At 38.5% G+C, this 144179-nt stretch overlaps 8 protein-coding genes across 11 annotated transcripts in view; 3 read left to right on the top strand and 5 right to left on the bottom strand.

Moving 5' to 3' along the window:
* The window catches only part of LOC145772653 (tRNA-splicing ligase complex subunit RTRAF-like), a 9883-nt gene extending 198 nt beyond the window's left edge, over positions 1–9685 (top strand). Inside the window, exons 2-7 of the mRNA XM_082584523.1 lie at positions 6271–6365; positions 6779–6908; positions 7208–7291; positions 7699–7859; positions 8275–8320; positions 8659–9685. Of these exons, the coding sequence (XP_082440649.1) occupies positions 6271–6365; positions 6779–6908; positions 7208–7291; positions 7699–7859; positions 8275–8320; positions 8659–8816 (674 nt within the window). The 3' untranslated portion in view covers positions 8817–9685. The remainder of the gene's footprint in view (positions 1–6270; positions 6366–6778; positions 6909–7207; positions 7292–7698; positions 7860–8274; positions 8321–8658) is intronic.
* A 1339-nt stretch (positions 9686–11024) lies between these two features.
* On the top strand, positions 11025–19970 carry LOC145767135 (uncharacterized). The gene is made up of 5 exons (XM_082578900.1): positions 11025–11454; positions 11706–11791; positions 12803–12939; positions 18827–18992; positions 19596–19970. The coding sequence occupies exons 1-5, from the start codon at positions 11025–11027 to the stop codon at positions 19968–19970; spliced, it is 1194 nt and encodes a 397-aa protein (XP_082435026.1).
* Positions 19971–24907: 4937 nt separating this feature from the next.
* Positions 24908–32705, bottom strand: LOC145776658 (uncharacterized). 3 transcript variants are annotated; one of them, XM_082587892.1, is made up of 9 exons: positions 32659–32705; positions 32104–32196; positions 31554–31620; positions 31195–31264; positions 29997–30141; positions 29215–29291; positions 28292–28485; positions 26352–26369; positions 24908–25537 (listed from the first exon to the last, which is right to left on the bottom strand). In XM_082587892.1, exons 2-9 carry the CDS (start codon positions 32178–32180, stop codon positions 25487–25489), a joined length of 699 nt encoding a protein of 232 aa, XP_082444018.1. In that variant the 5' UTR covers positions 32181–32196; positions 32659–32705; the 3' UTR covers positions 24908–25486. The 3 variants fall into 3 exon arrangements, with proteins under 3 accessions (XP_082444018.1, XP_082444033.1, XP_082444025.1); XM_082587907.1 differs by having other exon boundaries at positions 29997–30105; XM_082587899.1 differs by lacking the exon at positions 26352–26369.
* An 820-nt stretch (positions 32706–33525) lies between these two features.
* On the bottom strand, positions 33526–58048 carry LOC145782937 (uncharacterized). The gene is made up of 23 exons (XM_082594700.1): positions 57823–58048; positions 51967–52076; positions 50813–50981; positions 50490–50593; positions 50228–50360; positions 48698–48851; positions 47780–47955; positions 47435–47527; positions 46941–47094; positions 46310–46598; positions 45501–45663; positions 45112–45204; positions 44605–44731; positions 44019–44150; positions 40749–43385; positions 40377–40541; positions 39635–39826; positions 39083–39279; positions 38663–38835; positions 38171–38313; positions 37527–37648; positions 36969–37073; positions 33526–36818 (listed from the first exon to the last, which is right to left on the bottom strand). The coding sequence occupies exons 1-23, from the start codon at positions 57925–57927 to the stop codon at positions 36741–36743; spliced, it is 5814 nt and encodes a 1937-aa protein (XP_082450826.1). The 5' UTR covers positions 57928–58048; the 3' UTR covers positions 33526–36740.
* Positions 58049–69930: 11882 nt separating this feature from the next.
* On the bottom strand, positions 69931–78513 carry LOC145772098 (CXXC-type zinc finger protein 1-like). The gene is made up of 11 exons (XM_082583935.1): positions 78336–78513; positions 76833–77029; positions 74999–75202; positions 74531–74699; positions 73521–73719; positions 73188–73351; positions 72724–72899; positions 72188–72359; positions 71606–71732; positions 71265–71416; positions 69931–70395 (listed from the first exon to the last, which is right to left on the bottom strand). Exons 1-11 carry the CDS (start codon positions 78422–78424, stop codon positions 70170–70172), a joined length of 1875 nt encoding a protein of 624 aa, XP_082440061.1. The 5' UTR covers positions 78425–78513; the 3' UTR covers positions 69931–70169.
* An 18358-nt stretch (positions 78514–96871) lies between these two features.
* Positions 96872–119813, bottom strand: LOC145782926 (exportin-1-like). 2 transcript variants are annotated; one of them, XM_082594689.1, is made up of 25 exons: positions 119593–119813; positions 118310–118449; positions 116429–116530; positions 109764–109836; positions 109340–109562; positions 108209–108323; positions 107804–107978; positions 107623–107699; positions 106841–106996; positions 104888–105079; positions 104498–104636; positions 104080–104144; positions 103571–103688; positions 102816–102971; positions 102235–102398; positions 102031–102132; positions 101659–101796; positions 100839–101024; positions 100309–100431; positions 99900–100022; positions 99439–99556; positions 98905–99039; positions 98267–98423; positions 97726–97822; positions 96872–97361 (listed from the first exon to the last, which is right to left on the bottom strand). In XM_082594689.1, exons 2-25 carry the CDS (start codon positions 118439–118441, stop codon positions 97215–97217), a joined length of 3213 nt encoding a protein of 1070 aa, XP_082450815.1. In that variant the 5' UTR covers positions 118442–118449; positions 119593–119813; the 3' UTR covers positions 96872–97214. The 2 variants fall into 2 exon arrangements, with proteins under 2 accessions (XP_082450815.1, XP_082450820.1); XM_082594694.1 differs by having other exon boundaries at positions 119620–119813.
* Positions 119814–129379: 9566 nt separating this feature from the next.
* LOC145782917 (ubiquitin thioesterase otulin-like) lies at positions 129380–136178 on the top strand. Its single transcript, XM_082594681.1, has 2 exons — positions 129380–130801; positions 133287–136178. Exons 1-2 carry the CDS (start codon positions 129419–129421, stop codon positions 133461–133463), a joined length of 1560 nt encoding a protein of 519 aa, XP_082450807.1. The 5' UTR covers positions 129380–129418; the 3' UTR covers positions 133464–136178.
* On the bottom strand, positions 136080–143119 carry LOC145767124 (uncharacterized). Its single transcript, XM_082578889.1, has 4 exons — positions 141561–143119; positions 140715–140796; positions 138628–138785; positions 136080–136386 (listed from the first exon to the last, which is right to left on the bottom strand). The coding sequence occupies exons 1-4, from the start codon at positions 143117–143119 to the stop codon at positions 136080–136082; spliced, it is 2106 nt and encodes a 701-aa protein (XP_082435015.1).
* Positions 143120–144179: the final 1060 nt, after the last annotated feature.

The following is a 144179-nucleotide window of genomic DNA, read 5'->3' as shown; positions in this document are numbered from 1 at the left end:
ATGATTTTGATTTGTAAACAATGATTTATGATCTTGTATGCTGGAATAATCTGAGTCATGTCCTTTTTTTCATGCCATATCATTCTAGAAAGCGGTGTTTTCTCAAAAGAAAATATCAAAATTACTGAAAATGTGTCAGTTGGCAGCATATAAGGTTTATTTATATAGTTCATGGGTTTTGCAATGTAAAAATTAGAGATGTACTGATACCAATATTTTGGCCGATACCGATCTCGACACCGATATCACTTTTTTAGGCCGATACCGATACTGATACCGATATTTTGGCTGATACTTTGGTGTTACAAAAAGAAGCAATTTTGGTATTTGCAAGGAATTATATCAAATGCTAAGTTTTACCTTATTTGCATAAAACTATTAAAAAAAGCTTTCAATTGGCATAATTTGTTAAAGATTCAAGAATCCAATCTCAACCGCATTGTTGTGTCATAATAGTAGGTTTTAGTAATGAAAGGCCACCGTAATTGAGGACTGGGGTATAAGAGAAGAAACGTTACATCATAATTGGGATTTCTGAAAAATTAATAAAGTGTTTAAGCAAACTCTTCAAATAGGCCATCATAATTGATATTAAGATGTAAAATGTAAACCAAGTGATTTGTGTCGTCGTAGAAAAACTATTCGACTAAGTAATGTGCAACCTAAGGGCGCTTGTCGTTTGGTTGAAAAGCTTTTGCCAGGCCAAGACTACCCAGGTAGTAAGAATATATAATTTTGCATCATTTTTACGTTGCTAAACGTTTAAAAAACCTGTGTAACTTGGTTGTTTTTAGTAAGCTGGTTCTATCAGTTTGTGATTTAATTTCCACTTTTTGTTGTAATAAATTCACCAAGCTTAAACAATGTCATGGCAGAATAAGTAGGTTCAAAATGAAAGCAATGGGACTACGAAACCTCATTAAACTAATCAAAATGGTCTTGTTGCGCCTAAGATGACAACTTCATTGTGAAGAAAGGAGCGTTCTTCCCGGCTATCAGCACAAAACTGAGCACTCACTAATACAGCGAGCAGTTACGATTCGCAAACCACAACGGTGTAGCTTCCACACTAGCCATTTCAATTCTTGTCGATGTCAATTCTTGCTACAAAACGGCTGCCAAGAAACATATAGTTGGTTGGATGGTCTAAATAGCTAGCGTGGAAGCTACACCGTTATGGTTAGCAAATCGCAACTGCTCGCTGTACTGGGTCTGCTACTATTCGGTGAGAGCCTTTTCGATGAGAGCCTTTTTCGGTGAGAGCCCTATTCGGTGATTTTTTTGAAATTTTTTTTGAAAATTATCGGGTACCGTAGCCTAATTATCATTGCCGCATTTACATCGTTTTGACGTCGCTAAACGTTGAAATAAGACCGTAACCCCTACCCTTAACCCCTAACCTCTAACCCCTACCCTTAACCCCTAACACTTAACCCCTAACCTTAACCCCTAACCCTATAACGGCAATGATAATTAGGCTACGGTACCCAATAATTTAAAAAAAAAAAATCACCGAATAGGGCTCTCACCGAAAAAGGCTCTTACCAAATAGGGAACTCACCGAATCGGACTCACCAAAACGGGCCATTCCGCGCTGTACTAGTGCGTGCTCAGTCTTGTGCTGATAGCCGGGAAGAACGCTCCTTCACAATGAGGTAGTCATTTTGGGCCGGAATGGCCCGATTCGGTGAGTCCGATTCGGTGAGTCCGATCCCTTAACGGGGGATTTTTTCAATTTTTTTTTTTAATTATCGGGTACCGTGGCCTAATTATCATTGCCGTTTTAGGGTTAGGGGTTAGGAGTTAGGGTTAGAGGTTAGGAACTCACCGAATCAGACTCACCGAATCGGACTCACCGAATCGGATTCACCGAATAGTAGCAGACCCATATTAGGCGCACCAAGACCATTCATTGATTAGTTTAGTGAGGATTCATAGTCTCATTGCTTTCATTTTGAGCCTACATACTCTGCCATGACATTGTTTAAGCTTGGTGAGTTTATTACAACGACAGGTGGAAATTAAATCACAAACTGATAGAACTAGCTTACTAAAAACAACCAAGTTACATGGGTATTTCAAACGTTTAGCAGCGTAAAAACGATGCAAAATTATACATTTTTACTCTCTGGGTAGTCTTGGCCTGGTTTTATCCTCTGCTGAGAGTGAAAATGAAACACAAATGATTAATATTGGAGAAATTGAGTCTCCTTCACAACTTAAGAATAGAATCAACGCAAAACTGCTGAAACAAAACGTTTTGTTTGAGTGAAAAAATCACTGTAAGCAAAGAATGCCAAAAGGTGCGCATGAAGTCATGGGGGTGTGAGGTATCAAAAATTTGAACAGGTTGTTATTTTTCTACATCAATGTGACGTTAGTTACTACTTTAAAAAATCTATATCTTTACTTCTGCAATCCGCAACAAACGCCTTTTTTTACATGCTTAGTATCCGCCACAGTATTGGCCAAATTTTGCCGATACCGATGTCGATACCGATACTAAAAAAATGGCCGATATCACCGATACCAATATATCGGTACATCTCTACTAAAAATCAATTTTGACATTTTTGCAAGCTTTAATGTATGGGCCAGTGGGCCACTATATTCAAAGATTTGATAGAACTAGACCAATTGACCATAGACCAACTGGCAAGGGCAAATGGAGTAAGATGGTATGGACATGTGATAAGGAGGGAGGAAGGAAGTTTTCTTAGAAAGGCACTAGATCTAAAGGTGGATGGGAAGAGGAAACGCGGTCGTCCAAGAAGAACGTGGAAACAACAAGTGAAGGATGAGTTTAAAAAAGTCGGACTGAAGGAGGAAGATGCACGGGACAGGGTGAAATGGAGAAAAGGGATTAAGACAATTGCTGCGCGGAAACAATCGGCCACCCCCACTAGTGGGGAACAAACCGACGATGGATTATGATGATGATGATGCAGTGGCAAAAGCAAGACAATACTATATAATTGGGAAGATGAAGACAGCCTCTACAGTCTACGTGGCCTTCCCTACAAGTAACTTCGACCAGAGCTAACAAGCACTAGAAGTGAAACCAATGTCTTCACCACGTCACACGACAACCATGCCTACTCTAACGCCTAGCCAGCCCTTTTTAGGGCTTGCTCTAACGGTGATCTCGGCCAATATCGAAGGGTTTTCTTCAGCAAAATCAGCCATCCTTGCTGAACTCTGCAAGCAACATCAATGCAATGTCCTCTGCCTACAGGAAACCCACCGAAGTGCTACACACCACAGGCCAAGAATACCCGGAATGGACCTCATCAACGAAATCCCTCATGGGAAACATGGCAGTGCTATGTACGTAAGATTTGGATCATGCATTAACTCAATTTCGTCCGATGATAGCAATAACACCGAATGCCTGACTCTCCACTTCGATGGAATAGACGTAACATCTGTCTATAAGCCTCCAAATGAACCCTTCATACCAAACGATCTGATGGTGCAAAATGGCAGTACGCCTGGCTTGTTTATTGGTGATTTCAACAGCCACAGCTCGAGCTGGGGCTATAGAAACACCACTAAGGATGAAGAAGTTGTTGAAAAATGGGCTGACAATAATAACTTGCAGCTCATACATGACCCCAAGTTGCCCCCTTCCTTTAACAGCGGAAGATGGAAACGAGGCTCAAACCTGGACCTCATCTTTGCAAGTGACTCCATCACTATGGGCTGTGTGAAGCACATATTGGATCCAATCCCACATACTCAACATCGCCCAATCCGCCTCCGAATCAAGGCAGTTGTTACTCCGAAGGATGTCCCATATCAATGACGATACAACTTTTGAAAAGCTAACTGGAAGGGATTTACTTCAGATCTGGACTTCCACATCGCCAATTTACACACGTCATCAGATAAATACCCTGACTTCATAGAAGCTGTACGAAGAGCGTCAAGAAAAAACATTCCTAGAGGCTGTAGGACACGTTACATCCCTGGTCTGAATTCAGACTCAGCAGACCTCTATGAAGACTATAAAGAAAAGTTCCAATCAGATCCTTTCTCTCACTCTACAGTTGAAGCAGGAGAAAACGTGATGGCAGCTATCGCCAGCGAAAAGAGAAGAATGTGGCAAGATATGATCGAATCCACAGATCTGTCTCATAGCAGTCGGAAAGCCTGGAAAACAATTAAATTGCTGTCGGCCGACTACACTAAACCAGACCACCACTACACTGTATCTGCCAATCAAATTGCTCATCAACTCCTTCTAAATCTTTTAAATCTTTAAATGGCAAAAGCAAAAATAACATGAAAAAGCAGTCTAAACCCCGGCTAATAAGACCTCAAAACGAACGCAACCCTCGTCTAACATCTCCTTTCTCAATTGAAGAACTGAAGAAGGGCATTGAATTTCTGAAACAAGGTAAATCTGTTGGATTAGATGGAATTCGGACTGAACAAATTAAACACTTCGGTTCAATCACTCTCGGATGGCTGCTAAAGTTTTACAACAACTGCCTCAGCTCTTACCAAATTCCTAAGCTATGGAGAAAAGCCAAAATCTATTGCATTGTTGAAACCAGGAAAAGACCCAACTGACCCTAAAAGCTTTCGTCCTATATCTTTGCTGTGTCATTTGTTCAAGTTGTTTGAAAGGCTGATATTAAATCGATTGCAACCTCTCATAGAAGACCAACTCATTAATGAACAAGCAGGTTTCCGACCTGGTAAATCCTGCACAGGACAACTCTTGAATCTAACACAGCACATAGAGAATGGGTTTGAAGAGGGTTCCGTCACTGGAGCTGTCTTTGTAGATCTATCTGCAGCGTATGACACTGTCAACCATCGTCTCCTTATATCAAAGATCCTCAATATCACCGAGAACTTTCGATTCACTAAGCTGATACAATCATTGCTTAGCAATCGCCGATTCTATGTTTATTTTTGTGGCAAAAATAGCAGATGGAGACAGCAGAAAAATGGTCTACCACAAGGGAGTGTTTTAGCCCCCATCTTGTACAACATCTATACAAACGACCAACCAATCCATCCTGGTACAAGAAGCTTCATATACGCTAACGATTTGTGTATAACAACACAAACACTTCACTTCCGCGGAGAGAGTACTCAGCGATGCTCTGGATGGGCTGACAACATACTACACGGACAACCACATGCGTGCCAACCCCAATAAAACCCAAGTCTGCGCATTCCACCTTAGATCCCGGGATGCATCACGCCAACTAAACATTTCCTGGAATGGAACCAAACTGGCACACTGTATCAATCCCACATACCTCGGTTTCAAATTAGATAGGTTCCTCACATACAAATCCCATATCGAAAAAGTAAGAGCTAAGGTGGCTTCTAGAAATAATATTTTGCAGAAACTCGGAAACTCTGATTGGGGTGCCCTCCCTGACACAATACGGTCAACTGCTTTAGCCTTATGCTATTCGGTTGCAGAATATGCTTGCCCAGTGTGGGAACGCTCAGCACATGCCAAGAAAATTGACCCCATATTGAACCAAAGCTGCCGTCTGATTACAGGTTGTCTCAAACCAACCAACATCACGTCGCTGCACATTCTGTCTGGAATTGCTCCCCCCAACATCAGAAGAAGCGTGACCAGCAGAAAGGAAAGATCTTGTCAGGACATAGATTTGAGACACCCACTGTATGGCCAAACTCCAGCACACAGGCGTCTGAAGTCAAGAAAAAGTTTCCTTGCTTCAGTTGTCCCATTAGGTCAACAATGTGCGGGTTCAACTATGGCAGGAGGGACTGGCAGCCGGACCGACATTGGCCAATATGGAGCTCACACCCATGGAGAGCCTTCCTCCCGGAAAACGTGAACCGTGGAAGTATTGGCGATGCCTCAACCGCTTAAGAACTGGTATTGGCAGGTGTAAATCCTTGATGAGACACTGGGGGTATTCCATGGGGAGCACAAGTTGCAAATGCGGACAGGAGCAAACGATGCAACATCTACTCGAATGCCCTGACCTAAAAGCAAGGTGCTCTGCACAGGATTTGGCCGAGTTCAACGATAGAGCAAGAGCCTGCGTGATGCTCTGGGCTACGGTCGTGTGACACACGATGAAGAAGAAGATTATGTTTCTATAATAAATCTTATGTCTGAAAGCAAAAATGTGATTTCTTTTGATATGCATATTTTCAAAAGTATTGTTTGATACATTGTAGGGCAATGTAGACTAATTAACAAGTTTAAATGAGCAACTGCACCATTAATGATATTTTGCATGTCATTAAAAGAGCAATTTTATCTAGATGATGTCCAGTTCAAGAAATTAGTCGTCTGGCTGGAGGATCAAAAAATTCGTCATTATGCCATTGAAAACCGAACTTTGCTGAAAGACATACAAGTTAGTTGTTTTTGTTTTTTTATAATTTAAGCAAACTTGTTTCAAGCAGACCTTGCTATAGGCTATAATGTTATTTATCATGAATGCCAACGAATTATACATTTGGTTAGTTTGTTCTCTTGAGAAAATAGAAGGGTTCTTTTAAAAATTTGTGTTTGATGTTAAATAAATATAGAAGTGTCAACTTGCCAGGCTAACATCTGTGGAAAAGTGATATGAACTCAATTACCAACTAAAATCTAAAAATGTCAGTGCTTTGATAATGATAAAAAGTGTTAAAAAGGTAACACATTGGTCAGTTATTTATGTAGCTATCAAAGTTGGATTGCTTATGAAGTTGACAATAGACATGTCTAAGCTGTGTATTTTTGTATTCCGTTTTCTTATCAGTGGTTGAAAATTTATATTTTTAGGCAGCATCATGGCAGAAGGCATGTGATCAATATCTCAACGATCTGTGTTATCCTTTCTCAAGCAAAGATCGGAATTCTGTTACTGATTGGTTGCTAGGTCTCGCTGTACGACTTGACTATGGTGACAATGGTAGGCTAATATGTATCTTGAGATTTTCATTTACTTAATTCTGTTTATGCTAAAGTAGCTGAATTATTATAAAATGAAAGTATCAGTATTTTGCAAATGCTGTTTTCACTCTTCCATGCGTTATTAGAATATAAATTAGTATCATTGAAAGTGGTTAAGTTGAAGACTCAAGAAATATGGAAATTTTTTTTTGAAGAAAACTAGTTTTGTTTACTGCGTGCAAGCCGTGCAATTGATTGCAGAGGCATTGCTCAAGTTGAATTATAATACTTGTGACAGTACTTTTGCTGTTATTTCAGTTGAAGAATATCAAAGTGTAACAGGAAAAAAGAAAAGCTTTACAAACGAGCAAGTCAAAAGCAACCCTATTTATAACATTAAAGGTAAATATGGCAGCAATTTGCGGCATGTTTGTAAAATTAAATACTTTCTTTAAGACACTGTCTTTTCTACAACGTGGTGCCAACTGTGAAAAGACAGTGACAATGAAGAAACTTCTTCAAGCAGTTAAAGGAAAATGCATTAATTTTATTGTCTTTTTAAAGACGTAACCACGCCGGGATGCTTGGAGGAGCAATCGCCCCCAAAAAATTAACTTGCCCCCTATAAAATTGGTTTCAATGCTTTTACGACGTTTTAATGACATTTCATAAACGTTTGACTGCCTTCAGTATTTTAATTTTTTAAACAAACTTTTTCTGTCAAATAGCAAAATATTTTCTCCCCAACATTTGCTTTTGCCCCCTAAAATTTTCTTTCTAGCTGCGTCACTGGTTTTTTTACATTATAGACACAGATGCCGATTTCAAGAAAGGTGTAAGAAATCTTGCAAAGGTTCTTGAAATCCCTCTGCATGAAGATGACAAAGTAACGTTGCAAGCCGTCGTTTTGCTCGTCGAAGAAAGGCTTTCAGAGAAAGGCATAGCGAATTCCAAATCCACTACAAAGAAGGTATGTCCTGTCAATACAATGAGAAGGTTGTAGTCCAAGTTTCACAAAAGTTAGTTACTGTGGTTGAAATATGGTGTACTGCTGTAGTTGGAGTTTACGGTAGATGTAAAGCAAAAATTATCGACAAAATGATCAATTATTAGCAAAAGTAAGTAAACGATTGCATGGGAATGGATGCTGAACGGATCCATATATGAAGGGGACGAAGCAATGAAAGAAATGAATGATAAAGATAACAGAGAACGAGATCTCTGAATTTTCTGTGTATTTTAATTTTCTGTTAACTATTTTATTCGAAAATCCTTACGGTGCTTTGTGAAGTTAAATTAACGAGAAGAGTGTTTTGAAATTATTTATATACATGATGAACAGAAGGAAAAGTCATTTTATTGCAATGTTAATTTTGTGCTTTCAGAATATCGTTCCGTTGCAACAGCAAGAACTGGGATTTGACACCGGAGGTGAGATTTTTTTACTTACAAATTGTTAAATGATTAAGACGAAATCTTTCGAGCTATGAATCTATTGTGTTAATTTGTGTTGTGCTGCTTAATAATTCAATTCTTGTGTGTCGCTTATTTTTTGCTTGGAGTTGCAATTCCTTAAAGTAACAGAAAATATAAAATAAGTTAGTCTTACGATACATTGTTAAAAAAACAGACCAGTCTCCTGTTGTAATTGAAACCTTATGACAACCAATTTAAAAGGTCAATATTTCACGCCTACAGAGCTAGTCTGGAAAATTACTTCATTAAATGCTTGTTCACTGTTCAGTTTTGCGTTTGGTTTGTGTTTGCAGACGAAACATTAAACAATGCCGCTCGTGCTCTTCGTCTTCTGCACATCAACGAACTGCGGCAGCTGCAGACCGACATCAACAACGCGGTTGTGTCTGTGCAATCCTTGACCGCTAATCCGAAGACCGATCAGCGTTTGGGAAAAGTTGGCCGGCATTAAATTAAGCTTTTTCCATTCACTGGTTCATGACGTAATGGGGAAGAACTGGCTTTAAGCCGTGGTGATGGAATCGAAAGATGTCACTTGGACTGTTTTAATTAGTTACGCTAATTATGTTTAGCCTGGAAAGTTTTGTCTGTGTACTGAATTTGGCGAGCCGTTGTCCTGTAGCCTATTCCTCAGTGAAATCTCTTGTATTGGTGCCATTTTATGAAGACGGTTTATTATGATACACCTCCATAAAATTGAACGATTCTCTGCGAACCGATTTGATGCTGCTTTGCTATACTACTGAGTGCAGCAGTTACGTTTATGCCACCAACTATTATGCTGAAAAAGCATTTGTTACTTTTTTTATCACAACAATAGAGTATCCTCTGGTTACTTTCACCTTCCGGTTTCACGTAGCACGCGTAGTTGTTACTTCCGGTGCGCGAAAGTTTACCAACATTAAGTTCTAGATTTATGTAGTAGATATATTTTAGTGGTGAATTTCGTTGAGTCTTTGAATCTTTTAAAGAGCCGAAAAAGGAACTCAGTCGTATTGTAAATTTGAAATAGCCTATCACCAGCCTGAAAGACCCTCATTCTAGAAAGCTCTACAGCTGTGAAGTTACCTGATTCGTTTTCTAATTTTTTTTTGTGACATTTTGTTTCTGGCCAAACAACATCGATATCGGACATGTGTGGTTCTGTTCACTTTGGTTGTTGGAGACGAATTCTCCTAAACTTTTCCATGCTTTGATTAATTGCTTCCTAAGTGCATGTTCAATTATGTTTGGTTTCGTCGATACGTTTGTCACTAAACTGTGTTTCCAGCGGAAAGAAAAATATCTTAAATTTTGTATGAATAAACTCGAGCAGAAAAACGAGTAGTTGTGTTAAGTGAGAATGCAATTGATTGAGTTTCGCTTTTAGCAGCATGATCGTTGCTTGCTTCACAATGTAGATTTTAACGACCTGGTTTAGCCTGATGCTGCGAGTTCGCTGTGGTAATGGCGGATTGTGTTGTTGATTCGACATACCTTGTGTTGATTCGTCATAGCACATGACTAGGGAACTGTGTTCCAAAAGCTAGTGCAATTCGCCATTACCACGGCGAACTCACAGCATCAGACTAAAACAGGTCGTTAAAATCTACATTGTGATTAAGTGAGAATGTTTGAAGTGTCTTTCGCGAGGACACCCCCTTTTACGACGACAAGTATAGCCCTCAAACCCCCTACTACCCTGACTTAACTTCTGGATCTCAAATTATTTTACTTCGTAGAAACTTTGAAGTCCCTCTCCGATTTTTTTTCTAGATCCGCTACTGCTTACCATGTGTTAAAGCCAAGTTCTAATGTCACAAAACTGCAACAACCACATCCCAACGAAGTATTGTAAAAATTGAATGAAAAGGCTAAACAGTTTATTCCATAACAAATTAACAATGAATAGTATGGCTAGTATGATGTTACGTGCGATTTCCTGTCACTATTCTAGTGATTTTTCTCATGGCAACCACGTACAAAATCGCATTGTATTTCAGAAAGTAGCCTATATTGTTTTTTTTTTCTTTTATATCGTGGCTGTTGACTTTGTCGATTGCTACTGTACTACACGTTGGTAAAATAAAACTAAATTGTAAAAGGCTTAGTATAACAAGGTGGCTTAATAAAGTTTCAGTAGCATGGCTTTTCAGTTTCTTGATGTAATTGCAAAAGCGGTAGTAGGCTATTTTAAGTTTTTCGACAGGTATCAGCTTGCTGCAGCTCTAACCAAGTAACCCACTGCGTTAAAAAGATTGATGTAGCACGTCATGCATGTGAGGCGAAGAAAGAAATGACGTCATGTGATTTTTTGAACTTTGGAAGCAAATAGGCGAGGTAGGAAAGCACAAAAACGGTGGATTAACAGAAAAACGCACAATAAAAAATATGGATAATTAGGCCACCAACTGTACTTTTATTAGGTAATTTTCTAGTTGAAACAACTCTTCCACCAGAACAGTATGGAGCAGCTCACAAAATGCGTAGAGTAAGCTGAATATTGGACTGTTTGCCAAATGGTTACAGGTTATGTTACCTAGGTCGCAACCAAACTTCATCAATTTTGAACTAATGTTGTTTTCAGTGAAAATTTAGTCCACAGAAGTTTGTCTACAGTAGTCTACTTGCACTATTTTTCGTGATGGTTTTTGCTTCATTGTGTTGGGAGAAATGCATAATGGTTTTGCTTATTGGATACGTTATTTGTTCTGGCATATTCCTCTTCAGAAAAGGAAACAAGCACATGAATGTGAAAACAAATAGAGAAAACGACCCATTGTCACATTTCAAAGATAACTTTAAAAAGAGTCATGCCAAAGCTTCTTCGAACAAAACAAGGCACCACCAGAATTGTTACAAATTGGATGAAAAGCAAAGCTACAAAGTCTGTAAAACTTTACCTTATTCTGAAATTAAATGTGGTTCGGAAGTGAAAAAGAACAAAACCTACAATGGGAAACCATTTGTCGTGCCAGATGTTGTATTTTTTATTTGGTTTGGGGACAATTTAACTTTCAATTTTTACACCTATCTTGCTCTTCGTTCAGCGGCTGCTGTTCATCAACCAAAAAGAATCGATTTTTATTACAGTTTCTCTCTTCCAGTGGGTGAGTGTATACTGTAGAAAGGTGACATGTTTGTCCGCTAGCTGCGTTGTAGAAGTCCTAGAGTTCCACCAGTCGAGTAGTTATCGATGTTGCCAAATGCTTTTTTTACAAAAGGCCTAATAAACTCGGTAAAAAAAAAACAACCGATTTTTAGGGATGCTTTAAGTTTAATGCAATATTGGCAATTAGCCTACATTTGTTTTACTTTATAATGTAAAACTGCAGCCTACTATAATAACAACTTTCTTCAGGAGAGCATTGGGAGAGACTAGTAAAGGAGGTTCCATGTCTTAATCTTCTTAGAATATTGGAGCCTCAATCAATCGCTGGACATAAGGTAGGGCGATATCATTTTGTTGTTGATGCGAGTATTTTCACAAAATAAAACGCCTAAAATTAACATGCATAGGCCTAGATCTATGATGAAAATACCCTGGTCTACAGCCCCTAAAAAAGAATAAAGCATTGTTGGATAATTTTTGTTAGTTTGTATTTAGGCTACCACTTCACTTATCAAATGAAGTAGGCCTAATCAGATTGATTGCTTGACTCTTTATCCTCGGACTGGGAAAGCTTCTTGCAGATTTCAATCGTGGCAGTTTCACATAGCCTATACTTGTGGACTGTGGAGGCTTTGAACCACTGACCAGGCCCGGTCACTGACATTGAAAGAGAGAAGTTTCCGATTGTTGAATTCTTGTTGCCGGAGAATTATTCCATCCATTAGGTGCCGCTGAATGAAGAGCAATCCTTAACGTGCGTTGCTCAAGCGCACACCCCGAGAGTCGAACCAGCGCCGCGTGATGTTGAGCCCGGCGCGTAACCACTGAGCTATCGGGGCGGTCTAAAGCTAGATATCGAGAAACCACCAGAATATTTTGTGATTTTATTTCTCAAATAGGCTACAATGCTCGCCAATAGCCATATCCAACGTGTAAGCTTTAGGCGCCTGTAGGCTATCTACGTAGCCTACAGGGCCGTTGAGAAAATATTTTTGGCCCGGCACCAGTAAGATTCTCCAACTCCAAATTAAAAAACTTTCAAGAAAAACGCATTATTTACACCTCAAGAATAAGCGATAGTTTCTTAAATTTCCGGTCTCCTTGGAAATATCCCGGGCCCCTGAAATCATTCCGGGTCCAAAAATACCCCTGGACCCCCTTGTCAACGCTACTGGACCTACTAAACCAACAAGCAGACTAGTTGGTCACGATGGGTCAAGCGTTTCAATCCCTTCATTGACGCGCTGGTGGGCTATACGCTGTATCGCCAAAGGTAAGCATACTTTTCCTTTCTGACAAAATGAAACGAAAACAAGATGCAATTTTTATTTTGTCTTCTTTCACAGATCTTGCATCCAATACAACGAACTGATATTGCTCGGTTGAGAATACTGTTAAAATTTGGAGGAATGTATGTTGATGGAGACGCTATTACTCTGAAAAGTTTGGATCCATTGCGAATTTATCCAGCTACTGTAGGAAGGTAGGTACCAGAACATCTCCGTTTGTTTTTAAACGAGTTGCACTTTGGCTTAACTTATCTACTTTTCCATCAAATGTCTGCAGATAGGCTATAGCTTACTTCTGTTTGTACCTCCATTCACCAGAACTTCGTTACAGATATGGCTGAAAAGTAACCTTGGATTTCAGCATATAGATCTACATTTTCAGATAGATCAATCATGGAAAGTATAAAGTACTTTTTGTTAGATTTTCTCTAATAGTTAAACAAATTTCTCTTCAAAATATATCTTAAATCCTACAGCTTTCATAAAGGTGTGATCAGGGTCGTTGAGAGCAGTAGCGGCGCCACGGGGTGAACTGGGGTGGACATGTCCACCCCACTCCTATTTAGGGTCAATTTTGTAATTTGTCGAGATCCGATGAGAAAACTTGGGGGTGTATGCAGGGGGTTAGGGAGGCCTAGTGACTGTGTGATAAATTAATTTCAACTTCTTACGTATGAATTACTTTTGCAGCATTGACATAAGAAGAAATGAAGAATCTTCATTGTTATCGGTCTGTTGTATTGATTGATTGTAGTCTAATTTTACCGTTTTGAGGTGATGGCTTTTATCACAGCTGAGACACAAGCTTTGTAAGACCTAATAGGCAAAGGTTTTGATGGGGGCCACCAACATGTCAGGCAAGGATTGAAGGCGCACAGCAACACCTAGTTGCAGCGGGTGCCAAACTGTCGGTATATTTTCATTGTTTTGCACACCGATTAAATTTTGTGCTTGAGCACAGTGTTGAAAACGTAGCGACAGTCAAAACAATTGGTAACATCTACCACTTTATGGACTGTTCTCCCAAGAGACATTTTTGTATAAAGAGCATTTGAAAAAGGAGGGAATCATGTCTGGAAAATTGCATTGCACTCGTTATCTGATAGGCTACTAGATGGCCTGCATGTTTAGATGACTTGGATGCTGTTATTAATGTAGCCTATATCCAGCACTGCTGTCAATGTTCCAACAAATGTCAAACGAAGGTAATGGTGTAGCTACTGGTTTGTTGTTCCGCATCAAGCAAACTGAATTTGTTACTGCTAGTCTTATTCCTCATAAATGCTTTTCGTCAAATAAACAGGCTTCAGATTATTTAAAAAGTGAAGAAATGGATCTCACCACTTGGGTTGCTGCTATCAACGACTTGACAAGAGCATTTGACTTAGTGCGTTCAGAGGAAGATTTTAACAAACTGGTTTTCAACTCATCGCTGTTTGCGGATCGAAATAAAATTACCAGTGAAATCACCACGCCGGCTAAGCGATGCCGCTACCCACCAAACCATTTCCGAGATGGTCAGATATTACTGATAGGTTACAACAGTCTTCCGTGGAGTGAATCTGAATCCATTACAGAAAAGTTAAGAAGAGATTTTTCTTTATCCTTTGACAGAATGCTAAATGAACTTAAAAAGCGTTACTCGGATCAAGCATGTGAATTAATGTCAAATGCAGCTGCATTTTATTTCACGCACATGTCTCCATCAAATTTGCCTAAAGTTGAATATTTAGTCAAATTCTATAATTTCGATGAAAATCAGGTTGGGCAGCAATAGGATCTTTTTTTTTTTTGAGGTCAGCTAAGTTACAATTGTCACAAGTGGAAACTAGAATTTAAAAAGCACCAAAGTGGATTGACCAAGACCGCGCGGTTGTGTTTGTCTTCACTTTTGAAATTGTGTGGACAAAACGATCTTAAATCATTTATACAGCGATTTGTTTCAAATTATTGCTACTTTGCCCATGACTGTGGCGTCTTGTGAACGTATCCACAGCAAAGTTAAGACAATAAACAATTATCTGCGACCTGCCATGTCATCACAAAGACTTGAACATCTGGTGCAGATCAGCAGTGAGCGAGACATTGCCGATAACACTGATCTTCCAAAATTGGTGGAATCTTTTAAACTGACCTGGGAGCGCAAAATAAAACTTTAGTGCAGTGATTCTTAACCTATGGCTATGGGTAGGTATTAGGTAATAGCTAAGTTTTTTTAATTCTGTTTAAGGGGCCACCCAATAAATTTTTATGAGGCCGCCTATCATTGCAGCAGCTCCATGACATAAAATAACGACAAGCTTGCTAACATCAAGATCGTAGTCGGCAATTCCATGGACCGCATAAGAAATGTATAGTAGCGTTTGGCCCCATTCTATTCTTTTGTTCATAATTTAGAGTGCGCTCAATGGAAGACAAGCTTAATTTTACCCCCTTTTAATTACCTTTGTTTATTTTTCAATAAATTTCACAACCGAGCTGCAGTGAATCACTTCGCAATCGGTAATCTAAGTGACCATATTTTACGGTAGCATTTTACCTCGAAATATTTTTGTCCACCCCACTCATTTTTGGCTGGCGCCGCCCCTGGTTGAGAGAACCTTTTGGGGCCCGTGCCAATAAGATTTTCTGGTCTCAAATCAAGATACCTCTAAGAAAAATACATGACATCCACAGAAATGCGGCGGTTTTTTCAAGTTTCGGGCCTCTTGGAAAGCTAACGGGCTACTAAAATCACTCCTGACCGGGATATAAAAAAAATGCATTTCCCATCATTGGAGAGTTGATTTATTTTTTCTTGTAGCCTATTTGCTTGTGCATAAATTAGCCTACTGTAAGCTTTTTTTGCGTTTGGGCAAGAGGTAAAACATAATTGATAAGAGACTGGGCTACCATTCTAGTATCAACAGTGGCTTAGCAGCCACCTGGCGGTTCTGGCTCTGCGCCAGGGGCGGCATGCTGCAAGGGGGCCGCAAAATGAGGCTGCACAGTGCACACAGCACGAGGAATGAAGTAATGCAAAAATAAATAAAAAGTAGAACAAGAAAATGATTTACAAAGAGACAGCTAGCACACCTTAAAAAATTTAAGGATAAAACAACAGCTAAAAAGCTCGAGTTGCTTCTTGCGTGATGTTGGATAGCTGTAGCCTGTACTCCGTCTTTATAATACAATTTTGGTAAAGAGGTCACTTTCTTCAACCACAGACATATACAACCAAGCAACCACACGGCATTTAACATAATTCGTTAAAATTGAACATAAACTATAAGCCACAAACGTTTTCGGCCATACACACGTTAGTCCTTATCAAGTAACAAAAAAATAACTGCTTATCATATCTACAATGAAAATGAATAACTGATCTAAACACTGAATTGAAAAACGAAATGCATAAAATGAAACGGCAGAGCAAAGGAGAAAGGCACATCACATGGCGTTTAAATTACGCGAGGCAAAGACTACGCATCATATGGCGCATCAAAAAAAGACGTTGAGTAAATAAGAAGCGCCTGAGGCAAACAACTGTATAGGCTATTGAGGCGTTATTTTGATAATTTTAATAATGAAGTCAATCGTTTACGGTCTTATTTTATTGCGAACAACTACCCCACATGGTTTTTCAATAAGGTGCTGAGAGGGTCTTTGGATTCGCGTTCTACGCACTCTCAAGCGGACGAACGTGAATGGAAAAACTTTCTTACAGCTCCCTTTGTGGGTTAAGCATATCGAGACGCTTTGTTAGTAATATGTCAAGTTTTATCAAAATGAAGTTCAACGTGGATATTTTTCCTGTGTATAAAACGTTCAAAGTTGGCTATTATTTTCAGCTTAAATCTAGGACTCCCTCCTACTTGTGTTCAAATGTCGTGTACAAGTTCACTTGTTCGCATGACGCGAATTGTACATACATCAGTATGTCTACGCGGCATTTGGCCACGAGAGTGAGGGAGCACTTAGATTTAACTAATTTGAACAAACAAAGTGCCATTAAAGATCACATATTCGATTGCCAAACATGTTCAAATAACAAACCATCCTTGGAGTCGTTTAGAATTATGCTTAAATGTTCCACCGAATTCGACACTAAAATCCACGAGACTTTGCCAATAAAATCATACAATCCTCGCCTCAATAGCCTATACAGTTGTTTGCCTCAGGTGCTTCTTATTTACTCAACGTCTTTTCTTGATGCGCCATATGATGCGTAGTCTTTGCCTCGCGTAATTTAAACGCCATGTGATGTGCCTTTCTCCTTTGCTCTGCCGTTTCATTTTATGCATTTTGTTTTTCAATTCAGTGTTTAGATCAGTTATTCATTTTTATTGTAGATATGATAAGCAGTTATTTTTTTTTTACTTGATAAGGGCTAACGTGTGTATGGCCGAAAACGTTTGTGGCTTATAGTTTATGTTCAATTTTAATAGATCATGTTAAATGCCGTGTGGTTGCTTGGTTGTATATGTCTGTACTCCGTCTGTTGTTCAATTTCTAGAAGCGATTCAGAATTTTTCTTTCTTTTCTTTCTTACGTTTTTGGAAAGTAATCCTGCGAGAATCTCTTGATACTCAAACTTACTTGCAGCAAAAAGGACTGCTGTTAGCGCAATGCTCTAACGAGATGAAAGCGTTTGTCAACTTTTTAGTGGAAGAACAAGATAATCTGGTTAAAGGCTCAGTGGATGCAGCGATCAAAAAATGCACAGAGCTAGAGATTCCAGTTGAAGATCGGAGAGTTTGCAGAAAAAAGATAATGTCTGGCGAACACGCAGAAGATGCTGGCCTTAGTGTTGTTGGAGAAGTAAGACGATGCATGTTTCAAGCTTTGGACAGATTTAAACTTGAAGCTGAAACTAGGTTTACCGGCATACACCACTTGAATGATATGTTTGGATTTTTGAATCCTCACGCGCGGCTGCAAAGCGAAAGTCACAATGGATTCACCAACGCTTTTAAAAGCACTTATGACGACGAGGTGGACTTTTTGGAGTTAGCTGTGGAATTGACCGATTTAAGAGGCTGGTGCGAAGCAGTGAAACCACGTTTGATCGTAATGCAACAGCGTTTGATGTTTTAAAGTGGTTAGCTAAATCACACCTACTTGATTCGACACCATATTTATGCTTGTGTTTGAAACTTTATCTTACCATTGGTGTTTCAACTGCGAGCGGTGAGAGGAGTTTCTCAAAGGTCAAAATGATAAAGTCGTATTTACGTTCTACCATGAATGATAATCGGCTATCAGCTCTATCGATTCTTTCTATAGAAAGAGACTACGTTCAAAAACTTGATTTTGAAGATATTATCGCTGATTTTGCTTCGGTGAAAGCTCGAAAAGTTCAATTTTGAGGTGGCTATTGATCTTTTATTTGCCTAATACATTTGTTGTCCATTTTTTGTCTTTTATTTTTGGCCTTAACGCTGAGACAGTGAGGCTTCTTTCTCAAGCAATATAGAACTTCTAAGACGCGGCACATTATTTGTAATTATTTTTATTGAAAAGATTGCTTGAACATGAAACTACTGTATTTCAAAATTTGCTGCAGTCTACTTAGGGCGGCATTTTCAACGAAAGCCAGGGGCGGCAGCATATGCTCCTACGCCACTGTTACCAATGCTTTTTATTATATCGGTACGGTATAAGAAATGAAAAAAACTATACATCTTATGAACAGGCCCGGGTTTAGGGGGGGCAGAGGGTGCAAGTGCCCCGGGCCCCCGACATTTGAAGGGCCCCCAACGTGGAAAAAATGTGATTTTGTGCTCTTTTTTTTCTTTCAGCCTTCGAAGTTTCTGCAAAATGCTGTGCAGTACTGGATTAATGCTACTGTAGACGCACAGGTAGGTTTTTGGCGCCTGTGGCGCGAAAAATTTTTTTGCACGGGGTCCCCCCGATCTAAAAGTGCCTTGGGGCGCCCATCGGCTAAATCCGGCCCTGCCTATGAATAGACTTTCAGTTTCTCAAGGAGCAATTTTTCGCTATGTCAGCAGGTCTATTAGGCTAACCCATAAATCATAATGTAGTTTGGATTAACACAGGCTATTAGGCCATGCTATTCTGTAAATTTCTTTTTTTCTTCAGGGCGACTCGTACGAATGTATGTATTTGTATTGCAATGTCAAGAAAAAATTCCTTGTTTATGAAAGAATATTACAAGCACATCACATTAAATCTACCGTTAGACAATACTCGGCCACTGACCAGCTTGTTTACGAGATTTCTTGGAGAGTATGTTCAGGATTCTTTGGTATGACGAAAAGCTTTATTGATGGGTTAGCTGGCCGAAATGCAATAATTCTAGATTGTATGCTTCACAAACCTGCATCTTTATTTATTTTTATTGATATATTCTTCAAAAGTTCCAACACGTTTCCTTTTAAGCATGTAGGCTAGTCAACTGATCTGTATTTTACGATCAAGTAGGCTACTGTAAGTTCAGCATAATTGGTTACTTGGTTAGGTTTGGCCTAAAGCTACCCTATTAAGCTTATAGGCATAGCTTACTTAATCCTGCATAACTTTCGGAGATATATACTGTAGAATGCATAACTTTCGGAGATACTGTATATAGAAAGATTTGCCCTGGCGAATGAGATGTCTGTAACATCACGTTCTACTGAATGTAATCCTCACCAACTGCTCCTTCCTGTCATGGCAACAACTTACGAAACAGTACCAACTACCAACAATGAATGCTGAAACCGAATGCTCTCGTCTGACTACGACACTGGCGAGACAAGTTATGAATGAATTTGCTGCAATAATTGCATGCAGGATTTTGTTATCTAACCATGGTTTGAAATTTATCTAACCTAATAATCTGATGTGATATTAATTCTATTTTCTCAAGGTCAGTGTTCACATAGAAGAATTTTCCATCAATCGACCAAACCCTCATGTGGATGAAGATGGGAGGTTTGGAACTATTTTTCGTAGAATGGACATCTCGGAGAATTATTTTTTACATCTTCATACTCAAAATATCATCCGTAACGTCGATATTGACCCCAGTTGGATAACTTGGGATGACGACATCCTAAGACAATTGGACACGGTATACGGAGAAGCTGCTCGGATCGCCCTTTTTGGTTCTTCGGATCTTATCTTTTATCCTAATGAGAAACCAGAAGAAATGAAACCAAAAATAAAAATTGTTGCATTTCCACCAATAGTACAGCGAAATGCCATTATTGATGATGTTGCAAGCGACCCAGATATGAAATGAAGCATTTTCTAACTTATTCAGCAATTTTTCATGGCATTACGTAACATGTTGGCCAAATTATCAGTTAAGTATCGGTTGTGCTGATGGTGGTGGCATAATGTTGTTCTTAAAGTGTTAGAAATTATCCCTCGTAACCTATGTTTTCATTTTTAACTTTATGAAATGCTTTTAAGAAAAATGCTCCCAAAAAAGTCTTAAAATTGCTTGGCAATCTAACATCATAGGCCTACATCAGGCTATTGTTGCAATTTAACAGTAAGCAAATGAAGAATGCGGCCTTGCGGTAAATAGGCTAGCCTATAGCTAAATTGTTGATTGAGCAAAAGCAAATCAATAGTAAGTAACCAGGTTTGCCAGATAATAATTTTCCGCGCTTCCACCTCAGGTTATTAAATAACATTGACTTCTATTTTTCAAAAACAGAATGAAGAGTGTGAAAAGAGACAAACAAACACTGACAGTGGTATACTGACAGTCTATGATATGAACAATGTAACCATTGTTCATATCATAGACTGCTTCTCTATTAAGAACTAGGGCCATCAATTAAACTTGAAAACACCGTGTTTAACCGCTTCTACTTGAAGTGTTCAATTTTCTTTACTTGTTTGATAAATATAATTAACGTAAATCAAAGAAAGTCCAGTCGTTTAAGTAAATCCAGTTTCGATCTGGTTTATGGAAATAACCCTCGAAGACCCCCTCAAGAAGTGTTGGCTCGACAGCATCGGGGAAGATCTGCGATTGGAAGAGGTAGCCTACCTTGTTTCAATCAACCCTCAGGGCCGGGTGGCATGGAGAAATGCCATCAGACAGAGTAGACATTCGTTGGTATCCAATTCTCCCTATAAGGGAAACAATAATATAATCAAGCAATAAAGAGTTGCCCAAGATATTTTGTTTTGGAAGAGAAGAATATCTAGGCTACTGTACTTTGTGTAGGCTATTATCCGGAAAGCTGCAGCCACCGTTTGGTCTTGTTTTAATTTTAAATTTCTAAAGTTAAACCTCAATTCAACCCGAGGCTTTCTTACTCTCAAGTGGTCAAAACTCCTCCAACTCTTACGCCATGTCTAAATAGGCTACTGCGCGTCCTCGACTGAATATCAGACACGTAGGCCTACCACTGTTATCACTTCCAATGCTTTTGTTTGTTTGTTTTTCAAATCTTTATCCTGCATTGCGGGAAAGCGGACTTGAGCGCAATGCATCGGTGTACCCACGCTGCAGCCGACGGCAATGTCTGTTTCCGGTTGTCTACTCTACTTGTGACTTAAATTTGGTACTACCCATTACTCGAAATAGATCACTGGGTAGAGGCAATTATCGTAGTTTCTTGCCCAGTGAAACAACAGCAAGTGCGGGTGGCTGGAGTCGAACATGCAGGCTCTCGACTGCGAGCCCAACGCGCTAACCACTCGGACAGTGCTGCCTTGAATGATCAAGGCATCGTGCAGACTTCATTGTTTTCTTTTGTTTTTATTCCGAACTTTAACCTATGCGTCCACGCGAGCTTTTCTCGAATTGCAAGTTGTACAATCAAAACGTTTTTCAAACGTTTATTTTAGATTTCATTCAGGCTTGAAAAACTTTGAAAAGCCTTGTTTAGTCTGCTCTTCAGGACGTTTTTCAACAGTTTTTGTAACGTTGGATTGGTTTCAGAAATGTCTGAAAACCGATTCTGCAATTGGTTTAAAGCGTAGGCTACGGTTTAAAGACATTTGTTTCAGAAGTTAACTTTTCATTTTTTTTTCAAACTTAGTTTGTGGTTTCATTGGTAGCCTCCAAAAATATGTTTGCAAATCGTTTAAAAACCGATATTTTATTCATTTTCAAGCTTAAAAGTTAAAATAACGTTTTCAACATACGTTTAAACTTCAACAAAACTCTTTAAAAAGCCTCAAAACTCAAAATAAATGAGTAAAATCATGTAAGCCCATCAAATTTTTAAATACTTGAGTGAAGCTCATAGTTAGGTATAACGATTAGTCGTTTAGGGCTATATCTTAATTTCACCGAAGAACGGGAGACGTAATTCCATTTCCAATTTCATGTGAAATACTGTAAGTTATAAAACGTGGGCTTGATTATTGTAAAACAAATCAAATGATTTAAGATGTTCTACTGGTGCAAATTATGCTAAACTATCACAAAATGTATACAGTGACAAATTGTCACTGCATACATCTTGTGATAGTTTAGCTTAATTTGCACCAGTAGAACATCTCATATCATTTAATTTAATGCCTGGTGAACAGCCTCATTCAATTTCACTGGTCAACAAAAAAAAATTTTTTTCTTTTTGCAAGAGAATTTTTGATCGATTCTGAATGAGTTTTAGCCACTGATTCCAAATCTGCAATCAGACTTTTTCTGCAAGCTCTAGTTTTTATGCAATACACCTGTGGATATTTTGAGGCTTGTAGCATTTGGTCTGAAATTTAAAACTAAATTCCAACTATTTAGTTCTAGTTACCACGGCAGTTAACCTCGATTTACAGCGATACAATGAGACTAGATGAGAATGCTTAGAGACTGGACAAAGAAAAAACGTAACGGACTTCCTTTTTGTGTCCCTATGGTGTGGCGTGAACCGAAGGACCACTGCACTGATTGTTACTTTTGATTGATTAACACCAAGGGCATTGGCAGGAAAAACAGACAAAATATTTCTTATCCAAATATTCCTTCCGCTATTCGACCTGTCCTTCACTCTGAAACATCTCCACCTCCAACGTGCAGTATTTAATGGTTTTGCATCCTCCGATGATGAAGAAACAGACTTTGAGATTTACCACGGTAGTATGGAATGCGAGTATACTAAGGAAGCAGATGCAGACTCAGAAGGCTCTAATTCTGAAACCATTCAGAAATTTAACCAGTAAACTAAATAACTTGGCACGAGACTTGGACTTATCCAAGCAAGCTGCTGAGTGCTGAGCTTTTAGCATCAAGGCTTAGTGAAAAACACATATTGGACCGTTCCACAAAGGTTTCTTTTTTCAGGAAACGAGATGAAATGTTTATGTCTTTTTTTTTTCAGAGGAGAAGCAGTTAATTTACTGCAATGATATTCCAGGCCTTCTCATCCAACTAGGAGTTTCTTCATATGATTCAAGTAAATGCCGCTTATTTATAGACAGTTTCAGGCGAAGCCTGAAGTGTGTTCTTTTGCACAATGGTAATGCATATGGAGGAGTTCCAGTCGGTCATTCAACTGTCTTAAAAGAATCATATGATGATAATAAGCTAGACTTGCTGAAATATCATCAGCACAATTGGATATTATGTGTGGACCTGAAAATGGTTGGTTTCTTACTTGGTCAGCAAAAAGGACACAAAGTTTCCATGTTATCTTTGCATGTGGGACAGCAGAGCTAATGACAAGCATTGGACCCAAAAGGATTGGCCCATACGTGAAAAACTTGAAGCCGGCATGCCAAACATGTTAAACGATCCGATTGTAAGTAGAGACAAGATTGTTTTCCCCCCTCTTCACATCAAGTTAGGGTTGATAAAACGTTTGTGAAAGTTAAACCCTGATAGCGACTGCTTCCAATATATTGTTCACACATTTCCCTTTATTTCATACGAAAAGATTAAAGCTGATGTCTTCAATGGACCACAAATTCGAAGCCTTGTGCGAGACCAACAGTTCACCGATAAGATGAAAACCAAAGAGAGAGCAGCATGGTTGTCCTTTGTGGATGTCACTAAAAACATTCTTGGAAACAAAAAGGCTTACAATTACGAGGTTCTTGTGAGCAAAATGCCCTTTGCTTTCCGCGACTTAGGATGCAGAATGAGCATTAAAGTTCATTTCTTATTCAGTCATCTGGACAAATTTCCAGAAAACCTTGGAGCTGTCAGTGACGAACAAGGAGAGCGGTTTCACCAGGATCTTATGAAAGTAGAAGAACGTTACCAAGGCCGATGGAATCGACACATGATGGCAGATTACTGCTGGAGCATTAAACGAGACTGCCCCAAAAAAGCTTATAAACGCAACAGCCTCAAACGCCAATTTTTACCCAGCATGTAGGCCTAGTGTGGATTTCGCATTCTATTTTCAGCCAGTGAACTTTTCTCACAACATCAAACTTTTAAAGGAGCTTATTTATGCTTGTAATTGCAATAGGTCTGCATGCAGTGCTATGGCTACCACTGTAGTTGTGAAAATGATTCGTTTGTTATACATATTTATTATAGTCTACATAGTTTTTGAAATTTTGTTTACGACGCTTTTTGAATGATTTTGTAATGTTTTTTCAAATATTTCTGTGCATTTCTATCAGTAAGTATAGATCTAAGCTATAGACAAAACAGTTAAGCAGTTATTTCAGTCGTAAAAGATGTTTTCTTTTCCTATTCATCAAAATATCATTTTTTTGAAATATATTCAGTTTTTACTCAAAAAAAGGAAAAAAAATCAAAATTTGCAAAAAATCTAGAGCTTCTAGACCAAAAATAACGTCATATTCGGATTCAGCACCCCAAAATTACCCAAGACCAAGTGAATTTGAAAATGCAACAAATTTTTTGTTGACCAGTGTTTTCAGTAAAACAAATAGTTACGAAACTTAATTGTTGTCTGGCTTGTTTTAACGACTAGCCCGCCCCGTTAGCTCAGTGGTTACGCACCGGGCTCAAGATCACGTGACGCTGGTTTGACTTTCGGAGTGTGCGCTTGAGCAACGCATTTCAGGACTGCTCTCCATTCAACGGCATCTAATGGGTGGAATAATTCCCCAGTAACAAAATTTCAACAATGGGAAAACTTTACTCTGCCAATCTCGGTAACCGGCCCTGCGTAAAGAGCCTATACAAGTATGCGAAATCACCAGGAATCACCTATCAAGGCTGTGTCAGTCCGAGGTTAAAGATTCAAAACCAAACCAACTACTATATACTTAGTATCTTCTGCAATTCACTTTCAACCGGACACTCTGTATTTACAATTACTTGAACGCAGCACAATCAGATCAAGAAATTCAAGTAGCCAAAACTTGCAACAAACCAGAGTAAAATGATAAGTTGACCAACCACGGTATAGAAAGAACAATTTACTAACTTTTATACAATATCGAATCAAAATACTGTTGTGGTCTTTCTCAAATGTTAATTTTGAACAACAGTTCTTTAAAATTTCATTGATAATATCGGAAGTGTAGACTATTATAGATAGAGGTTTCAAAACTAAACATAAAATGTCATGGATAATAATGCAAGTAGGTTACCGTTTATAGGCTACAATCTAAAGTAGAAATTCTATTAATTCCTTTTAATTCTTGCTATATTTGTATAGGCTAATGTACTGATGGAAAAAGAATGAAATTTTTAACCATAATGATTAATTACAAACGGTGTTCTCCGTTTATTGCACTTTGATCTCTTATCAAGTAGACCCTTGACTGATGTGATTGTGATATATAATTCACGAAGATATAGCCTACAGTTATAGTTTGTTAAAAAATGCTTCAAATGCTTGTTGATCAGATTTGCATCTCATTGGAGCATTACAATTCTGTTCTGGCTCCCCTCCTTTTCATGCTTTGATAATATTGTTGCTGAAAGAAAACACAAATAACTCAATAAGACCTAAAAACATTATTCTGAACAAAAGATGAAAGTAGCTGATAGTTGCAGCTTAATGATAATTAGATCATGTATTTTCCATCGTATGTATGATATGTTAATTGAATCTGACAAGCAAAAAAAACTACAATCTTTTTCAAGAAATTATACAAACACTACAGTTTTCGTTTTGTTATGTCATCCTTTATTAGCCCACCTGCTACAGAAGGTCTTTATACTGTAATTATTTAGGCAAACCGTAGCCTACATGAAATGGTTTTGTTAATTAAACTATATGCTGCTACCTCGATTAAGCGGCTTAGACAAGCGAAACTAAATAATGTCAGATTAAAAACTGAACATGCACTACACAAACATTTTTGAGTAAACTCAGTAAATTTATTTACAGCAAAAGCCGGAAAGTCAGTGTGCTTCACTTTGTGAAGGAGAGACTATATCAATAACTACAACCAGGCGCGAATCTAAGAGTTTTTTTCGGGGGGGCCAGAAAATTTGAAAATCAATTAAAAAGAAAGAAAAAGCTAAACAGATATGAACAATGATACTACGACATATACGATATGCTAGAAAATAGACATTAAAACAACCATTTTCATCAATTGTGATGCCGAGGGACTAATATCAGCTGTTTAGAAGCATATCAAACCATTTGATGCGGAAACATACAATTTTTCACAAAATTTCGGGGGGGGGGCCGGGCCCCCTGGCCCTCCCCCCATAAATCCGCGCCTGACTACAACGACTACGTTTAGCATTAGTTTACAATGTTTCTTATTAGTTTATTACCTGCATGTATGGGTTGATCTGCAACATAAATGACATGATGATGATGATTAGCCACTACGCTGAAAATGATTTTCAAAACTTTACATCGCATTGTATTTATATATCCATATTGCTGCTTCAAATGCCTAGCTTAAACAGTTAGTGGTAGGATTTCTGGTTCACTAATTGTATAAAGAGTTTGCGCTAGAACAGGTTTTTAAGTGTTTTTAACATTCTCTTCAAGCAAGTTGAAGATGGTAGTCGAAAAAATATATTTTTTGTTAATTTTTTTCAGGTTGTCTGCAATCTAAAACTAACTAAATAAAATTCTAGCCCATAAATTTGTGGAAATCAAGCAAATAATATCCGGTACTTCTCGGTGTTAGAAGTAGTCAAAGACGTAAAAGAACCACTTTATAACACTTGAGTTTTAGAGTAATAATCCAATCGAATGCTATTTGAGCGATAATATCAAAAATCAATTCATGATATCAAACGAACTCATATATTTTTAGCATAAATCGAACAATGCCAGTTTTTTTTTATGCCGCTTATAGCAATGTTTTTTTACCAATTGGGCTAATCCAAGTAAATGGTCACTGCATGCAGGGGCGCCGGAACGATTTTTGACTGAGGGGGCAAGATTACAAAAAAAGAGCACTTATGTTTACTAAAGGGTCAATTTTTTCAAGTTGTCATATTGTCATATTGCAAAATTGTCATATTGCATATTGCAAATTGAAATTGGGCAAAGTTCAGGGAATGTGGGGAAATGTTGTATGGCAGAAAATTTTCACTAAGGATGAAAGGGAAAGTATATCGGAGCTGTGTGCGGCCTGCAATGCTATATGGTAGCGAGACATGGATATTGAGAGAAAGTGAACTGGCAATCCTGAGAAGAATGGAAAGGTCAATGGTGAGAGCAATGTGTGGGGTGAAAACGAGAAGGGAAAAAAGGACTGAAGAATTGTTGGATATGCTAGAGATGAGAGAGACCATAGACCAACTGGCAAGGGCAAATGGAGTAAGATGGTATGGACATGTGATAAGGAGGGAGGAAGGAAGTTTTCTTAGAAAGGCACTAGATCTAAAGGTGGATGGGAAGAGGAAACGCGGTCGTCCAAGAAGAACGTGGAAACAACAAGTGAAGGATGAATTTAAAAAGTCGGACTGAAGGAGGAAGATGCAAGGGACAGAGTGAAATGGAGAAAAGGGATTAAAACAATTGCTGCGAGGAAACAATCGGCCACCCCCACTAGTGGGGAACAAACAACAAACCGACGATGGATTATGATGAAATTGTCATATTGCAAAATGTGCAATAGCTTACATAACTTTAAAAAGGCACCATTGCCCCCCCTGCCCCTCTATCTACAGAAAAATTGAGGCCAGGGCGGCATCCGCCCCCCCCCCTGCCCCCCACTTCCGGCGCCCCTGACTGCACGCACATTCACTGTTCAAAAAAAGGATGGAAATTGGAAAGAAAGTAGGTCTAATTAAAAGCTTGTTTTTTTAGTCTAATATTGCAGGGTGTAGCCTAGTAGGTTATCTAAGCGCTGCACTGTATACATTCATTAGGCCTACCTTGTTTTTTACACCAGAATCGAGATAGGTTCAATGACAACCACTTTATCTGGTACATATCGTCATCAGATCGGCAACGAATCTGACCAGATCCGTACCTCATAAAGTAGTTGTTTAAGTATTTTTTATTTTCTTGTTTAAGTGTTATTAGGCTAAATTTATAGCAGGCTAATTACGTTATTCGATTTTACTTATTCAGGATTTTCTACAAGCCAGGAAAAAATGATGGTGATGACACCATAGTTACAACTAAGCAATGGGATGCCGATCTAACCAGCTTGATGATTATTGAGTACAATGACAGGCGATCTTTGATCAAAAACTAAGAACAAAGTAGACTACCAGTTGCAATTATCTTAAAATTTAGTATTTCGTACCCCTAGTCTTGACCAGTAGTTTTGTTGTCGCATTCTTGCATTATAAACCTGCTGGTTGCGTCTTGCGATTGCAGCATGTCTGCGCTGTGCTTGGAGTCTGGCGTAGTATTGCTGGTTGGCGTAGTTTTGACGGCGCTGTGCATTGGCTCCAACCATCATCGCCGCTTTTGCCTTTTCCACATCCATACCGACCTCTAACGGACAATATAATTTGATTCAATAGAGAAGATGATAATTTAATTCAGTTCAGTTGTTTATATTTTTGAACATCTGACCATCATTCGCTAACTTAATTCAAACACAGACGATAAAAGTAAATAGGGTAAAAAACACAGCTGAAATCAAATACAAAAAACCACTTAGGCCTAGTAGCATTCGTAGGCCTACTAAATAATTTTCTAAACAACTATTAAATTTATGGAAATGGACAAGATAGATCAATTGAGGTTGCTAGGACGTTTAGTAAAGAAAAGGAGAAAATTCGTCTGACCATCGTGGGAAAAAGGAAAAAAATATATCAATTATCTTGTAAGGAAACAATATCAAAATGAAAACGAAAATTCTTGATGAATAAAGATTTGAAGTTTATTGCACTGAAGTTTATAAGATTTGGACTTATAAACCTTGTTGTGCTACAGTGCGGCATTTGAACAGGTTGCTGATGTTTAGCGCTACCGGTGATCACGCTTGAAGTTGAAAGATTAAAGCCAGATGGTGATAAAAAAGTACAAATAAAAATTTGGTTTGCACAAGTTTCAAGTTGACGAAAGATTGTATTTGATAGCATAGGGAGGTTTGGTATAGTTTCGTCCTTTGATTAAAACGTGTCACGTCACAATTCACTATGCTTTTCCAGTAGTAGGTTTTGAACTCAATTTTGTAACAAGCTGTGAGTTTTTCCAATATAATAAAAGCTCACTTACTTGCTGCCCATTGCTCTACTGCTTTGTGAGCTTTCATTTGACGAACGAAAGCTTGTGCATTTGGAGATCGAGAAAATCTAGAAGCAGTAAAGTGATAAACGTAAACATAATCAAACAACAAAATGTAGGCTACGTTAGCAAAATTGAAATCAATATTCAAGTTGTTGATTCAAAAACGTTAAACTGATGCTGACAAACTACGTTTCCCAATACTAGGCTTTGAAAACAAAACAAACCGTATCGCCATGAAATGTACTGTACATTAGGCTACAAGTAAATAAACATTTTCCCAACCTGCTACTCCGTTTAAGCAGGTAAATTTTCAAAATTGGGTTTTCAAACGCTGAGGTTTTTTTCCTAGGCCTACCGGTACATTAAATATTGTTAGATATAGCCTAACGAAGTAGGCTATCCTTAGGGAAAATAAGTTGTTTCTATTGCTACACTTCTGTTACTATCACAAATCAGATTTTGAAAAAATAAAATATTGCACAGTCTGCCAATGCAAACACCTTCAAGCCAAACATTTGATGCGAGTGTTTGACCAGCGACGTAGCGGGAAAGAAAGTTGTAGAGGGGCAAAAGTAACCGTTAGGGGACAAACGTCATTCAACATGAATCACAATGGTATTAAAATGTTGTAATAAAAACACATTTCTATTAAAACAATAGTAATAAAACATATTTTTTGAGGGGGCTAGATAAAATTGGGGGAGAGCGATTGCCTCCCAAGCGTCCCATGACTACGCCCCTGTGTCTGACTCTTTGCAAGCATCAATCACCTTTCATATTCCGATACTGTTAACTTTCCGTCTTTGTTTAAATCCATGGTTGCCCACAATTGCATGTCAGATAATTCCAGTTCTTTCTTCCCGGCCGCGTTTGGTGCTTCTGCGTCATCAGAGTTTTCTTCATTTTCATCTCCTTCTGTCGTCAGAGAATCCCGCAACGTCATGAGATAAATTTAAAAAAAGGGGAGGGGGATATTTTCAGAATAAATTCAGTGTAGGCTATAACCCAACCAAAACCGCTTTGAAATAATCTTGAAACACAAAACAGAATATTGAGTAACTTATTCAGAAACAGACACATCCAACTGACGTGCAATGAATCTACCATGCGAACGAATGACGTGGAGAAAAGTGATGATGCGATGAGGGTGATGACGTCACGGGAAGCAATGATGACAAGAGAAAAAAATGAAATGCTTGTTCTAAAATGAAAATAGATATGTAAAATTGTTCTATACAAAATTGGTAGGCTAACATAGTTGCTTTAGTGCAAGCTGAGGCTATTGCCAGAATTTAACTTTTGAGCAATGTATTTTACTTTTGCCCAATTTCATCATCAGTCGTTATCTCCCCCTGCGGCAGATTGCGCATCAACATGGCTTATTTGCTTCCAAGAGTGGCGATTTTGAGCCAACTCGCCCAGTGTCTTCAAGTTGAGTCCGGTCCAATTTAGAACGTTGATATTAGCACAAGACTTCTTTTGCATCTAAATTTGGGTCGTCACGTTGTGAAATATGCTCACATTTAATTCGATTATATTGACGTTTTTGAAAATTTTAGACCTACTTCAGGGCCATCAAAAAGACAATTTGGCTTACCAAGAAAAGGTCCAGGCTCCTCATGAAGATACTTATGAAGAAATAATAGAATTTCAAAGAGTATATGCTTGCGGTGATTTTTTAGTGTTTGGCCATCTATAAACACCTTGGCCCCTATACTGATCCCGAGTCTAATAGTAGCCTACCCCATAGATTCTCTGAACATTCCTGCCTACTTTTGTCAGATGCTCAAGAAAAATATAATCAATATTAGGCCTATCCATGACAAATTTTGTGAGTTGCAACGTGGGCTACTTTCTAATCGATATATGAAGCCCAAATCACTAAATTTTGTTATGTAATTGTTTTGTTTGATTTCAAACACAGCTTAGTTCCTTTTTTCAAATAAAAATGTTTTTGAAGCCACTCACTGAAGTTAATCCATGGAGGAATGCTAGCACGAGGTGCCATTCGTCTTCTTCTGATAAGTTGTGCTCGTTGCTGGGAAGAAAGCCAAGTTTTGTTTTTAAAAACTTTTCAATTTATTCATAGCGGAAAAAATATCATGAAGGTAAATCTAGATCAAACGATCACATCTGACAAGCTATAACTTTGGTGAATATGTCAGCTATTGATGTACGAAATGCGAATAAACCAATGAAACCTGAAGTCATGCGACGAGTTTGACTGCTAAACCAAAAGTTCATTTTCTAACTTTTCTAAAGGAAACTATGTTGTTGAAATGCATCTTCACAAATCAGAAAAAATAGTTAAAAAAAGTATTTCTAACCCTATTCTTGATCAATCTTTGTTCATGAGCCTTTCTTGCCCAAAAATTTGCTAGGTTTGTAGCAACCCTGCGTCGTGGAAGTCATTCAAATGTTCAAGTATGCGTTGTCGTGGTGATCGGTATCCGGATACGTGGAAACAGCGGGTGTCACGTGATGATTTTGAACGCGTCATGACAAGGATGATGATGGGATAAGCAATGACGAAACCATGATGATGACATGCAAAATACAATCATGAAAAAGATGTTTTCGATGAATTTTTTTGCAGGAAGATAAAGCAAAAGCGTAAATGCTCTTTCATGCATGAAAAGGTAGCCCTACACATATTTACCAATGTTTTCGTTGTCGTCTTCGCTGTAAAATATATTGAGAATTCTAAATTGTTTCACGGGTTACTGTAGGCTAACTATGAAGCACACGATAAATACCAAACTAAAGATAATAAACAACAACTAATGGCTGACGATTTATTTCACTTTATCAGTAAAATGAATCCAAACAAGGAAAGAGGAAATAAGTTCGCGCCGACGCTAAGATGTAGCAACTTACGCTTCATTGTCCTGGGCGACAGTGAAATGTGGCGCCACAAGAGCCAGCGCAAGCAGCAAGTACAATGTCAACTTCATCGTCTGTCTTCTAGTTCTGGAAATAAACTTTATTCTCAAAATTGTATTGATTAATTATTATTGTAAGCAATTAAATCTTTTTCTTTGTTAGTATTCAAAGGCTTGAAGTACGGTAACGTTTATAAACAACTGCTCTTAAATTTGAGAAAAGCGACGCAAGCTATTACACCATCGCCTAGAAAAGGGGTTCAAAAACTCCAATAAAAACGTGTGTAGCATCACGATAATTGTTTAAGTCAATAATAACAACTCTATCCGATATCATTGCTGATTCCATTGTCGTGACGTCACACACGTCTGAAATGGGGTTTAGCCTAATTTTTATAACCCCTTCTGGCTACACATAGGGCTGTACGGCAATCTAGTATTGCATTTAACAAGCAAGCGTCAGCTTGGTGTAAAATATCGTGTAGTCTTTTGTCTTCGACCTTTTTTTGCTTGAAAAATGCATACTGATACACACAAAACGTTAACTTGCCTTTGATACTTTCTCAAATTTCTCCAAAATAAAACCTCGGTGTCGTAGCTATCGTAATGACACGTTACAACCAACCAAACCAAGTATTTATCGAATTTGTTGCGCCCAATCAGAACATCCCATGCAACTTTGAGCACTATTGATAGAGATGTGGTACTTCCAGGACACTTAGTGTTGTTCCGTCATAATCAAGAGCTCAAAATCGATCCACTCCACGTATGAATGCCGGTAAATTGATGAAAATTTGAAAAATAACTTAGTGGAAACAGCGAATGGCGCGACGCCATCACAAGAACAAAACACAGTCGCTTCCAAAGTGTAAAGCCACGTCAACGAATTGTGTGAGATTGAGAAATAGTGGACACTCCAGTCCTGATAACAGCCACGTGTGAAAGCGAATATGTGCCAGAAGGTTGTGGGGAAAAGATGGGCCTCATCAAGTAAATCAGTGTTATTTTTTTACGCAGATTAAACGTTTGCAGACTTTGATTTTATGTATTGAAGGGACCTTCACTGGCTAGGTAAAAGCTAATAAGAATTTGTTACGGCTGGCCAATTGCCTAAATACTACGTAAGTTCAATGAGCTATAACATAGAAAACATGTGACCTTCTGACTTACACAGCGCTTAGCCTGTGAACTTACATGTCCCAATGGCTTCCCTGTAAATACGTATTGGAATAAAAAGCTCGCGATTAATGTTTCATCAAACTACCCAGGCAAAATGTAACTGTTTTTACATCGTTTCAACGTCGCTGAACGTTGAAATGGTGTTAAAATCAAACAAAAACATAAAAGACAACCTTTTCCTGGTAGCTGAAGATCTTGGCAAGTCCGGGAGAAAAATTGAAAATTCAAACAATTTGTCTTGAAAATGTATTCTAATAATACACGAGCAAAAAGTTGGGGTCATAATAAATGCGAAAGTTTCAAGACAGCAAATCAATCGTTTTTTATAGTTATCCTGCAGACGTTTAATTAACGTAAAAAACGGTTGATTTGCTGTCTGGGTTGCAATGAGCACAAAAAAGGACTGTTCAAAACAACACGACCGTTTGCCACTTGGGTCGTTGTTCATGACCGAGAAAAAGTGAGTTGGGCAAAATTGGTCGTTTTGAATGGAATTAACATCTGCAGACGTTGAATTAATGTAAAAACAACCAATTTTGCTGGATAGAGAACCAACAAGTGTTAACAATAAACAAGATGGTTTAATTTTTTTCCTCATTAGCTGATGTGGCATCAACGTAAATAAACGTTTTGATACTGAAGCTGAAATGCAAGTTTTAATAGGCGAAACAGGAAAGCAACACGGTGCACTTTTTCACTATTTTACAATTATAGAAGAGTTTGTACAAAACGCATCAAGTAAAAACGTTAAAAGCAATAAAGTAAAAAAATAGGGGAAACAATAAAACTTTACATCAACTCAAAATTTGCTTGCCTCGGGTGTAGAATGCTACCCACTGCACAACAACATAGATCTTCCAAAGCAAGCAAATTGTTTCTTTTTTTTATCAACGTCTACAGACGGTAGATGAATGCGAAAAGTAACATTTTTTGTAAGATGAGGCTGTTTCAATAATTTGAGTAAACCACGTATTGGTAAACTGTACGTAAAACTGCCGACCATGAATCGAAAGGAACAAGACCAGAATTGGACGAAACTTGACATGTTGCAAATTGTACCCAGCCAACAGAACTGTTCGTTTTTACTTGGTCCAATGTAAAAAAAAACAATTCTGCCGACAAGATATATCCCAGATTGCTGGGATTTAAACGTGAGAACCAACAGATTTCGCTTGAGCGTCTAGCGTTGATAACGGAACAACGGTAGCAGCACTTCATTGCAATACAGAGCAAAGTGAGCCGTACGGCCCTTAGCCAAAAACAAAACGTATATCAACGTTGATTTATGGTTGAAAAAACGCAACAAAGCAAAATGTATTCTTCCCATGGCCGCATACAATAATATCTAAAGGCACATGCTTTCCGCTAGATATTCAAGAAAGATTAGCAGATCATGAAGCGTAGATTCAAGCGCGAGGATAAATCATGGAAACAACAGCATTTTTTTTACTCAACTCGCAAAATACGTCCTGTTTCCATTGATTTTACGCTGGTAGACGTTAAACTAATGTAAATTTTGCAAAGACCGAACAAAGGAACAATACAATAACGTCACACCAATGAAAATGGCAGTTTAAACGGGGCTGGGCTGAGCCGAGACTTCTCAGGCAAGGCTTTCATCCTAGCCATAAAAATCTGCGCTTTTACACTGATTTTCCCAGCTTGGATTGCAACTTTAGCGTACTGGTAGCATCTCCGATTGAAAAAAAAAAGAAGTTAAACCTAGGGTTCGAACCAGTGACCTTTGAATGTTAGTTTCACTTTGAGTTTACGCGGCTTACTATTTGATATTCAACACGGTCTGGGACTTTCTGAGAGTTACAAAAAGTTTCTGTTATCGATTTCAGTTGAATTAAGTTTTGGTTAGAAAAATTGGTCCTTTGTGCATTACTACATCTGCAGACATTGAACTATTGTAAAAAATAACCAGGTTTGCTAACTGAGCTTTGGTGCAAAAGATTCCTAGTGAAAAAAGCAAATTCTTGGCGTTTGAATGGTGCGCCACTCCACAACAAAGTAGTCGCAAGTATCACAACAAAGCAATCAAAAACATACGAATACGGTGGTTTGAAGTCACAAAACAATAGCTACAGAACCCAGCAAGCAAATCAGTCTTCAGTTCGTCCAGCAAAACCAGAGTTTTCCCAGCCACCAGTTTGCTGGCCGGGAAAACACTTGATTCCTCAACTATTTTAAGAGAATCATCAACTTAGTGAGCAACAATCAAAAGTGAAATTTAAATCGAGGGCTTGAAATGTGTGGTGCCGGATTTGGTTCCGCATTTACAAATCATCCCACAAAAAGGGTAAAATTTAGTTATTGAGAGTTATATTTCTTAGAATATGAAAAACTGCGAGATAGAGCGTTGAAACACTTAATCCGTACTTTGCAACATAAAGACAGCGTAATACATTCACGATAAATCCCCCAGAAAAAATCTGTCTCATTTACATTACATTTATGTGAAAATGATAAATTTTGCCAACGGGAAACTACACAAAAAGAGAAAGAGTTGTAAAGTTGTAAATGGACAACGACAAAGTTGAAAACATTAAAAAAAAACTATGACTCGGAAGATTCAATGATGTTGATCAACTTAGACGTTGAATCAATGTAAAAACGGTTGATTTGCTTTGTGGGATAACGCGGATTAATTTTTTTCTCAACTTTCACACACCATCCAACATATTTCGTTGCAATGCTCGGGTGGGTGATGGAAGGATACTGATGCACATTTTGGTAGCAATAAAACGCACCGTAGTTGTTTGTATATTATATAAAAACAAAAACTTTACAGAAAAAACGCGTAAAAACAAAATAAGATTTTGATTCCACTTAAAATTCATTGATCGTAAAAACAACATTTCATTGCAAAATTCTGATGGAACCCAACAACCACATGGGGTAATGTTCAAGAGATCGAAATTCATGCAATCCCAAACAGATTTATATTTGATTGACAAACCCAGACAGGAAAATCCGTCATTTTTACATTGATTCAACGTCTGCAGACGTAGTAACCATCCCAATGTAAAAATGACGGATTTTCTTGTCTGGAAAGTGATGATAGTTTGATTGGAATTATGATCACCGCTCAGAAACTTATAGCCCGCCTAGTAAAGGTCTTTTTTACATAGTCGTGTGGCCGACTAGATGCTCAGTGACAGTGCAAGTAGTTACAAAATTAACACAGGATAAAAAATTTACTCAAAAATACTGTGATCGCACTACAACAAATTGATGTTTTAAAAGCGTAAAATTAACACGAAAAAAAGAGAAAGTTTTAACGATTAAAATTATAGCTTGATCTCAAAAGCAGTACAACGATGTAAAAAAGAGCAAGCTATGCTCTATAATATGGTAAGAGCCTTGTCGTTGTTTGGCAAAAGTCATGTAGATATATTGCATCCAACCACATCCGTGCTTTTTGAGTCCAGAAAGAGTCAAGAGAGGTCAGTACTTAGGGAGCATGTGATGTTGCAGGTGTTGCTGATGGAGCTGCTGCATCACAGGATTCGGGTACATAGGATACTGTAGAAAAATATAATTTTTAAGAAGTTAAATTAAGTTTCGTGCTACAGAAGCTAACGTAAGACTGGTGCAGCAAAGAATATAATGGCCAAAGTTGGTTCGGAAATAACCGGTTTAAACTAGTTTGTGACAAACTTTAAACCTACATACCTGGCCATGCATTCCTGAATGTTGCATGAGGTGGTAGACGGGGTCTATGTGGGGGTGAGGGAGGAGATTGCTGGGATATGCGGCCCCAGGAGCGGCGGCTGCGGCCTAATACAAATTTTATGAATGAAATAAACGCCATCTTTTAAGTAGAAGGTCCACAAAGCTTTGTACTCATCCCTCGTACAATGTACAAATTGTACATGCGAGCAACAAAATTTAGTAACAGAATCAGCCTCATCAGCACCACGCTTATTCTGACGACGTTTTTTGTTGATAGCAGATTTCTGGCAGCAAAGTTCCTTCTCTCTGCTCTATAGATAGATGTCAATCAACCGGTTAGCCAAATAGAACATGATGCATTGATGCGCGATGTGACGCTCTTCCTACCCGTCAGCACAAAGCTGACTGTCCACGCTATAAAAGTAACATGAGATCTGCAACTTGGAATTTGAAATAAATTACTCCATGGCAGTCAGAGAGAGGCCAAAATAAAACATGGTTTTACTTCTTTTTCTCGATACACATTAAGGCAACCATCAAAAGTTTAGTCTGAATCACCTGTAGCCATGGACTGCCCAAGTGGGCGGCAGCTTGGTGAGCTGATGATGTTGTTGCGTTCTGATGAGGATGATATACGCCAGCCAGTGGATGGGCATGCTGAGACGAGGCCCGATGGTGTGCTGCGATAAAGCAACGTTAAAACTTCCAAAAGAATCAATCGCACGAAAAATTGCTGATATTATTAGATTTTTTGAAAAGATGATATGTTTTAGATTAGACACTGCTGGTGATAAATTGGTGAACTTTTTTCATATCAAAGACCACGGGAGATTAGACAGATCAAATGTCTATTACATTAAATGGGGTAAAAAAAGCTTCAGATTTATAACTTGTTTAAGACGAATAGAGATATGATTCTCAAATCTCATACACATTATGGCTAATGATTTTTAAAAGTTTTTCTGCCAACTTCTACGTTTCAGGTAGAAAAACAAACGAACATCATCATTTTTAAATGAATGCAACTACCAATGCAACAATCAACTTAAGATCATGAGCTTAAAGTTTACATGACAAAACTTTACAAAAAATCATTGTTTCGGCCGTCGTTAATTAAAAAGAAAGTCATGTGCCGGTTTCCAAAATGACTCTCTCGGGACTGAGCAAAAAAATCTTAAATGTGGTCAAAATGTTGAATTCACCTGATGCGGCCAGTCGATTGTATTGTTCGTTTGCAGCCGCAGCAGCAGCGGCACCTTGCGACTGCTGAGCGGCGGCAGCGGCAGCATAGTGGAGCATGCTTGCCGCCGCATGCGAGGAACGGTCGCTCTTTTGCTGCAGCGCTCTGGAATGAAAAGAAGATGGATTACGAGCTCGGGGTCTTGTGACAATGACTCAAAGTTACCCACATGACGAATCAGTTCTTTTAAGCATCGACTTAAAGTCAGCGTTTAACTTTTTGTGTGAAGTACTTAAAATCTAAAAATGTAAAAGAGCACAACTACCTAACGCGTAACGATATACAGTACAGTAATCGTTCCGTTGTATCCTAAATGAAGGAACCCTGCATAACGTTTCATTCTCAATAACATCGAGAAGCCGAAACAGATGTTAAGATACACCAGAGTCTGCCTCATCACTTAAACTTACATGAAAAAAAGGAGGACAATTTTAGAAACACTACTGGCACCCACCTTAGCGTTGCAGTTGCAGCTAGGTCAGGATGCATGTTTGGTACAGCCCCGGCTGCCGATAGTAACCCGTTCTGTTGGTGGGACGAATATGAGGGGGTCCTGGTGTCCCTCGAGCCTTGGCTGACTGTTGCTGCTGGAGGGATGTAACTCATGTAGTCTGCAGGTTGCTTCTGCTGCAATGAAAGAATTGCTCGTTCAACACGATGACTTATTCATGTATCTGGCTCTGTTAGCGAGAAATGACAAGATCAAAGGAAGATGGTTCGACTCTCGTAGCGTGCAGCTGCGTAACGCAACGGTCCGTGGAGAAGTATCCTCCGGTCAATTGGATTTTTTAAGCAACTTCTTGCTCCAGAAACCAGTAAAATAATGCAATTTTCCTAAACTGAAAAAATGTCACTTAAAAGAGCGCCCTTCTACCTGATATTGAGGAGCATTGGAGGATTGCCGTCGGTTGGCAACAGACTGGCCTGAACCAGATCCCGACTTGTTAGATGACGTATTGCTAGCATGACGATGGTGATGCTTGGAAGGAGGGAGGTTGTTGTCCGCTGCGTCAGATGTGACGTTGTTGCTTGTGCTCGGGTTCCTATGCTTGGTAGGTGGGTGATGGACACCTGTGGCATAACGCGGAACGTGCTTAAGATGAGAAAGTACGTCTGGTCACCGCACAAGTTAAACACTTACAAACACGAGCATGGAAATTCTGCTAATCATATTCATGTACCATCGACACTAGTTATAAAAAGTTTTATTTCTTTGTATAGAATATCTTTTTACAAGATGACATGAGAGAAAAGTCAGGTGAGTCAAGTGTTTACAAATACAACAATATCATTATTACCATCACCAGATTTAAAATCGCACACCAAAAGTCAAAATATTTTGTTAGTGATATCAAAAACAACTCTAGTTTGTAAAGAAATGTAATAAAAAGAAACAGAACCAACAGATAGCTGTCAAAACTTTTACCTGCGCTGGCAAGAGGGTGCTGCTGCTGTGAGGTGGCCGACGACATGCTGGTTGAAGTGGATGAGTGGTAATGATGAGTGGACTGCCGCTGTGGAGGCTGTTGGTTTTGAGGAGGAATGTTAGCCCTCTGCTGCTGTTGTTGGGCAGATGCACTGTGGCTTGTCGCCTTAGGAGGGTAAGCAGCTAGTTGTCCTTCAATAGAAAATAATCGTTAATCTTTACCATCTATGCATCGGGCATAATGAAGGGCATTCTTTTAAAATCATTCACACACTGAACACTTGAACAGGTTTACTAGTTAAAAGTGGGAAAAACTAACTGGAAAAGGTTATCTGGTACTATGACACTTCCTCAAATGGGCGATCTACCTAATACAGAAAGCAATCACTAAGAAAACAAATCAATAGCTTTTTTTCCATAGTTTGAACCTTAAACATTTGACCAGGTTAACACTCACAATAGTATTTCAATAAAATTTAATTTGTGTTGTGTGGGTTCTTTCTGAACAGGTTTAGTTTACAACAAAGTGCATTGAGAATCAAACGACATTAGATATGAACAACTCATAATTCTATATTCTTCATCACATGAGAAGTTCCTTCCCCAGCAACAAGTTTATCGTGAAAGTAATGAAGACACTGCAGAGGAGTGGCTATATACTTCCGGCTTTTATGATAAAAGAATATTTCCTACTACGAGAACATCTCATTATGAAGCAGCGACATGGTTTAAAGCGGCCAACCTGATGAAATGCTGTTCTTCCTTTGCACGGTTTGGTTTGGATCAGATGGAGGATGTCCACCGGGATCATTGTGAGGAGGCTGTGACAGTGATTGAGGAGTCAAGCCAAAACTAGCCATGGTCGGATGCTGGTTGAGGACGTTCATGGATGCAGAAGATTCGCTTCCTAAAAACAAAGGATTTCCAATAATCGTTTTTTAAATCCCAAGCCACAAGTGATTCATTAAATAACACTTATAATATTACGACAGCAGGGCAAGAGGTGCAAAATTTAAGAACACAAGAGAATAAACAGAACGATTTCAATAACTCTGCGAAAGTCAAACTTGGCATAACTTTGTGAAAACAACATCACTTAAAACACAGTACTGACCTCTCCTATGGTAGCCGGTTTGCTTTTCAACGGGGTAAGATGAGGAGGAATTCCTGTTAGAAGTTGCTGCAGCCGGAGCAGTGGGAGAAGGGCCGTAATTATAAAGATGCTGTTGCTGCTGTTGTGGTACAGAGGAACTGGTTGAGGTTGTGTTCCTGAAAGTATCTGCAGGTCTGTTCGCGGCCGCTCGCTGATCGTAACTTCTGTTGTGAGACGACTGAATCTGACGCTGATCAATCGACGACCGTGGAGCTGAAGCTGCGTTTTCGCACTGCTGGGTGTGATCGGAGGAAGCCAAGTGCTGACTTGGCTGAGGTTGACTGGTGTATGAAGGAAGCCGAGTGGTTTGAGAATGATGAGGCAAATTAGCCGGAAGTGTTGGAGTATTAACTGTGCCGCTGTGTTGTCTTGAGAGCGGCGTTGCTTTCTCCGTGCGCTGAGGGTTAAACGTGGCATCAATGATTGTAGGTCGACCATTCAAGGGGGTCGTGGTGTGTTGATAACCTGGGGACTTTACGCTAGGTTGAGGAGCCCCCATTGGCTGGGATAGTCGACGACTGGGCATGACTTGAGCCGTCTTGGGTGGTATTGTAGACGTTGACACTGAAGGATGCTGCATTCCAGTTAGCTGTGGCCGAGCATTATTGTTGGTATTAGTCATAGAAAGATTCGATTTATTAGGTTCATCTGTAAGCACCGGGCGAGAAGGTTCAATGTTAGACTGAGGACGTTGAATAGGCAACACAGTGGCAACTGACGCTCTCACGCCAGACACAGCACTCACTCTTTTACCTTCATCTCTCACCGGACGAACTTGTGTCACAGCAGCATGTGGAGGATTCGATGGCTGAGGGGGAACTTGGTTCTTTTGAACAGATTCAAGTTCGCTAGGATGCTTTGGCGTAGGAGTTTTCTCAAAGGGCAGTTCCTTTAAATCCTGGCTGGAAGGTTTAGCTGGACTAATTTCACCCACAATTTTTGTGCTTCCAATGCTTTCATTGTTATCACCGGTGGAGAGTGGACTAGGTAAAACCTGGGTAGCGGTAGAAGCGCTTTTGTTGCTTCCATAGCCAGAGGAAGAAGTCGAAGGAGAAAGAAGCTGATCGGATGACAGACGCCGACTTACTGGAGCAGTGGACACCGATATGTTGTCTCCAATGTTCTCATTGCGTCTACTGGTCATAGGACTAGTATACGCAGGACTTTTAGTAAGGTGAGATGGATCGTTGCTTAAATATTGAACAGATTGAGGTGTAGAAACATCAGTGGTGTTTTTTCCTAGAACACCAGACGCTGATGATGTTGATACTTTACCACCTGCCTCATTGGACTTTTTCATGAAAAGATTAGTCGGGCTCACTTCGTCATTAAAGCTGTAAATGTCACGTTCATCTTTCTCGTCCACATGGGAAGAGTGTTTCCTTGTTGACACATCAGGAGTTTTAGAATGAGCAAGGAAAACTTCGGCATGAGAAGACTTGTACATTTTCGCAGCTGACTGCTCAACATGAACATGGTCCTGTTTGCCATCTCTAGCGTGACTTAGTGCTGACGGAGAGTTGTAAGAATCTCTTCGTCTCACCTCTTTTGTTGCAGCATCCACTGCAGGACTTCTAATACTTTGTTTCTTAACAGAAGAGCTTTTAGATGAAGATGACTCTTCTTTGTTAACTTGTTCATCCAGCACCCTTGCTTGAGAAGCAAGATAGTCAAGGGACCAAAGCAACGGCTTTGCCTTAAGACCTTCATCCATCTTTTCGGTCTTTTCAGGAGAGCGAGATCTTGATGATGCTCGTGAGGTAGAAGAAGAAGATTCACCATCTCCAGGAGGAGATTTTGAAAACGATGCAAGACCTGGTGATGCAGGTGATGTTTTGTCAAGATTACTAGGGGAGTTTTGTGATATTGATTGTGGCTTATCAACACTGCCAATGCTGTTCTTTTCAGTCGAAACATCATTACCTTTCTGATCATCGTCAGTATCTGAATTACTATCACTGTCATCCGAATCTGCACTGCTGTGTACAGATTTTCGAGACACTTTAGAATCTAAACGAGGTCGACCACGTCCTCTTCCTCTATAACCACCTCTACCACGTCCTCGTTTACGAGCAGAAGCAGGAGGACGACCGGGTTTTCTTTTCACTGGCACCACATCCGGACTCTCATCGCTTGAATCTTCACTTGCATTTTTGTTTTTTCTTGATACAACAAGAGATTTTCTTCCCCGTTTTGACTTTCCTCTGCTGGCTCCTCTTCCACGATTAAACGAATATGTACGTTTATTGTTGATCTTTTCAGGAGAAGGCGAAGAACGTGAAGAGTCACTGGTACTGCTCTCTTCTGAATCTGACTTATCTGTTTGTTTGTGATTATCTGTTAGGTCTTTAGGTTCCGCAGCAACAGAAGACCTTCTCCCACCTCTTCCAACAGACTTTCCTCTTCCTCTTCCACCTCGACTTGTTCCTCTTCCCCTGCCGGTTGATCCAAATCTTTTTCGTGATTTGCTCTTTGGAACTCCAGGAGGAGTAAATTCATCAGAAGATTCATCACTCCCATCTTCATCTAAATCCACATCAATGACATCATCCACTTCCTCTGTATATTCAGCTGCTGTTGGCGCCTCTTCTTTGACCACTGCAACAAAATATCAAATTGGCAACTTCGAGTGACGCTATTGAAAGAAGAGAGAGCACTGAATGGTCTACCAGAGTGTTCAATTTGTTGAAAATGTTATGAAAAAAGACTTGAGATCAATGGGGAGCTATTTTTTGTTCCTCGAAGAAAGAGAATTAAACTATAAAAACGTCAACCCTAAAAGAGTGGGAATCATGAAAGAGCAATATCCACAATTCAATAAACAAAGTGAAGTCAAATTAATCGCTGGCCATATTGAATATTTATCATCCAAAAGCCGAATACCAGATACTACGCTTACAAATGAACACACTTGCTTCAAAATAAAAATGTAACCAGCAACAAACTTCACCGAACACTATTGTTACTTCAAGGACAGTTATGCGTTAAAAAAAAACAAACAATGCGTTTAACTAAAAAAAGCAAAAAAAAAAAATAGAAGACGTTCAAGTGATGTACCCTTTGTAGCAGTCTTGACTGTGATAGCTTAATCGCATCATTAAAGTAAACTGAAAAGAACATCATAATTTACGGCCATAAACTGACTACACAGCTAGCATTAAGGTGAATTTGGCACAATAAACCCAACCGCAGCAAAAGTATTATGTTCATCACTTTTTCACAACAGCTTACCTGGCTCAACCGACTTCTTCTTCCTTCCTGGCTTTCCTTTCTTAGGCTTTATTACAGCCGGCTTTTTGGCTAAGCTGATGAAGAGGGTCTTTTGGAAAAGCTTATCCAATGTGTCGGCGACTCCCGTGTATTCTGTGAAAATAACCATTACTTCAGTGAATAGTCACATACACATCCCACGACAAACGTAAAAGCTAGACCAGTATGGTAGGCAAACCACCTGTAGTAATTCCTAGCCGTACGGTTCGAAGTAAATATGGAATATTTCATATCTGTACTTGCGTAGCCTTGGAGGCGTTGCCTTTCTGCTTATGCAAAATGGCAATCAATAGTACAAAACTAGTTCGACTCCAGGCAAGCTGGTTGTCGAAAACACCGCTCACCTCTACCTAGGGTGTAATAAATTGGGTGGGCATAATTGCTGCAGAAAAGGCGGCCGAGAAAAAGGAACTGGCCACACTACTCTCCTTAGTGCCGAAGACTTAGTATAATGAGAACCTTATCTTCTCATACCCGACACTTGAATCAAGTATGGGACCACTTTTACCTTTACTTGCGTAGCCACATAAAAAAGTAATCAAATCACCATTATCTGGTCCGTTGTACAACCGGCAGTTGTTGAACATGAGAGTGACGTCATCTTTAAACTCCCCAACTGTCTTATATTTCTTATCGAGAATCTTTCCTTCGATGGTTGACAAGTCCATTGGGCGCTGAAAAAGGTAAAAACGAAAAATCAGAAATTGAAAAATAAGTGGAATTCCAACTCTACAAACCAACAGAATATAAAGTGAGTTAATATTTACAGACATTGCTAAGTTAAAGCGATAGAACTTGAATAATACGCTGGAAAAGCAGAGTTCTGTGTAACCGCAAAACTAAAGTGTGTCGTTCTAACATTGAAAAGCCATAAGACAGGAACGCCACTGCTGTCAGATAATAATTTTTGAATTCATAAACACTTTAGAAAAACGCTTTAAAATCGGAACGAACATGATAAACTCTATCCAAAGCGTCTTCCTTCACGTACAGAAGGTAAAACCAGGGTAAAGGTATGTTGATTAATGGAAACATCCAGAAACTTTCTACGTACCTTTATAATATTGAAGTAGCCAGGCGCGTATTTCTCTTCGACGGGCATTTGAAACGGCCATGCCTCAGAATGAGTGTCCAGTGTTTCCCACGTCTAAATGCAACAATTACTGAATCTAAGTGACTGCCTCTGACTGCACAAGCTCAAGATGTTTTCGCTGATACTCGGTATTGCCAAAGCGCTCAAACTGCTGGAGCGGTGAGCTATGCGCAATCCAACAGCAAGATATTTGCTAGCAAAAGTGCTCAATTGGCGAACCAAGATGTGATTTTTTCAATCTTGCACTAAAAGACTGTGATATAAACACTTGTGCGGAAAATTACCAGTGTGAATTCACACAGAACACAAGCAAATAAAATGCAGAAAAACAGTGACCACCCTAGCAATACCTCTTTCATCGCTTCATACTCGTGCTCATTGGCCACCATGTGAAGAAGTTCGTCTTCCCAAATGTCATCATTGGAGTCCTCATCAACAACGTCATCATTTTTCTTTTGTTCTTTGCTTTTCTTTTGACCTTTCGCTGCAACTTTCTTTGAAACTCCATTATTCCTGAATGATACAAAAAGGATACTCTGTGACGTCAAAACTGTTATCCAGAAAACAAACTGAGAAACAAAGTACGGTTGTTTAAACAAAATAAAAAAAGATTGCTTGGCAACATAATCCTGCTTTCCACGTAAAAAAAAACCGTACCGTGAAAAAAACGAATGCCATTCCATCATTATGTTGTTGAGAAAAGAAAAGATTGTGTCAATACACTGCTCTATAAAGTAAATGGTGACAAAAGACGGCAGAGAATAAGCTGCAAAATGGTATGAAAGGATAAAAAAATGTTAAGGATAAAAAAGATCTTAACAACTTCCCTGTGATAGAAAAACACTGACGACAAAGGAAGACCAATACCAAAACTACAAAGCAGAAGTTCGTTTTTAAAATTATTGAAACGATAAAGGCTGGTTCAAAAACAAAGTATTGCAAGCAGGGCAGTGAAGCGGCGAAAAATATACGACTCCGACTTTGGTGTTAACAAATTTTTTTTAATTCTTGTATTTATTTCTTGAACTTTAATTTCACTTAAGTTGCGATTGAAATTGAAACGGCGACTTTCACAAGATCCCTCCTATTCCACTGATTGGAAGTAGTGCCGTGCAGGTAATCAGAAATGACAGCAGCAAACCACTTTAACACGACTTACATTTGCTTAACGTTCTTTGATGCAGCAGATGCAATAGACGGCGGCCTTCCTTTTCTTTTGCCAGGTTTTGGTTCAGCTTTCACAGCTGCACTTGTACCATAAGAGACTCGTTTTGATGCTTTATTTGCTTTCTGATTGGACAGAGCAGACGCAGTGGTCTTCGTGGTTGTAGTTGGCTGTGGTCTGGGGACGCAAGAAACGTCATCAAAAAGAAAACTTTCATCAGAACTAGAATCTGATTCAGGAGGAAGACCTTGATCCAGTCTCTTCTGCCTTCTTTGCTCACGCTCTGCAAACAACAAAAAGCATTACAATTGCATGAATACACCACAGTGGAAGAAACACTATGAACCTAAGCGAATACCAATGCATGTTGTAAAGAAACATTTAGTTCAAGTTACTATTCACAAGCACTGCTGACGGTAGGGAAATTTTGTAGAGAGTAGCTCTTCGTAGTGTTTCAAAATATTCTTTACAATCCTCCCATATACTTATTGGCAAGCAAGTCACAGAACGGTCAGTATTATCCGCTCAGCAATAGCCATTCCACAAAAGAAATGCCATTTCAATGAAATTACCTGCATGTGAATGCAAAATTAACTGATAACAACGTCACCAGATTGGGAAGTACCTTTTTGCCACTGTGCGTGAGACTCTTTTTTCTTCCGTTCCAGTTCAAGCTGCAACATCGCTTCAAAGTCGCTCTTCATTCTTGCATCTCTTTCCTTGCTCTGCTGCTCCTCCCGTTCTTCTCTTTTGATCTTCAGGGACTTCACACATAACTCCTAGATAAACGCAAGAAAAAAGTTACTTTCCCAATCAGAAATCGTTTGTTCATAAATTGTATTAATGTAAGACTAACAACACTTATATTTACAGAAGACAAAACAGAATATGTAACTATGCTCAGAAGTATGTTCATTGTTCAATGTATGTTTAGAAGACAAAACATACCTGTGCCAAAATGGCATTGCTAAACTGTTTTGGCAACAAAAGTTCAAACTATATTTAAATTTAGTTATACACACAATATTATGCTACAAGGTAATATATAATATTATATAGAGCGTGCATGATAGTACCAAAATAAAAATGCATAGAAGATCGAAATACTGTATAACATACATCATCCTCTTCGTACAATTTCTTTGCAAGAAGACGATAGGAGCTCCGCCTAGGAAGTTGCTCCATCTGCTCCTTTTGCAATTTCTGCATTTCCTGAAAAAATAAAACCACACAATCTCCTAAAAATAGAGATGCGCAAATTGCGATCCACGAGATGGATTTTTGTGGCCTCCTCTGGGGCTAATAACTATCACAATAAAGCTTAAACATAATTCAAGGGCAAAAATTACAAGTGCAATGAGGCCGCCAAGACTCTTGCATAGCAAATTCCCGCCATACTTGAAAATTTTTGATATCCTCACCTTAGAATAAAAGCATGCAAAAATTCAATTGTCCACGACTTACCATGTCCTCGACGATCTTCGGGAGGTTTGGGAGAAAGTTGTCGGTGATGAGTCGGCAAAGAGCCGCTTCGCATGGGGAATCCCCGCTGCCAAGATGACAGGCTAAATCCTTCCAATCATCCATGTTGTAGCAGACAACCTCCCACCTGCTCTGCGACAGCCCGGAGAACCGGAAATCTGTGGACAACTCGTGTTTCAAACCTGTTTGCTTTTACATTTCAAACAACGCTTGAAGCTGGCAAAAGTCACAACTTCGGCCTATACAGTTGAATATATCGTTTCAACGTTGTTAGACCATGTGAAAAAAGAAACTTCTGTTGGCTGGATGTGATGCTGACTGTTGTATGCTGTCGCGTGCAAACTGAGTAGCAAAAGCCTTAGTTCGCCGCTCAAAATGGCGCCGGTTTGACACAGCTCAAGATCATGTGGCTGTGTCTGGCAGAAGACTCAATGACACGCCGGAAGGTGGACACAAAAATTGGCTTCCTTGTGTTCCCGTCCACTTAAATTAAATCTTCAACCACCTGGCACAAAGCCTGAATATGACATAGAAAAAGTTGAAAGAAGCTAGTTGCAGGTGGTCCTTAGTAGTACTTAGTCATGAAGAGCTACCATTCAAGTGCAATGACCAGCGCCACAAGAAAATACATAGTTCCGGTATATTAAATTTTCTACCCTCACAGACCGGTACGTGACCTAATACCGCGGTCTGAATGACAGTCATGTGTCATTCAGATCTCGCGTCATTCACGCATACAGCATTCTGACCACGCATTAGGTCGTGCGACGTGCATCGAATCACAGTGCAGAACTTAATGAGCTAATATGTAACATTATTGTGAGCAGTCAGGTAGTGCTGACGCCAGGAGGACCGTTCCTACTCAACGATATAACATTCTTTTAAATAAACACAACCAACCTGCAGCATCAGTCTTTGACTTCTCTTTTTTCAGTTTATGTTTCTTTTTTGTTTTTTTCTTGTCTTTATCTTGGCCGAAGAAGTCATCCATTCCAGGGAAGCCATCTTCATCATCGCAAGTCGCAAACGGTGATTTCGTTTCTCCATTAACGAGCTGAAAACAACGTACTGGTAACTCGATGAAACCTATATCGGGTTAAGTTCGCGACAACACCTGATCTTTGATTCAAATTCCAAATGCACAGGCCTCGAAATTCGTTTTTGTTTACGGCGGACAAACGTGTCCGGTCTGAGCAGCTATCTCGGCGGACAAATTGAGTCTCACGGCGGACACACCAGATTTAGCGTCGATCGTCATGTTTAATCACTTTATCTTGATAATTCTTCACCATTTGAGAACTATAGCTAGTTAGCTACGGTTTAGAAGGCTTTTTAAAATTTCAGCAAAGTTACTCTGAAAGGCTTTCATCAGATCAACGACGTGCGCTTAAAGAGTCAAAGCGCCGCATATCTGATTAACTTAGAACCACCGAAAGAGGTCATGTGGCTTCTTGTGTCACAATGCTCTGGACACGAGAAGGAAAACTTCCACACTAACGCTACTATTTTCTGCTGTGCAAAGTTTTATAGGCATTTTTCTTTAGATTTATTTTTGCGTGTCATGTGAGCGAAAGTGAATTTTCCTTGGGCCTTTTCTTACTGCAATACCAAAACTTCAAAAATTTGAACTAAGTTGCGCGTGATTAGTGTAGAAGTACCGGTACTCGCATCGATTCTTGGCAAAGAATTCACCTAAATGTTACGCTGATTCAATGTCATCAATCGTTGAAGCAACGTAAAAATCGAACATTTTCCTGCATGAGTGGAAGCTAAGGAATACAGTAGGCCTATTCACATTGTTTAGATGCGCGCTAGAATGCGCGGGAAATTATATTCTCGCAACAATATTGTTCGTGCTATGCAATGACGATTTGTATCGCTGGTTCCTGTGTTATTTCTCGGCGGACAAATATGACCGATCTGGAGGGTACTTCCCGCGGACATCACATGCTGTGACGGCGGACATGTCCGCGGTGTCCGCCGTGAATTTCGAGGCCTGAATGCATTACGCCAAAAATGAACCCATGAGATAAAGGTATGTGGAAGACATGGTCAAATGTTATGTGCAACTTTTACTGTACCGTACCACAATAAGTGTATTACTGATTTACTGTATACATTGCGTAAGATTCCAAAATACTTTAATTGCATACGACTCTTAAACATCAACCAAGTATGGATCTTTTTTAATAAATAAGCGCATTAGATACTCCAGACATGATGATACATTAGTGGCAATTTTACTATAGTATTTGCCTTTTTACAATATTACAATACAGCAATGTAATAATGTAGATTGTAAACCGGCGGTGCCTTTAAATGACTGAACTGACTTATGTCTGCTTTGCAAAGCACTGAGAGCAATGCATATCCGCGACGAATACAACTGCGTATGAAAACACATTATGTTATAACAGTGTGACACGGTACTTTTAGAAAGGTCTTGTTTATTGTTCCAGAATGAAGCTTTGGTTTCTTGGGTTCCTTCTTCTTGGGCTTATGCTCATGTTTTCGCTTCTTGATCTTCGCCTTCTTCTTTGGAGGAGGAGTTGCTTTGTAGAGTCTGGATGCCCAATATCACATGATGAACGTTTTTAACAATTATAAGCAAAAAAATGTAGCGTACTATATATATTTAGACTGATACACAACAGAATTTTAATATAAATACTGCACGTGCGTAAGTACATACCTGACACCAAAAAAGTACCAATATTTTGAACCATGTTTATCAGCACCAAGTGGTTCCAGACGAAGATCAGAAGGTTGCAATCCAATCAGCTTGCTTTCAACATCCTGAAAAAACACGAACATATCACGGTCACCGACAAAATTCAATTCAGTTAAAACCTTCACTAACTTCACAAACTTAACCTTCATTGGATGCAAACTGTACGTCTTTGTTTTATGTACGTTTCGCATCCAAACAAAAATTAAATGACCATCCATCCAGTCAAAATACATGACCGTCTGACCGATACATTTGAAACTTTAATACAATACTTAATCACTTACACTTGCATCAAGTCTGTACTCAGTCAAACGATGAATGATTTGAACTTTGAGAAGAGTTGGAAGAGAATGAAAGTCTGCATTAATGGAGGAGAGAGGATTAACTCTTCCATCTTTCTCCTCCCAACGCTTCTTCATGATGTGGATTAAGGTTTCATGATAAGAAGTGACACTAAAGAAAACACATTTTCTAAAAATATACTGTATAATACCTAAAAAGTATGGCAAGAAAACTAGCTATGCGAGCTCGGTCCATACCATTACAACAAGATCTGAATGACTTGAACGCAAATCACACAATCCATATCCCATAATACCCAAATATCATGAGACTTGATTATCTCTTGTGCCTGTTGTGCTGTTCAGAAGTATTAAGCCTATCTACAGTGCAAGTATAAAAAAAATATATCTCAAAGTGATTTTTCATTTCTGTAATGTAGGCTATACATACACTATACAACGCACCGTTGTTTAAGACCATGAGCACTTCATACCATATTATACTTTTGTAATTTAAATCTGTAATGTTTGTCCAAGTCATTATTAGTCTGTATTTTGTTCTTTTTTCCATTTATCATTTCTTCTATAATCTTTGAAAGCTAATGCATTTTGACTGATGGTGCGCTCAAAAAAATTTTTTTTCTGACTATTTGCAACAGAACTTTATTTTAGCTTAACTTGAATAACGTTTTATTCCTCCAAAATTTAAATATACAGGTGAAAGTCTGTAACTGGGAGAGATCCATCCGTTTTAACAATGACTGTGATATTGAAACAACATTGTCTAATAAATAATTCTTGATGGACTTTTGTCAGAGATGGAGAGTTAAGAGATTTAATTTTGTTATTAAATCTCACTGCAAGTGATATTTCTAAACAGCATGATCTCAACATCAAATATGATACAAGAAATAATCATATTAATCAAGTCTCATATTATTCGGACTGCATCATAAAGACTTACTCTGATAGAAGCTACATGGATTGAATAAAACTACAGTGGATAGATCAAAGACATTCAACCGAAATGTTTCGGATACCAATGTATGATAAATGTTTATTAATAAATAGGACATAGGTCTATTTTATTTATCTATTTTAGCACAATTCCATGATGTCCACCCATAATTAGTGCAATTTTCAGCATTTAAATTTACCTGATATTGGGGTTGTCATAGCAACCCTGCAGTAGTTCCGTTAACAAACGAGATGTGAACGTAGTAGATTTATCGTCTTGTCCATCAGTGAGAAGAGATTCTTCCAGTTCCTAAAAAAACAAACATTTTTGTATCTAGCAGTGGCATAATATCATTTTCAACAGCAATGTTGGCAGCAACTCACTTCATGAAAGTGCATAACACAAGCTTTTCAAGCCTACAGAATTGTATACTTACACATAACTGCAGACATTTCCATAAAAGAAGACCTAAGAAACTTAACCACAGTCATCTCAGATAGAAAACAATTGCCAATGTGCAAATGAATGGAAGATGAGTGTGGTGATAGTGATACCCATCTTCAAGGGAAAGGGTGATGTAATGGATTGTGGGTCATATAGGGGAATAAAACTGTTGGAGCATGCAATGAAGGTAGTGGAAAGGGTGTTGGAGAATAGAATAAGATCTGTGGTGAAGCTGGACGAGATGCAGTGTGGATTTATGCCTGGGAAGGGAACGACAGATGCTATTTTTATTTTGAGAAGGTTGCAAGAGGAATATCGGGACAAGGGTAAGAACTTGTACATGTGTTTCGTGGACATGGAAAAGGCGTTTGATAGAGTCCCAAGAAGAGTGATGGAATGGGCAATGAGAAAAAAAGTAATGCCAGAAGCTCTCGTGCAAGCCGCAATGGGTCTTTACGATGGTGCAAGGACGAGAGTTCGCGTTGGATCTGCCCTCTCAGACGAGTTTTCAGTGAAGGTCGGTGTACACCAGGGTTCTGTCCTCTCTCCTCTAATCTTTGCCATTGTGATTGATGTGATTACCGAATGTGTAAGAGAAGATTCATTAATGGAGATACTGTACGCCGATGATTTGGTTTTGTTGAGTGACACAATGGAAGATCTGAGAGGGAAATTTGAGAAGTGGAAGGAGTCGTTTGAATGTAAAGGTATGCGTGTGAACATCAAAAAGACAAAGGTCGTAATAAGCGGAACGGAAGGGGAAATCACAATGAGCAAAATTGACCCATGTGGCGTCTGCGGAAGAAGAGTGATGGCAAATTCTGTTACATGTACGAAATGCAAGAAATGGGTGCATGGAAGATGTGCAAAGATGAAGAGAGTGACATGCAGATCTGGAAATAGTTTTGAATGTGAAAGATGCAAGAAGACTGAGGAAGGAATGATTGGTCCTGTTGAAAAGCTGAATGACGAAGTTGAATCAGTAAATGCCTTTTGCTATCTAGGAGATAGATTAAATGCCAGTGGTGGTTGTGAAGCGGCAGTGACTGCAAGAGGAAGGTTTGGTTGGGTGAAATTCAGAGAGTGTCGAGAGTTGTTATGTGGTAGAAGATTTCCGTTGAAAATGAGAGGAAGAATTTATACTAGTTGTGTGAGATCTGCAATGCTGTACGGAAGTGAGACATGGTGCTTACGGGAAAACTAATTGGCGATTTTAAGAAGAACTGAGAGAGCGATGGTGAGAGCAATGTGTGGTGTAAAGCTGATGGACAAAAGGAATACCGAAGAACTTATGAGCTTGCTTGGGTTGAATGAGAGTGTTGATAAGTTGGCAAAAGCGAATGGAGTGAGGTGGTATGGGCATGTTTTGAGAAGGGATGAAGATGATGTTTTGAGAAGAGCGCTGGAGTTGCGAGTGGAGGGTCGTAGAAAACAAGGAAGACCAAAGAAAACATGGAAAAAGCAAGTTGAGGAAGAAAGCAGCAAGGTGGGCTTGACAAGAGAGGACGCGTTAGACAGATCGATGTGGAGGCAGGGTGTGAAGACAATTGCGGCACTTGGAGGTGAATCCGGCCACCCTCGGTAACGGGGACATCACCGGATTAAAACTGGACTAGTACAACACAGCTTCAAACATGAAAAGAAGCTCTTCCATGCTTTGTGACAATCTTATTGTCAGAAGATAGTTTACCAAAAGCATTTTCAGTGAAGACCTCCCGATATATTTCAGATAAGATCACGCGATAACCTAACAAAGTTTATGTGTCACAAGTGCTTATTCACCAAACAAGCAGCCCACATATAAAACCACTTTCCAAGAAATAGAAATTATTTCTGAGGTCAAACTATGTTGAATTTCAATTTATAGTAGAAATATTAATTCTAAATCAAAGAAAATACAATTGCAGGGGTCCCACTCAAGATGTTCCTATTTTTTTATGATTTTATGCCAAAAAAGTCAAAAATTTTATGATTTTTTATGAATTTTTTTGGTTATTTTATGATTTTTTTATGATTTTTCATCAAAATTTTATGATTTTTTTATGATTTTACATCAGAGCTCGATGTTTTGTTACATTTAATTTTTTTAAATGATTTATTTATACAGTTTAAGGATAAGAAGCGATTACGGAAAAACAATCAATGCAAGTCATTTTGTAAAAGCAAACATAGGCTACGGTACAGCTTTTGAGTGGAAGTAGAAAACATAATATAGCCTACTGTAAGCTTGTTATACTTTACATTATTTAAATGTGGTTAAATTGTTTAGCTCAGTTCAGAGCAAGCTGCACTTTAAAAATCAAATCAACGAAACAACAGACTTGCAAAGACATTGGGAATAACCAGTACTTCTAGGTTCTGCGGAAATCCAATTTATCATAATTCCTTTGGAACAGACCTGTTAATCAGTATTTGTTGTGGCTTGATCTTTCTTGCATGGCTCATATAAACCAACTTTTTAGTAACATTACTCAAATGATGTGAAAGGTAACTTGTAGCAACCACAAAAAAGTTTAGACAGTCTGATTTAAATTTCTTCTTGTCAACTTCACTGAGGACCGCAACATCACTGAGTAAAACTTTTGCTCATGTTCCAGCATCAATCAAGTTCAACGACTTCTGAAGTTCTTTGTTTGTGACATCAACCAAAAGATGTTCTTACTCTGTGGATGATATGTTCTTTTTTTTTTTTTTTTTGATGAATTTACTAAGCAAAGCCGTGATCAGATGGCAACTTTCATGTAAACCAACTTTCTAGTAACATTACTCAAACGGTTAATGGGAAAGTTTACCTCATCATCATACCGATTTAGTTCATCTTTCACCATCCTCAGTGAAACAATTGTGATTCCTTTAAGAGAACTTTTATGTGAATCAATCAAATGTGTATTAATGGAGAAACCTCTTTCAGGACTGGCATTACCGTGACTTAATGTTAGAAAACATTTTGCCAGACTAAATAGTTGCGGATATTTTTTATCCCAGCATCATCAAACAGGCCTCCAATTTTTGTCTAATAATAGTCAATTCTCTTGTAGGAAGACACTTTTGGTAGGGGTGTTACTGTTAAACCATATTTGATTTGTGCTTGAGTCCAGTAAGAAGATTGGGAATTGGTGTATACTGTATTTGTTACTTTCAAGATCAGTCTTTTTGTAAAACTCATCTAGAATATCCTTAGATTGATACCGCAACCACTGAAGTCTTGCCTTATCATAAAGTTCTTCTCTTGAAACAGATACATCAATTGCAAAAGCACTTGCACGACACTTTTTAATGCAATTGGAAACTGTCCAATGGATTGACAGTAGAAGTTGTAGTTCCAACATCATTTCTTTTTTCTGGGTGCAAAAATTGTGCCTGCTTAAGAACAGATGAATGCAATGGCAAATGATGTAAAAGGTAACTTGTAGCAACCACAAAAAAGTTTAGACAGTCTGATTTAAATTTTTTCTTGTCGGCTTCAGTAAGGACTGCAATATCACTGAATAAAATTTTTGCTCATGTTCCAGCATCAATCAAGTTCAAGGGCTTCTGAAGTTCTTTGTTTGTGACATCAAGCACAAGATTTTCTGACTCTGTGGATGATATGTTGTTTTTTTTTGTTGATAAATTTACTAAGCAAAGCTGTGATCAGATAGCACATTGCTGAGTAAAAAATGTGAATCAGTGGCTCTTCATATTGGAATAGGACTAAAAACCGTTCAAAGTCACCAGAAGCAAATAATACAAATGAAATATAAGCTTCAATCAAAGGATCCTTTAATGCTTCTTAAATCCTTTTGTATCTTTGGGTAGATGCAATTTTTGACTTGAAGTTTTTTGCTAAGGCAAAAACTACAGGAAGTAATGTCAGAGGTCCCACTCAAGGTTTAAGGCCATGAATTTCCGCCATGAATTTCGCCTGAGTAACACATTGCTTGCAAATGGCCTCAATAGTTTCCTTGCCTAGCCCTACGCTTTTTTCCAAAACATTGCTGTCAAATTATCCTTTCACCATTCTCCCACAATAACTGCAATGTCTTGAAATCTTGTCAGCGTCTACTTGTCTATGTCTAATGCAAGCCTTAAAGCAGCCGGCGGCCATCGCGGCCATGGCCTCTAACTAGTGCTTGAATGACCGCCTGTGCTACCTCCTCAATCGGCCAAGTTTGACCGCCGGTTTCTTCTAGCCAATTATTTAATTTCACAATAGAATGATTGTGGATTAAATGTCGAAAATATGTAGTATCAAAGAGTGACGCAGAATTAGGTCAGCGCATCATAGTCACTACTGTTGTATTAAATATATCCAGTTGCGATCACTAGCGTTGTAAGTCTTGTTTGCAATTCCCGATGTTTATTTTAACGAAGTGTTAATCCGAAGTGCTAATTTACATCGCCTGGCAATATTGTCGTTTTTATATCGATTCAATGTTGTCGGATATTGAATTGTTGTTAAAAAGGAGAACTAGGTTAGTTGACATCCGGGTAAAACACGTGTCTTCATAGTTGAGAACGCTGTGGGTTAGTGACTTCACACCCTCAATGGTGACATCATAACGGAATAAATGGTCAGGTTTTATAAAAGGCGGTATGCAGTTGAAACAATTTACTGAGCTGCGAGCAGTTAAAACAATTTAGGGTCGTTTGATGGTCCCGCAATACTGGATTACAATCCCGATGAAGCATTTAATGCGTGGTACAACGATTCTATTGCAGGACGTCGCCCAAACTTCAACAACGCTAAGTGATCATTTTAACATTGTTGCAAGTTTAATGCTATTTACTTGTGCTATCGTTATTGTATTTTGGCCTCCAAGCACGCAGATTTGGCCGCCGTGAAGGAGCTCTCGGTAGGCCACGATGGCTGCCGGAAAAAAAACACGAGTTTTAAGGCCTACTAATGACGTTTAAAACATGCACTGAAAGTATCTAGTTACGCTCCTTTTCTCATTCCAGCTCCACAGGCAACACTGGACTTGATTACGCAACCACATGTTATCCTAAATCAATGCATTCAACACAATCGTTACACAAATAATTATGCTGTTATCATGGTTGGAATTGTTACACATTACACTATATTAATTTTTTTGATTTTTACATGCTCAGTTCTCCATTACAACTAAATTTTATGATTTTTTATGATTGTGTCTATATTTTATGCTATTTTATGATTTTTTCCAAATCAAGCAAAATTTTATGATTTTTTATGATTTTATGCCGAGTGGGACCCCTGCAATTGCTACTCTCCTAAAATCTTAATATTGATAGCCTTGTTTCACCCTTGGTGGGATCCACAGAAGGTTTTTATTCAAATAAGAATTATATTTGAACCACATTTGCTTTAATTCACTCTTTTACTGGACATTGAGCACTCTTTTTGTAGTGTTAAAAAATATATTGTTTGATAGCGTACTAACTTGTAAATAGCAACAATATCAATTTCCAATGCATTTTTTCTAAAACCAGGCTATACAATTGTTAAAAAACAATTTTACAACCAATGTTATCTTTCTTGGCTTCTAGGGTGTTGAGCCAAATTGAAAATAAAAACTTACCTTATGAATTATTATTCAATAGTTCAATCACATGCCATGATGAATTACGAACAGATAATTTAACTTACCTCAATAGTGAAATCAGTCAAGGAGAAACTGCTTTTAAACAATGAAAAAAAGTGAGCGATTGCAGGCACTTCCCACCATGTCTTTAACTCTTCCATGGTATACATATCCGCAAGACAGCACTCTCAAGTGTTAATTCTGATTTAATGTTTCAAAAAAATCCACACAGCCAATGATATTTAAAGTTTACCCCAAGTATTGCAATACTAAGGTGACTACATCTCCTACCTATTACTTTGATTGTGTTTCCTAATATTTAGCTGTGAAATATGAAATAAATATAGCTGTAAATTGAACATAAAAAGGAAGGGTCTGCTACTATTCGGTGAGTTCCTAACCTCTAACCCCTAACCCTAAAACAGCAATGATAATTAGGCTACGGTACCTGATAATTTAAAAAAAAAATTGAAAATATCCCCCGTTAAGGGATCGGACTCACCAAATCGGACTCACCGAAACAGGCCATTCCGAAAAAGGAAAGTGTTTGGCATAGAAACGTGTCATTTTTTGCAATTCCTTGTCAAAAACATAGACTACATAAAAGACTACATAGTAGATATCGACGTGTAATGGATGAAGTAGGGTACATATTACGTATAAAAAAATTAAGTAAGAACTATGTAGCAACACAGACAGAGTTAGAAAACAAATAAAATATATCGGTACCTAATTTGATTCCAAACAATGAAGCACTGAAGCAATCCAAATTAAGTTTCTACTCTATAACTTTACTGCACTGAAAAGAACCTTAAGTTTAAAATAGTTGGCCTCTGTCTGCAGTTAATAATGCCTTTTAGGAATGTTCTTTTAAGCAAGCTGTTGATCTTTTTCTGCTTTCACTTGTTCACTAATGTAAGGCAGTTTGTATGCTTTGTAGAATTGTAGATGCTTTTCTTGAATCATAGGCTCTTATCATTAAATGCAAAAAAACACTGTAAATTGTAGACAGGTGGCCAGTGGTCGAAAGTCTTGCAATTTGAGAATTTAATATCAATATTAAACTAAAATGAAAAAACTTCTGCAATTAAATAAAATATCTTGTGAAAATTACTTTGAAACCAAACTTTTACATTGGACCAAAATGTCTTTGAATTAACCTAGCTTGGTTCTTAAGTTTGTAAGAATTTCACTTTCCTGTTTTATTCAAAGGAAATTGATTTTCTGTACTTACAAGCTAGGTACTACCCAGTTGCTTAATCTTCTTCGCTATGTTAATCGTTGTATGTTGCAAACCACAACACTAGGTCAATACAGTCGTTAATTATGGCTTTGACTGCCAAGTGAAATGTTAGAAGCTTATCATAGAAAAATGATTTTCAATTATTCTTTAATTATATACTATGCAGTTTAAAACATACAATACTACTAGAGCTCACAAATATGTTACATAACATTTGCATTATCTTTTGCTTGTATAGACTTCAAAGTGATACACCATAAAATTGTCAATGACATTGTGTGAATAACTATAATAGAGCATCTTACATATTAAAACTCTTAAACGGGACGACTATTTATACAGCACTGTAAATACAGTGAATTTCTAAAAGTATAATGTTTATCAATAAAACGCTTTCTTTAAAAATGTGTACAGCAGCCAAACATACTTGTTAAACTTTGGCAAAAATAACAAACCATTTTTTTTTTGCGACAAAGCCCAACAAGTTGGATGCCAGTAAGAATAGAAACATTGTCCAATGTTATGGATTGTCGAACGGTCTGAAGACAATGGTTACAGAGTAACCTAGTGTTTAATTTGCATAAAGTTTACAAGATTATTTATAAGATCAATAATGCAAATTTTCTATGGTCAATACTAAATTGTAAATCATATATACATTTTATAGTAGAATGGGAATCATGGATCATGATTAAAAAAAAAATTATCCCAAACTTTTCCAAAAATAGCTTCAGAAGTTTGTCATGTGGAAAGTATGAAAACTGATTTTGAAATACTATTTTGACCCAAATACAACCTACTCCATCCCCTGAACACTTCGTCCCCTGAAAAGATCGAGAAAAAAATAGAACAATGCCGGTGTCGCTGATATACAAAGTTTCCACAAACATTTTATAATTTTTCCCTTGGGTTTTTAAGGGTCACCACAAAATAAGTATGACTAACCCAAACCCTAACCTTAAATCAATAACCCTAACCCAAAATTAAGGTTTGATTCATCAAGTTCTATTACTTCAAGATACCTTGCGTGGTCAACTGTTTTGTCAACTCCGATCAGCGACTTCGGCGCTTCTGTATTTTTTCTCTTGATCATTTTAAAGGAAACATTTTGAAATGTTTGCAGCAACTCCGATCAGCGACTTTGGCTCTGTTGTATTTTTTCTCGATTTTTTTCAAGGAAAAAATTTAAAAATCTTTGCGGCAACTACGATCAGCGACTTCGGCTCTGTCATATTTTTTTTCACGATCTTTTCAGTGGACAAAATTGGGGGACAAACTGTTCAGGGGAGGGAATAGGTTGCACCTTTTTGACCTATTTGGATTGATTTAAATGCATTTTAGAACTCAGATTTGAATTCCTTGACCCCCAAAATAGGGGGATACATACATTTATACTTAAAACAATGAAAACTATTAGTCAAATATAGTTATTACTATCTGAATCCTTATCTGAAGGATTCAGATTGTAATAACTATATTTGATTTATATTTATACTTAATAATGTGAGCACAACACCATATGTTAACAAAAAGGCCTACATGCCCACTTCACTCAGATATAAAATCACCACCTAGTGGTGAATATTTTAAACAACCGTATCTCAAAAACCGCTTAACCAATTAAAAAAAAAATTTGTTGTTTTTTGTATACAGTATAAGTATATAACTATAAGTAATCTCAACAGCTTTTTTGAATTGAATCAGTGGCGCGTACGATATTTGTCAGGCTGGTATTCCCAAGGATATGAGCTCTATACTACCCAGAAGCGTTTCATTTTAAACTAAATTGTGTGCTAAAAAACACTGCCCAAAAACTCATAGTAAACTGAACATTGATGAAACCGTTTTTTTAAAGAAGTGTTGTAACTTTTTACAACCACCAAACTAACTTGTTGAAAGCAAAAATGTAATGTGTTGTTCGGAAAACACGGTCACATCCTCTGTATGCAACCTAGTTCGTACCCTGAACAGTTCGTACCCTCAGTTCGTACCCTGAAAAGATCGAAAAAAAATTCAAAAAAGCGGAAGTCGCTGTTCGGAGTTTCCGCAAACAAACAAACTGAAAAGATCGATAGAAAAAAATAGAACAAAGCCGAAGTCGCTGATTGCAGTTTCCGTTTTTCCGCAGTTTCCGCAAACATTTTAAAATTTCCGGTAATGATCCTAAGAGTTTGCCGAAGTCGCTGATTGCAGTTTCCGCAAACATTTTAAAAGGGTTAGAGTTGAGATCGGAGTTTCCGCAAACATTTTAAAATTTCCGGTAATAATCCTGAGAATTTTTGTTTGTTTGCGGAAACTGCGATCAGCAACTTCGGCTTTTTTGAATTTTTTCTTTCGATCTTTTCAGGGTACGAACTGAGGGTACAAACTGTTCAGGGTACGAACTAGGTTGCACCCAGAGGACGTGACCGTGTTTACCGAACAACGCATTACATTTTTGCTTTCAACAAGTTAGTTTGGTGGCTGTAAAAAGTTACAACACTTCTTTAAAAAAAACGGTTTCATCAATGTTCAGTTTACTGGCTTTGTGCTATTTTTTCTCTCAATCTTTTCAGAGGGAAAATTTTTAAATGTTTGCAGAAACTACGATCAACGACTTTAGCTTTTTTTAATTTTTTCTTTTGATCTTTTCAGGATACGAACTAAGGGTAAGAACTGTTCAGGGCTGGGTTTTTTTTTTTGCTGAGACTTTTCGGTCATTTGTCCTAAATGACTTGAAAAAATTCGGTCATTTTTTATTTATTTCGGTCATTATTGGTCATATATAGTCAATTGACTATATATTTTTTCGGACATTTTGACCAAATTGACTATATTTTTTTCGGACATTTTGCTAAAAAATCGATCAATGACCGATAAATGACCGAAAAAAAAAACCAGGTTCAGGGTACGAACTAGGTTGCATCAACATCCTCTCATGACGAACGGAAACTTACCCAAAGAATTTTTTAAATTCCAGCAAATTAAAAAAACTTTAACTTCATTAGGCCCAGTGGCGGTGCTGCGGACAGACGAAGAGCGAGTAAAACTTAATACTTCACCGAAGGCGAGTAAAACGGCGGGGGGTCTGGGGGCCTCCCCCAGAAAAATTTGAATAATGACACTTAATTTGGTGCATTCTGTGCGCATCTTCAGCTTTAAATTGTAATGAAAAGTTAAGATAAAACTTTTGCGGTTTGAACTTTTTCCTTTTGTTGGTTTCGTTGTTGTATTTTATTTCCACTATATCGTTTCTTTTGTATTAAGACAAGGAAAAATAAATTAAATTGGTGAATTGGCTGCAGCCATTATTGTGACAGAAAGCGTTGCTAAACACTTTTGCAATGTATTGTTCTGCAAGTAAGTTAATAGTTAGTTAAACTAAATCGGTTTTAAAAAATAGTTAAAAAAGAACCAAATAACCAAACCCCAAATATGTAGACAAACACCTTTGAAAATGGGCAATTTTTTTGAATTTGGCGATAAATCGCCAATATGGCAACCCTAGGCGCCAGTATGGCAACCCTAGGCGCGCCAGTATGGCAACCCAGCACCAAAACGACGAGCGTTAGCATTGCCAGACTGGTAAACTACGTCATTGTCACGTGACTTCGACTTGGTTTGTTTGCTTTTATGCCGCTCGCGCTTCGGTGCACGGAAAATCGCAGCGCCTCACAGAGCGAAATGATAGCGGTCAAGCTTGAGTGGAAGTCATGTGACAACGAGGTAGTTTCCCTCTCTGAGAAGGCGCTTCCAGACAAAGCGAAAAAGTTGGAAACGTCTGCAAACTTAAACAAATTTAACAAAAATAATGAAAAATCACGACTTGTTTTACGAGCAGAATGAGCCAAAAAAATTGGTGGTGCTGCAGCGCCACAGCACCATTACACGAGCCGCCACTGATTAGGCCTACTCATATTTGAAAAGACATAAAAAATTGGGCTGTAGGCCTATTCAAATTAAAAATTCACCACAAAATACAGTAGCCTAATGATGAGTCACTTCAGGTTAGAATTTACTTTAAAATGATGCGCTTCCGGGTAGTATCGAACTCATATCCTTGGGAATACCAGCCTGACAAATATCGTACACACCACTGATTCAGTTAAAAAAAGGTGTTGAAATTAGAAATTATATATAATATGGCTGGCAAAGAAAACAAGTTTTAAACCAAGTGAACCAAACCAGAACTCCGTTAAAAAGTATGAAAACCAGACAACATAAATTTCTTGGCAATATACAGTAATAAGAAAGCAAAAAGTGGAGCATCTCTCTTTAACTGGTAAAATATTTGAAAAGCGGGCACCTGGCAGACAAAGACAAACACATCTGAAGCAATTTAACGACAAAGCAGAAACGATCATCCATGCAACATACAATAGGAACATTTGGTCTAATTACTCATCTGAGGCCGTCGATACCTGGTTCAGGCAAGGCAATTGAAGAAGAAGATATATAATATGCAATTTTTTTCGTTTGTTCTCCTTTTGTCTTTGAAAGAGGTGAATGAAAAAAATACGTCATGATCGGTCAAATAGTGTTTTGGATTAAAAGACTGGTGCCGATCAAATAAAACTGCCACAGTATTAACATGTCCAGAAAAAAAAAAGTACTGGTGCTAGCTGCAATAATCGATATACTAGCATCTGAATGAACGAGAAAAAGTGGCAAAACGTTGACAGGTTAAAAATTTAATTTATGTTGTGTTTTTAAATTATGCGTTTATGAATTAAATTATGTGTTTATAAATTAAATTTTATTGAAGTACTATTGTGAGTGTTAGCCTGGTCAAATTTTTTAAGGTTCAGACTTTTAGGAAAAAAAGTTATTGATTTGTATCATTAGCCTATCCATACATTCATAAACATTGTTGCAATCAAACAAGAATGGAACACACTAATGACTTTTAAACTGACAATTTTCCATAACCTACATATAAAGTAGATCGATTAATGCATCCAAAAAGACCACCAAACTAAGCAAGAAAAACTTTAAAAACTTGTTGGCTATGAGTATGAACTTCTCCAAATTTTTTATTTGGCTCCGGAAAACAAATTTTGGTCTGAACCAGAGTGAAAATATAATTTTGTTTTTATTTTTCTACTGGGGTTTAAAATGAAGAGTTCAGTTCAGTTTATTGTTTTGCTGGCGATAAACAAACAAAAAGTACATACAAATTGAGTGTCTATCAGCACAGCGGGGTGGCAACGAAAGACCTGTAAGGTCATCTATGTCAACTGCCACCTGTTGCAGTCTAACACAACACAGTAATAAAAAGCAAGCAAACAAAAAACAAATAATATAAACAAACAAGAAGAAATATCAACATTAAAGCAAATATGAATTAATCACCATATATTCAAGTATTTATTAGTAGTAGGCCTACGTGTCATGTTTTTGCCGTTTTTCCCCACTTCTGCTTTGCCAAACTATTGCTTCCACATATTTAATATCTTTAGTACATAATTTAAAATCGTTTAAATGAGAAAATATAGCCTTGTGTTCCGGACAATCGTTCACCAAATCAAACGTCACATAAAACCGTTATGGTCTACAACTTGACCTAGCTGGCATCTTACGTCATGGAATATTTCTAAAAATGAACACAGATTTCACCATCATTTGAAACACCTGTGAAATATTTCATCATTTTAAATCTTGAATTGCGAAATCTTGCGTAGGCTAAGCCAAATTTACCTGGCGCTGTAATGGACCTTTTGCACATTCAAAATCACCAGAGCGTGACGTTTGAGTTACGCGGAGTCTGAGGGTTAAGAATCGCTTGTTTTCTACGGTTTATGAAGGCGTTTCTTGTTATTGCAAGCAAGCGTGAGGTCGCTGGCAGGTGAAAGTAAATTTTTTGTGTTTATGAATTGTTGTATGTTATCGGTACACTTCAGTTCTTGTTCGTTTTAATCATAATGTTGGCTAACAGACTAGGAAAGGCAATTTAGGACGGCCATTGTGGAGCGTGTGCATTTTGACCGGGAATTATAGATCACGTTAGTGGTAGCCTACCTTGTCTTGCAACATTTTCTTTTCATTCTGCATAACATATGCAACAAACCAACCACACTTCATTGGTGATGCCAAGCATAGTCACTGGTATTTTCCTGTCGAAGATGTGAAATTGACGAATTTTTTTTATGGCCCACTCTCTACAATACATGAATGCGATGGCGTGCAATACTTCGTGTATTCAACACATCGTTTTCACTCATTTGAGGCCTACCTAGGAAAGGAGAGATATTCAAATGTAGACCAATACCATGTAGGCTAAATCTTTTTCTATAAGAAACCTTTTTTCGGCCATAACAACATCATTGAAGTGCAGTGCATTAGCAGCTATTTTCTGCTTCAGAAGGTGAAACATCCACTCCTCTGACATATTTCTTTGTCACTCACATTACCAGTGTAGCCTACAACTGAGATACAAACATAATAGCCCCATTTCTTAGATCAACTCCCATTAATCTAATGCCTTTGCAGTGTTCGTACTTTTATAGTTCGAGTACGTTTGCGACTGACGGTGAAGTGAGGATGGTGTTTCGAGACGTACTTCAGTGCAGTCGATGGTGATCATGGTGCTTGAGTAGGCTAGTCCTTTTTGAAGTCTAGCTTCATGGCTGCTATGATGACATCACGATGACGGAATATGTTCAAACTAATCAACCTTGAATACATGAGATGAGATGCATTCATGAATAAAAAATACGGTGTACAGTACGAATGCAGAAGTAACACCAAGTCTTGTGCCTAAGTCTGTATAAAACAAACCCATGCGAAGCTTCATCAACACCAAGAAAAATTCATCTTCTACCTCTAGTCTATGTAGCCTAGATGCAGTGCTCCTGTATCATTTTGAGGTATTTCGAAAGTAGCATCGTCATCAAGTTCTGCATCAACATTTTGATTTGCATGCTTAGCTTTTGAAGCTGTGTAATACAGGAAATTCTTCCTATCTTTGCCGGCCAAGATCGCTTCCAATACAGTAAAGAACGGGTCGAAGGTTAACACTTCTGTAGCCTAAGTTTACAACTTAAAAGAGTTTTATTTTCTGGAAAATTATACTGAAACACTGATACACGCCTGTAAAGACGGTAGCCACTTTAACAAGTCGAAATTCTGCCACTGAAATTGACTACAATGCAAGCGCCAACCAATCAGAAAGTGTTATAAGAGGCTACCGTCCAATTGTGACCCTTCTAGCACTCACCCAGAGAGTTAATGCTTGTTTTGAACTTTATTTGCTAATTACAGAAGAAAAAGAGCAATAGCAGTGGTGAGAATCGAACACGCGTCAATGAAATTATTACTTTCTATCCCTAACCCTAACCCCTAAGCCAACCAGCTGACAAAAAATCAATCACTTAATTTGCTTTCTATGATCTTCTTTTCGCCATTTTTTACGTCACTTAAACCGTAGCTTATGATTGGTTGGCGGTTTCATTCTAATCAATTTCAGTGGCAGAATTCGACTTGTTAAAGTGGCTACCTGTAAAGACCACAAAACAACAGCTTAAGCAAACGTTAAGCAATTTATTCGCCTGCAAACTACGCCACTAACTCTATTGCACAGCATTGCAAACAGCGGCTAGTCGTTCACGACTCCAACGTCACGCTCTGTTGGTTTGTTATGCAAAAGGTCTATTGCTTCATAATGCTTATCACTGTTACGTCACAGAAGCTGGTTACGTGCAGTTGAAATATCGCAATTAATTCGTCATTTTAGAATTGTCGTTTTGAAAAGTTGGTCAAATATTAAAACTGTTTGTTTGTGCTTACCAACTAGACGAAATTTCCGTCTTTTATCTCAGTAATTTGTATTGTGGTGACAAGTTTTTAGTGGTGTAGCCTATCGTGTTGCACTCCATTTTCGACAGCCAGTGGTTATTTTTTGCTGAAATACAATTCTTGAACGACGTTTCCAGAAGAGTATTTTTTCGGTGTTATCACATAGCCTACAGACGAAAGGATCCGGGAAATTTATGTTACAACTTTCCCACGAAGATATTATGGTTTACCGCTGAGACCACCTTGTCTGAATAGAGTAGGCTAGTGTTTACGGATAAAGTAAACTTAGGTGGTGGTACTTTTAAACTGTTTTGGAAATACGTTTATAAATTATCATCATTATCCGTTCAGTCTATTTTGACTGTCGGTCACTCTTGAAATCATCTCCTTTCAAACTCCACAGCTCTCGATTCCTCGCAACTTCCTTCAACGTTTTTATGCCCACCCCGCTGTCATTCATCACTATATCGAGCCATCTCGTTATGGAACGATCCTATGTTTCCTCCAAGAATGGTGGTTCTACTTTCTGGTAGGCTACGACTTCGTCTTCACTTTTTTTTTGTCATCATAGAATATTTTGCAAAATTCTGCGGTTGGTTGTCTTTTAACTGATAAAACTTATGCAATTGATTGAGTTTCGCATTTAGCAGCATGATCGTTGCTTACTTCACAGTGTAGATTCTATTAACGATCTGTTTTAGCCTGATGCTGCGAGTTTGTTGTGGCAATATCAAATTACACTAGCTTTCGGAACACAGTTCCCTAGTCATGTACTATGACGAATAGATGACTAGATACAGTGGCGTAGCTAGGGGGCGGGGGGGGGGGACGGACCATCCCGGGCGGCACGTCTGGGGGCTGCACTTTCAGATTAAGATTTTTGATTTTGATTATAATCTGTTAAAAAAAACGCATTTCATTTTCACATGCGTTTTCTTGAAGGGGCGGCAAAATTTGAATCCGCCCCGGACGGCACATTCCCTAGCTTCGCCACTGGCCAGATAAAACTTAGCTCTGTGGGATCATAAGTTTTAGCCCGACGCAGCCAACTGAACTTTGTAAATATTTAGTTTGTGTAAAACATCTAGGCTTGTCGACCTTTTCGAGGATCACTAAACTTTATTTTTGACTGAACACAGACGTTGACATTGTCTAGAGAAATTGCAAAAGTGGAAGATACAAATGTGAGTAGCCTAAAGCAGAGGTTCTCAACCTTCTCAGATTCAAGGACCACCTAAAAAAATTGTGTCTCAGTCACGGACTACTACTCCCTTCCCCTTCCTCCTCCCCATGGAACTAACAAATGTCACTTAGGCTATTGCTTGCTAAGTCATAAACAGTAGTTAGTATTAGAAAGAATGCTACATTTAGAGCTAGCCTTGAGCTTACACATTGCACATTTGAGCACAGCATGTCCAAACGAGATGTAGCCTAATACGTAGGCTAATAACTCAATCGGAGTAAGGGACTGGAAACTCACGAAAAACTCTGAACATTCAAATCACCAAAGTAGAAGTTAAATTGATCCTGCAGTGACTGACTATGGTCAAAAATAAAATTCATCAACAGTTGTTTATTGATGTCAGCATTTTCTGGTTTCTCAGTGAATTCGTACAAATTCAATTGATTAAACAGGTCAAAGTTACAGTAGCCTACCTTGCAATAATCTTGTCTTCCAAAGATCAAGTTTTTTCGTAAAAGCAGACACTTTATCACTGAGAGTAGGCCTAATTAAATTTGTCTGCTTTCCTTGCAGCGATGAATTAAGTTTGTACAGTTGCTTAAAAATGTCAGCCAAGTAGGCTACTTAAGCCATAACAGCAACTCAAAGGCTATAGCTGAAATGAGCAACAAACTTGAATTTTTTCTCTAAGAAACTCTCTCCTCACAGCATCACGTAACTCACAAACAGTCTGTTAAACACTTTTCCCCTTGATAACCAGCGAACTTGAGTATGCACCAGTTGCTGTTTATGATTAAGACCAATATTTGAACATAATGAACCAAAAAGACGACAATTTAATGGATGAGCCTTGATAAAATTAACAACTTTGTTGACCTGATCAAAAATAGATTTCAAGGGTTAAAAAACAACGATTTCAGACTTTGCACGCGGATCACTAGGCAAATGTCCGCGGACCCTAGACCTAGTGGTCCGCTGTGCGCGGACCCTACACCTAGTGGTCCGCGGACCACAGGTTGAGAATCGCTGGCCTAGATCCCTAGACTTTCTGGATAGCTGTTTTTGTAAAACTGCGACGGTATTGATAAATTGTAGAAATTCTCGCATTTTCGTATACCTACTTGCCGAGGCAGGCCCGGTCACATGGCGAAGTTTCGGACTGTTGTTATCTGTGGACTTTTATCCTTTTGGTGACGCTGAAAAACGGTCCAGGAAATGCGTTGCTCGAGCGCACTCGCCGAGAGTAGAACCAGCTCCGCTTGACTTTGCAATTTCTTTGTTCGTAAAGTCAGGCCCGAACTGAGCTATTGATTTTACAACCTGGTGCGACGTTACAAAGCACTATTGTTTTGAATAACCGCATATGTTTTCAGTTCCTACACTTGTAAGTTACAAGTTGTAATGTACGTTGAATTGGACCTTAAGATAATAAGTTACAGTAGGCCCCACCTATGTTGTTTTATGCTATTGTGCACTGAAAGAAATGATATTAAGCTACAATGGATTAAATTTGATTGGTTGGTTTTAAATCTTTATACTCGGACTGACAAAGCCTTGATAGGTTATTCCTGGTAGTTTCGCATACTTGTAGAGGCTCTTGACACAGGGCCGGTTACCGAGATTGACAGAGTGAAGTTTTCCAATTGTTGAAGTGTTGTTGCCGGGGAATTATTCCATCCATTGGATCCCGCTGAATGGAAAGCAGTCCTTAGCATGCGTTGCTCAAGCGCACACCCCGAGAGTCGGACCAGCGCTGCGTGATTTTGAGCCGGGCGCGCAACCACTGAGCTATCGGAGCTAACATATCCACCAAGCCTGGTGCTGGCCTGGTCCTGGTCCAGGCCTCGGCCTGGTGGATAGTGACTCAATTTTGTAAGTTACCATTAATGCGGATAATTTTGAGCAAAACATCTATCCGGGAGCCTTTTTTTTTGCAGAAGCGCAGGCGACAAACATAGATAACGGGATAGACAAATAAAACTAAGCATTGTATTATAAAAAAAACGACGATTCTCAAGTTACAACCATGAAACTGAATTAAACTCACAAAAATGTAACAAACATTATCAAGCATGATGGCAGTGAAGTATACGTTCTCTGTCAAAGGACAAAACCTGAAGTTTGTGAAGCAGCTACCTCCAAAACACTCAATAGAGAACTATGATCCAGTTTGGTTAAAAAAAACTCCATAAATGACATTGAACTTCTGCGGACTATATCATGAGCCGGTAAGCAGGTTTCTTGGAGACAGTAGGCTTTGTTCTCATATCAATACAAGTAGGATCGTGCACCATGGTTTGGTGCAGAAGAAGGGATACCAACCCGGCACGGCTGGCCATGGCCGTTCGGATGCGTCGCTCTTCATCAAATATCTCGTCAATTTTCAGCCATTGCCGGATCCGTTGTAGATCCACCTCGGCACGATACATGGTTTCCCACCTTAAAAGACACCATCAAGTTTATAACCCATGGACGAGATCATAGTCATTAGTCACGCTCAGTAACAAAGTGAATCATATGACCGTGTACCGTTCTCAGCGCTCTACAAAGCAGACAGTAACTTATTAGCACAACCGTGTAGACAGCAGCGTTGGCAAGGGGGTTCTTTTGGACACATGATGACTTCAGAGATTCGGCAAGTTCAAAAAAAAATTTCGTGTAAAAGTGCATTTAGATCAAATACGTTTTATTTAGAAAAATGGGATTCTTTTCTCGATGATTTTGCTGGTAATTGCTGATTGCTGGTGTTCTTCCTTAAGTAGCTTATTTCTTAAAAGGTGTCAGTTTTTTAGCAGTTTTATCTTGTTTGGAGGGCTCTGTATTTCGTTGGTATCGTGCCGAATTTAGTTTCTCAACGGTTCTGTGCCTAGAAGCGGCCCAGTGCATTGGTATCTTGAATCTACTCCTTCACTGAGTTTACAAAAGATTACGATTAAATTTTACCTCGGGTTTCCAAATAATGGCAATTATTGAAAGTAAATTAATTGTAAATTAGCTCTCCCATTTTTTATTCTTGTGTACCCTTAACCGAATATATTAAATAAGCCTTGCCATTAGGTTGTTACACATTAGATTGTGAAGATAGTTTTCTTCTTTCGTAGCATAAATTTATCCCGGTTTGAGAGCCCAAAGCAATACAAGTTCCAGAAACGCTCATAACGAGCTCTCAAAGCACAAGAATTGTCAATCGAAAATTAAATTAAACAAACGCAAGTTGTTTGCTAACTTCTTTTCAATGCGATTTAGACAATGGTTTTCAACTCAAGGTCATCACATCTGAACCACCAGAATCATCAAAGTTCTCTCACTTGAAATGTTTGTTACACTTTCTTCTGGCCAGTCGACAGAAATCTGATGCTTTGGAAGGCGTATTTTCACCATAAATGTCGCAAATGAGCGGGCAACCACACACTTCGTTTTCGGAAACTTTGGGTTCTTTCGTATGCTCTGGGCATAAAACCTAAAAGTACAATGAGAGGTTAGTGAAAAACTATCCATCTGCTATAAAAAAATAAATGCTTTTTAAGTTTTGAAACGTTTATAACATAAGCAACAAGATAGGCTACAAGATATGTAAGCGGTTCCAGGCGTTGAGTAATTTTCCGCAGTTCGCTGCCATCACAAAACAAGAATGCACGTGGCCGCGTACTTGCAGTCTTTTGCAGTAAGTTTGTTGTTGTTCATTGTATACGTCACAAAACAAGCGAGCGGATCCTTCAATTCGGGTCGGGTAGACGGATCCGAACGACATCTGGGATTCTATCTTTATGTAGCATCTGCACGTGTTAAGGATGTTAAAGTTTCTTGAAGCAATGTTGTAATATTAGTTTTATTTCCGACCAGCAAAGCAAAACATATTACCCGCCATGATATAGCAGGGGTCTGGAAAAAGGTAGAAGCGACAAAACGTGAAAGTGTGTTCGAAACCGAAATAAGTTAACAAATGAAAGGATTTGGCACGGTGGCAACACCTTGTATGTTTGTGAATCGTTCATTAGCCATCAGAGAAATTTTCCGCAACGTCCTGCCGGCTGTACATACGCTAAGTTATCATAAGCAGCTAGTGAAAAAACAGTAGCCTAGCACGTGTAACATCATGCTAGCTTAACCACATCTTACTAAAAAAAACTGTGATAATCAAAAATTAATGATACCGTACCTGAGGAGTGTTTGGTTGTTTAATCTACAATTGACGACATGTTTTGCACAGTAAATGCAAACAAAAACTAACTTGTCCATATGCTTTATAGCAGCCTTTAAACTGATGGAATGCCCGCAGACGACACAATATATCGAATGATCCGCCTCCATTTCGTTGTCTTCATCGGTGTCGGTCCGCTTTCCGTCGATGGATAAACTCTTTCCGGCGGCAATGATCGATTCCAGTTGGCGGAATTTCTTTTCTGGAAAATTATGTACCATTGGTTCATCATCGGCATTGAAATGAACAATTTTAACCCTGTGTGGTAATTCCACAACCAAGAAACTTCATGCGCATATTTAGAAGCCTGCAACAAATTTCAATTGATTCAAAATTTTTATGGCAATACAATAACTTTGCGTTTTGAAGCACAGCAATCCAAGCTATTTTGCAAAAACAAGTAAATCATATATTTTTTTTTATATCAACACACTCGCTGAGTGTTGTGGCAATTGAGAAAAAGCGTCGTTTACACATTAATTCAACGATTGGAGACGTAAATCGTAACCTACAAAGCAAAGAAGACAGATTTTGCAGGTTAGGCCTAAAATCTTAAATTTACTAACCATAAGCTGTCAGTTCATTCCTGGCTTGACCCATGCGAGTTCTGATTCTCTCTAGCTCTGCTTTCCCTTGTTCGTTGGCTACGGTTGCCGTGCTGTTCCATTCCTGTATGCGTTCCGGTAAGATCTGGTGTAATCTGCTTCGAGCAAGTCTTCTGCCGCATGCCTCGCTACAATACCTAGCAAACAACAAGTCTGAAAATGAGAAAAAAAATCCTTAAAAGTTCTTTGACTATGCATTTGTTAGCACCTCCAGATGAAAAAATGTAGCCTAACTAACCCAATTGACTTTTAAAATGAATTTACAAAAATAAAAATTGCCAACTTCCTCAAAGACGTTTGCTTTAAAGCTGCAGTAGTTTATTCAAGCATAGCAAAACACAATGTCTGAAGAGCGCATGAGTTTGGCAGATTTACACTCTGCATAAATAATCTGAAAATCCTTTAAAAATTGAGAGTCCACTTACTTTGATGGGACATCAGCTCCGTTGGTACAGCCTGGGCCAAGACATTGCTTGTATAAACCGTAATCTTCAACATTCATATCAGGGGGGATGGCATATTGAGGAAGACTGGGATAAAACGACTTGCTTGGATGTTTGGTTTGTGGCTCATCTTCAACACGCTCGACCTGTTCGGCGTAACCACAATAAAAATCTTGCAATAAATACTTATCACCAAAATTGCATTGAGACTCGGATATTGACCATGACAGCACCAAAGATAAATGACCCCATCAAAGCTTTTTCATGGGACACTTCGTTCAAATATGAGGTTTAAAAAATAAAGACTTTAGTTACAGGAACAGGTGATGCTTTTCGTTTCGTTGCGGTTTTCGTTTTCTCTTTCGACTTTTTGCCGCTTTTCTTGTTCAGACAACGTCGCAACCTGCACCTCTTGATCTTACTCGCCGAGCCAAACCGCTGCTTATCGAAGCAGGTGTCACAAACGCCGCAGTCTTCCTTTCTCAAGCAATGCTCGCATTTCTCACATCGTTTCCTACCAAATAGAAATATAGTGATAATTTTGCTCAAGACAATCGAATTACGTTCACAAAGCACAACGATATTGGGGAAATGGGAACGAAGCCACAATCAATACCCAGTTGTTTTTTTCGTGTCATTATTTTAATTTTTAATGTACATTGTACAAAGTACACATGTCAAAGAAGCAACCGTGAGCACTGTTTTACATCGTTTCAAAGTCACCAGATGTAAAAGCGGCAACTTTTGCCTCTTACGTGTAGTTCGCATTGCATTGAATGGAAAATTTAAATCATCAACACAGAACAGCTTAAGAACAAGAAAACAGCTTAAAGTACGCAGGCTATCTGCATTTTCATCACTTCCATTCTGGCTTGCAAATAAAAACAACAATTGGTGCGGCCAAACTTGATGATGTCCTTGGTTTAGAGTTGAAACATTTAAATCAGATGAATGTATTTTTTTGAAAGTTTTGTAAAATGCAAGAAATCTTTCAACGTTAACTCCTGATACAAACATCGATTAGACAAAATTCGCTATGACTGTTTTTTCGTTTTTTTTTTTGTACGTATGTTTTATAACTTTTGCTGTCTCATCCAAAATACACAATTACACATTTCTGAAATGGGACTTTGAAAATTATAAAATCAGATATGACCGCACCCTAGGAATGCAAAACTACCAAACTTCAAGAGCCAATAATATCAAAATTTAAAAGTCGCAAACAGTCCGCAAAAAAATATCTTTTTTACATTGATTCAACTTTTGTATTTAAAATCAATATGAAAATAAACAGATTTGAAGACTGGGTAATACTAATCACTCACGAGTCTTTTTTAATTTTTTCTTTTTTTGGACGTTCTTTCAAAGTAGGCTGAGTGAATAATTCATCTTTCTTCTTCTCAGCTTGTTTTAAGGGCTTTACTTCAGGCTTTGGTGAGTCTGAACGCACTGATTCTACTGGAGGTTTGCTTTCTGCAGTATGTCGATGATGTGCTAAAGAACACACAACATAGTGAAAAGCTAACATGGCACAAAAACAGAAAACAAAATTTTAAAAGGTAATACAGTAGTTGCAACTTTTATTTTCCTAAAAATAAGATTTTGCTTTCTTTTAACGAAGTGAGTTCCATGATTATGGCTCAAGAAAGCTTGCAACCAATGCTGTGTTGTATATCATAGTGTATACTATACAGTATTCACTATTCATGTTTTAGCTTGCTTCAACAGCTTGTATACGGTACTCAAAAAAAGCAGTGTATTGTAATGCTGACATGCTGTAGTGTATAACATACCTGCTGGTGTTGATAGAGTTATTCCAACATCATTATCACTGTCTGAACTGTAGATTTTCAATGCATTTTTTTTCTCATGCAGGGAAGGCCTTCGTGTTGATTCACGGCTGGGTTCCCACGGTTGGTCTCTCTCATACCTTCCTTTCGGTTTACTAGATTCAGCCAATACTGGTGCAGAAGCCGACTTATGAACCTCTCCTGTTGCTAAGAATATACACAAGTGCATTAAATAGATTACACCATAAATAACAGCAGAATTTTTAAATAACTTTGATTTGTTTTGTGTATAAGTTGCATGAATGTATGTACCGTACCCTGCAACTTTGTTTAAATGTTTGATACTGAACTATTTCATTGAGTACAATGATTAAATAAAAGCAAGTGTTATAACATAAACACTATTTTACCAGACTTAGTGGTTAGCGTAATGTTAACTTAGCATCAATCTTTTTTGCAACAAATCTTCTTTTTCTATACAAATTTACATGACAGGAAATTAACAAGCCTTAAAGCAGCCGGCGGCCATGGCCGCTAAGTAGTGCTTAAATGACCGTTGGTGCTACCTCCTCAGTCGGCCAATTTGGCCGCTGGATTCTTCTAGCTAGTTATTTAATTTCACAACAAAATGATCGTGGATTAACTGTCGAAAACATCTAGTATCAAAGAGTGATGCAGAATTAGGTCAGCTCGTTATAATCACCACTGTTAAATTGTGCGGAAACATTTGCTATTGTATGGAAAACATCCAGCTGCGATCACCAGCTATAAGTCTTGTTTGTAATTCCCGAAGTGCTAATTTACATCGGCTGGCAATAGTGTCATTTTTATGTCAATTCAATGTTGTCGGACATTGAATCGTTGTTAAAAAGGAGAACTACCCAGACAAAAAAATTCGTCAATTTTACCCTAATTTAAATGACTGCAAACGTAGAATCAATGTAAAAATGACGGATTATGTTATCTGGGTAGGTTAGTTGACATCCGAAGGGAAAACACGTGTCTTCATAGTTGAGAAATGTTCCCGCTGTGGGTTAGTGACTTCACACCCTCAATGGTAAGGGTCTGCTACTATTCGGTGAGTCCGATTCGGTGAGTTTGATTCGGTGAGTCCGATTCGGCGAGTTCCTAACCTCTAACCCTAACCCCAAACCCTAAAACGGCAATGATAATTAGGCTACGGTACCCAATAATTAAAAAGAAAATTTGAAAAAATCTCCCGTTAAGGGATCGGACTCACCGAAACGGGCCATTCCGCAATGGTAACATCATAACGGTATGAATGGTCAGGTTTTATGAAAAGCGGTATGCAGTTGAAACAATTTACTGAGCAGCGAGCAGTTGAAACAATTTAGTATCGTTAGATGGTCCCGCAATACCGGATTACAATCCCGATGAAGCAGTTATTGCATAGTACAACGATTCTATAATCGTCGTCGCATTCTATAATAATCGTTGTTGAAAAATGAGGTTGTCGCCCCGACTTCAACACTAAGTGATCATTTTGGCCTTGTTGCAAGTTTAATTCTATTTACTTGTGCTATCGTTATTTGTATTTTGGCCTCCAAGCACGCAGATTTGGCCGCCGAGAAGGAGCTCTCGGTAGGCCACAATGGATGCCGGAAAAAATCACGAGTTTTAAGGCCTGAAATAAGATTCATAAAATGTGATAAATAGGATAACCAGTTTCTCTTAAAAATCACTTGTCCCTTAGATATGACAGGATTGACAGCATAAACAAACGATTAAGATGTTGTTAATATCAAATCACTTCTTGTGAAGTGGCAGTGCCAAACTGGTATCAATAATTCACAATTATCATACAGAACAAACATACCAAATTTCTTTTTCTTTAATTTTAATTTCTTTTTTTCTTTCATGCGTTTTTTAAAAGATATTTCTTTTTCTTCTACTTTTTTATTCTTGCGGTATCGGATTTGAAGAAGTGGATTCTTTGTTCGGCAGGTTTTACAGTAAAAATACTTGATATATTTTGCTTCTTTTTCAGTAATCTTTATGCAATCTCCATGAAACCTTTCAATATATCAAAAAGAAATCATTTACTCCATACTTTCTAAATTATAGGTGACTATATATCTATTGCAGTGACTAACAAATAATATAGAGGGTTTGATGAAAACTTTTACCCCTTTAAAAAATTACTCACTGGATTAAAAAATCTTTACATGATCTGTGGACTAGCCCGCATGATCACAAATCCTTACCTTACTAGATCACACCCAGTTAATTTAAAATTATCAAAAAAATATTTCCAATATTTGTAAAACTTGGAAGTAGGTTGCACAACAGCTGCAATCTGCATGCAGCTTCACTAACTCTATTCTTTAAGTAAAACACACAAATATATCATAGACAAATAATGATAAAAAGAAGAAAGAAATGAAACAGGCTTTGTTTTCAATGCTGTAATTAGATGTCAAACAACTAGTAAACAATGTAAAGTAAATAAATAGTTTTAAAGGTTATATACTAATACAAAATACAGTACATCATTTAAAACTTTGTAGCCTACACCCTTATGCATATTAATTGACTCAAACCTTTTAAACAGTTAACAATATCATTTTCATCAAAATAATTGTTTATTTGCATTATTTTTTATTATCTTTTTACATTTTAATACAAAATGTGACCACATTTATTATCTATCATCTGTAAAGTTCACTTGGGCATGGAGTCAATTAAATTTTTACAGTTTTCCTGTATATATTTGTTCGTCGTAGAACCAGATCTGAGTTATGGCCTCCATCAGCTTGGTTTTGGTTGTACAACCCATTTTGCAGAGACAAGTCTTCATCGATTATAAACTTTCAATAGGATTTAAATCTGGTAAGTCTCCAGGCCAGTCCAACACTTTTATCTTGTTTAATTTGAAAAAAATTGGTCACAATTTTCGACGTATGGCAAGGTCCTGTTGAAACACGCCTGAATCATCCGGAAACACCTAGTGTGATGCAATAATGTGGAATCTCTTTAAAAAAAATTTTTAAAGCCAATGAACTAACATCATTAAACAACATGACCAATGACCACTACAATAGAAATCACTTTAGGATTGATTGATAAAACAATATCATCAAAAAAACTGTTTTGAGTCAATTAATATGCACAAGGGTGTATAATAGAACATGACCTGTGAACCATACGCTGATTTATATCTTCTTAAATGATCATGTTGTTGAGTTTTAAGCATCTAAGATGGCAATGTGTTGTTCTACAGCTGATCAACATATTAGCAAGACAATATTTGCAGTGGACATCACAATAATGCTTAATGCAACAATTAAAAAACAAGTATATATATATATTTAGTATTTACCATTCTTCACATTCATCACACATGATCATAAACCGCTCAATATCTGGAGTTTTGCATATACAATATACAGGCAACTCATCGTCACTCATCTTGAAGATGAATTCTTCTTCCCTGATCTGCGTAAAACACTCCTAACCTAGAGCTTCAAATACAGTACGATAGTCTAGTAATCAGTAAATAACACTGTCAGACAGATGAGATGTTTCAATTTTTCTATACTACGTACACCATTACAAACAACTGGAAAACTGGTAACCATAGTTCCATAGCATACCAATCTATATACTATACACAGGTCTTGCAAACCTGCAAAATGGACGCCGATGTAATTTTGAACTTTGAGCTAAAGTTACTTTAAGTGTGATCACTGAATCTCAAATCACTGCAAAATTTCTATGGCATTACCCCGTTAGCTCAGTGGTTACGCGCCCGACTCAAGATCATGCGACGTTGGCTCGGTTTTTAGGTGTGCGCTTGAGCAACGCATTTCAGGACTGCTCTCCATTCAGCGGCATCTAATGGATGGAATAATTTCCCGGCAACAACACTTCAACAAACGGAAAACTTCACTTTGCCAATCTCGATAACACCGGCTCTGCGTCAAAAGCCTCACAAGTACGCAAAACTACCAGGAATAACCTATCAAAGGCTTTTTCAGTCTGATAATAAAGATTCAAATTTCAAAACCAACCTACCAACATTTGAAAAATGATAAATCTTTATGCTTTATCTCTTCTTTATTACCAGAGTTGCCAGATGTTTTTCGGATTTGCACCATAGGTGCCTAAATGTGGTAGGCACTTTAACATTACCCACTCGTCGAAAAGCGTACTCGCGATTCAGCTGATTTCAGTCATGTCACTCGACACGTGATATTCTGATCGAAAAATTTTGATACAAAGAAATTTAACTGAATGCTTCGCTACAAGCAGCGTTGCCTACTGGTTAAGGCAGAGGAGTAGTAATTTCCATTTCGTGTGTTCGATTCCCACCCTCTGCTAATACTATTTTTTCTTCTGCAACTGAACTGAATGCAAGAAGGATCTTAATGACTGCAATCAATGGAGTTTATAAGGAAAATTGTGACTAAAACACAAAGCAATTTCACATTGAAAAGCAGGCACTCTTCGACGAGTGGGTAATGTTAAAGTGCCTACCCCTAAATGTAGTCCATGATTAGTAGGCTTACAGTAACAATGGCACGTAGTATAGTAAGATTATAGCAACGAATGATCGGCTCAAAAGCTGGGGTGAAGGTAAACCTGAAGTGAAGAGCCTAGCCGGGGTAAAACGCTGTTTTTTGCAAACCTTTTGTGAAATAACTCTACACTGCCACCACTTTGGTGTATGCATACTGCATTGTTGTGGCTGGGTATTTTTGAACCTGAAAGAATCCAAAAGAATGAAGCTGTAGAAAAAGTTTTCATTTTTTATGAATATGTTGTAAAATTTAAGAATAGCCTACTTCTTCACTGCTGTAGCCTACTCATTAAGAACAAAATTGAGAACAAAATTGAGAAGCAAATTCCATGTCACCAACGGAGTAAAGCAGGGAGGGGTTTCAAGTCCTTACCTGTTTTCTTTGTATATAAATGACTTATCGACTGAATTGAATTCCCTAGATGTCGGATGTAATACTGGTTCATCTCACTTGAATCACCTAATGTTTGCAGATGACTTGTGTGTATTTAGTCCAAGTGCTAAAAGGTACCCAAAAACTCATTGATGTGTGTGAATCCTATGCTTCTAGACACGACATTATTTTCAACTGTAACAAAACTGTTGGATTGGTCCATCAATGTCGCAAATTTAAAGTTTTGACTTCTCCATGCATGCGGCTGTACAATACACAAATTAAATTTGTTGGACAAGTGAAATATTTAGGTATAGCCTACTGATTGATGATACCATCAGTGATGACGCAAATATTAAAAGGCAAGTGCGATCTCTTTATGTCGCTGCCAAGCAGCTTAGGTCCAAGTTTGGAAATTGCTCTACCGAAGTTAAAAATGTAATGTACCAATCATATTGTATGCCAATGTATGGTTCGCAACTATGGTGTTGTTACAGACGGTTGTTCGCCTGGTCAAACGTCATGTAGAAACCGTTCGGGTCTACTGAATATTACGTCATGGAAATTCCTAAAACATGAGCCAAAATTGCACCATCGTCCGTAAGACTCGTGTCAGACCGGTTTAAACCTGTTTCAGTTTGAGACCTGTTTGGACATGAAATGCTGCGTCACGAACTGCTGGCGTGCCTTTGAGTTATCACAAATTTTTCTGATTCATTCTTGAAGTCGTGTGTTGGAAGTCGGTCGCACATTTAACTGGTTTATTTGGTGCTTGCTAGCTGGACAAACTCTCCGTCTTTTATCCAAGTAATCTGTATTGTAGTGACAGTTTTTAGGTGTACGGCGTTGCACCAGTCATTTCGATAGCCGCGGGCTAATTTTACTGGAATACACTTTGAATAGACGTTTCGAAAGTGTGTTTATTTTTGGGTCATTGCATGCAGACGAACGGACTTGGGAATCTTACGTTACAATTTTCCCACGAAGAGATTATGGTTTACCGCTGTGACCATAAAAAATAAAAGACGAGTTCTTGTCAGTTGGTAGGTCAAGAAGAAATTAAAGCAAGAAAAATAAAAAACGATTTTGTTAGCTGGTAGGCCAAGAAGCACTTGAAGGCATAAAAATAAACGACGTGTTTGTTGTCAGCTAGTGCAGAAGAACTACTTAGAAGTACAAGAAATAATAAAAGAAGATTTGTTGGTTGGTAGTCTACACTCTTACAGAAGCAAAGAAAAGTAAAGACAATTCTTCTCAGTTTGGTACAGAAGAAAAATAACTTTGACATTCATTGGCAAGAAAGAAGATTAAAAGACAATCCATCTGTGCTTGTAGATTCAAGTGGAAGAATCCAAGCAAGTTTTGTGGACTTTAGGACTTCATACCCGTACAGCTACGGTATCGTGCATTTAAATTCTTTTTTGTATTTTTACGGTCTTTGCAGTTAAGTTTTTTATAACTACTGTAGCCTAATAATTTTGTGTGTTTGTGTAACTTCATTTTTTTAATTGTTAAATTTAGCCCCAACATTTAATATGTCTACACTCGGTGGCGACAAGGACTCGACCGCCGTAGACTCGACTGAGTTTAAGCCTGATGATGTTCTTTGCGGTCGGGCAGGCCATTCTGGGGAGGGACCCAATAACGATGAGGCTAAGTCAGTTCGAGAGGCCCGGCATCTTAGACGGGATATTTTGACTCAAATTGGGGAACTTTCTGTAGCCCTAGGTTCTTTGAGTGATAAGCAGGAACTGTTAATTTTTAGATCTAAGTTATCTACTTTAAAAGAGGAATTACGGCATTTCCATGCTCTTTTGACTAAAATCTTTAACTCTGCAATCTTGGCAGAACTTCGTGATAGGGTAGATCCCGAATTTAACTCGTTAAAAAATAACTTTGAACAAAAAGAAAGTGAGTTCTCAGATAGGTTGGATGCTGACATACATCCTGAGGATAGCGCCTCAAATGTAAGCACTAGGATGTCTAGGACTTCGTCTCGGATAGTGGCACAAATTAACCTGCAGCTAAGACGAGAGGAGCTCCAGATCCAAGCTGAGGCCGAAGCAAGAGCTGCTGAGGCCATCGCGAGAGCTGAGGCCATTCGAGCTGAGGCTGCCGCGAGAGCTGAGGCCGAAGCGAGAGCTGCTGAGGCCATTCGAGCTGAGGCCGCCGGGAGAGCTGAGGCCGAAGCGAGAGCAGCTGAGGCCGCCGCGAAAGCCGAAGCGAGAGCTGCTGAGTTCGCACTCAAAGACGCTCAGTTGAGGGCTGAACAACGAAAAGAGGTAGTTTAGCTGAATATCGATCAGAGGCGGGCTCCCGGCGTAGCTCTAAGAAGAGCTCTTCTAGGCATTCCAGAAAAGAACATCAATCGCAGTTTAATTTACATAACCTTTTCCAAGCGCCCGTTCAACCTGTGAGTGGACCAGGGCAATCCACACGTTTTCCAGCTGTTTCAGGAGGTCTTGGGGCCGCGGCTAAGGGTCTTCCGAATGCTGTAGAGCCAAGGTCTGCGAATTACAACCGAACTCCTCCCCCAGAGCGTACAGGTCACGGGGCCGCCATTAGCAGTAATGCTTTGCCCCTTCAAAGTTTTCTGCGCCGCTAGTTGTGGATCGCCCAGCTACACGTAATTTGGGTGGTTGTGAGAGGCGTATCGCGTCTCCTGATTTTAACGTGTGTGAGGATCGTGATCGGGCTGTGCATGTGACTGAGCCCACTCAGCCCCTTAAGGGATATAGCTTGTCTTCTCCCGCTAAATCGAGTTCTCAACAGCAGGATTGCTTTTTTGAATACCAAAATAGTAGGACGTTTTTCGATAAGGCGGCCTTGATTGGTTACGATGGTAATAATATGCCATTTATCTTCTTTAAAAGTCGTGTTACGGCCTTAATGGCAGCTTCGCCCTTTAAGGGGACTCGTTTGACTTTGTTACAAGCAGCTTGTGTTAGGACAGCTGCGCAAACGATTGCTAATTTGGTTTCTGACACCCCTGGCTTGTCAGAGGAAGACAGGATAGAAATGTCGTTAGCTCGCTTGTCCCAGCGTTTTGGGGTTCGTGGAGGTCTTTTTGCAGAATCGGAAATTAGAAAGTATCGCTATGGTAGCAAATTGACTTCGACCTCTTCCAGTGATTTGAAAGAGTTTAAAGATGAATTGTCGCAGTGTTTGCTTTATGCGCAAGCTTATGGTCAGCGTGATAAATTAGAAAGACGTTTTGTTTTGGATTTGGCTAAGCGACTCCCGTTTGACGCTAAGCAGCGTTATCTTGACTTTTTAGGTGATCAGTATGGTGGCACTGATGAGCCTACTTTTCAGAGTTTGTTTGAATTTGTAGTACGGGAGGAAACGCGTAAGTCGACTGATTTTAGCATTATGCTAATGGGCGATTCTGGTGAGTCGCAGCAATTTAAAAAGTTTGGCAAAGGAAAATTGCCTTCATGTCCGGTTAGGCAGACGTCCGTAAAACCCCATGATGATGTGATGTCAGGGAGTTCGCAGTACTCGACTGTTGTTGGCGCACCGCGCGGTGGTGAAGCCAGACGTAAAAACCTACCGGCATGCATTTGTTGTTCGTCACGTGGTCAAGTTGAATATCATTTTTTGTCTAATTGTAAAGAATTTTTGCGCTTGACACCTAAAGATCGGAGAGATGTCATTGTGAGAGCTGGCAAATGCTTGAATTGTTTGCGCCAGCATATGGTTAGGGATTGCGTTCATGCAAATAACTGTCGTAAGTGTGGGCCTACCAACGATAGGAAACACTATTTTCTTCTGCATGATTTTTATGTGACGTCACGTGATTCTCTGGATTCGGTTGGGAAAGATGATGCTCGTGCCAGAGTTCCTGTGCGTAATGTTAAGATTGGAAATGTTAAAGCAGCCTTTAGCCGCGTTACTGCTGCTCGTGTTCTGAATCCAATGACTGGCAAATCGAAGTTGGTGTATTGTCAGCATGATCCTGGTTCGCAGTTGACGTTTGTTTCGAGTAATTTGGTGTGTGAACTTGATCTTAAACCGTACGATAAAGCGTCGTTTAAAATGGATACCCTGGCTGGTCAGAAAGCTACTTGTGCTGACCTTGTCAAACTCAACATCCAGTCGTTAGAGACAGATGAACTGTTTTGTGATATAACTTCGGTGGTTAACCCAGCTTGGGCTGACGATGTTAAAACTTTACCACATAAACAAGATTTAAATGGTTTCCGTCATTTTCATGACGTGAATATGTTTCATTTGAATGATTGTAGTACTGTAGATATACTGATTGGCAACGACAACGCTTATTTGATGTGTGCAAAAAAAGAGCGTGTTGGTGAAAATCGTAGTGAACCACATGCTTTGCTCACTCCTCTCGGTTGGTTGGCTTGTGGTGGTAAGTCACCCTTAGATGAAAGCGTTGCTAAAGTGTGCAGAGTGCAGACGTCTTCAGAGTCGGATGTCATCTCTGGCTTTCAGCGTAAAATTGAGTCTCGTGATATGGAAATAGCAGACCTGAATAAAGTCATTCAGGATTTGACGTTACAAAATGAAACCTGTGAATTGTCTCGCAATGATATTTTGGCTAGAGAACTTGTCGAACCGAATATTGAGTTGAAAGATGGTCGATTTGAGATACTTGTTCCGTTGAAGGAAGATATTGATCTACCTAACAATTTTGTGTTGGCGTCAGATAGAGCTGCTGCTTTAAGAAAGAAAGCTTTAAAACAACCTGAACTTCGTGATTTCCTTACTGACACCATGAAAGATCTTAAATCAAATGGCTATATTGAGCGTACTGGTGAAGCAGGAAATGTCAAGGGATTTGAATGGTATTTACCATACTTTGTTACGTCACAATTAAAAAAGCGCATTGTTTACGATGGCAAGTCTGAATTTTGAGGAACTTGTGTTAATGATGTAATGTTTTCGGGTCCTGACTTGTTAAACCCTCTGGTAGATGTCTTGGCTAGATTTCGGCTTGGTAGATTTGGTCTCATGGCTGATGTGACTAAATGCTTCTTTCAAATAAAATTACCTGAGTCGCAAAGGGATTTGTTTCGTATATTGTGGTTTGAAGATGATGACCTTGAAAATGGTAGGATGGTACCATTTCGTTTTTGTGTACACCCTTGGGGAATAAAGAGTAGCCCGTATATCGCTTGCTTGGCTATAAAGAAAATGATCGAGCAGAATCCCAGCAGTGCTGGTGAATTGACTCTCTGCAATATTGCAAATAATATGTACATGGATGATTTTATATTTTCGGCTGATAGCTTAGAGGAAGCTCAGCAAATCACTCATGAATCAATTGCTTTGTTTGATAGCCGTGGGTTTAAACTTGGTAAGTGGAGTGCTAACAAGGAGGCTATGACTGTCTTGTCAAATTTGGATAATGAGATGCTTTCACCTTTGATTCGTGACATTGACTTTCAGACTGAAAATATGACTTTGCCATCAGCGAAGACATTGGGTTGTGTGTGGCAAACCGAGTCTGACGAGATGCGTATCGCATGTTCCTTAAAGCCCTTAGCTAAACACACGCGCCGAAGTATGCTCAGTCAGCTTGGACAAAATTTTGATCCGCTAGGCTTTGGAGCGCCATTTTTTCTAAAAGCACGCCTTATACTTCAGCAATTGGCGATAGACAAGTTTGATTGGGACACCGAGGTCCCTGATAGCTTTGTTAAAGAGTGGGAGTCGTGGCTTCGCTCTTTGGACCTGCTTAAGAATTTTTCGTTACCGAGATGGTATTTTGCAAACTCTGGTGTGTGCAGTCCGGATGATATTGTTTCATATCAATTGCATGGGTTTAGTGATGCTTCGAATCAAGCTTTCTCTTCTGTTGTTTACTTACGTAGACTGGTTAACGGAGTTCCGAGTGTGTCTTTCGTTCTGGGTAAATCTACCATTGTTGTAAAAAATCAGTTTTCTTGGCCGATAGCTAGGAAAGAGCTTGTTGCCGCTTTGAATACAGCCAGACTCGTGAAGCAGGCCTACGAGGCATTGAAGATGCCAGACTGCCTTAAGTATTTTTGGTGTGATTCTCGTAGCCTACTGTGTTGCAGTGGGTTAAAAACCATGATTTACGTTTGAATAAGTTTATTACGCGTCGAGTTGAGCATATTTTATTGTTGTCTGGAGCCCAGGATTGGCGTTTTTGCCCTACCGATATGAACCCAGCTGATGTTGGCACAAGACCAAATCTTATTACAAAGAAAGAATTTCGAGAGTTGTGGTTAAATGGTTCTAGTCTTCTCTACCAGTGTGAGGAAATTCCATCTGTAGAAAATGCCACTCCAGTACCTGTCCATAGCCTATATCTTCGTGACGAAGAGGAGTCGCTTGACGTTGGACAGGGTGGTCTTCACAGATTGATGGAGGCCGCACCTTCTTTGTATGTTATGAAAAAGAGAATCGCTTATTTGGTTGCTTCTGTTGAATTTTTGTGCTGTAAAACGAGAAAGCGTAGCTTTGTGAAGCCAAAACTGGATGCATCTTATCTTAACAGTGCTTCAGAGTTGGCTGTGAAGTTTGTTCAGAAGAGCGTGTATGGCGATGTGGTACATTTAATGACCAAACGATCGCCGGATGCCCTTGAGGAAGTGATAAAGCGAGGTAGTGTTGGCGCTTCGCAACGTGAGAAGAAACGGTTGAAAGAATTACGTTCACTTAAAAAGTACAGACCTTGTGTAGATGATGGTGGTGTAATCCGCATTGAAGGGCGCTTAAGTAATTCTCCCGAGATCTCTCTTGAAGCAAAGCATCCGATTGTTTTGCCTTCGAAGCACCCCTTCACTAGGCTTGTTGTACTGTCGCATCATAATGGAAATGCGCACTGTGGAGTACAGCACACTTTGTTGTCTACGCGACAGAAGTTTTGGATCGCTAATGGTAATGCCTCCGTGAAGAGGTATCTTAATGACTGTAGTGTATGCGCGATTGAGAAAGCACGGCCTATAAGGCAGCTCATGTCTGATTTACCTTTGTCTCGCACAACTGCGCATAGGAAACCCTTTTTTGATTGCGGCTTGGATTATCTTGGACCTTTAACTTTTGTTGAAGGTAGAAGTCACAAAAAAGCTTGGGGACTCTTGTTCACATGTATGGCATCTCGCGCTATTCATGTTGAGCTGGTTACGTCATTGTCGCTGAGTGATTTTTTACTTGCCTTTACACGGTTTACAGATTTACGTGGGCAGGTTAATGCTATCTATTCCGACAATGGAAGCACCTTTCAGGCAGCATCTAAGAAGTTACCCGAGTTGATAGAATCAGCTGAATTTCACAATGCCCTGAGACAGAGAGAGATAAACTGGGAATTTATACCTCCGTATGCTCCGGCGCAAGGTGGCGCCTGGGAGGCAATGGTCAAACAATTTAAAATCGCATTTTTTCATATTTTGGACTCTTCAATACGTAAGCCCAGTTTTATTGAACTGCTTACGTACACAGGCAGTGCCGTTCGGATCGTGAACGAACGCCCTTTGGTACCTTTGAGTGACGACCCTAGGGATTTTACTGTCATCACCCCTGCCTCACTTTTGACCCCATACTTAGACCCATACTGTGCTGTTGGGCAACCACATGATCGTGACCAACTAAGAAGGGATTATCGGTTCAATTTGTCACTTTCTCATCAGTTTTGGAGTAAATGGATCGATTTTTACTTGCCAGGTCTTCAGGGCCGGAAAAAATGGCTAAAAATGGCCGAGCATTTGGAGCCTGGTCAACTTGTAGTGGTAGGTTCTCTCCAAGACATTGGTAAACGTGGGAAGTATCAACTTGGGAGGGTGCATGAGGTAGTTCCACAAATTAGGAAAGGGAAGCCTGTGGTTCGTAGAACTAAAGTTGCCGTCTGCAACTATGATGAGAGTACGGGGAAAGTGAAAGTTGACTATGTGTTGAGGGATATTTCGTGCCTCGCCCCCGTAAAGAACACCTAAGTGTTAGGGTTTGAGCCTGGTTTTGTCTGCGGTGGCCGACCCTTGTCTGAGCCCAGAACAGTCGGTTATTATCGCAACCATGGTACATAGCGTCATTTTTTGCGTGTACCTACTACCTATGGTACCAATTTCATGTATCGTCGTGTTTATTCTTATTGCTGTTCATTCTTTGCATGCCCTTTGTATTTGCGTATTAACTTAAACGTGAGTGATTCAAACAATTTGTGTATCATGTGTTTTTATTCATTGGCTCACAATTGTCGTCAATTCTTTTTTAGTTATGCCATGTCAAACTGTCATAACTAGGGGCCGCAATGTTACAGACGGTTGTTCGCCTGGTCAAACGTCATGTAGAAACCGTTCGGGTCTACTGAATATTACGTCATGGAAATTCCTAAAACATGAGCCAAAATTGCACCATCGTCCGTAAGACTCGTGTCAGACCGGTTTAAACCTGTTTCAGTTTGAGACCTGTTTGGACATGAAATGCTGCGTCACGAACTGCTGGCGTGCCTTTGAGTTATCACAAATTTTTCTGATTCATTCTTGAAGTCGTGTGTTGGAAGTCGGTCGCACATTTAACTGGTTTATTTGGTGCTTGCTAGCTGGACAAACTCTCCGTCTTTTATCCAAGTAATCTGTATTGTAGTGACAGTTTTTAGGTGTACGGCGTTGCACCAGTCATTTCGATAGCCGCGGGCTAATTTTACTGGAATACACTTTGAATAGACGTTTCGAAAGTGTGTTTATTTTTGGGTCATTGCATGCAGACGAACGGATTTGGGAATCTTACGTTACAATTTTCCCACGAAGAGATTATGGTTTACCGCTGTGACCAGGTGTAACTATAAAACTTCTACTTTAAATCGCATACGAGTTGCTTACAACGACTCGTACAGAATTATCCACAGTTTATCGAGATGCGACAGTGCTAGAGTGTGTCAGGTACAGAACGACGTGTTAACATTTGATGCTCTATTAAGAAAAAATTGCTATGCATTTGTAGAACGTTGCAAAAGATCAATTAATCCACTATTGCGCAATGTTATGTCTTCTGATTACTACTTTAATTCTACATTTTATATTCACTACAACAGTATTTTGTACGTTGTTTGATGTAGCCTGCTTGATGTTGTGTTAGTCTGATATTTTGTGTGATGACTGTTAAAAATTTGAATTCTATGCACTTTGAGTCTGATTGCAAATAAATAATAATAAATAATAATACTAGATAAGGTTTAGATCATTCTGTAGCCTATAGCAAGGACTGCAGGAGTCAGTTTTGTAGAGTTTACACAGATTTAGAACAACAGGAAAGAAAAAAAGTGGTTGCTGATGGGGCAAGAAACCTAAGAAAGAAACCACAAGAAATTCATCGAAGTAAAAGGCCTAGTGTAGGCTCTTTGCCACATTGTAGTAGGCGTTTTACCCCAGAACTACATATTTGTGCATACCGTACAACATCTTGCAGGCCTATTTGTGCGCAACAGATTGGAGAAACAGAACTATGGAGAAAGCATTGTTTGGTCTTAAAACGTTAGACATTCATCTTGCTTACGATTATTATGCTACCCTGATTAGATGGGCATTAAACACAAGCTTAGTACGGAAATGAAAATTGGTGGTCCAGACTGGCTTCATGCACTGAATTGCCAAACCATCTCAGGAAAAGAAACACATAATCATGGGCTACTGGACGGTCACCTCAGCTCAGCCACCAAAGACTTGCAAGTTGCAACTACAAAATTTGCTCGTTTTAATCGGTATTAAACTCTCACTTTTCCACCTCACTCACAAAATGCAGTCGTTAGGATAGATGGAGCATTTGTAAAATCTTTGAAAAGTGCTTAGGCTACAATGCCTCTGTTGGCACTGTTCCAGACAATTGTTCACCTAATCAAACGTCATATAAAAACCGTTCAAGTCTACTGAATATTACGTCATGGAAGTTGCTAGAAAATGTGCCAAAATTGCACCAGCGTTCATAAGAATTGTGTCAAACCTGTTTGGGCCTGTTTGGGCCTGTTTAAACAGGAAATATTACATCAGCTTTAAACACCTGTTGGAATGACTTCATAATTGTCTTTCATTATTGCGTCACAGTACTGCATACGTGAATTTGAGATATTGCTATCTATTCTGGTCATTCGTAAAATGATTGTTTGAAAGTTGGCCGCACATTTAACTGTTGGCTTAGTGCTTGCTAGCTGGACAAAGGTTCCGTCTTTTATCCAAGTAATCTGTTGTGTAGTGACAGTTTAAGTGGTGTAGGCGTTGCACCCCCTCGTTTTCGGTAGCCGCGGGCTAATTTTACAGAAATACACTGTTTGAAAAGAAGTTCAAGTGTGTGTTTCTTCGGTCATTATATACAGACGAACGGATTCGGGAACTTTATGTTAAAATTTTCCCAAGAAGAGATTATGGTCTACCGCTGTGACCATAAAAAATAAAAGACGAAGTTTGTAGTTGGTAGGCTAAGAAGCACTTAGAAGCAAAGAAATAATAAAAGAAGATCTTATTGGTTGGTAGTCTAAAGAAGCAAAGAAAATTAAAGACATTTCTTCTCGGTAGGCAACTGAAGAACTTTAAGCTAAAAAGTAAAGACATTTCTTCTCAGTTTGGTACAGAAGAAAAATAACTTTGACATTTATTGGCAAGAAAGAAGATTAAACGCAATCCATCTGTGCTTGAAGATTCAAGTGGAAGAATCCAAGCAAGTTTTGTGGACGTTTGGACTTCACATACTCGTACAGCTACGGTATCGTGCATTTAAATTCTTTTTTGTATTTTTACGGTCTTTGCAGTTAAGTTTTTTATAACTACTGTAATTTTGTGTGTTTGTGTAACTTAATTTTTTAATTGTTAAATTTAGCCCTAACATTTAATATGTCTACACTCGGTGGTGACAGGGACTCGACCGCCGTCGACTCGACTGAGTTTAAGCCTGATGATGTTCTTTGCGGTCGGGCAGGCCATTCTGGGGAGGGACCCATTAACGATGAGGCTAAGTCAGTTCGAGAGGTCCGGCATCTTAGACGGGATATTTTGACTCAAATTGGGAAACTTTCTGTGGCCCTAGGTTCTTTGAGTGATAAGCAGGAACTGTTAATTTTTCGATCCAACTTATCTACTTTAGAAGAGGAATTACGGCATTTCCATGCTCTCTTGAGTAAAAATTTTAACTCTGCAATTTTAGCAGAACTTCGTGATAGGGTAGACCCCGAATTTAACTCGTTAAAAAATAACTTCGAACAAAAAGAAAGTGAGTTCTCAGATAGGTTGGATGCTGACATACATCCTGAGGATAGCGCCTCAAATGTAAGCACTAGGATGTCTGAGAGCTCGTCACGGATAGTGGCACAAATTAACCTACAGCTAAGACGAGAGGAGCTCCAGATACAAGCCGAAGCGAGAGCTGCTGAGGCTGCCATGAGAGCTGAGGCCATACGAACTGAGGCTGCCGCGAGAGCTGAGGCCATACGAGCTGAGGCTGCCGCGAGAGCTGAGGCCGAAGCGAGAGCTGCTGAGGCCGCCGCGAGAGCTGAGGCCGTACGAACTGAGGCTGCCGCGAAAGCCGAAGCGAGAGCTGCTGAGTTCGCACTCAAAGACGCTCAGTTGAGGGCTGAACAACGTAAGGAAGTGGCATTAGCTGAATATCGATCAGAGGTGGGCTCCCGGCGTAGCTCTAAGAAGGGATCTTCTAGGCATTCCAGAAGTGAACATCAATCACAGTTTAATTTACATAACCTTTTCCAGACGCCTGTTCAATCTGTAAGTGGACCAGGGCAATCCACATCTTTTCAAGCTGTTTCAGGAGGTCTCAGGGCCGCGGCTAAGGGTCTTCCGAAGGCTGTAGAGCCAAGGTCTGCAAATTACAACCGAATTCTTCCCCCAGAGCGTACAGGTCACGGGGCCGCCATTAGCAGTAATGCTTTGCCCCCTTCAAAGTTTTCTGCGCCGCTAGTTGCTGATCGCCCAGCTACACGTAATTTGGGTGGTTGTGAGAGGCGTATCGTGTCTCCTGATTTTAACGTGTTTGAGGATCGTGATCGGGCTGTAGCCTACATGTGACTGAGCCCACTCAGCCCCTTAAGGGATATAGCTTGTCTTCTCCCGCTAAATCGAGTTCTCAACAGCAGGATTGCTTTTTTGAATACCAAAATAGTAGGACGTTCTTCGATAAGGCGGCCTTGATTGGTTACGATGGTAATAATATGCCATTTGTCTTCTTTAAAAATCGTGTTACGGCCTTGATGGCAGCTTCGCCCTTTAAGGGAACTCGTTTGACTTTGTTGCAAGCAGCTTGTGTTAGAACAGCTGCGCAAACGATTGCTAATTTGGTTTCCGACACTCCTGGCTTGTCAGAGGAAGACAGGATAGAAATGTCGTTAGCTCGCTTGTCCCAACGTTTTGGAGTTCGTGGAGGTCTTTTCGCAGAACCAGAAATTAGAAAGTATCGCTATGGTAGCAAATTGACTTCTATCTCTTCCAGTGATTTGAAAGAGTTTAAAGATGAATTGTCGCAGTGTTTGCTTTACGCGAAAGCTTATGGTCAGCGTGATAAATTAGAAAGACGTTTTGTTTTGGATTTGGCTAAGCGACTCCCGTTTGACGCTAAGCAGCGTTATCTTGACTTTTTAGGTGATCAGTATGGTAGCACTGAGGAACCTACTTTTCAGAGTTTGTTTGATTTTGTAGTACGGGAGGAAACGCGTAAGTCGACTGATTTTAGCATCATGCTAATGGGCGATTCTGGTGAGTCGCAGCATTTTAAAAAGTTTGGCAAAGGAAAATTGCCTTCATGTCCGGTTAGGCAGACGTCTGTAAAACCCCATGATAATGTCATGTCAGGAAGTTCGCAGTACTCGACTGCTGTTGGCGCACCGCGCGGTGGTGAGGCTAGACGAAAAGACCTGCCGGCATGTATTTGTTGTTCGTCACGTGGTCAAGTTGAATATCATTTTTTGTCTAATTGTAAAGAATTTTTGCGCTTGACACCTAAAGATCGGAGAGATGTCATTGTGAAAGCTGGCAAATGCTTGAATTGTTTGCGCCAGCATATGGTTAGAGACTGTAATCATGCAAATAACTGTCGTAAGTGTGGACCTACCAACGATAGGAAACACTATTTTCTTCTGCATGATTTTTATGTGACGTCACGTGATTCTCTGGATTCGGTCGGTAAAGATGAGGCTGGTGCCAGAGTTCCTGTGCGTAATGTTAAGATTGGAAATGTTAAAGCAGCCTTTAACCGCGTTACTGCTGCTCGTGTTTTGAATCCAATGACTGGCAAATCGAAGTTGGTGTATTGTCAGCATGATCCTGGTTCGCAGTTGACCTTTGTTTCAAGTGACTTGGTGTGCGAACTTGGTCTTAAACCGTATGATAAAGCGTCGTTTAAAATGGATACTCTGGCTGGTCAGAAACCTACTTGTGCTGAACTTGTTAAACTCAACATCCAGTCGTTAGAGACTGATGAACTGTTTTGTGATATAACTTCGGTGGTTAACCCAGCTTGGGCTGACGATGTTAAGACTTTACCACGTAAGCAGGATTTAAGTAGTTTCCGTCATTTTCATGACGTGAATATGTTTCATTTGAATGATTGTAGTACTGTAGATGTACTGATTGGCAACGACAACGCTTATTTGATGTGGACAAAAAAAAAAACGTGTTGGTGACAATCGTAGTGAACCGCATGCTTTGCTCACTCCTCTCGGTTGGTTGGCTTGTGGTGGTAAGTCACCCTTAGTTGAAAGCGTTGCTAAAGTGTGCAGAGTGCAGACGTCTTCAGAGTCGGATGTCATCTCTGGCTTTCAGCGTAAAATTGAGTCTCGCGATATGGAAATAGCAGACCTGAATAAAGTCATTCAGGATTTGACTTTGCAAAATGAAACCTGTGAATTGTCTCGCAATGATATTTTGGCTAGAGAACTTGTCGAACCGAATATTGAGTTGAAAGATGGTCGATTTGAGATACCTGTTCCGTTGAAGGAAGATATTGATTTACCTAACAATTTTGTTTTGGCGTCAGATAGAGCTGCTGCTTTAAGGAAGAAGGCTTTAAAACAATCTGAATTTCGAGGAACTTGTGTTAATGAGGTAATGTTTTCGCGTCCTGATTTGTTAAATCCTCTGGCAGATCTCTTGGCTGGATTTCGGCTGAGTAGATTTGGTTTCGTGGCCGATATGACCAAGTACTTTTTTCACATTTTGGACTCTTCAATTCGTAAGCCCAATTTTATTGAACTGCTTACGTACACAGGCAGTGCCGTTCGGATCGTGAACGAACGCCCTTTGGTACCTTTGAGTGACGACCCTAGGGATTTTACTGTCATCACCCCTGCCTCACTTTTGACCCCATACTTAGACCCATACTGTGCTGTTGGGCAACCACATGATCGTGACCAATTAAGAAGGGATTATCGGTTCAATTTGTCACTTTCTCAGCAGTTTTGGAGTAAATGGATCGATTTTTACTTGCCAGGTCTTCAGGGCCGGAAAAAATGGCTAAAAATGGCCGAGAATTTGGAGCCTGGTCAACTTGTAGTGGTAGGTTCTCTCCAAGACATTGGTAAACGTGGGAAGTATCAACTTGGGAGGGTGCATGAGGTAGTTCCACAACTTAGGAAAGGGAAGCCTGTGGTTCGTAGAGCCAAAGTTGCCGTCTGCAACTATGATGAGAGTACGGGGAAAGTGAAAGTAGACTACGTGTTGAGGGATATTTCGTGCCTCGCCCCCGTAAAAAACACCTAAGTGTTAGGGTTTGAGCCTGGTTTTGTCTGCGGTGGCCGACCCTTGTCTGAGCCCGGAACAGTAGGTTATTATCGCAATCATTGTATATAGCGTCATTTTAGCGTGTACCTATGGTACCAATTTCATGTATCGTCGTGTTTATTCTTATTGCTGTTCATTCTTTGCATGCCCTTTGTATTTGCGTATTAACTTAAACGTGAGTGATTCAAACAATTAGTGTATCATGTGTTTTTATTCATTGGCTCACAATTGTCGTCAATTCTTTTTTAGTTATGCCATGTCAGACTGTCATAACTAGGGGCCGCTATGTTCCAGACAATTGTTCACCTAATCAAACGTCATATAAAAACCGTTCAAGTCTACTGAATATTACGTCATGGAAGTTGCTAGAAAATGTGCCAAAATTGCACCAGCGTTCATAAGAATTGTGTCAAACCTGTTTGGGCCTGTTTGGGCCTGTTTAAACAGGAAATATTACATCAGCTTTAAACACCTGTTGGAATGACTTCATAATTGTCTTTCATTATTGCGTCACAGTACTGCATACGTGAATTTGAGATATTGCTATCTATTCTGGTCATTCGTAAAATGATTGTTTGAAAGTTGGCCGCACATTTAACTGTTGGCTTAGTGCTTGCTAGCTGGACAAAGGTTCCGTCTTTTATCCAAGTAATCTGTTGTGTAGTGACAGTTTAAGTGGTGTAGGCGTTGCACCCCCTCGTTTTCGGTAGCCGCGGGCTAATTTTACAGAAATACACTGTTTGAAAAGAAGTTCAAGTGTGTGTTTCTTCGGTCATTATATACAGACGAACGGATTCGGGAACTTTATGTTAAAATTTTCCCAAGAAGAGATTATGGTCTACCGCTGTGACCAGGCACTTGAGTGGCTGTCAAACAAGAAAAAAGAGTTAGCTTATTCGAGATTGCCAAAATATTTGTACGGTAGTGGACTGGTAGATATAACAAATCAGTTACGATTGAGAAGTGAGTTAATGGTTTTAGGGCATGCAGTCTTTGGGCCTTTAACGACAACACCTTCTACGATGATGATTTTGCTGCATCTGCATTTAGGCTACCGATCATATAGAGCCAGATCCACCAAACTGAGTGGAACCTCCTAACATCATTCCCTTACAAAAACTTATTGAAAAAGCATAAAACTAGTGCAAGGCCAAAGGTGATAATGCAGAAATAAAAATGCACATTTAAATTCTTCTTCCATACTTCGTGTTTCTCAGCGCTCGATTAACCATGAGGCACAGGCCTCAGGCCCCCTGGCTTTGGGGGCCCCCATTTTTTTACATTAGTACCGTACCATAGGCGTAGGTAGTGGGTGTTATTGTGCCAGTGTGTGCACAGTTGTTATTTTTGAGAAACGATTTCAAATTGTGTAACAATTGCTAAGCAGAATAACGATTCCGAATTGTCGAGCTTTGGCGACGTTACTGGCTATGCTACGCAAAAGTTGAGCACTGCTGCTCTGCATCAAAAGCAATTGCCAATAGGGGCCCCTAAACTTAGCTGTGCCTCGGGCCCCCGTGAGCCTTAATCAGGCCCTAGTGTTTCTGTCATCACATGTGTGCCACTGTAGGCTATATCAATGTAGTGGTTAAAAATTTCAGCTGCATTGTTCACATAGGCTTGATTACCTAATAGGTATTTTATTGTTTGAATGGTGTAAAATTGCAAACAAATAAACTAAGTTGTTTTGGTATACGGTAACCAAAACTGTTTTGTAATCATAAACCTTAAGCCGAATTTCAAGGGCAAAATGAGTAAAAACTTTTATATGCCTATGGCTACAAAACTTTGCGCACACACACACCTGATTTAAAGAATGTGATTCTTGCAAAAAGCTTTGGAAACTTGTTGCATGTAAGAACCCCCTTACTAATTGGGTAGGTTATATCGGATTCCGATACACGTCATATGTAGGAGTTTCAAGAAAGGCTAGAACCTTCTTGAAAGGTTACTTACGAATATAGAAAATCACTTTTGACAAATGGCTACTTGGACCAAATTGTGACTTGCAGGACAAGCCCACATCAATTTTTTGTCATTGGAGATCTCAATGGGCTATTTTGTCGTATCCAGACGCTCTGTGGTTGAAAAATTAGTGGACTGGAAGCCAATCTTCATCTCCACCTTTAGTTGCGTCCTACCAAAGTACAGCCAAATGCTTTCCAACGATGTCGAACTTTCCAGTGACGTACCAGGGCGCTCACGACTTGACAAAGCAATGACAGAAGCAACTTAACTTACTCAGATAAGCAAGAAACGATTAATCGCAGTCAGGTTTCTTTTGTTACAATTTAATCATCTTCAGACGGTAAAAAGAAACAAACGCAACTACTGATAAATTTTCAAAAACAAGAACAGAAAGAAGGAAATCACGATAAAACTGCGTGAAATCATCAGCAGTAATACACTGATTCTTTCTCATAGAGAAAAACAGTGTCTGAAAACTGAAATTCACATGACTGTTCGCGGGTTTGAAACACAAGGCAGAAAAAGGCATTTTTAAAATGCCAAATTGAACACGGGAATTATTACAGACAAGGAAAAAATTTTCAAAAAAATTTCATCTTCAAGCTTCGGTCAGGGAGCACGTTCGAGTTGCGGATTCTTTTAATCTTGCATCTCTTCCGCAACATCATGAGGGTTGACTATCCCGGGTACAGCCATTTGCCTTTTCTTCTTCTCTTCTTGAGCTTTTAAAAGAGTTTGTTCTCGTTCCTCAAGGAACAGGTCAGTAGTGTCCTCTCCAGCAAATTCCTACAACGAAAACGGTCATACGACTTATGTTTCGTGCAAATATCAATAAATCTTGACACTTTGTCTACAGGGGAAAAAGCTGTCACGTTTACATCGTTCCAAGCGTTGAAAGAATTTGCTAAACTGGATGCAACAATGACAACTTTTTGTAGATGGACAGGTATTTGTAGATAGTTTTCTGTAATACTTGATCGCGAGGCTAACACATCATAGGCCTTCTTTAATATAATGAACATTGCTACTGCACAAATTAATATTGAATCATTAAATACTGAGTCTATCGTAACGTTCGAATTGAAGACCGTTTGATTTTCAAAACTCTTCACGTTGGTACTGTGTGGTCTATAAATGATGTAGAACTTACTTTTATTTGCACGAGGAAGTCCCGAAGATGGTCCTTAAACAATGCTATGTCGTGGTTCAGACTGAACAAACCGGTGACGAATAACTTGATTTGCGCGCTGCAACAGAACATGAAAATAAGTTGATGAACAACAAGGATAGTGGTGATCAATGAGTAGTTGGAAGATTTCGCGTAAACCATTTGCTTTATAAGAATACGAAGGTTTTTCATATGGCCAGGGCTGTGGAATCAGGCGAAAACTGTTCGGCTCCGACTCCTCGGTTTAGTGTTCAGGTAGACTCTGAACACGCCAAAATCCTTTCGACAACAGCCCTGCGTATGACTGAATGCTTTAATGACGTATGTCGGAATCTAACCTCGCAAATGCACCTAACCAGTAAACACTTTTTCATACCGATTAAACGTCTCCAACTAAAAATATAACGGCGTAGTATGACAATAGGGGCAGTTACTTCTACCATCCCTATATGACAATTAAATGGCACATCTGCGCAATGGTATCTTCATTGCAACATCAATAAATAAAAATAGGCTGGCTTACTCTTGCAAGTGAGGGAATGCGGCTTTGAGAAGATTAGCAACGTATTCTTGAACGAATATCAGGTTGTTTGGTTGCTCAGGATGCAGTGGGACAGTTATCTTGTTCTGTTCGACCAAGCTGAACATGTAGGCCAGGATGGAAGCGTGCATGGTCAGTTCTGGAAATTATTAGGAAAATTGGTGGTCTTTAAAATTCATAGGTTTCTCACAGTAAATCACTATTTTCTAAAGCTTCACTATTCTCAATTTACACATTCAGTTATAGTTGCAGGAACAATTTAAAAATTTCAGACCTCTAACATCATATCATCACAAACAGAGCGACTAAGTGTTCATCTTATTGCTATAAAAAACTTATTACTTTGAATCGTCACATGTTTCTAAAAGCCCTCAGATCTCATAATCTTATACGTCATTGGAAAGCAAATTAGAATCGCTTGATATCAGGCAATGGGTAAAAAAGGGTTAAACATTTTTTTACATGTATAATATTTAGATTTAATAGATTTTTTATTTTTTCCACTGCCTGGGATCAAGTCCTTCATATTTGCACCACTTCTCCTCGCAAGTTTGTGTGTCGTCATCGGACTTTAGAAATAAAACGGAAAAATAAAGACGACCACAGCGCATATGGTGTACCTGCTGTGTGGGAAGTATCAGTTCCAACGCTAAAGACATGCTGTAGAATGTCGGTGAAGTACATTTGATAAAATTTTTGGGCAGCGCCTTCAACGAGGGTGATGTTTTGTAGAAGTTGATAGAGGATGCTCAGCCCTGAACAAGAAAGCAAGATAAGACATCGCAAACACAAAAGCTGGTGTCGCTATATAACTGCATCACATGAAAGATTGTTTCGTCTTCAGCAGCATGATGACAACTTATTTCACGAGTGCAGATAAAACAAGCCAAGCCGAAGACAGTAGCTTTTATAAAACGACAATACTCCAACTCCAGTACCACTCGTTATTGCACATGACTAGGAAACTGTGTTTTAAAAGCTTGTGAAAAACCGCTATTACCACGGCGAATACGGAGCATTAGGATGAAACAAATCGTTTTATATACACATGTGGAATAAGTCACATATGCTTTAACTTTTATTGATACCGCTTTGTGCAGATATCGAAACCGTACAACATTGATGTGTACTTCAGCCTACTAATAGCCATTTACCTGTGTGTGCGACGTTTCTCATTGTGTGTTTAAACGCCCAGATTATCGAATCAAGAACCAATTTGAATTGAGGTTGGGGAATGTCCAGCAGGGCAGGGAAGCAGTGATTATTGACGGCCTGTGTCGGACAAAGGGTATTAATATTTCAGATAACATTTTTTTAGTTTTTTAACACCGTCAGGGAAACTAACAAAGTTTATGCCAATGTAATTGCTGCAAAACGACTGTAATGCAATGCGCGATATTGCAGCTCCCAGTCGATGCAGCTGGAGTTGTTTGGCCAATGGTTATATGTGAAAAACGGGTTAAAATCAGCCGAGTTAAAATCGGTCTAGCTGTTTAACTGTGCTTTCTGGAAACTGGTATTTATGCAGCCCCATCCAAGACTTACAGTAGGTGTAATGGTTACGCCAAACAACCTGCATTATATGTAAAACTGTGTCCATCAAATTAGAGCCTACCTGTAATAAGAGGAAGAAATTGGTTCTGTATTCTGGAAACTCCTCAAAGTCTTTATTGATCATTTCTAGAGTACATTCGAACACGGCGTCAAAAATCTCCGGGATTTCTTTAGTTATGGCTGCCTGAAAAAAGAATGATGTGTTCCTTAATACCTCTTACAAGCTGTTTTTGTTGTATGGAGACTAACGCCTGGGCGTTGAAAGGGTTGGATTAAGACAAATAGACAAGGGGTCAATTTTTGTTTCTACTTTCAAAGAAACCGTGAAGCGTCTTGTGACACAGCTGTGTGCTTTCCATAGTACGGTAGCACTGACGATTTCGACCAAGCAGCCAGCTGTTTAAATTCACCAGGAGACGTAAATTATTCCAATTAAAAACAAGACTTTTCTCAATCTTGGACTTCCATACCTCCAGTTTGTTAACAATGGTTGCGATTGTGCTCAACACTTCAGGCTCGCGCGCTGCTGGAGCATTGGAGCGGTAATCGATCAGCACAGCTTCCAACAATGGGGGCACGAAGTTTTCCGCCACCTGATCAAACATACAAAGTTATCAACCACCTTAGAAATTTAATGCAATTGAAGTGCTGGAGCACAGTATTTTAAACCTTAAAAACTTAAATGAATACAATGTCAAAAACTAAGTGTCAGATACGATTTAAAGCAGAAGTGTCTAAAGTTTTTTTTAGCGACATACCGCATTTTAGGCTTATTAATAGTCTTGGCAGACTGCATTAAAATCTTTACTCATTTTTTCTTTAAAATTCGGCCTAAGCTGTAATATTGCATATTCTAGATAAGAGCCTAAACGGGGACTGCACTTTGGGCACTGATTTGAAGTCACGACTACGCCAAAGTGTTTTTCCACACTCGCTTTATGAATAAACTACAGATTAATGCAACCTATTCAAAGCTAACGAGTAACGGGAGAAAGCTCACCATGTCCGGATCTGTGGTTCTGCTAACCCAACCAGAGATGAGCTTCAGCGTCTCTTTCTTCACCGTCCGCATGCTACGGATGAGTGGTTGCTTCATGACGCCTTCGCCGTTCTGAGTGATCGCCGCCGATATGTTCTCGCTCAAGCATTTATACACGTTCAACATGTCCAGATAGATGCGGCCCAACTGGAAGAGCATTTTGACCAAGATAATAACCTCAAGGTGTAATTACTTAAACACGAGGCTCATAAAATGCAAATGAGGCTTAAATTTATCTATTCTATAGCATGCACTATTGCACTCTACATGTAATGGTCGCCTGATGGTGAACTCTCACATGATATTCCCAGCGAGCAAAGAATCCATGCATTTGCGGACATTGAATCAATGTAAAGTGATTTGTCGACTGGGTAAGCCCTCGGATCTCATAATCTCAAAACGTCATTGGAAAGCAAATCCAAATCGCTATTACCAGACACTGAAGATGAGAAGCAAATAAAATTATTGAAGATTAAATCAAGACAATTATCGTTTAATATTTGCTTCAGTGTTTGGTGGATAGTCCTTCAAATTCGCACCACTGCTCCTCGCTGGGTTAAGTGTATCGTCATCGGGCAGGAGAGAATATTCACACCTCAAATAAAGCATGGCTTTCAATCTATGCCGTGAAAAGTTCCTTAGAAAAATCTGCTACGAAACTCATAATACGGTTAATTTAACCAAAGTCAACAACATATCAACAAAATTCTTAGTGGACCTGCCAAGTAATAAAATTGGACCGTGACTTTGGTGACTTAATTGCACAGCGATAAGACGCTACCTGTTGAACAAAGCTGTGACCAACTGCTTTTCCTGCTCTGACGTTGGTTTTGAGGATGCTGCCAAGCTGTTTAACAGTGGCAGGGTCCTTAAGAATGTCAACGTCTTTGGTGGCTCTCCGGATGATGCTGTCCCATACCTGCGCGTCACAAATGAAAATATTACACCCACCCATTAAAATCTACAACCTAGTCAACAAAATAATTCTTTTTACATTGATTCAAAGTCTGCGTAGCGTACGTTGAATCAACGTAAAAAAGAAATATTTTCTGGCCGAGGACTGCTTGTACTGTGGCCAAGTAAACGAGCTTGCTTGTACTCTGCTTCGACCTTAGGACATCATTGTGGGAGATGTTTCATGGCATTATTTTACCTGGTTCGGAAGCAGCATGTACTTTTCAATCAGATGTTCCTGAACCACAGGGTCTGTCTGTGAGCTGATCATGAAACCCACGGCTTCATAAAACGTGTGGACCTACAAGAGCAGTACAATGTTGTTAGTTTACTGACTATTTTTAATAAAACAACGTTTTGACAAGCCATGAGAACAAGTTAGCTTAATGTCAAAAGATATTACCTGTTGTGGTTGCAGGTCGCATATGATTGTGCTTATGTTTGACAAGATTTCTTCAATGAAAGGCATTGCTTCACCAACTTGCATTTGGACGAAGTGGCGACGGCACTTCTGCGCAATTTTAATAAAAGTGTCGCAGGCCATGTCTTGCACTCCGTCGTGAGTTTCTAAAATAGCAAAAGTGCCGTTATTAAACATAATTATAACAATAGTATAATGCTGTGGCTGAGCCAGTGGAATGACCACCCAGACAGTAAAATTCATCATTTTTACATTGACGTAGACAATGTAAAATGACGGATTTTGCTTTTTGGGCACCGCTTTGAACGGTAGTATCTTGACAAGGTCAGCGCAAAGATGACGGGACCTTGTCTTCCCCGTCAATTTTATTCAAGTCTTCATTAACAGGTATTAGGCTATGCCCGAATACGGTAAGATAATACAAAGAGATTAAAGCGGTGTAATTACAAGACGCACAATATCTCCATTTATAAGTTGAGAAGCAGCACCAGCAATTCGATGGAAAATATCTACGCGCAAAGAAGTACAGGTGCTTTGCAAGGAATAGATTGCTCTTTTCATACCGTGCATAAATTCGAACAACTTGTTGACCACCGTCTTGAGAAAGCGCCAGTGAGCACGAAGAAACCTCGGGTACTGGCCGACAACATACATTATGTTTGAAGCTATGATTGCCTTGTTGTCTTTCCCCCGTTTCTGCTCGCATAAACCGAGGAGATCTGAAACAGTTTTGATGATTAAAATATTTTATTGAGACATAAAACTATTTTTTCTGACTGTGAAACAAAAAATTGTTTATTTATAGAGCTCTCGCCACACAAGTGTGGCTTCTTCAGTATAGTTTTATTCAAATAAAATCATATAAAAAAAAATTAAAAGCTATAAATATTCTGATTTGGTGTGATACTGTCTACTTTGTTTTAAATATTTCATCACACTGCGCATCCCATTCGATCGTCAGTTAAATCAGAAGATTAGATGAAAACTATGCGGGGTGTGGTCACGCGACAAGATAGCGAGCGGTAACAACGGTTACAAGTGGTTTTCCTTAATTGCTTTAGTTAGACGAAAAGTTTAATAACGAAGTTTTGTTTTGAAAGAAATTGTTTGTTAGTTTGTACTTTTTTTCCCCTTGTCAATTGACATGAACTAACACAAATGGCAAATCGTTTGCACAACAAGGATGGCAGCGGAAGACAAAAAGGTCACCAAAGTCAGCTGCCACCCGAACATTTAAATAAGTAACACTGAAAATTAAGTACAAATGACAGCCAAAAAAGGAATAGATATTGTTTGATAGTTAATGCCATCGCCATACCTCTTATCACAGTGACAAGGAATCGCTTTTCATCTTCCTCATTCATGGCACCGCTGATGCTTCCAATCGCCCAACACAAAGTGTTCAAGTTCTTCCACGACCATTCAGTCCCGTTCACCTGACGAATCAACAGTTAGGTGAAGTGGAAAAAAAACTTCTTTAAACCTTTGTCGTATGTTCAAAGATTATCTTTCGTGTCAGTTGCATGGCCCGAGTGATGAGCGTTTGTTTGACGCTCCAAAGAACTTCGGTTCGGCACCCACCGAGATAAAAAAAAACTAGCCTTTTGGGCATGCTCTCGATCGGTATCGAACCGATATCCTTTCGAGTGTCAGGCAAGACCTCTCACCACTCGGCCACGAGATAAAAAAAAAACTAGCCTTATGGGCATGCTTGAAGGTGAACAGGATTGGCTTCCTTGCCTTCCCATTCAGTTACAAAACCAACTTATGATCATGCAAGGAAAACAAAACCAGATTCTTTAGTTTCTTGTTGTATGAGCTAGTTACCTGGTTGTGCAGCTTTTCTGTCATGATGCGTTCGGTGTCAACGTAGTCAAGATGGGTGAGATAGACTAAAAAGGTTAAAAAATTATGAAATGCTGTTTGCAACATGAAATGGTGCTTAAGTAAACCATATAATCAATCAAGTTTGTTTTATCATCGAACAGGTACGGAAAGATTGCTAACAATATACGAATTAAAAACCAACGTAATATGAAGAGAACCTCGCAGAAATTGTGACTTCAAGCGTTTGTGCCATTATTTGTAGCAATTGAGATGACGCCAACAACCCAAGAAACTGATTTCTCCCTCGTATTGATGGTGCGAAAGATAAGGCAACGAAAATTTACTGCTACGTCAATTTTGTCGTTTTTATTTATTTTCATCAGAATTTTGCACTAAGAGAACAGTAGTAGAAACTCACCTAAGGTCTCTCTCATATTCTTATATAAATTAATGGAATCGGTGTCCTTCATGAATTCCCGAACAACTTCTCCTTGTTCGTTTTCTACAACAAGAACTTCTTCGGGTTTTGCCATCCTGCTGATCATGACCAAACGAACCTACAAAACACAAACATCTCGTTAAACAATTTGCAATTGGCTAATCTGGTTAGATATCTGGTTAAACAAAGGAATGTGGCGCTCGAAGCACATGCTATGTTGGTACGTGCAAGTGATCTGCATTAAGAAGCCAACAGTAATGCCGAGAAAAAAGAAACCATATTACACACGTCAAAGAGTGTTCACCTCAGTTGAATGCAAAAAGTAACTTTGAAAACCTATTGAATGTATCAGTCAGGATACGTCCTTACCTTTGACAGGATGGGTAAATAAATGGGCTTCCGCATTTGTACGTGATGATCGGCGTTTGGTTGAGACATGTTTCCCCCGGAAAATGGATTTTCTCTGTATAATTCAGCGGAAAGAGAATTCCAATATTCGAGACAGATCTTGAAAATTTCTGTCTCTTCCACTTCAGATATCTTCACAAGGTATTCTAATGCCTGTAAGTAAAAAAGATTGTTCAATATCCAGCAACGGGCATTTCGCAACAGAAAATCCACTTCCAAGAATAATATATACAGAATATACAATATATTATAGGGATGGGCAAAATAGAATACCGAATATAGAATAACCGGTTGTAGAGTCTAACCGGTTTCAAAATGCATATGAAATCGGATAATTGAAACCGCTTTAACGATCTACTTCGTAATAGTCCGTTTGATCGCAACGAATTCGCTGCAGCGAAAGTAGAATTGTTTATCGATTCAGTGCGATGCGGCGTCGGAAAAACGCACGAGTTTCATTGTTCGCATTAAAGAAATCTTTCTTGTCAAGCGCTTTGTAGTCCTCACAGTCTTGCGGAAGTGTGGTACGAAACAGCTTAATCCGCTTTCAGGATTTTTCTCTATTTCGGTACCACAAACCTAAGTTGTTTCTGGTAGAATACAAGGGTCGACTTGCCTTCGCTAAGCTACCCAACATCGTGAGCTTCCACTCTCGTATGCAGGGTAACGTCGACCACAGGGTGTGCGAATTAGCGACCCTCCTGCTGAAGTACGTGCAGGGGCTTGTCTTAGCTTTTACTGTACTGCCGCAGAGCAAAGGGGGGGGCAATTTTTTTAGGGGGGGGCGAAAAATTTAAATGGGCAAAATCATTATAATTGTAGCTGTTGCTCGAGAATGTTGGGATTTTGCCAGGGGGGCAATAATTTTTAGGTGGGGGGGGCGAGGCCCCCCGGCTGGCTACGGGCCTGTAATACCGTACATGCCAGTACAGTGACATGGACGACTTGTTGAGCTGTGGGATTGAAGATGCTGCTTGCAGTAGTGAAGATGAATCAGCAAATTTGGCTTCCCCTGCTTCAGAAATACATATCTCACGTTGTTGTAAGCATTCACTACATCTCTTCAAAACGCCCTTGTTTGATGGAAAGCAAAACAAAAACCAATTTTCTTGTTTCTGTCAGTTAGTTTCAAAATATTTTTGTGTACCTGCTACATCTGCTTCTTCAGAGAGATGTTTTTCAAGTGCAGGTTTAACTGCCACCAAGTTGAGATCTCGTTTGACTGGTGAAAGTTACACTGCGATAAGCAATTTTTGTGATGTTCATTGTTTTTGTAAAGTCATAAAAATCATTAAAATGTGTCGATGGTAAAAACTGTCAATTATTCTAGAATACATATCTGTATTCTATATTCGGTTTCAGTATTCTAGAATATTCTAGAATAGCTAATTATTCTATTTTGCCCATCCCTAATATATTATAGTATATACATAGAACTATTGAGACACAGTTGATTTGTAAATACTGTAAAATGGATATTCATCTGGATTTTTTTATCTTTTTTCGTTCACTTGTTTTAGTGTTCACTTCATCTTATAAATTAGGAAGCAAACGCACGTTTACTTGCAGTATATATTTTCGAAGTACAGGATAAATATAATTGCACTTTATTAGTTGAGTTACTTGTTATAATGCGCGAAACGTCAGCGAAGCATTACAACGCAAACGCTTCAACCTTGTAATTCATCGGATGAACACAGCAATAAGACATGCATACAGCGTAGATTTAAATTGTAGTTTTGTTTATCGTATCCAGGCTTACGCCTGGTGGTTGAAGATTTAGATTAAAATGGACGGGAAGGCAAGGAAGCCAACCCGTGTCCTACTGTCCACCTTCAGGCATGTGTCCTACTAAAGACACAGCTGTATGCTCTTGAGCGGTGTAGAACAAGTTTTAGTGAAAGAAACACTCACGTTCAAAAGGTCTGCTCGAAATTGCTCTTTTTCAACCAGTCTCCCGTGTTCTTTGAGGTAGGTGCAAAGAAAAAGGGAAAGATTTTGAATAAAATTCTGTTCAGTGTCGGCACCATTAGCGTAAGCTGTCTTCATATTAACGCTTGACGGCAGCATCTGCATATGAAAGCGTAAATATGCATCTAGAAACACTCACTCTGGAGCAAATACATTCAAACCAACTCTCTCGCCGCTACACATCATTGCTGCAGAGGTTAGAAAACTGTTTTTCTGACAACCGACCAGACAGCAAAATCTGTCATTTTTACATTGATGTAACGTCTGCAGACGTTACATCAATGTAAAAATGGGGTAAGTCGAGAGCGGCCGAAAATCTTCTTTGTTCAATACAAACCACAGATTGTTTGTAATATGTAGTGATTCAGAACCTGTAATCATTTATATCGTGAAATATCCACCTGTGAGCTACTGTGATTGGCGGGTTTGTTCGTTGCAGATAGTTATAACATAACATAAGTCATCAATTTACCTATTCCCCTGGCCCTAAATGCTGAAAAATACTGGTAGAAAATAATAACGTCCGGAAGAGAAAAGTTGAATTCTTCAAATTATACCATGAAGCGCTCTGATCATTCACTGTCAACTTTTCAGTCATGGTAAATACAACAGAAATTATTGGCAAACGGCAACTGCTACAGTATACCCAACGGTATGTTGAGTACAAGTCGATATTTTTCAAGTTGTTAAAAAAAGCAAAGAATACACATTTCGTTAACACTTACCTGCTTTAATTGCTGCATGGTGTGAGAGAAAAGTTTTACAAATTGCTCGTCATATTTTGCAACAACGTCGACACCAGCTGAAATCAAAGTTACTCGTTAAAAAACGTGCATGCAAAACACTTTTATAGGAATTTCAGCTACTAAGTACTGTGTGTAACAACTGTAACAAGCAACGACTTACCAATTTCGGTCAGGCATTTCAACGTTACATTTCGAAACATTGGTAAGTTAAGGAACTTGTAGATTAGTTGAGTGATGAGCTCCGTTTCGAAAATGTAGCCCAGTGGAATCCAGTTTAGAAAACATAGAAGTGTACTGAGTGTCGCGTTGACTAAAGGAGCATTTTGCGAGTTATCCTGTGAGATTGGACAATAAAATGCTTAAAACTCCAGCCTGTTGCAGAGGTTTTTTTCTTAGGTTAACTCATTTTCAAAAATAGCCCAGCTTAAAGTGATGCTGCTTTAGTGCAGCCTTTAGTTTGCATAAGCTCGATGACGTTAGAGATTGAAATACTATCAAAATGCAAAACAATGCATGCTACAAAGTTCAAATAAGGTACTGGTCTGGAAGATTTCATAAAACTTACCATCACAAACTGGCAGAGTTGAAAAATATCAGAAAATTCATTGCACATGCTATCTTTTAAATGCTTCGCTTTCACTTGAGTCATTTGGTCTTGGGAAAAATCAAACACCTCTTCACTGAAAACGAAAAAAAGTTGATTGGAAAATGTAATTTTCGGAACAACGCCAGCGTAATCATTTCATTATAACAGGCCTCGAAATTCGTTTTTGTTGACGGCGGACAAACGTGTCCGGTCTGAGCAGCTATCTCGGCAGACAAATTAAGTCTCACGGCGGACACACCAGTTTTTACGTCAATTGTCGCTTAATGACTTTGTCTTGATATTTCTTCGCCCTTTGAGAACTATAGCTATACTGTTTATAAGGCTTTAAATTTCAGCGAAGTCACTCTAAAAGGATTTCATCAGACCAACGACGTGCGCTTGAAGAGTCAAAGCGCCGTGTAGCTGCATAATACGCCGCATAACTGATTAACTTCCACCGAACGAGGTCGTGTGGTTTATTGCGTCACAATGCTCTGGGCACGAGCCGGAAAACTTCTACACTAACGCTACTATTTTCTGTTGTGCAAAGTATCACTAGACTTTTTTAGGTTTATTTTTGCGTGTCATGTGAGCGAAAGTGAATTTTCCCTGGGCTTTTTCTTACTGTAACATAGCCTACTCGTACTTCTAATTTTGTAACCAACCTTGCCTTATTAATATTACTCGATCAAAGCCAGACATTGTGACACAAGACTTGAACTAAGTTGCGTGTGATTAGCGTAGACAGTACCCGTACTCCCATCGATTCTTAGCGAAGAATTCATCATTGTTACAATGATTCAATGTCATCAATCGGAGAAGTAACGTAAAAATCAAAAGTTTTCCTACTTGAATGGAATGGAAGCTAAAGAATACAGTATTTACGTTTTCTAGATGCTCGCTAGAATGCGTGGGAAGTTGTATTCTCGCAACAATTGTTCGAGCTATGCAATAACGATTTGCATCGTTAGTTCTTGTGTTATTTCTGGCGGACAAATATGACCGATCTAGAGGGTACTTCCCGCGGACATCACATGCTGTGACGGCGGACATGTCCGCCGTGAATTTCGAGGCCTGCATTAAGTAACCCAAAAGATGCTTATTGCTTACCTGAGAAGCTTTAAGATGACCATGTTATTCTGACATAGCGACTCGTTGGTACGACTTGCCCCAACAATGTCGCTTATAAAAGTCGGCCAGTTTTTGGGCCAGTCTTGTTTTAAAATTTGAACAAGTATCATATTTAATTTTCCAAGGTACGTTTTTTCTTTTTCACTCAAAGTTGCGTCTGAAGATGTTTTGATAATTAACGCAACGATGTACTTTTTTATACCTGAAAACAACAAAACTCGATCAATATGCAGCAAAATCGAATATGTCCAACAGTTAGACACAATTTACTTCGATTGGCTCTAATATCAGCTAAGACAAAGTCAATAGCAGTTTCTGTGCTTTTATCGATAAATCTATGGATATGCGATTATCTCAAACGTGAAAATATCACTTTAAAACGCTTTAATCGAAAGATACTCACCATCGCACTGGTTCCTTGGCAACACCTTCCATCTTGTTTTTATGACGTTTTCAAGAATTTGCAAAGCGTAATACTGCAAAAAAGAAAAGATTGAGAACTTGCGCGTAACGATCAACATGTATCACACGGCGTCCAAGACTTCCCATTGGCTACAATCATGCAATAGCTTTGTGTAGCTTAACTATCTAGTGAAACTGGAAAATACATTTCCGAAGTTGATTGAATAGACCAGGGGTCACCAAACTACGGCCCGCGACCGGCCCGCGAACTGATTTCATCCGGCCCGTCACGTGCTGCGGAAATAACAGCTGCACTACGACTGTTAAGGAAAAAGTTACCAAACTTTTTGTAAAGGACTGACGTTGCTGTTAGCTGACGTTACGTTGCTACACGCAGTGCTGTGTTAAGGGGAGGGCCAAGGGGGGCCCGGCCCCACCATCTCAGGGGGCCCACAAATAACAGACATTTGCGTTTCAGTGAATTTTTTTTTGATTTTCTAAAGTTTACTGCGTGTACTTGTCCATTATAAAGATGATTTAGGTCTTATTATACTAAAACATCTCAAATTTGGGCCCTTACTACACTGAAACATCTCTAAAAACACCATTACTATCTTAAAAGAAAGTTAAAATACGATAACGTTAGTTCCGGTAACATGATCTGCAGAAATATATTTAACATATATATATATAACAGGTGGGATGCAATTGAATATTGAATTCAAGAAGGGCCCAATTGCCACAAAGTGTTTTTGCACAACCGTTTTAATTACGATATTTTGGTCATTTACTTTTGTGGTGAAACTTCGATAATGATTTTATGCTTACTGGTAAGAAGCATCATACCTAATAAGTTCAGTCGGTGAAGATTCTGTGGAGAAACTATTTAGACATTGAAGTGTAATTGATGTAGTTGGGCCCATTTTAAAATCAATCGAAATATTGATAGGGTATTTTTTATGTGTTTGCCGATATGTTTGAAAAATTTGGCTGTTTTTTTAGTATAATATAATTTACAAGACATTGAAAGAAATTGGAAAGCACAATTAGTGAAATGAAAAAAATACTAGAGGGCCCTTTTTGAATTCATATACCGATATTCAATTTCTTTTGATTGAAAGAAATCGGAAAGCACAAAAAGTGAAATGAAAAAAAATGGAGTTGGGCTTTTTGTGAATTCACATACTTATATATTCAATTTATTTTATGATTTATCATATCATTTTTATTAACATTTACAATACCGTAATTATAAATATCCTTGACTAGTGATGTCACGAGCAGAAAAAACTTGTCCGCTGCCGCACTGCACATGTCTTCCTGTACACTACAACGCAAAACATCTCGAAATGTCATACTGCCTCTGCAGTCTGCACCGTGAAGAATAAGAGTGCACTTGTGCAAGTGCACATCAAATGCAAAGGAATCTATTAAAAAAAGCAAATTTTGGAAAAAATTTAGGGACTATTTAGGCAATTGAGGAACTTGCGCCACTTGTTATCCACCTTTATAGCTCATCTGAGTTGCTTTTTATTGAATGCTGGATACTTTTAGCAGAAACATTCTTCTGTATTTACTTTTTTCTGATTATATGCACATGAAATTTCTCTTATCTTCAAATACCTTATAGGCCTGGCATATCACATGTTGTATGGTAGCCCACTGAAATTGCTGTGATCCAAAATAAAAATCATTCTTTCACAAGTGACCTGTTTAAGTGTTTATTCTTGACACTAACCAAGGTTACCATACCCTAAACACTTTAATTAACTTGAATGCCTGCATAAAATAATGAAAGCTTTGCCTTGGAATGAAATAATGTTAAAAAAAAAATAATTAAACACCTGATTCTCAAAACTCTTGACACTGCTTTTGTTTACAAATTAAAATTTACAATCACAATGTTTATGTTTTTACCTTGGTTGACTGAACAAGTAGTGTTGCCAAATAAACCATAAAAATGGTGAAAAACAATAATGTTGCCAGACCAGATTACCAAATCTGAATGAAAATTAATAATTTCTTCAGTTTTGGTTTTATCCTCAGATTTTATCGCGGTACCGCGACGAAAAGTTCAAACAGTGAAAATTTTGCGCGGTACGGTGGTATTACCGCGTCGTGACTATACTCCATTGCCAGTATTTTTTTTATTAGAAATTGTTAACACTTTAGGCTTCATTCCGAGCAAAGGTCTTGCTAAGAAATGATAGACCTGTGTTTGCGGTTTACTTACACTTGTGTTGTTTTCTAAACTAGTGAGAAAGTCTATTGAAGTGAACCACATTTCCATATTAGTGCACTGAAAGTATACACAATACTATAGGTCTGCTTGACGATAGAGGGCCCAAAATTATTCTGGCCCCGGGGCCCACAAAGAGTTTAACACAGCACTGGCTACACGCAACCTGCTAATGATTTTTCCATAGGCTATTGTTTCTTCTTTTGACTTCACAAACTTTGTTGTTCAAAACACTAATGTTTCATCAGTGTAATGTTTTTTCAAGAGCACGATGCCCTGTAGTGTATCATAGCAGGTGATAACTTTTCCAGCAACCTTTCGATTTTCATCACACCTTTGCTATTCCACCGCTGACTTTGTTATTTATTGTGCTCAATTCAAGTCCATGGAGATTCTAACTAGTTGTATATCTTTTCGAAATTGCATCCGGCCCGCAGCTGTTAATCTCGCAGCAATCCGGCCCTCAGAGAAAAAAGTTTGGTGACCCCTGGAATAGACCATTCTGGAAAACGACTAAAATAGAAACAAACAAAGAATAGAAAATAGAGACGAAAAGAATAGAGACTAAAACAACCAAGTTCCGATTTCTTTATCTCCGACGCAGACAACCTAGGCCATGGCTACTCAACTAATGTTAACAGCAAAGGTCCATTTTGACAAGTTGAATATTTTTGCGGTCCGGTGAATATTTCATAGATAGGCAACCACGAAAACTAAAACAACCAGTAGCCTATGAGCAGTGGCGCCGCCAGACCTTCAACATTGGGGGGGCAAAATATTGACAGTGCAAGACAGTAACGTAGTCAAAAATTTTGAAAGGGCGGGCGCAGCCCGACGGCGTGTTCGCCCAAGGCGACACTTAGCGGCGGGGGGTCTGGGGGCCTCCCCCAGAAAATTTTGAAAAATTACTTTCAGTTTGGTGCATTCTGAGAGCAGTTTCAACAAAATTGTGGGTATGAATATTTCTGTAAAATGGTGCTGTCCGGTGGCATAGCAAAAGGATAAGATCATGTTTTCTTCAGCATTTTTCGGAAATAAAGCTAAGTTTCTATGTTTTCTTGTTGCTAATTCCAGACTGAGATATTTGAATGTTTGGTATTGGCAAAACTCGCTTTTTTAATGCAGTTTAGTTTAAACTTAGGCAAACTTTGTTTTAGAGACATAGGTTGATTGCTTTTTTTGCGAGATTATTACAGCTTTATTATTTACCAATTTTCTTCTTGGTTGATTCAAAAAGCGATCTTATTCCGGTAACTCACTAACTTTTATGCTCTGAAGTCAACCCAAAGTTTAGAAAATGAAACGTCATAGAGGTCATACATCTTGATGAGTGTCAAACAAAAAGCTTTGAGACATTGAAGTTACTTTAGGCTATTTCTGATATATTCAAGTTTTGCATAACGAATAGCTGTTTAGATGTTAATCTAGATCGAACAAGCGATCTCAGCAGTTGCAGATGGCTTGCATCCTTGCACATTTTGACAAGAAATTACATCATAGGCTAAAGCTTTTCTTGTAAACAATGTATTAACATCCGTAAATTCAATTTGAAAGGTTGAAACCCCCGAACCCCCCTCCCTTGGCTACGCCACTGGTGCAAGACATGCAAGACAGTGGTATATTATTTAATTTCTCTTGTTTTCTACAAGGGCTGGAAAAAATGTTTAGCTTCCCGGGAATCTGTTTTTTATAGAAAAAATTTCCGCGGCTTACAATCACGATAATGAGAACCTTATATTTTACTGATCTCGGGGGCTGACGTAAACCTTAATAGTCATGTCGACATATTCTTGATGCCCCCCTTATCGAAAATTGTTCTTTGTAATACCGCTTTGAAGGAGGATTACGAATTACGACTATGAACAAAAGAATAAATTTTAAACTTCATTTTGAATTGAAAAGACAAGACGTAATGTTTTCCAACCTTAGTTATATATTTTTTCATTACGTAACGTCTTGTAGGAATAAATTGAAAATCAGTATGATCACTCAAAATGAAAGCAATGGGACTACGAATCCTCACTAAACCAATCAATCAATGGTCTTGTTGCACCGAAGATGACAACCTTATATTTTACTGATCTCCGGAGCTGACGTAAACCTTAAGGCATAGATCTGTTGACTCAAAGCAAACCCTTTGAAGGTTTGGGGGGGGGGGGCTGTCAATTCAACTTTTTTGTATCAACAGTTGTATTTTTAAAACCACTGAGGCTGCGACTACGAGATTTCTTGACTTTTCCTATCTTTTATTCACCTCTATTGAGCTGAAATTTTGAGCCAATAAAGGTTATAAATTGAAAGAAATAAGGCAATTCTCAGCACATCCTCTGAAATATTTCACATTCTATTGTGAAACATTTTTCCACCAGCTGGATGAAAGTAATTAATTTGGCCCATGTCTCGTTAATCCTAACTGTTTCACAGCGTGAAGGGCATTGGCTGTATGTAAAATAATGTAAAAAAAAATTAATCACAACATTACAATGCATGTTCTTCATTACTCTACCAAAAAATAATGTGTAAACTCACGCTACAAATTACACTCATAAGTGACCTCAACATTTCAACGTATATGAGCAGTTCTAAAATTCACATAGTTTTAATTTTCGGATATACTCAGCGTGAATAATTTTACAAAGTAAATCCCAAATTTTGAAACCTTGCCAAAATAAGAGATATCACTCCTAAAGCATAAGAAGAATCGACAGCCCCCTCCCCAAACTGAACAAGACTCCAGGAGCCCAACCTTCTAAGGGTTAAAAGTCATGTCGACTTATTCTTGATGCCCCCCTTATCGAAAATTGTTGTTTGTAGTACCGCTTTGAAGGTGGATTACGAGTTACGACTATGAACAAAAGAATAAATTTTAAACTTCAATTTGGATTGAAAATACATGACGTAATGTCTTCTAACCTTATCACATTTTTTTCATTACGTAAGTCTTAATATTTACCACCACCAAACCACTTTTGACGATCGAATTTGTTAATTTATTATTCGGTAAAATGCTTAGATGATGTCACGTCATTATGCCGATTTGAGATATACTTTCATTCATGACGTCGTATGGGTGAAAAACTTTTACAAGTTTTATACTCTGCTGAGATTAAAGAAGAAACATAAATGATAAATATTGGAGAAATTGAGTCTCCTTTACAACTTAAGAATTGAACAACTCAAAACTGCTGAAACAAAACGTTTTGTTTACGTGAAAGGATCACTGCAAGCAACCAATGCCAAAATGCGCGCGGAAGAAGTCATGGTAGTGTGAGGTATCAACAATTTATCAGGTTGTTATTTTTCTACATCAATGTGACGTTAGTTAAAACTTTAAAAAGTCTATATCTTTGCTTCTGTAGAATTTTTTTTTATCTATTGTACAATTTAGTCATCAAGGTTTCCATACTTTTTTTTAAAGAGAAAGCTTTTACCCCCCTCCCCCCCCCTTGCAACTAGAGTTGACTTACCTGAGGTTGGGATACAAATATTAAAAAAATAATATTAATATGTATTAATAAAAAAAAAAATTAAAAAGATGATGTCCAAAACATTGGGGGGGCAGCTGCCCCGCCTGCCCCCCCCCTGCCGGCGCCACTGCCTATGAGCACCGAAACACTTTTCAGGTAGTACGTAACACAACTTGGATTTTTGTCTGACACAAACAAAGAAATAAAAAAGAAAAAAATGTATTGTGTTTCTTTGTAGTGTAGCTGTGTGGATCGCACATCAGAGAAGACGGCAAAGCGTTGGGGAGTCTGGGGGCGAAGCGTTCAGCTCCTTGGAAAATCACAAAAAATTGCTTTAAAATGTGGCAATGAGGTTATTCTTCCAGAAGCCCGAGATCTACCTTCAACACCTAGAAGGTCCGGATTCGGACCGCGGTCCGCCAGTTGAGTAGCCCTGACCTAGGCCTACCCCATGCGAAATGAGAGATCGGTTTTAACATGGGCGTTGGGTTTCCTATCAATCACGCACCAATGGAAAGCGGCAATCTTTTTGCAAGTGCGGCGCTATGGCTAAGAAACAGACCGCAATTCTTTTAGCAGTAGAAAAACGCCTGCGTGTTGTGAATGATGAGATCACAGATTGAACCCTCCAAGTCTTATAATAATAATAATAACAATATTTATATAGCGCCACATCCACAGTCAAACTATGCTCCTGGGCGCTGTACATGACAATTATAGCTTCTTATAGCCTCTGAGTTGTAGTTCGGGAAACATCGACAACCTGGCGTGAACTTTGGCCACAAAACGAAACAAAGAAGTATGTGTAAAACGTTAAAAAGCATTGCGTAATATTGTGCTGAGTTGTCAAGTAAACAGGTCACTTTTCTGTCTCCTTTTGCGAAGCAGAATGCATCGATGAATTTGAGTTTTTCTGAAAAGCTGATAACAGAGCGCTGTAGGCTATATGCAATTTCACACCTTAGTTTGTTGATTCTGTGAATATTCCAAGATGGTGTCTACTCTCGTCCACGATTCTGGGTGTTCTTTCAGGGCAGTCAAGATGCTTTCAGCTACGCGTTGCTAAAAAAAAAAAACGTGCATATTATTAAAATTGTACAACTGGCTATTTTCATTTAAATCAGTCAATTTAATCACCACTACGCAGTTACGTAACCATGTATCAGGCCTCGAAATTCGTTTTTGTTGACGGCGGACATACGTGTCCGGTCTGAGCAGCTATCTCGGCGGACAAATTAAGTCTCACGGCGGACACACCAGTTTTGACGTCGATCGTCATGCTTAATCACTTTAACATGATATTTCTTCGCCATTTGAGAACTATAACTATATGGTTTAGAAGACTTTAAATTTCAGTGAAGTCACTCTGAAAGGCTTTCATCAGACCAACGACGTGCACTTGAAGAGTAAAAGCGCCGTGTAGCTGCTTATTACGCAGCATAACTGGTTAACTTCCACCGAACGAGGTCGTGTGGCTTCTTGCGTCACAATCTGGATTTCTGTTGTTTATCGGTGATTGACCAATTTTTTAGCAAAACGTCTGAAAAAAATATAGTCAATTTGGTTAAAATGTCCGAAAAAATATGTAGTCAATTCGGTCAAAATGTCCGAAAAAAATATAACTTAGTCAATTCGGTCAAAAAGTTCGAAAAAATATATAGTCATAGTCAATGTTTGCGGCCGGGTGTTGCAAGGTTGAGTTTCGCTGATGAACATTGAAGAAACGTTTGTCTGCTTTAACTTTTCTCAGATAAAACACGACAACGTTTCTCAGCGAAACTTAATGTTGTGGCTAGTCAGAAAGTGCAAATTTTGGGTTGTATCACTCAGCTACTTGAAAGGAAATATTTTCATCAGAAAAAATGACCGAAATAAATAAAAAATGACCGAATTTTTTCAAGTCATTTCGGACAAATAACCGAAAAGTCTCAGCAAAAAAAAACCCAGGTCACAATGCTCTGGGCACAAGTCGGAAAACTTCTACACTAACGCTACTATTTTCTGCTGTGCAAAGCATCACTAATCACTAGGCATTTTTAAGGTTTATTTTTGCGTGTCATGTGAGCGAAAGTGAATTTTCCCTGGGCTTTTTCTTACTGTAAAACCAAAACTTAACAACTGTTGCTGTATCTTGCTGTAATAGCCCACTCGCATTTCTAATTTTGTAACCAACCTTTCTTTATCAATATTACTCGGAGATCAAAGCCAGACATTGTGACATAAGACATGAACTAAGTTGCGCGTGATTAGTGTAGAAGTACCCGTAGGCCTACTCCCATCGATTCTTTGCGAAGAATTCACGTAATGTTACGATGATTCAATGTCATCAATCGTTGAAACAACGTAAAAATCAAAAGTTTTCTGACTTGAATGAAAGCTAAGGGATTATAAGGGATACAGTATTCACATTTTCTAGATGCGCGCTAGAATGCGCGGGAAATTGTATTCTCGCAACAATTGTTCGTGCTATGCAATGACGATTTGTATTAGTTTCTGTGTTATTTTTCGGCGGACAAATATGACCGATCTAGATGGTACTTCCCGCGGACATCACATGCTGTGACGGCGGACATGTCCGCGGTGTCCGCCGTGAATTTCGAGGCCTGATGTATGCATAGACGTAGCCAGGGTTAAAAGGATAAACCCTATATTTCTAACCTTTAAGAACCACTAAAAAACATTAAGCACACATGCAAAATTTTCTGTACTACCGGTACTGCAACAAAGCAATGTCCGGCGCACCAACTTTTGGGTCTCGCAGTGCGACCTCATTTTCGCATTCTGACTCAAAAATAAAAAATCTAAAAATATAAATTATTGACTTAAGCATATTTTACTCACAGATTGTCCTTCACCATTGTACAAGCAACCGACAACATTGTCTAATAAAGAAATGTCCAACTTCTGTGAAAAATCCAGAAGTTGTTGACCATGTTGTTGGGTGACCGTCTCTGACATGGCAACTGGCGGCATTATAACCACTGAAAAAAAAACAATCGAAATAACTTACATGTAAGTTCTATTTGCATCAATGCAGTATTAATCCAATAATTGTGCGCACAATCGTCATAAAATGCAATTTGCCAAAGCTCATTGCTATTGCGCTTTAGAATGGTATAGTTTGTTAGCTGCCTTTGTGCATAATTTTACGACCGATGGCTTGTTTGAATTTTTTGCGGTCCAAACGAATACAAATTCTGATAATATAGCGAAACAAAATATGGTTAAAACCGCTTTTTTCTGGTTGAGGCCTCACCAATACCAGTTTGATGGCAACCAAGTGACTGCGCGTTAGTGTAAAAAGTAGATTGCTGTGTATTTTGTTGACGCATCGTCAGCAACGTCTACTACGCAGATGCACGACTACGCGCGCACACACACATCGCGACACAACACGTGCCCTGACTGTGGGAAAATTATTGAAAATTTCCATGACGTCACACGAAAGCTCACAAAATCGAGCTCGAGCGCTCAACTGCAATCTTTCGTTTGAACTGTGAGCAGCGACTACAAAATTGGAACGCTTGCTAGGATTGTTTTTCTTGCTCAGCATGCAAATGCATTTACGAATATTTCATTTAAAACAATTAAAAGATACCAAGTTGCATCGGTTTAAGTTTTGCATAGTTTTTATGGTTTGTGAGCTGTAGCTCCCCTAGGTATACTGTTTTATCAGTTGCATGGTAAAACAAATTTCTTGTAAATGTATAGCCTATAGCTACAGTAAATCAAGTATTATTTTGTAAATGAAATCCATCGAATGCTGTGCATTTTCGAATTACCGTATCTATTGGTACCAACATGCCTAAATTTTGAAATATTATAGCATACCAAAAATTTTTGGACGTGGTGTACAAGTCTCCGCCCTGGTAAAAATACCATGACGTCATAGACAGAAATTGACCAAGACACATGGGTTGAAGTGTGTGAACAGTAAAGCAAAGGTAAAGTAGTTATACTCGGTATGTTTGGTCAATTCCTGTCTATGACGCCATGGTACTTTTTTACCAGACTTGTACTTCGGCTCCAAAATTTTAACTTTTGTGAAGCAAAAGAAGGACACAAAAACGTTAAAGTCTAGGTTGTTCAATTAAAATGCAACATAACATAAATTGATTTCTTACCAGTTTAATTCACAATGTTCAACAGACCTTTTCTCAATCCGCGTTTTGAATTTCCCGCCAAATAGTGATGTCAATACTGTACTTTTTCAAAAAGAACACTGTACCTTAGATCTCATAGGTAAAAGAGCAACTATCAAATATTCTGATTTCTGACTAGTTTTCAACAAAATGCATTTCTGAACTAAAGGATAGTTTGTCACAACTCACATGTGGTAAAACTGCCTGTTGTGTTTGAGTAAAATCTTGATAAAGCTAGTCTAGCTGACCGGTTTGTACTGGTTCTGGCTTCTTTCAGATCCGGATTTCGGACCGCTTCGGTTTGTTTCGGGATACGTCATCGTCACGTGCTTAAGGCATGGACTAATCAGCTGGTAGAAAAGGAATCTGCAATGGACTGGAAATATATTGGTAACTTCCCCAGCTCGCAACTTCAAGCATTTTTATACAGTCGACGCAATGGAAAATACGTGCATTCAGTAAACTGGGCCAACATGTAGTATTTTGATCATATAAACCAACTTTCACATAAACTTGTTACAAACATTGATTAATTGTTTATTTGAACAGACAGTCTTTTCTTTTGTTCTTTTGTCATTTCATTTGTTTATATTTCAATATTATGACGTAAAAAATCTCATTAGACAGTATTCAATAGCTTGTTACAAAGAAAAAATACGTGTTCTTGTTACTTAATCTGTTATTTTGTCACCTAAAGCAGGGGTCCTCAACCACCGGGTCTCGAAAAGGTTGCTACCGGCTCGCGAGAACACTTAATCAAAATTGTGGTCAAGAGTGGAATTGGTTAAGTATGTCCTCAGCCACTGACAAAATACATTGATTACAATGAAAGCAACTGCAATCATGCACCTAGCCACTTAATACGTATGAACAGTGGTTCCCAACCGCGGCTCTTAGAGCCGCATGCGGCTCCAAGCTAGCCTGCTTGCGGCTAAAAAAACTAGCTAAGCTAATCCGTGGACGTCGCTATAATAGCATAAGCCTTCTTGCGAAAACCAATGCCCAGAAAAACGCCTCTGTATTTGGATCAAGTTACGTATGTGAAGCACTTTTTAGCAAAATGATCAGAATCAAAAATAAATATCGCAATCGGTTGACCGATGACCACCTCAAGCAGCTACTGCATCCTCTGCAATTGCGCCTCGCTTTGACAAACTTGTTAAAGCTCAAAGCCAATGCCAAGTTGGACATTAAATTGATTTGTGTTATTTTTCTTGTTAATGTTAGTGTTGCTATTCGTTGGTACATGCTTTCATGCTTTAAAATTTTCGTTATAATTACTTGAGTGTTTTCATGCGGCTCCATACGTACTCTGAAGTTTGAAATTCGGCCCCGACACCAAAAAAAGTTGGGAACCACTGCGTATGAATCTTACCTATAACCATCTATCAAAGCAGTGAAGTGACGGGTCAAGGAAAGGGACACTTAATCACATGATCTCCAAAACTATTAGTAAATATGGGTGGTAGCGTTTCATTAACAGAGCTTCCTGAATTTTTGTGTCAAATTGGGATTTGCCTTTGCCTAAAATTTTAAATGAGTCAGTAGAGAATTTTCGATCTGTGCAAAAAGAACAATCCATGATACTGTAGTGTATAGCCTTTGATGGCACTTTTCTTTAAGTACGGTAGCCTACGTGCACAAAATAGCCTACTTTGCAAATTGGATTGATTGAATCTTTATCCTCGTATTGGAAAAGTTTCTTTGAGAGCTTAATCATAGTCTTGCATTGCATGTATAGTATATAGTATATATAGTATACATTGTATACGCAGAATCTTCTAGAAATACATTATGTAATTAGGAATTCGCAATCAAAGGTTTAAGGTCACTATAGGACAGTAGCTAACCGATAATAACATTTCGTAAGAATTATAGCCTACAATTAAAACAGTAGCCTACGCTTGGTCAAGTAAGTTATAGCCTGTCGTGAGACTTCGCATATTGATTGGGACACTCCCCACTGTAAAAATGCAGCTAAATAAAATCAGGAAAAGCATTTTTCGATTTGAATTTCGTATCTCATAGTGCAGTAGCTTACAGTAGCTCGCCTAATTTAAAAAGATGCGGTTAAAAATATCCAAATCCGGTAAAATTAAGCGATTAAATATTATATTAAATTAGGCACGTTTTAGCCTCCTATTAATTTAGGCTAAATTTATTCTTAACATACTCAATTTCAAGGCATTTTTTCAAAAAATTTCTGGGGAGACTCTCTCGCGTCTGCTAATTTGTTTCTCCAAAAATTTTGTGCTGGCTACCCTTCGCATGACCAGTCCAAAGAAGCCTTCCAAAGGCAAGAAAGTTCATCATTCATAGTCAATTTAAATTTAACGTTTAACTCCGTTTTAAAGCAATTGTTTGCCTTTGTTTATGACATCACTGTTACCCATCCTGAAAAAAGCATTCCCCTTTCCTTGCCCCATTGTAAATTGGTCTGGTTAGGCTACTGGTTGCCCCATCAAAAAAATTGAGTCTTTTTGCAGCAAAATTACCTCTTTTCCTTGACCAGTGTTGTGATATATCTCACAGTCACATATCACCTTGACACTAGTGGATTCCAATGAGACAGAAGTAGTGGATTCCAATGAGACAGAGAACAGGTTTTGTTGACTGATGCTGCAAATGTGAAAAATATCAATGTCACGTTGAGAAAATATTTATAAAACTTTGATGTTTTGATTTAGAATTTGGCAGAGATGTACGTATACGCCGCATACTTGCGGCGTAGACTTTTTGTTTACGCTAACGCTTGCAGCCACATTTTTTTGGATAGTTTGCGCTTGAGGCTACGCCGTAAAGTTTTTGCAGTTTTTTAGCGCATAGCGTCAACGCATACTTTTTAATGTCTTTTTTTCGCTACAACAGGCCAATAGCCCAATACTTTCCAGCGCTGCAGTTGAAAGAATGTTTTCAATGGGCAAAGACATATTGGAACCAAAACACAGCAAAATGTCAGATGAACAGTTTCAGATGCTTGTGTATCTTCGTGGAAATTCAAAATAAAACTTGTTTGTTTCGAGTGGTTTATACCTTGTGAATGTTTGGCACCTCGCAAACAAAATGAGTTTACGCTATTGTATGCACTGACGCTGACGTCGCCAACTTTTTTTACAAGTTACGTTGACGTATACGGCGTATAGTTTTTCGAACGTTTGTGTTAACGCTGACGGCGTCAATATTTTTTTTGTATGCGCGTACATCACTGAAATTTGGTCAGAATTGAAGTCGGTGAGGGTTTCTTCGTCTAGCTCATTTATTATTTTAGCATCGGATGAAACAACTCAGACTTTGCTTTTAGATTTTTAGATCCCCTTTTCTAGAATTGCAAAACGAACAAAAAGATAACAACGAAAAATATACCGGTAGGCTATTTGTTTAATTTTAAACATAGCCTACGCCCAAAGCAAAAAAGGCTTAGCCTTCACTAATCTAGCTTCACAATTTTAGTCGCTTTAAAAGCTCCGATGAGACATGAGACAAAATACATATTTTTTTTAAACCTTTACACGTGGGCCTACGGTATTCTTTCTACCCTATTGACAATGAGATCACCCAGTGTCACATGGGATTGCTCTGTTAGATTTATTCCAATTTCGAATATTTGGAAATCCGGTTAATAATTGCGGTGGGTCTTAATAAATAAAGCTTTCTGAAAACTTATTAGCAATACGTTACGTGCAAGACGCGTGAATTATGAAACGAAGAAGCTTCAATGACCAGGCTGCGCTGCTTCGACTCTCGGGTTGTAGCTACGCTTTAGCAACGCATTCTAAAGACTGCCCTCCATTCAGCGGCACCTAATGGATGGAATAATTCCCTTGCAACAAGACTTCAACCATCGGAAATTTCACTCTGTCAATCCCGATGACCGGGCCTGCGTCAATGGTCCAAGGCCTCTACAAGTATGCGAAACTACCAGAAATAACCTAACTTACCAAGGCTTTGTCAGTTCGAGGATAAAGATTCAAAACCAACCAACCAAGTCCTTCAAGAATTTTCGTTTATCATCTCACAAGTAGAACTATTCGACCATTTATTTAACTGCTTAACGTTGACATCCCAATAAACTACGTCATTAATCTTTTCCAAATCTCTTTCCTGGTAAGAGAAGAAAAAAAATTGTGACAGGGAAACAAGAAGAAGGACAAGAAAATTTATAGGGGGGCAATTGTCCTCCCTCCTTGGTTTTGCACTGGAGACACCAAATTCAATAGTAGCCAACTTTGCATTGTTTATACGTAAAAGTTTGGCATAGGTATTCGCATTCTGTACAGTTTGTTTTTATTTTTGGCTATTACAACGAAAAACAATATAGCCTATGCCAAACATAGCAGAGGTCTAGAAAAAGTTAAAAGCGACAATTGAAATGTTCTACTTGATTTTTATTGTTGCTCTTTAAATTACTCCGCCCAGATCGGTAAAGCGCGTGACTTCACGAACGAGAAAACTGCAAGATCAACCGGTACCGGTTCGACACGCGGGGAGTGCACTTGAACAATGCATTTCAAGGACTGCTTTCCGTTCAGTGGCATCTAATGGATGGATTAATACACAGACAACACTTCAATAAATCGGAAACTTAACAATAAAACCCAAGTTTGCGCATTTCACATTAGCTCCCGGGATGCATCACGTCAACTAGACATTTCCGGAATGGAACTAAACTGGCACATGGTAGCCTACCAATTCCACATAGGCTACCTCGATGTCAAACTAGATAGGTCCCTCACATACAAATCCCATATCCAAAAATAAAAGCAAAGGTGACTTACTGAAATTGCGAAATAATATCTTACAGAGACTAGGAAACTCTGATTGGGGTGCGCTTCCAGATACAATACGGTCAACTGCTTTAGCCTTATGCTATTCGGCTGCAGAATATGCCTGGCCAGTTTATGAAGGCAGCACGTGCCAAGAAAATCGACTTCATATTGAACTAATGCTGGCGCTTGATTACAGGCTGTCTCAAACCAATTCATATAGGGCTAAGGAAAAGTTAGTTTTTAGGGGTGCAAAAAATGCTTGCCCAAGTATAATTAAATGCGCTCAAATATTATTTAAAATAAAGCATAGACCACTTGATTAAAAATTCTACACTGCTCCCAATAGTCTGGAATAATTTTGATTATTAGAGCAAAAAATCAAAAAGAAGTTCAATCTTAATGAAAATTTTGAAACATGCTAAAAATTCTTGCCCAAATTTTTGACTAATAAACCTTTCCGAGTTTATAGTAATAATAAGTTGTGGCTACCTACTTTAGTTGTTAACTGAAGTATTTCGAAATAAAATTTATAATGCGAGGCCCTTTCGTTCAGTGGGCATGTGCAGTATGTTATATCGCTGTTCCGGCGGTAGTTTAATCTATCGGCTATAAGGCCCTGCAGAAAGTTCAATTTATTTATTTTTTTAATAATAAAGTGGCGTACTTTTAATACAAAATATTTGACTAAAAAGAGCTTTTTTGTGATTAAAACAAAGTTCAAAAACTGTGCTTCACTAGCCTACTATGATTTCAGTTTGTTTTTTCCACGTCTCGCTTCATTGGTTGGCTGTAGAAAAGGCCTAGGCGTGCGGTTTCACTTTATTTGACTGTCACGATTTCTTTCTATCTCTTACCAGGAAAAAGACTTGGAAAGGTTCAATGACGTAGTTTAATGGGTCAAACCGAAAAGCAGTCAATTAAATGTCGAATGGTTCTACTAGGGAGATGATAATCTAACTTCTTGAAGGACTTTAACAAACGGCACGAACGGCTTCTCAAATAACTCTAATTTCGAACACAATTTATATCAGCATCAATTCTCATCTACTTGTATTCGATTACTTCAACTCTCATTCAACAATAATTTCTACACCAACTATCAATCCACAACCCATAACACAACTCTCATAATCAACTCAATAAATCATCCTGCAAATTACACCACTATTTATAGAAGGTTTCTCGGTATAGTTACTTCGAGAAGGTTACGCAAGGTTACATCATAAAGAACCATTGTTCTATCAAGCAGCATTTAAATGTAAACAACAGAAGTCTCTAGAATGTCACGTAGGGAAAATGATTCCAGAAAACACATTTTACATAAAACAGATTTCGTAATCAGAGGTTACTTCAGGTCATAACCGATAATAACACATCGCACCAGAATTCTACAACCAAAACAACACGCTCGTTGAAGATACAAAGCAAGCCATCGCGAAGCATTGCACCTTGATTGTGACATTGACATTTAGCCTAAATAATTATTATTTGAACAAAAAGTCAAAAGTAAGTTCAATCTTAATGAAGTTTTTGAAACGTACTCAAAGTTCTTGCCCAAATTTTAATCAAATTTTCCCAAATTTTCGACTAAATGAAAAGTTTAGGGGTGCAGTTCCACATTCTCCTGCACCTCTGGCTCCAACGTCTATGAACCAACCAACATCAACATCAAAGAAGCTTTCTCAGTCTTAGAATAAAGATTCAGTCAACAACCAATAGCCTTTTTCTTCCACAAATTAATTATTATCATCAGTAGGTATATTAACTCCAGTCTCCAGTAGGCTATAGCCTATAGGCCTAGCCTAAAAAAATTATTTTGACCTTGCAAACGTCACTCATATGAAATACGTATACGCCAAAAATTATATTTTATTTAAATTAATTTTTCTTTTGCCTTAAAATTGTTAAGAGTTAAACCAAAGAGTGTTTCAACAGCCGTAGTTTTTTTGTTTTTTTTATTTCCTTATTTCTTAAATTTTTCTGAAGGTGTTGCGACCGTGCCAATTTTCTTTCAACTTAATACCTTATTTGTGTCGAATCGAAAGCACGTTTTAACGTTCGCGTTTTTCCGCTTCTCCTTTTTTCAAGACTTTTGCTATGTTGACGTGTATTATTTTCGCTGTGACGGTCAGAAATAAACACACTGAACCAAACTTTACCGTTTCTTTGAATCTTCGTTCACAAATCACAAAGATCGGGCGGTTATTTCTTTTCCAATTAAGACATGTTGATTTATCACTTGGTCAGCAGAAAAGCATTGAGCAACGATTTTGCAATCTAGACAAATACAACGCATTTCTCTCTTTTTGTCATATATTGTTTTTTCGTTGTGATGGTAGGTCAGAAATAAAACAAACTGAACTGAACTTTTAAAAAGTTTTAAAAAATTGTATTTTTTTTCATAACATTGTGTTTCCAAGTAAAAATTTGAAAATTAACTCATTTTATTTCCCAATTTTCATCATAGTTCATGATCACAATGAAAAAATCGTTACCTTGTGTTGTATGCTCTCTTTGATTGTCCCTGATCGCGCTTATCTGGTTTGATTCAAAACTTAAACAAAGCCGAGGTTTTGTTTAGTATAAGGAAGGGGGCTTGTTGGTTTAGCGCCCAAGGAAACAATAGATTTCATTGGCATACAGTAGCCCATAAATTTATCAAGACAATAAAAAGTAGAAATAGTACGGTATCCCTTCATCCTATTAGACTGATGAAAATTGACTTTCAAAAAATATCCTTTTATTCATCCTAATTTACATAAGGATAAAACTGACAGTAGAGATTAAAAGACCCAAGCCGGTCAAATAGCCACTGCCTTTTTTAAAACAGGAATTTTTAACAATTTTTTATCTTACTTGGCTGCCGGGAAAAAGCTCTGCTAGGCCATGCTTGGTCACTGGAAAAATAAAGGAGTTTGTTCCTGCATGTGCTCTTTAAGGCAGCTGACTTTGGTGACCTTTTGGTCTTTCGCTGCCATCCTTGTTGCGCGAATTATTTGTGTTTATTGTGTTTTTGCTTTTTGTGTCTTTCTTTTTCGCCAACAAAACAAAAAATAAACTGAACTGAACTTTAAGGCTTGGAATCAGAATTTAGGGCTTGGGCGTTTAATGTGCTGAAAGACTTTGTCGATAATCGTAAAGTGTCGAGCCCTACACAAATTTTTCTGTTGAGTTGGGTTGAAAAAGGTTGGAAAGCACTATTTTAGAGGGATACTAGAAGTGTATTTTGAAATAGAATTTTATTGTGATATATAATAATAATAATGGTGTTGCAAGCACAGCAGTGCTTTTTCACCTTCATAACTTACGTAGCAATATTAAATTAATAAATTAAAAAAAAACGAAATAGAATACCAACAAGGAAGTCATAAACAAGAGACAAAAACACCAAGAAAAACGATTCAATACCTAGAGCATACATATCTTATAAAGGCACAGCATAACACTAAAAATTAAACAAAAAACACCTGGGGCTGGAGACACCATATAAAATAGAATATAACTGTCAGTAGAGGTAGGTATACAATACATCATACAATAGTGGGCTACATACATTATATACTGTACAAGTTACAAGATGTAGTGAATGTCAACGTTAGTGGAGGCGGCCAGTACTTGCAAATATGACTACCCAAGTGGGTCAAATTTAACTTCTCTATTTTGCCAGTGGTGATCCAGTCTTGCTTTGAAGCTGTTTAAACTAGGTGCTGTGACAATTTTCTCAGGTAACTTATTCCATTCATTAACGATCCGATTCGGAAAAAAATTTCTTCGCTTTGTTGTTTTGAAGGTACAGATTTTTAATTTGAATTTGTGACCTCGAGTGTTGTGGGCCACCTTCATGTATGGAAAAAAGTTCTTTTTCATTAACATCATAAAAATTTTGAAGATACTTGAAAGTTTGAATCATGTCATTTCGGAGTCTTCTAAACGTTAGTGTTGGTAGGTCTAATCTTTTTAGTCTTTCATCGTAAGGGAGGTCATGGAGACATGGGACAAGTTTTGTTGCTCGGCGCTGCACACTTTCTAAAGATACAATGTTGTATTTGAAGTATGGGTGCCAAATGGTGTTGTTGTATTCGAGTTTGGGTCGTATTAATGTTTTGAACAGGATAAGAAACATTTTTATATTGAAAAATGTAAATGATCTCTTGATTAATCCAACAAGCCTGTTTGCACCAGATACTACCGATTGAATGTGTGTGTTGAAGGTTAAATTGTTGTCAAAAATTACTCCAAGGTCTTTTTCATTCTCAATGCATTTGAGGACTGTAGATGTTCCACTGGTATTTTTAAATTTATAATCAAAGCTGGGTGTGTACTTCCCAATAGACATTGTGGTGCACTTTTTTGAATTTCAATTTCCATTTCTTTCCCCATGCAACAAGTTTATCTAAATCGCATTGCAAGGACAGGCAGTCATTTATGGACTTAACATTTTTATAGATTTTTGTGTCATCTGCAAACATCTTCACAGTGGTTTTCATGTCATTTGGAAGGTCATTAATGTAGCACAGAAATAAAATGGGTCCGAGAACACTCCCTTGGGAACTATCTTCTTTCAATTTGATATAAAAACCATTTTTGCTCGCATGTTAATCAGTCTTAGTTCATAAAGTTCTTAGTTCTTCTAAAGGTTAATCGTTCTTAGTTCAATGGCTCTCAGGGTTGAGAAAAATTCTTTGAAAATTACGTCCCAATTTGAAGTTTGTTTTAAGTGCCTTGTAGTGTTTTTATTAATTTTTTCGATTTTCTAATAAAAACTGGACAAATATGATGCTCTGGGTTTTTATGGGCTTTTTTTAAGTGGGTTCTTTGGGTTGGGTAAAATACCGACAACCCTGAACTGATGCTTCTACACTCTACAGGTGCATATACAAAGATTTCAGCTTAAAACTGCCGAATTAAATTTCCCAGTCTATAGATAAATATTTATCATTTCCTTTCCAAATAAAGGTAACAAATGGCTATATGTGTTTGGACCGCAATTAAAGGTAGTTTGCAATTTTTTCTTTTAAAGATTTGCTACGTTCAAACTTAGCATGGCACTTGATAGTGGTAATAACAATGGTTACATGATTTTGCTTGGAAAGCGTTATCCTGTTATACGATGTAACATGAAAAGTGTTCCAAGCCTACCAACTAATACAAATGAAATTGGAATAGAAAGCTTACTGTCTGTCGAGGAGGTGTCAAATGAAGCTACAGGTCTTGACCAAGAAGAGAACAGAGGTACTCTGGAAGAAAATAAATCAAAACAGATTGTTGGTGATGAAGGTGAAACTACCCATGATGCTGATGGAGAAGATGGTTTCACAGCCACTGTGGTAGAGAGCAAACAAAGTGAAACAATGAGAAAGGCCGAGACGATTGTGTCAAGTCAGCAAGAAACACAGTCAACAGATGAAACGAATGAAGAACATTTTGTGGATGATGATGGTCTTCAGTCTGGTGAGTTGGCAAATGTAGATGACTTTGTAAATCTTGCCTTGACAGTTGGCAATGAGGGTTCTGGCGAAGAATTCAATTATGATATCACTTTACCTAATGAAGAAACATCTGAGCTACAATTATCTGAAGATTTATCGGAGAGAGAACATGAAACTGATGTACAAAATGTTTCTCTTCAAGAACAAGAACCTCAAGAGGAGGAAGAAACTATTTTTAACATTGAAGATATATCTCAAAATGATTCCAATGTTGCAAGTCTTGGTGTAGCTGCTGAAGAATACCTCCCACCTGATTTTGATGGTAGCCGTAGTTTGGCAGATTCACCAAACAATATATCTGGAAAATTGAATATTCTGGAATATGCTAAATCTGAATGGAAAGGTACAACTTATACAGCAGAATGCCTGCGTGAGGCTTACCAGAAAATGATCCAAGAAACTGGTTGCAGATATATGCGGCAAGTACGTGGGGACAACTACTGCGCACTTCGAGCTACAAGCTTTCAAATTATGTCTCAAAATACTAAAATTTGTCAAGGAAACAGAAAATGGCAAGAACATATTCGAAAAGTTCCTGAAAGACTTGTGAAAGTCCATGGATGCAGTTGGTTAAACCAATGGACCTTTGCTGAAAAACTTCATTCGACTCCTACAAACAGAATTTCAATCATGGAGGAGTGTCTATCGTATTTTATTGAACAAAAGCAGTTATCTGACGCAATGGACAACAATAATAATAGACAAGCTCATTTTTCCGCTTTGTTTAACTCTGGCTCCTCTGCTGAGATAAAAATCTTTGAAGCAATTAAATTGATAATGCTTGAAACTGCTGTACGTCTTTATAATGCAAATTTAAATGGTGATGAAGTACCTGTGTTTGCTTGGTTGCTGTTTGCCAGAGATTCGAGCGAAAACCCTAAAGACTTCATGCTAAATCATTTAAATCTTGTTGGAAACTCTGGTGGTCTGGAGCAGGTATGTTTGATAGTTTTGATAAGCGTTTTATTTAAACATGTAATGTTTTTGATTTGTCAAAAACCAAAACATTTATTTTTATAGACTAATAGTATATATATATATATACCTGATATATGTCTTTAGTACTTTGTATGTCTATCTGCTTATGAAGTATACATTGGTTTCATTGTACACTTTGCAGTGTCGCAGTGTGACAGTAAACTGTTTGGACAAATGTTCGTGACAAAAAACAGTTTGTGACAATAAATTGTCACCTAACTTACGCCAGGCAAAATTTAGACAATCAAATGAAATACTTTTTAAACAGATAAAAGTACAATAAAAGTCTAATCTCTGTAATAAGCATTCATGTATTTTTGTATATTGAAATCTTCATAAATAAACTCTGGTTTTGGAATGTTTACCACTAAAGCATCTATTTTTTGCAAATAAATTTCACAAAACTACTAATAACTTGCTCACTTAACAAATACTTGAGTTGTCATTGCTTTTATTCCAGATTTTTACATTTTTATAGAATTTTTCAACTGAATCACTGATACACCTTGTTTTGAAACCAAACTTTTTTAACCTTTTTTATTTGTTTGCATGATTAAAATCACAATAAAGGTGGCCAGGCTGTGCGACAACGACCAACTGATCTCGGCAAAACCAAACTTGCACATGACAGAGAGGGTTAGCACAGCACAGCGGCCCACACAGAAATAAGCTTGTAGAAGATTTTTTTCTAACCTTTAAAATGCTGAACAAAGGATTCATTTGTATGGGTGCTACCTTAAACACTGTAGCTCCGTCAATTCCACATTTCAACCATTTTGTTTATTCCTTTAAAGTGCCTCTGACAGGTAAATAAATTCGCTAAATTTACCAAAGATACCAAAAAGATTACACTAACAAACTTCCCTGACCAGCAAATCGTAAAAAATATCAACAGGCTACTAAGTTACACGCTTGCAAACTTTCGTTGACATCGGCGAATCTGGCACTCATTCAATTGCGAAAATAAAAACGGCAACACCGCTGTGACGTCACAGTAAGCGGGAAGGATACATTCTTTCTCTGTGATGACTTGGTAAAGTATGGTACGGCTACTGCAAAACGTGAATGTCTGGGGCTCTGTTGGTCTAAACTAATGCACATGCTTTAGACTCTAAAGCATGTGCAAATTAAGAATTACCGAAATGAAAAAGTGAACTTATTATTAGTATCAGGTTTCAATCAAATAGGTTGAGTTTACTTTTATCAAACAGCATCTCAATTCAATTGAAATTGCAGTTTCATAGGGCTACAATTTTCATACTTTTTTATTTGTCCTAATCTGGCTATAGCCATTTCAGTATCTCACAAACAGTACCTTTAATTTATGGTTGAGGCAACGCCTGCAAATTGCTGTTTATGTGACATTGTCAGTGACAAAGACCGGGTGCTTTCTTTTCATACTTTCCCACAAAACAAGGTTCTGAGAAGAAACTGGTCAAAGTTTTCTTCAAGTGTTCGAAAGTGGGATGGGCCATACAAATGTAGTCGTATACGTTCTCTTCACTTCACTGAAGATGATTTTGTTAACACCACTCAAGTAAAAATGCCTACAGGCATGTGTTGGAGTGGATACTACAAGGTGATGCTCTCGGAAGCAACAATCGGATTGTGATGCCGTCATGCATTATTTGGCGAATCCGAAACAATTTTCCAGATCCAGATGGCCGTTACATCGGATTTCAATGGCCAACTGAAGACACATTATGAGAGAGAGAGAGAGAGAGAACTTTTATTTATTTTTGAATAGTGATGATGAATTAAATATGAATGATGATTTGTACGATTTCTTCATTTTTCACTTCAAGTATATTTTAGGTTTTGTAGGAACGTATCCAGTACAGTTTTATTAAACTGCAAAAAACAATAAATCTTCGAAAAAAGCAACCGCTTGTACCAACTTCGACCAAACTGTGATCTACCAATTACATCTAGGAAACGTTTGTTTCATCCGTTGCTAACGACGCCCATTTAGGATGACGTAATACCACCAAAGTCGTCCCAGAGCAGTGAAATATGGAGTTTCGCCTATGGTGGCGCTGCGGAGCAGTCGTTTGATTAAATTACGCCCTAACCAGTCGAGCTACGAGGTTAAGATTAAAAAGTTCTCTAAGTATAATTCTGCGCTAGGAAATGCTTTAAAAAGTTACTATACTTGGATCCAACCTGTCAGGGGCACTTTAAGTGGGTTGTAACGTCATATTTTGGAGTCGTCAGTAACTTTGCACGTCTGCAAACAATTCAGACGCGACACTTGCACGATTAATTATTATAATGCCATAAACTTTTGCAGAAACGTAGCTATGAATGTCGTTATTGTTGGAAATTTTGCATTTCCATGCGAATTTCTGTATCATAAAATAAAGTAAATCGTTTCAGCGCTGAGAGCTCAATATATACCTTTTTTGTGAATTGATACATACGTAACTCGTCACTTACTTTTTAGGTTGAAATGTGTTTGCTTGGTCAAGCATTGGAAGTGACTTTGCGAGTGTTTCGGCCATCTAGCGCCGAACTGGAAGATTTTATTTCATACTATCCTGACCACATGGTGGAGACATGGGACAAAGTGAATTTGGTTGCTGAGGACGATCGGCGTTACAATATTGTTGTTCCGTCATAGTACATTGCTAGATCGCTTTTATATTTATTTGTAAACTTTTGCTTTCATGCCAGTATTCATAATGTCTTCATGGTTTGTCGTTGTTAATTCACTCTCAGCCAACTAAAAAAGTTCTTGCATTTAGTAGATGGCCTTGCTTGGTTATATCGTCATTTGACGTTTTTTTTTGAAACTAACCCTTTCCGTTCATTATATGACACTTAACATCAATCATGCCAAAAATCTCATTTCGAAACAGCATTATCAATTATATACGTAGAAAGTACGCAAACTATCAAAAAATGAGTATAGCGTTGAAGCAACTAGGTAGATTTGATTTGGTGTGTTTAATTTATATAGCTATTTGTTGTTTCTGCAGTCTGCACAGTTTGTTGAATTAAAAAAAAAAAACATTTTTAATTCTGGTCTTCACAAGACGACCGCGGTGGAGAACTGAAAGTTTCTATGTTTTTGTAGTTTTTGTCGTTAATGGAAAGCATCCGCCATATTCAAATATAGTCATCTTTTGTGTTGAGTTCCATTAAATTAGTCATAGTTTCTTAAGCCATGTGATGAGTTTTGCTTATGCAACCTGTCCTATTGCAGTATTGTAAGTGTTCATTTTCACGACTTCACACTGTCAACCTCAGCTGCCAAGTTTATGGGGATCAGGGACGTTGAGAAGATTATTTGGGCCAGGTATCAATAAGACTCTCTCGCTCCACATCATGACATTTTAAGAAAAACGCACTACATCCAAATAATACGAGGTAGTTTTTTCAAGTTCCCGTCCCCCCTAAAATCACCCCAGGTCCAAAAGTACCCCCTAACAACGCTACTGATGTTGATCCCTAACCTCCACAGCTGCACCAACTTCCCGATACATTCAAAGCTTTCGAATGCTTTTTGGGTTACAATCAAAGGTCTAAAAATCGATCCAATCGAGATTTGACTGTTTTTGGGCCTGATACATCTGGTGATCATAATGTATTTTCTAACAGTTGCGTTACAATTACCTGATCATTCTCTTTCATTGTGTGTTTTGAAACCACCCAGCCACTATCTAATTCTAATCAGTCCTTTGTACATTGGTTTATCATCCGCAGACGTTGAATTAGTGTAAAGGACCGCTTTACTGACTGATTAAACCTGCGAAATATAAAATTAGCCTACTTCTGCATTGCATGGTCTACAACTTGGAGCCTCAGAAGAAATATTTGTTTTAGCTGTGAGCCGTCATGATGTAGTGATGGTGCGCTCGTCTTTCATGCTGGAGACTCTGGTTGGATACCCACATAAAGTGACACCTGCTGTGAAATTTGTTTTCTGTGTTACTGTTTTACGCTATTAGAAATTTTTGCCTTACTTGGTCAACATGATGGAAATAACTAAGTTTCAATAGTCAAGTTTTCTGTTTCAGTTTACGATAGACTTGCGTGGTGAAAGCTTCCTGTGACGTGTACAATAACGTTTGGCAATGAAACCTAAATTAACCTGAACATAGTATGCCACGATGTCTCACAATGTGGCATACTATGGTCAGGTTAATATCCCAGACAGGAAACTAAACCATTTTTACATTGATTCTACGTCTAGGACTAATTAGATAATAGTTGTTGATTGCTTTCATGTATAAATGGCGCATTTTGCTATCTGGGATTGGTGTAGAATTTCAGAAAACAGACTTGTAAAAAGTTTTAATATGTCTGGCTTGACTAAAACCTGTTCTCGTGCGTTTAACCTTGAACAAATATTTTAAACAGGTTAAATATTTAATGAGCTTTTGGAAACAACATTTATAAGTTAGGTTAGGGCCTTCGGTAGCATGAAAGTAATTGATTACATAGTCTGTATCCTCGGAATGAATTACTTCTTTAGTAGTTATTTCATACATTAACACGCCTAGTATGGAAATATTTCTGTTATCACATGGAAATATCGATGACTGACTAGATGCGGTATTGTGTCTTTCAACTAGCTTTGAAAAGGCGATTTATATTTTAGTGTAAATCTACTTAATGTCGTGTTGTTGAAGTAAAGTAGACTTCTTCTGGCTCCGGTGCAAATTGCTGTCTTCCACATCACTCTGTCAGCAGCGTCTTCTTCACTCCCACTATTTCCATATCTTCTGTCACACAATCTCTCCATCTTTTCGGTCTTTCTCGCTTTCTTTTACCCACTTTCAATTGTCTTATTCTTCTTCCGACAATCGTCTCTCCTTGCGTCGTGATCAGACCATATAAGGCTCTCTAAGCTTGTCTTCCAGCTCTTCGACTTGCATTTGTTCTCTGATGGTTTCATTCCTTACTCTGTCCTGCTTTATTAATCCCAGAGACCATCGCAACATTTTCATTTCTGCCACTTAGGCTACATTTAAAGTGGACTGTATTAAGTTAAATGTAGTGGTGCACTTTCTCAAGGTTTTACATGCACCTATGTTTCTCAAACTATTGTACGATATGTTAAGTAGGGTCTAATTAGAGAAAGTTTTTTTTCTTTGTTAATTAATCAAACAAATGAATTCTTAATATAAATCCTAAAATTTTAATAGTTTTGTGTCGACTGGTCATTTTTTAAATATAACAGCACAGTAAATAATATTCGTTAACAAAAACCGACAGACGCAAAGGAAACTGTTCACACTGCTTTGCTTGGAGCCTGAGAGATACGTCTCAGATCTGTGCTTGTCACTTTCGAAGGTCGATGACTGTTCTGACTTCGATAAGACATCGAATTTCCCGCACGTGAGCTTCTACGTTGATGATTATCGCAAACGAAAACGTTTATCAACGCTTCGCGGAAATGACGATTTCGTATGCTGTATATGATGCAATTCCAAAACGAGTTTGATAAGAAAAGGCGAGATGCAAAATATTCCGCTGTCGTGTACGAATTTGTCGCAGAAGGGGAGTAAGTCCTGGGATGAGAAGTTGGAGCAATCAACCTGTAAATTAAACAATAAATTCACAAAATGAAGTACAAAACGCGTACGGTACTGTGGCTTGATAAGTTATAATTACCCCACTTAATCGGACCACCTATTACAACAGAAAAGACAATATTTACGACAGAAGTAGAATAAAATAGAGTCCAACTGATTACAGCTCAGTGTGAATCAATGTATTGGTCACGTCTATTCAGGGGTGTAGGCCGCGTAGCCAACAAGAAATTTCGGAAGGGGGATCAAATGAGTATTTTTGCACATGTGAGTGAGTGCCCGGCAACGAGCAAGTCGCCAAAGGCGGAGCACCCACAAGGAGATGTGGGGTCACCCCCCCAGAACAATTTGAAAAAATACTTTAGCCTAAAATTGCGCATTTTAAGAGTATTTTTAGACTTAATTATAAAACTTTGTTAAATTATGCTGCAACAGAGTGTGAAATTTTGAATCAAACTATTTCGGGTGGGAGACGATTGCCCCTTTCGTGGTGATTGGTAGTTTGGTACTGATATATAGCCTACTACATGATTTTCCATTCAGGCACATTTTAAACCTTTCAAGGTTTTACCACCTTTTCCCGTTCATTAACGTGCTGGTAGGTCTATATCGATTTTTGTAGTTAGTATCTTTTTCGTCCCAGACGCGTTTATGACAAAAAATAAAATAATTGATTGGTAGTGATGACTAATTGTGATCATTTTTTCAATGTAACCTTTTGTTTTTCTAGTGAGTGTCAAGATAAAAAGCGCAACAATTGTGAAAAATTCCATACATAGTGATAAATCCTTACGTGTGGCAACCTTAACCGATTGCATGTCTTCAGGGGCGCCGGAACGATTTTTGACTGGGGGGGCAAGATTACGAAAAAAGGGCACTTTTGTTTACTAAAAGGCCAATTTTTTTTCAAGTTTTAAGATAAGACATAGCGATAATCCTAATCTATTAGCTTACTATGTATTGAGTAATGATAGCCTACTTGTCTCCGGTATACAAAGAAGGGCATTATGCTATGTTATCATGATGTAACCTACTGTCAAGCCTTAAAGCAGCCTGCAGAATGACCGCCGGTGCTACCTCCTCAATCGGCCAAGTTTGGCCGCCGGTCTCTTCTAGCCAATTATCTAATTTCGCAATAAAATGATCGTGGATTAACTGTGGAAAATATGTAGTATCAAAGAGTGGCGCAAAATTAGGTCAGCGCGTCATAATCGCCACTGTTGCATTGTGCGGGAATATTGATAGAATATAGGCTATCCATCTGCGATCACCAGCTATAAGTCTTGTTTGTAATTTCCGACGTTTATTTTAAAAAAGTCTTAATCCAAAGTGCTAATTTATATCGGCTGGCAATATTGTCGTTTTTATGTCGATTCGATGTTGTCGGACATTGAAGCGTTGTTAAAAAGGAGAACTAGGTTAGTTGACATCCGAGGGGAAAACATTTTTGGATCATATTATGCAAAAGTTATGCTTCTTTTATTTAGTAATGTCCTTCACATCATTGAAATACTTATTTTATTACCTTGCCGTCATCGTCAACACATGTCAAAAGTTGTTTTTCGTTGCTAAAAAGAATTCTAGGGGAGTGGCGAACTTTAAAATCAGCCACATTGGAGACACTCGTGCGAGTGTCGTTAGATAGTCCCGCAGTACTGGATTACAATCTATTGCGTGGTGCAACGATTCTATTGTAGGACGTCGCCCAGGCCCAGACTTCAACAACGCTAAGTGATCATTTTAGCACTGTTGCAAGTTTAATTCTATTTACTTGTGCTATCGTTATTTTTTTTGTATTTTGGTCTCCAAGCACGCAGATTTGGCCGCCGAGAAGGAGCACCCGGTAGGCCACGATGGCTGCCGGAAAAAAACGAGTTTTGAGGCCTGTAGCCTACTGTGTTGCAAAATTTTGTGCCGTGGGCTAAATATTATTTTGAGACAAAAATGAAAGATTATAATTAGGCTAAAAGCGAAAAGCAGGAATTGTTATAATGCAAAATGTGCAGTTGCTTACATGACTTTAAAAGGGCACCATTGCCCCCCCTGCCCCTCCATCTGCAGAAAAACTGAGGGCAGGGGGGCATCCGCCCCCCCCTTCCCCCCGCTTCCGGCGCCCCTGCATGTCTTTTATTGCATCGGCAATGTCAAAAGCTTTAATTCATGCAAAGCCCTATTTAAGGCTTAGGTGTGAATGCTAAGCTATTTTCATGAAGCTGCAGATTTAACGAAATCATCACTGAAACTTACCTCGTAACAAAAAGCTGAAATACAAGGAGAAGAATTGGAGGCAAGAGAGCGATCGTAAAAGCACCAACCATAACTGCTAAAGTTTTTGTTAGTCTTCTTTCTATACTGACCTGCTTTGCCAGCGAGTTGATTTTTGAATGGCTGAATCTCTTTCTAATCTGTAAGAAAACAGTGGTTCGGTAAGAAAACAATCAGGCTATTACCTTGTGACTAGCCTACTGACGTTATTTTTTATGTTGAAGCATCAGCTGTCCCTCTTTCTATACCGTAACCTTAAACCTACTCCGGTTAGCAGTGGAGTTGACTAGGACTACCATATGTTCTCTTTTAAGAGGATTTTTGTCCTCTTTTTTCAATAAAACTGAATGGTCCTCCGAGGACACCCAAAATGCTCTACTGCAGTAATGTCTTCTTTTTTTGGCGTTTTGAGTGTTCTTGCTCATATTTTTAACAGGATTTTATTGTTTGGTGACTTCGGCGACAGCTTGTAGGCCATTTAATTTCTAAAAATGTTCTGTTCCAATATAACGGGCTGATTCATTAGATAGCCCAAGCAATTGGTGCATCTTGTTGAACTGTTATTGTACACAACCTTAGACGTTCATTGTAACATGTTAAACGCCATTGTTTTGCAGTTTTCATAAGTGATGGCGGTCAGTGGTGATCAAGTGCAAGCAGAGCCGAGCTGAGCCGAGCTGCCAGTCCACTTGTAAGGAAATTTCTTAATTTGAGAAAATTTGATCAACAAATTCATGAAACAGGAAAACTGTGACAAAATTAGCAAAATTGAGCATTCAAAGAATGAATAAATCACGAAGAAATAAGAAATTAAAAATACAACCTAAACTTAAAAAATTGCAAAATCAAGTTTAGCCTACTCTTTTTATATTTTACTGTCCTTACACTTTTACAAAAAATTGTTCTTTTACCCAATATGTTTTATAATGATTCAACGCTTGGAGGCGTCACTGATTATTACCAACTTAGGAGTTTGGCTCGTTTGTTACGTGAAACGAATCAAACAGAATGTCCAAAAGTGCAATTTGCATAACACCTGCGTAGTCTACGCTTACTGCAAAAATATATCATGGCATGGATATTTCCAGCTTAGGCCTGAATGCAGATGCAAATAGAACGCATTTTGTCCATGATGCTGCCAGAGAGGTGCAAGGAAATAAACAACCTTTTAACTGAAGTCTGTTTTTAGCATCTTAACGGTTGTGCGCTATTTCAATCATATTTCTTGGTTGGTTTTGAACCTTTTTCCTCGGACTGACAAAGTCTTGATAGGTTAATCCTGGTAGTTTCGCATAGCCTACTTGTAGAGGCTCTTGACGCAGGGCCGGTTACCGATATTAGCAAAGTGTTGTTGAAGTGTTGTTGCCGGATAATTATTCCATTCACTAGGTGATGCTGAATGAAGAGCAGTCCTGAAATGCGTTGCTCAAGCGCACACCCCGAGAGTCGAACCAGCGCCGCGTGATCTTGAGCCGGCGCTTAACCACCGAGCTAACGGCAAATACTTCTTGCAAGTAATTTTTAATTTTGGTAAATATGATTTTTCCTTACCGAAAAAAGTTAAGGCATGGCTACCTAGAGATGCTGCCTGATTTGTCTTAAAATCAGATTTTTTCACTTTTTGCTGACTTGTAATAATTTACTGTAAAAGATTTTTGTTGCCTTAGGGTTAAGGAAGCAGTAAAAAATGAGAAAAAAGACACACTGCTAGCAAGTGGCTAACAGTGTGGCTAAAAGTTTTTATTTCAGATTGTCTTCGCTTTTCCCAATTCTGGAGAAGGAACCAAAACAGGTGTTAAAATATATGATCTTTTAAACCCAGGCCCGGCATGATTTTAGGGGCCCGGGAGTTTGAAGAAACCACCCCGAATTCCTTGAATATACTGAGATGTTTTTAGAAGTGTCTTTATTTGAGCCCTAAGATCTCATTGGTACCGTACCCAAATTATTCTCTTAATGGCCCTGCTGGTAGACTTAAGTCATGCAAAATGCAAAAAACTAATCAGTTTCAATTGGTCAAAGATTACTGCAACTTTTTAAACCAAGCTATTGCATTTTATCTAACTCACCTGTAAATGGACAGATGAAACAAAGCTTGTAAGAGGACGTTGTTGAAAAAGTGAAGTAGAAGCTCTTTTTTTCTCGCTCTTTCTGTAATAGTTGAAACAAAATGTTGAATTATGCTGCAAATAAGTTATCCAGCAAAAGTTTGCTTATTAGACCTACAGTAGCCTACATAGCTTACGTTGTCTAATTTAAATAGGCACGTAACTTTGTTAATCAACACATTGCAGCGTACAGTAAGATTTCTCACTATTTTAAGTGTTCATGGTTAATGACAAGACAAGGCATGCCTTTGTTAAACAGTTTTTTTTTTTTTATATATATTTGCAATCAGATTCAAAGTCCATAGAATTCAAATTTTTATCAAAAGTTTTTCCCATCATTTTATGTTTTATTATAAAACGTTCTAACCCGGCGTTCTAACAAACTATAAATTTATTATATTTATATAAAATAGGCTAAAGATCATTTTTGGTGGAAAATCCTTTGACAGCAATATGATATTCGGGCTAGGCCAACTGAAATTCTGGATGCTTCTCTTGTTAGCCGATTCACTTTGGTTGTATGGTGAGCTAGGTTTGGTTTCAATTTGAGCTGCAAACTATCAAAAAAAAATTGAAAATGATAGCAAAATTGTTTTTTTTTATGCAAAGTAAAAGGGTTAATAGTGACACATATTAATGGGATATCCATGTTTTGACAAAGTCTCTGTTTGGGTGCTACTGTATTATGAGCCTATAGCAAAATTAATTTTTATAAATTATGCTACGAAATTAGTTTGTTCTGCAAATGTCAACATTCCAAGAATGTAAATTAACGGTAGCCTACTACCATATATTCTGAATTCTTACCTTTGTTCGTTTGTCTTTGAGTAGTTGTTGTTTGAGTTTTCGTTAAATTTAAATACGTCGTCGTTTATGGATACACCCGATGGCAACGGCGACCTGTGAGAGACTGTTTCGCTGACCTCTTTTAATGAGGGCTCATTCAGCTGGAAAGGCTGTTGCACATGCTCGGATGACATAGGACAAGGTTGAGATTGAGATATTGAAAGTCGTTTTCGAGATTTGTTTTGACTTTGTATCTGTCGCAACATTGCTCCATTGATTATCCAGACAGCCAAAAGAGGCAGTCCCAATGTTAAACTGTATATGATGATGGCAACAGGACCTGTTGAAAGGATTAACCCAAGTGCTGATACGTTATAGTTGTTTGTAAATACAGGATAGATGGCAATCAGAAAGCTGAACGACCAAACAATTGCAAACACTCCAACAGATCTTTTTTTAGTTAAGTATTTTCTATCTCTATATTGAAAGGGTTTTGTAACCGCAAGATATCGGTCTATACTTGCTGCTCCAAGAGTATATATAGAAACAGAAAACGACAAGACGTTAAACAATCCCATAAAGTTTAAGTAATGTTGATGGAAATAATCTGTTGATTGAGGTGATTGACCTTCTTTTCTGAAAGGCAGAGGAGCAATTGACAAGACATAGTGATGATATACACTTCCTGGAAGTACAAAAAGCCCCACCATCAAATCTCCAATGGCCAAAGATATTTTAAAATATCCCGGGATGTTTCGCATTACTGATGTCCGAAAAGCAACTGCTAGCACAAGAAGATTAGCAATGATTACAATGATGGCTAAAAGTGAATCAAAAACCATCGTAAAGTTGATTGCTGATTGGCAAGTGGATGGGAAACAGTCATATGCTGACAAAGGCGAATCTTGAAAATTTTTGATCGATGACCCACATGCGACCGGATCACAGAAAACCCTGTAAAAAAGAAACCATTCTGTAAAGGGAACGTCACAAAAAGGATCACTTCTGTCTTTTTTTATTTGTTTGATAGAAAGACTTCGGTTTATTTTTCTTCCTTCATGAACAACAAGGCTTTCAAAATACGATAAAATGGTAATGCACGTGAAATTGTTTATGGATATATCTTCTGTTGAAACCACAACGTCATATTCTTCTTTGTGTTTGTAGAACAATTGTTCCGTGACGTTATAATGATGCATCCAACTGTGAATAATCAAAGATGGCTCGTCCAGTCCGTTACTTCCGCAGTGTGACTGGAATTTCATGGGTTGACAAAATTTCATATAAACAGCCCGATGATAGTCTGTAATGCCATACAATTGCTGCCGGCAAGCCTCTTCGAACCAAGGTTTGTTTTCCGCAAAATAGCACAACTTCAGTCTCATCATGTAGGTTAATAGAGAACCAGAACCTAGTTTGAATTCGGGCATTGAATGACAAAAGGTAAAATCCGATTTCTCCCTTCCATTCAGAGCAACAGTTGGTATCGTTTTATTGTTTTTCTCGGTTGTGGAATAGTAATGCTCTTTTAAAGCGTTTGCGCTATTTGTAGAAAGATTTAAAGGAGGTTTTGTAGCCATACACGAAAACAGCGTTAGACCAGTCATGAAAATTAATCCGATTCGGCTAATTTTGATTGACATCTGAATCATTTTAATTGCTGGTCTAATAGACGTCATTAGCTCCTTAAAACCTATGAGAAGATAATGAAAAGTACATTAAATAACAACAAACAACCTTTTGATGGCAAGAATTGATATACACCACTTTGTTTTCGTTTGCTAAACGGTCTTAGTATAATGAGAACCTTATCTTCTCATCCCCTGATGCTTAGATCAAGTATGGGACTCACCTTTACCTTTAAACGGTCTTTGATAATAAATTATCTTGATAATCTCATCAAACATACATGATAGCCTATTTTCTGCACTATGTTATCGCCAAAATTACATGTTCTGGTATTAATGCATGAATTTATCATAACTATCTAAGAATTTTCGTTTGAGTAGCCTGGCCTGCAGTAATCATTTGTACAATTAATATTAAAGGAAGGACTGGTCAGTTGATGCACTTTTACATTAATTCACTTTGCGCAAAAAGTAAGCAAGATAAAAGCTTGCAATTTTCAGATAGGCTACAGTGGGATATTATCTCATCTATTCATTGGTAATCTTTCAGATTCGCATCTTTTGCAATTTAGAAGGTGTACTCAAGTGTATCAGCTCAACTACCACAGCAGATCAGTTAATACACTATGGAGGGTCAGTTGTCAGTTGATATACTACCGAAACTGCATACTGTGGTAAAAATAATTTTGGTAATACATTGTTACAAACATCTTTATAACAAGTCTTGCACACCAATATAAACAAAACGTTATAGGACAATGAAGAAATAGTTATTCACTGGCTTATAGGACTGATGCATTGAGGATTAATAGATCATGCCAATTTTATCAACAATGAATAAACATGTGTGCACGACTGAATGACTACATAAAAGTAAAAAAGACTTGACATAAAATAATAAAACTTATTTAATAAGCATCACAAGAAAACATATCACTTAAATTTTGTATTTAGTTACCTTTATCAATACATAGCTCAGGTCAGTTGATACACGTGTATCAACTGACCCCTA

The sequence above is a fragment of the Aplidium turbinatum genome, chromosome 1 (genome assembly GCF_918807975.1).
Source record: "Aplidium turbinatum chromosome 1, kaAplTurb1.1, whole genome shotgun sequence".
In the NCBI taxonomy this organism is placed as follows: Eukaryota; Metazoa; Chordata; class Ascidiacea; order Aplousobranchia; family Polyclinidae; genus Aplidium; species Aplidium turbinatum.
This window is presented reverse-complemented; position numbering and strand designations above follow the sequence as displayed.

What these genes read in the sequence shown, in the direction of transcription:
- LOC145767135 (XM_082578900.1), top strand. Translation starts at nt 11,025, where the DNA reads ATGGTTTTGCTTATTGGATACGTTATTTGTTCTGGCATATTCCTCTTC. An exon ending in TATCCAGCTACTGTAGGAAG is followed by an intron (nt 12,940 to 18,826) that starts GTAGGTACCAGA and finishes TTTTTTCTTCAG; the next exon opens with GGCGACTCGTACGAATGTAT. An exon ending in AGTATGTTCAGGATTCTTTG is followed by an intron (nt 18,993 to 19,595) that starts GTATGACGAAAA and finishes TATTTTCTCAAG; the next exon opens with GTCAGTGTTCACATAGAAGA.
- LOC145776658 (XM_082587892.1), bottom strand. Translation starts at nt 32,180, where the DNA reads ATGAAGTTGACATTGTACTTGCTGCTTGCGCTGGCTCTTGTGGCGCCA. An exon ending in ACAGTATCGGAATATGAAAG is followed by an intron (nt 29,292 to 29,996) that starts GTGATTGATGCT and finishes TACTGCTTCTAG; the next exon opens with ATTTTCTCGATCTCCAAATG. An exon ending in AGTAGAGCAATGGGCAGCAA is followed by an intron (nt 28,486 to 29,214) that starts GTAAGTGAGCTT and finishes ATTGTCCGTTAG; the next exon opens with AGGTCGGTATGGATGTGGAA.
- LOC145782937 (XM_082594700.1), bottom strand. Translation starts at nt 57,927, where the DNA reads ATGTATACCATGGAAGAGTTAAAGACATGGTGGGAAGTGCCTGCAATC. An exon ending in AGTACAGACTTGATGCAAGT is followed by an intron (nt 50,594 to 50,812) that starts GTAAGTGATTAA and finishes GTGTTTTTTCAG; the next exon opens with GATGTTGAAAGCAAGCTGAT. An exon ending in GTCAAAGACTGATGCTGCAG is followed by an intron (nt 47,956 to 48,697) that starts GTTGGTTGTGTT and finishes AGTTGTCCACAG; the next exon opens with ATTTCCGGTTCTCCGGGCTG.
- LOC145772098 (XM_082583935.1), bottom strand. Translation starts at nt 78,424, where the DNA reads ATGAGTGACGATGAGTTGCCTGTATATTGTATATGCAAAACTCCAGAT. An exon ending in ATTAAAGAAAAAGAAATTTG is followed by an intron (nt 75,203 to 76,832) that starts GTATGTTTGTTC and finishes GTATATTCTTAG; the next exon opens with CAACAGGAGAGGTTCATAAG. An exon ending in GCTATAAAGCATATGGACAA is followed by an intron (nt 71,733 to 72,187) that starts GTTAGTTTTTGT and finishes TAACACGTGCAG; the next exon opens with ATGCTACATAAAGATAGAAT.
- LOC145782926 (XM_082594689.1), bottom strand. Translation starts at nt 118,441, where the DNA reads ATGCCGCCAGTTGCCATGTCAGAGACGGTCACCCAACAACATGGTCAA. An exon ending in CACAGAATCAACAAACTAAG is followed by an intron (nt 109,837 to 116,428) that starts GTGTGAAATTGC and finishes TCTTTTTTGCAG; the next exon opens with TATTACGCTTTGCAAATTCT. An exon ending in CAGAAAAGCTGCACAACCAG is followed by an intron (nt 103,689 to 104,079) that starts GTAACTAGCTCA and finishes TTGATTCGTCAG; the next exon opens with GTGAACGGGACTGAATGGTC.
- LOC145782917 (XM_082594681.1), top strand. Translation starts at nt 129,419, where the DNA reads ATGGCACTTGATAGTGGTAATAACAATGGTTACATGATTTTGCTTGGA. An exon ending in ACTCTGGTGGTCTGGAGCAG is followed by an intron (nt 130,802 to 133,286) that starts GTATGTTTGATA and finishes CTTACTTTTTAG; the next exon opens with GTTGAAATGTGTTTGCTTGG.
- LOC145767124 (XM_082578889.1), bottom strand. Translation starts at nt 143,119, where the DNA reads ATGGCTACAAAACCTCCTTTAAATCTTTCTACAAATAGCGCAAACGCT. An exon ending in TCAAAGACAAACGAACAAAG is followed by an intron (nt 140,797 to 141,560) that starts GTAAGAATTCAG and finishes CAACTATTACAG; the next exon opens with AAAGAGCGAGAAAAAAAGAG. An exon ending in TTTCAGCTTTTTGTTACGAG is followed by an intron (nt 136,387 to 138,627) that starts GTAAGTTTCAGT and finishes TTTAATTTACAG; the next exon opens with GTTGATTGCTCCAACTTCTC.